Here is a 118678-nt window from a genome sequence, read left to right on the forward strand (position 1 = left end):
TGCGCGAACCCCTCGCCCTCTTCCCCTCTCTCCCTCTCCTGTCCTTTCTTCCTGTTATTGTGCCTCTGGCCTGTAGCCTACTAAAAACCCCAACCCTGTCGCCTCTCCCTCTTTCCATACACCAGGGTGTCTTCTCAGTGCAGTGGTCCCCAGCCCTGCTCCTGGAGATCCATTGTCCTGTAGATCTTCACTCCAACCCTAACAAAGCACTACTCATTCAACAGCTAGAGCAGGGCTGCCCAACCCTGTCCCTGGAGATCCACTGTCCTGTAGGTCTTTACTCTAACCCTAACAAAGCACGATTTGTTCAACAGCTAGAAAAGGGCTGCCTAACCCTGTTCCTAGAGATCCACCGTCCTGTAGGTCTTCACTCCAACCCTAACAAGGCCAGGTGTCCCAAATTAGGGTTGAAATGAAAACCTGCAGGATAGTAGATCTCCTGGAACAGGGTTAGTTTCCAGTGTCCATATACTGTCACCGTGTGTATGAATCTTCCCACCCGTCTACCCTCCTGTGAATATCTCAGCAGCTCCATCGCTTCTCTCTCCCTTAATGTACAGCGCAGTGTCCACTTAGCACTGTGTATATATTGCATCCATTAGCGGGCTCACCAGCCCCTGCTAACATCCTGCCGGGTTCATTTACAATGCGCGTCCTGTCCGCGCGTTTCCCTCGACGCGCGGCTCAGTTAATGTACCCTGTGATCTGTACGCAGTCTGCGTTCCGTACGCGTTAGCCCGCTCATCCCAGTCGGAGCACGAAGCGTCTACATACGTGCGGTGCGTTAGCAACCCCGCCTCCCAGCGTTAACGCTGAGTTAGCTTCAGGTTCTGTTGCTACGGTGCAGAGAGAGAGAGAGAGAGAACCTCACTGACTGAATGTTTTCTCATATCATCGTTGATTGTTTCAAATGATTCGCTAGTATCAGCTGTTTTCCACAACAGCACAATCAGTTTGTAGCTGCTGTTGTGTTTGTCTGTCTGTCTGTCTGTCTGTCCGTATGTTTTCCTTGTGCAAACAAATAAAACAACAAAAGAAACGCCGACGGCCTCGTGTCGAGCAGCGAGCCTGCGCCGCGGCTAACCGTTCCTCGTCTCAGGTTGGTGTGCGGCGGTTCCCCCCCCCCCGCACTCCTCCTCCCGCGGTCAGTATCCTACCCGTGCACTCCCAGGGCCCCGCCCTGACCCCGTCTCCAAACCGGCCCTGTCTCAGCCTCGGCGAGGAATGCGCGCTGATAAAGGGGAGGCTTCGCCCAAGATGGAGGAGGACAGGTAGCAGGCTAAAATATGTACAAATCGCAGACAAATAAAACAAACTGCAGAGCGAAAAGGGTTCGCCTTCCGTCTAAATGACTTGTGGGAGCGCTAAATTCCCTTGTGGGGACGTCTGGACGAGGTGTGTGCGATTAAACATCTTCCCCCTGTGCATCGTGTTCTGTGGCGCACTTGGGGTGTTTCCGCCAACGTTCTGTTGCCCTTCAGATTTGTGTCAAAGGGAGGATGTTTTCCATTCGATGCCCAAACCCCCACCACCCCTAGTGCACATAACTCCTCTCGTATCAACACAAGTCTTATCGTTATTCCTGTTCCTGAGATTTGCGTCGATCAACTAGGAAGCGTCCTCGAATGAACTGTGGGGAGCCAGAGGCGGGTGGGGCTTAGCATCCTCCTTGAATGCCATTGGCAGGACGATCTGTACACACCACGCTTCCATCCTACCCGCTGGTGAAGTTTAAGACTGAGTCAAGAGTTTCCGTCAGGAATTCCCGGATGTGTGAAAACAGAAGTTTACCCAGCACGCAAAAGTTATGACAAAAGCAAGACTTTATCAATTCAAACAAAAATTCTACTGCAGTCTCAAGTATTATCCCTTGCATTACATACAATGGAATGTGTGATCTTATAATCCAAAAACTACACCACAAACACACACCACTCCTCTGCTTATACAGTATTCCAGTGTAGTGACATTCCCATTTAAACTGTATTGCACGCTCCGTAGATCCACGCGTTCTCACGTCATACGGATCGACCGAGGATGGACACAAATGGCCATACACACACATCCATCCACATGCCATGCAGATCTGTGGACCTACAGCAGCCTGTCTCAAGCATAACCAGCAGAACTCATGTGTGACTCTACTGTCAAACCCTGTTGAAGAGGAAGTAGACCTCCAAGCCACTGGTTTCCGCACTTTTATTGCCCACAAGTGAGAAAACAAAACTTTTAAAAAAAGTCAATATTTATTAAAATAATTTTGAAAAACATGACCAGCTCTGTAATTAATACATTTTAAAGCTATGGCAACACAACTGCATGTACAACGTAGTGTATGACGGGCAGTACATGTATCATGCTTGACTGGGTGAATGTCATAGGAAAGGGTATTATATATAGGCCTAGTACGTTATTTTTGTCACTGGTACCACGCGACCCACCAGTCAACCCCACCCCCTAGTTTGAGTACCACTGCCCTAAGCTATAACAGTTGCCCCTAGCATGCTATGGCACGTAGAGGAATGCAGAGATGGCCAATGAGCTAGAGGAGGGAGGCAGAATATTTACATTTACTGCATCTGTATCCCGAACCTTAAGTCTTTCATGGTTCTGCACTACTGACACACAATCCAGTTTGAACGAGGATGACCTTTTTAGAAGCTGATTTATTTAGACTTCACTGCATCCGATCTGGACCAGCAGCCTACACGAAACACGGTTGGATTCATTTTAGCAAGGGTCATACAACACGTAGCCTAAATAATTTCTTTTTTTTACTGCAGTTTCTTTATTATAATAAACATAATTGACAGAATCTAACTGACAAATAGCCCAAAATCTATTATAATTACCGATTGTTTTCTGGTGAATACAGGTAGTCAGGATAAACAACAGATAACTGAGTGAAAAGGTGCAGAGAGCTGACCTGTTAAATTGGTGACTTTGCTAATAAGAGGAATGTAGGTCCAGAGCCGTTTTGAGTTTAAAGGTGAGTTCTGCATAGACTATCTGTGGCAGTGATGGGAGGGTAAAGCTCCATGAACCACAAGCCGAGTGGAACCATCAGATTTTTAATGAGTGAGGTGATGAACCAGTCAGCAATTTGCTTCGGAGAGGAAAGTCTTTTCATCGGAACTGACAGCACGTGGCAGTTCCACCAATTACATTGCTCATCCTCCCATAGCAAATTTACAGCCTACTGGCCACCACTCTTGGAACTAATGAGTTTCTGGCCTTCCTGCCAACAGAGGTCTTTACAGCTAAATTGATTTGACCGACTGGACTAGAACTCAGTTGACTGGTTGTTCCAGGTGTCAATCAGCAGCTGGCTAAAAGGAAGCTGGAAAGCGCTCAGGACTGTGGATCTCATTGATCAGGAGCGTACACCACTGAAATATACCTAAACCTTAAGGAGTTAAATCACATGCACATCCTGCCCCGCCACACCCTACCCCACCCAGTCTCCCCCACAAAAATTCCCATTTGAAACAAAACAGGCCCGCAACAGGTAAAAACAACATTCAACATGATTCATGTGTTGAGTTCAACAATTAAACCAGACACATTCACAGTATTGCACCTTAATCAGTCTTACAGCGCGAGTATTTGTCAGTGTGTATTAGTCAGGGTCACAATGTCCAACACCCTGCTGAAACCAGGGTATCTGAGAGGGGAAAGAGACCTCAGTGTTCCCCCAGGAGCACTCTGGGTCAGAATTTCAGTCCTTTCTTCTGAAGGTCGAGATTGGCCTCCTGGATCTGAGCCTGTAGCTCCTTGGCTGCCTCTCTGCAGTCATTGAAGGTGGCCACTCTGTACCCGACGGTGGCCAGGGAGTAGCACCCGAACACCACCAGGAGATACACGGGCATGGGCCAGGCCACCTCCCTGTACGCCCGGGGCAACCTCAGGTTCATCAAGTCAAGGACCACAAGCCCCCAGGCAACCCCAAACACAGAGGCGCCCAACAGCCACTGGAGAAGCTTAGTCATGACGATGGATTTGAACACGGAGGCAGTGGAAAGCTACAGAACTGTGCTTTGACGTACCTGCCGATTTGGAATGAAAGTAATGAGAATACAGAAAGAATAATTTACTGTAGTTACCCTAATTCAACTGAGATGGAGAAGTACAGAAAATCGTAAAACAAATACTGTGTTCTAAGTAGTTAACGTCAGCTAACAACTCTTTGCAGGCGATCTGATTCAAAAATAATTCTCATAGTAATTCAGATCACACAAATGATGACGGAAACTATTTATAAACCAGAAGCTGCTATCAATGTCTCAACACTAGAGATTTGCTAACGTACCCAGTGTAAACCGTGAATTATCTATCGACCTCGGTGTGTAGGCTGGCTATTCACCTGCTGTCAAACGAGTGAGTTTGAAAAGTAAATAGGCTATAGCGAGCAAGAAATGCGAAATCAAATGTACACTGCAAACGACGGAAGTTGAATTCAACAGTCTGCCATATCAGAGTCAAAAATGCATAACTTTCCAGTTACATGTCGTATTCATAAATTTAGCTGCCGTTACCTCTTAATAGCCAGCCCACCGCCTATGAAATCAAGCGCAACAATATGACGTCATGGGATTACGAAGAATTGTGGGACATGATGTATTTCCACAGGAAAACGTCGCGATGGGGAATTTGAAGAATGTTGCAATTCGGTTCGATGAAAGCAACTTCCTGAGTCGTATAAATTATTTCAAAGTCATATGCTTAATAATTTAAATCTAAATAGCTCAATATTTAGAAATAGTGTCGCAATTGTGTCATTACCTAAATGAAGGGGGAAAGAAAGTATTGATTAAACCATAAAAGAACTGGCTGATGTAGGCGTACTGTATGTTCTGATTAGGGAGTACCGCCATTAGAGGACAATGTGAAATGATAACATCCACAAGCGGTCAACCTTGAGTATTTGCCAGTGTATTAAGTGGGCCTACTTCAGCCGTGTAGCGGTAGAAAGCAGAGATATATAAACACCATTCACCCAGAAAAGTGAAGTTATTCTTAGTGCCTTACTGTTTACATTTGATGCCAAACAGAATAAACGTCTGTGGGGTGTGAGTGTCATATTCTGTAAATGCATATTATATAAATGGTGTTTGGAACAGACCATTTCTTTTTCACATCAATTGTTTATGTGTGTGTGCCTGTACGTGTGTGTGAGAGAGGGGGGTGGGGGGGTGGTTGATGGATAGACAGTTTGTGACTGTATGTACCATTTTTTGCCTGTATGTTTTTTGTTTGTACAATACCTTTATGTTTCTGTGTACTGTACAATTCTATGTGTGCACACATAGACTATTTGTGACATTTGTGAGTCATTGTGTGTGTGTGTGTGCACGTGTGTGTGCTGCTTTCTGTGTAACACCGTGTGTGGGTAAAAGCTCAGTGAGAACTGAAATCCCAGCATGCTCTCTGCCAGAGAGCGAGAGAAACCTCGCTGGAAACCTGCGCCTAGCACAGAGCAGCAGCAGACGCAGCTACATCAGGAGGAGAGGGAGAGACTGCTGGGGGGGGAGCCCTCAGACGGAGCGGGAGACAGGGAGGGAGGGGGAGGTGGAGGGGTTGGTGGGGGATGGGGGGGTGGAAACAGGGACACTGCAGGTGCGAGTTCAGCTTTTTGGATGGACTCAATCATATATCAATTCCAGATGCTAACAGAAAGAATGTGGATGTGTGCACAGGGAGAGAGAGACAGTGACAGACAGAGAGAGAGAGAGTGTGTAAAGTGGATAAATGTATGTACTTTCTAACGCTGATCCGACACAATAACAGTGCTTAGAGTGTATTAACATTCCAGTAAAAGAAAGAGAAGAGGGGGTTAAACAATGTAAACAGACTGGGGGAGATGTAGACATGGGTTCGTGCTAGAGCTGGGGAGACCTGTATGTGTGTGTGTGTGTGCACCGGGGGGTAGCTGGGGGGTAGTGTGTGTACTATCGTCACGGTAACAATAGATGTCTGATCATAAACAGGATCCCTCTGTTTCCTGAGTCAGAAGCCTTGGTCTTAACACACTGCGTACACACACACACACACACACTACTACTACTACTACTACTGCTGCTTCTCTTACAGAGTTCATATTTGTGCATACCCAAACACATTTAACACTGACTCTACACCCCCACACACACATGCACTATTAATACTACACACACAAACATAGCTACTAATAGCAAACAGTACTAGTTCCACTCCTATCAAGGAAGGGCAATGTGTGCAGTGTGATACAGTGGGGCTGTGTGCCGTGTGTGTACTGCAGGGTTGGCAGCTCTCACGATTTTGGTGCGAGACACACGCTTCCAAGCCCTGTCTGACGCTCTCACGCTACCCAATCACATCTCACGGAAAGTAAAAAGAACGCAGCTACAAACAAAGCCGCTCCCTGATTCCTGATAAAAACTATTTATCTATCGGCTCGCAGGACAAAGCCAATTGTTCCAATGTTGCGAACTGAGATTTGTTGATTTGTGCGTGCGTGTGTGTGCACGCGCATGTGGAGTCTGTGGAGTATAGTGCTGAGAGCAGGGTGTGTGTGTATGTGGTGTACAATGCTGAGAGTGGTGTGTATATGTGCGTGTATGTGAGTGTGTGTGTGTGTGTGAGAATGTATAGTGCTGAGAGCAATGTGTGTGTATGTGTGTGTGTGCGTATTTGTGTGTGTGTGAGCGTGTGTGTGAGTGTATAGTGCTGAGAGCGGTGTGTAAGTGTGTGTGAGTGTGTGTTTCTGTGTGTGTGTGTGTGTGTGTGTGTGTGTGCATGTGAGTATAGTGCTGAGAGTGGTGTGCGTGTTTGTGTGTGTGTATGTGCGTGTATAGTGCTGAGAGTGGTGTGCGTGTTTGTGTGTGTGTGTGTGTGTGTGTGTGTGTGTGAGTGTATAGTGCTGAGAGCGGTGTGTGTGTGTGTGTGAGTGAGTGTGAGAGTGTATAGTGCTGAGAGCGGTGTGTGTATGTGCCTGTGTGTGTGAGTGTATAGTGCTGAGAGCGGTGTGTGTGTGTGTGTGAGTGAGTGTGTGAGTGTGTGTGTGAGAGTATAGTGCTGAGAGAGGTGTGTGTGTGTGTGTATGTACGTGTGTGTGTGTGAGTGTATAGTGCTGAGAGCGGTGTGTGTGTGTGTGCGTGTGTGTGAGTGTGAGTGTGTATAGTGCTGAGAGCGGTGTGTGTGTGTGTGCGTGTGTGTGAGTGTGAGTGTGTATAGTGCTGAGAGCGGTGTGTGTGTGTGTGCGTGTGTGTGAGTGTGAGTGTGTATAGTGCTGAGAGCGGTGTGTGTGTGTGTGTGTGTATGTACGTGTGTGTGTGTGAGTGTATAGTGCTGAGAGCGGTGTGTGTGTGTGTGCGTGTGTGTGAGTGAGTGTGAGTGTGTATAGTGCTGAGAGCGGTGTGTGTGTGTGTGCGTGTGTGTGAGTGTGAGTGTGTATAGTGCTGAGAGTGGGGTTGTGAAACAGCTGTGGCTGCTGATTTGGGCTGCAGCCTGTGCTCTTTGCTATAAGTAAAAACACACCTGTCCCAGCTGCTGTTTGCAGGAGGGAGAGAGTGAGAGTGAGAGCGCTGAGCGAGAGGAAGAGAGAGAGAGAGGAATGTGCTTTGCTCTTCTTTCCTGACAGGTCACTCCGCCTATCTGGACATTCCTTTTTTTCCTCATCCCTCTCTTTTCTTTATAGGCTGCCTCATCCTGTATTCTGCATATAACTGCTTTCTGTTTTTGTGCTTTCTCTCTCTCTCTCTCTCTCTCTCTTTCCCCCCCTCTTTTTTCCATGAGAGAAAATGACCAGTGAATAAACCCAAGTAACAGAAATGTCCCTCTGACTGTCAATGCACAAAGCTAAATCATATGTTAATTGCTCATTACCCCTGGTCCTGATGTTTTAACTAATTGGACTCCGGTGTACTGACCCCAGGCGGTATTGAGCCGGGTCAGACCAGACGGCTTCCTCTACCCTCTCTGTTTTTGTATTTTATGCCGTGTCGTTCATTGATTTCAATGTGGTGAACTGGGCCAGCTTAATGAACTGAGCCAAACTGGGCCGCGCTTCATTGACATTGGCATCGGCGCTTTGGAACACTGACTGGGGAGCATCCCGTCGACGGAGTGGCAAATCGATGCGGCATCAAACAGGACAAGGCTGCGTCACCACCGTATAAATAGCCCGCTCTTTGTAGTTGGCGGGGCTGCGGCTCCTTCGGATCCAGCTGCCCCTCACCTCGGAGATATCTGACCCGCGGAACTCCCGACTCCCTCCGGCACCTGCCGACCTCTGACCCTTGACCCGAGGGAGAGTGAGGGGTCAAGTGTTGACTCAGTTACGCGCGGGATTAAAGGTCACGGACTATAGATGGTCAGCCGGGTGTTTTCTCTTTTTGTAGTCCAACTGTTTTGATCCTCTCCCCTCCCCCTATTCCCTCCCTCTCTGTCACTCTTTCCACTTCTCTCGACCATTTATCAGTCCTGTTTTTGTACACCTCATGCTGATACCTGATCTTGCCTGAACTCCGAGATCCAGGCCTCGCCGCGTTTAAAACTCTGTCGTCCGCTTCAACAAGCTCAACAGGACAAAGGCTGCGTTAGGAAATATGAACAGCCTTCTCGATTTATTGCTGGAAAGAAATCACCCGATGACATATTTTCATATTACACGGCATGCACATCATCTCCATGACAATTGCTAGCATATACTTTGCTAGCGTACATGAAACATGCACTGCCCACAATACCGTAGCCCTTAAATCACGCGGTGCTGTGGAAACAAACCGAACCTGCCCGTTTTTGACTTATTGCCAAAAGTACTGGGTTACGTATTGAATTGCACAAGTACTTTGGCTGCACCGTAAAGAATCAGGCAGAATTCGCCGGTTCTGCCACTTAAGCGCGAGGCGTTTTAACACCTGCAACAACTGCGTTTGGAAAGATGAGCACGAGGCGTAAAGACGTGCGGCCAAAGTGCAGCCGCAGTGCAGGGAAGAAAAGGCGCCACCATGTGGCCATTTTATGAAATGAAGCTTATGAACTGAAGCGGAAGGCATACTATGCAGGATTTTTACCTTGAAAATATTATAAAGTAACCTATTATAAAAGAAGTCTATGATTCACTGGCAATCTCTGCCTTTATGCACTTTGACCGAATTAGTGCATCTTTACCTGTATTTGTTATTCTAAAATGGGTTTGGGACGTTTATTGGTGTGGCCCCTTTTTTATGTTGGACCTGCAATAAGAACTTTCACAAGGGTCTAAAACCACCATTACATTGAACGTAAGGGAATTAATTAAGCTATAATCAAACCTGTCTTCTTACTGTCACTCATGGTTTCTCAATTCATGGTACTAATGATACTCTAGCTGTCCAGCTAGCCCCATTAGGCGGGGCACTCAAGGTGAGTGGGCAGGGTTGAAGACAGAGGAGGAGGAGACTTCTTTGATTGTAAACACAGGACCACAGCCAGACTAAAAAATCCTGCATAGTATGCCTTTAACAGAAGAGAGAGCTAGAGCAAGTGATCGAGTGACACAGATGGTAACATTGTCCCCTGCTGCCAGAAAAAAAGAGCACAACAATTTATCTCGACAGTCAGAGAAGAACACTGTGGACCTCCTGCATCTCCCCCCCCCCCCCCCCCCCCCCTCTCACCTTTTCTTTTCCCTTCAGTCCTGTTTTTCTCCTTCCACACACGACCAGAATTGAAAACCGATCAATCCTCTCTTGCACAATTATTAGGCCAACCAAATGACATTAATGGAATCAAAGGACACCTTTTTTGATGGTATCTGTACATCCTTCTTTGAAAAAGAAGGTAGGTAACAGATACTTAAAAGCACACTTGTCTGTTGTGTGGAAAATGACCACTTGCTGTGTTTCCTTAGTACAAAGTATGCAAATTTTATCATTCATTGAACACATCTGGACTGTTCTTGAATAAACCCTGTGTGTGATTAAATCTCTGAAACACACTTGTCTCCGCAAACTGTCGATGAGCTTTTTGACTAGTAAAGAAGGCATTCACTGACAGTGAGGCTGCAACAAAATCCAGCGGTGGAATATGTTGCAATCTGCTGCATAACCACATCTAAAAAAGTATCACGATTTCTGAAAATTCCATTAAGCTACATTAAACTGATAATTTTTTAGGACAATTGCCATTTCAGTTGCAGTTTAGGCAACTGCAGACAGTGGCCAAAGCCTATCCTACCAGTGGATATTTCATTGCAGGCTGCGGTCAATGCATGTAATGCTGCCACCTGCTGGTGATACAGAGGCATTGTTGAAATGAGCAGAGAAGGCCTTCTAGAACCTTGCATCGTGGCTGGATGCCTACACTGCACAGCGTGTTGGACTAGTGTGTAAAAGCAAGTCTCTGTCCTTTGCTGTAAAAACCGTGCACAGAATTTGTTTTAACGAGAAAGGCAAAAAATCAGCCTACAGTGCTTCTTCTACAGTGAGGTAGTAATGAATCAAGTCTAGTGTTTTGATGCCACAGAAGGTCCCAGTGTCATAGTCATTAGAAACACAGAGGTATGCTCTCGAGATGTGACGTGTACCAAACAGACAAATTGCACCAGTGTGTGCTGCGTGCAGTTCCTAGCTGCAGAGACCAACCCTGCGGGGACAGGTTAGGGAGTTCACATATTTGGACTTTATTTTTTCCTTTCATTTTAGGTTTTACAGAGTCTAAATAAATTGCAACAAAAAGATAGTCATTCCCGTGTAGCACTGCAGGTTTATATAATAAAACCAATTCCATTCCTTAAAACATTCCTTATTATTATTATATTATTATTAGTATTATTGTTAGTAGTAGCAGTAGTAGTAATAGTAGTAGTAACAACAACAATAATAATAGTAGTAATAATAATAATAATAATAATAATAATAATAATAATAATAATAATAATAATAAACTTAGTTGCAAAGAATAAAACTGTCTGGGGCATTCAGGTTTTAAGTTCCACACACACACACACACACACACACATGCACACACACCTGAAACGCTGTAATCTCTAGTGTTTATGTAGATATGCACTGTACCAAGCTCAAGCTGAGTACAGTTCCTGACTATTGACTGAATAAAGCTGACTTATGCGTTTTTTGCTCTATGCAGTTATATAATTGAAACATTGGCTCTATTTTAATTGTGCCACTTGCTTTCTCCCACTGATTTTCTTACATATGAACATACACACACACACCCAGACATAGACAGACAGACAGACACACACACACACACAGGCAAACGCAAAAACACATGCACACACACACTGTTCACTACAGTAAAAGGTGAATCTTTCCTGACAGTTGTACAGGTTCATTGGCAACCTATTAAAATAACACTACTAAAGTAATATTGTTCTCTCTTCCCATGCCTCGAATAATAATAATAATAATAATAATAATAATAATAATAATAATAATAATAATAATAATAATAATAATAAAATTAGACATGAACACAGTTCCAATAAGAGTTCTCATAAGTTTTTCCATTTGCATATGATTTGTAAAGGCTGTATATCCCTGTATTATAGTCAACAGTCAGAATACTTGAGTGAACATAATAAACTATCAGTCTTTGACAAAATACACATGAAAGATGCAGACCTCGTCCTTCTTGTGTAAAACACAAATGAGGCGAGCGGATTGGTTTAAGAACGAGCCATCATCTGTCTTCCTTCACGAGCAGCTGAGTACAAAATGGCTCTACTGTAGAGGCACAGGCCTAAGTAACACAATAAAATCATTCAGAAATGTGAATTTCCTTGGTTATGCAGTCTTGCACTTATACAGATAAACTCCATACTTAGCCAGAATATACGTATTAAGTTATACTGAGTCATTCACAGTTTAAATATATTCGCATAAACGTGACTGGCAACTGCCAACCAAAGCTATAGGCTTAGTGTAAATGGAAAATATGAACAACAATATTACAAAATAAATTTCAATTTTCTAATTTGATTATATAAAAAGCAAACTATTTCTTCTTGACAAAGTAAAAAAAAAAACTTGTGATTCATATTTACGTGTTGTTCGGCTAATGAAAATAGCTTAATGCACGTTTAATTCAGTTATGCAGACAACTTTTGTCAGTTGCTCCCACACGATTGGATGGTGACCCTTCTGGCCTGGGGAAGCTCCGCATTCCGATTGGCCACCAGCTCCTGCAGCTGGAGCACCCCTCCGCCAATGAAACAGAACGCCGGGCAAACGGGGGCGGAGCAATCCACGGGCCCCTCCCACAGGGGCCGGAGGGAGTGGGCGTCGTAGAAGGTGACGCGACCCTTCTCGACGTCCAGGCAGAGCCCGAGCCGGGGGGGCAGGGGGACGGTGAGGCCCAGGGGCGAGGGGGCGCCGCTGTTGAGGTTGGCGGAGGGGTCACGCAGGCTGGCGGGGTCGCCGGGGCAACAGTGGTTGGAGTTCACCATCTGCGGCAGGTAGATCTTGCCCATGCCCACGGTCAGGAACACGAAGGGGGGCGGAGACTCCAGCATCTCCTCGGCAACGCTGTCGTGGCCGCTGTCGGGGTCGTAGCTGGGAGGACAGGGAGCGGAGAAGGAGGGAGGAACGTGGGATGAGAAGGAAGGGAGGAGAGGAATGGAGAAGGAGGGAGGAACGTGGGATGAGAAGGAAGGGAGGAGAGGAGGAAACGGAAAAGAAGAGAGGAATATCACACAGGGGTTCAGTAGCACTCTTTCTCTGACTTTCAGTCCCACCACGTTCCCCCCATTTCCCCTCTTTTATTCCTCTCTCACTTTCTCTCCTTTCTTTTCCCTGCTTCCTTTTGCCTTCCACCCTCCTCTGCCACAGTTCTCCCACAGCTCTCTTCCATTTTCCCCTTTTCTTCTCTCCCTTGTTCTCCTCTCATAGCTCCCCCGCATTCATCTTTCCCTCCCTTTCCTCCCTCCTTTTCTACTCATCTTTCCTCCCTCCCTTTCTTTTCATCTATTACCCACTCCCTCACTCGTCCTTCTATTTCCAGTTGCCCCTCTTTACCCCCCCACCACACATCTCACTGATCCCCACCCTTCATCTCCACCCCTCTCTTTCTCTCTCTCTCTCTCTCACCGGGGGCTGGGCATGTCCTGAGGCAGATGAAACCACTCCTGCAGCCGAGCTTCCAGACCCACCCCCACCTGCAGAGAGAGAGAGAGAAACAGAGATTGAGAGAGGCAGAGAGAGAGAGAAACAGAGAGAGACATAGAGAAAGAGAAAGAGAGACAGAATAGAGAAAGGGAGAGAGATGGGGAGAGAAAGAGAGAGAGAGAGAGACATAGAGAAACAGAAAGACAGAGGTGCTTTACGGAGACTAAAACTCCAATAGATATTTACCATTATAAAGCCCACATTTTACAATACAGTATGCTGCAGTGCATTCTGTTCCATTTAGGCCCTGTAAACACCCCCCCCCCCAACGTGTGCAAACTCGCCTTGACCAGGTAGGACCCGGGCTCCACTGAGCATGCCCAGTAGTGTCGCCCCTGGGTGACGGCCGTGTCGCCCACCAGCAGGTCGGCGGTCAGGTGGCAGGAGGTGAGGGCGCGGTCGGCCGCCTGCAGGAGGGAGAGGCCGGGCACGCTGCGGGCGCAGCGCTGCTCCTTACTGAGCACCAAACGCTCAGCGTGCGGGCCCCAACGCGGGTCCAGAGAGAAGCTCAGCACTGAGAGGAGGGAGAGGAGGGGACAGTGGGGGAGAGAGGGGGAGAGAGAGGGGGGGAGGAAGGAGAAAGAGAGGAGGGAGAGGGGAGGGAGAGAGAGAAGGGGGAGGTGTATGAAAAGGGGGGAAAGGATGACAGGGAGAGGTGGATGCATGTGAGGGTGTAGGCGGGGGGAGAGGGGGAATGAGAGGGTGATGAGGGGAAGAAGAGAGCCAGGGGCGGGGTAAAGGGTGGGGTTAGAGACAGAGGCGGGGTTAAGGGTGGGGTGAGAGACAGGGGTGGGGTTAAGTGTGGGGTGAGAGACAGGGGTGGGGTTAAGGGGCAGGGTTAAGGGTGGGTGAGAGACAGGGGTGGGGATATGGGTGGGGTGAGAGACAGGGGTGGGGTTAAGTGTGGGGTGAGAGACAGGGGTGGGGTTAAGGGTGGGGGGAGAGACAGGGGTGGGGTTAAGGGCCAGGGTTAAGGGTGGGTGAGAGACAGGGGTGGGGATATGGGTGGGGTGAGAGACAGGGGTGGGGTTAAGTGTGGGGTGAGAGACAGGGGTGGGGTTAAGGGTGGGGGGAGAGACAGGGGTGGGGTTAAGGGCCAGGGTTAAGGGTGGGTGAGAGACAGGGGTGGGGATATGGGTGGGGTGAGAGACAGGGGTGGGGTTAAGGGGCAGGGTTAAGTGTGGGGTGAGAGACAGGGGTGGGGTTAAGGGACAGAGTTAAGGGTGGGGTGAGAGACAGGGGTGGGGTTAAGGGACAGAGTTAAGGGTGGGGTGAGAGACAGGGGTGGGGTTAAGGGCCAGGGTTAAGGGTGGGGGTATGGACAGGGATAAGTGTCAGGGCCGAGGGTTACAGAGGAGGAACAAACGGATGAAATGAGGAGGAAAGGACGACAGGGAGAGGCGGATGGGTGGGCGGGGGGAGATGGACAGGGACAGCAGGAGAGATGTTGAGGCGATGAGGAAGGAAACAGAATAGGTGCAAGGTGGCAAGAAAGGAGGGAGCAGGAGGGAAGGAAAGGTAGAGCAACAGAAAGGAAAATTAGGATCCCAGGGGTAAAAATACACGGAAAGGAGGGAGGAGGGCAGAACGAGAGAGGAAGAGGAAGAAAGCAAGAACATTCTGGGCAAACACCAGCTGCAATCGGGGAAGGAGGGAAGGTTCCACGGCTCTGACAGGAGGGCAGTATATCTTAGCGACGGAGACGGGAGGACAGATTTAAAAAGAGGAAAGGAGAAAAACAGACGAGGGGGACCGCGCAAAGGGCAGGGAGTCTCAGAGGAATTCGGGTCTGGATCATCAGTCTTCCCCCGGGGTCAGGGGGACCAACCGCTGAACCCATTTGTTAAGTTCCAGTCTTAACAAACGCACAGAGCCGTCATCAACACGTTGCACTTCAAGGTTTGAGGTCACGAATACGCGATTAGAATGTTCTTAGCTGAGCATTCTAATGCTGATGTCACAATCACTGCTGGTAACTGAAAGGAGTTCAAAATGGAGTTCTATAACACTGATGTAGAATTTTGAAAGAAAAAAGAAAACATTCCAAAAGACCTACTCTTCAAAGTGTTAATGGAGCGAGCACATGTCTTCAGCAGAAGACGAGCAGGCTGAGAGTGAGAGACGGACAGATGGACAGACGGACAGGTGGAGGGAGGGAGTGCGGGGCTTACAGAGTCCCTGTGAGATAAGGCGAATGGTGAGGATGGAAGAACTGAAAAGAAGGAGAAGAAAAAGGCATATGGAGAAGAAGGGGTGAGGTGAAGGACGGGTGAGCTGGGTTGCATTGAGGGAAAAGACTAGAATGGGTAAATGGGAAAATAAAGAGACAAAAGGAGGGATGGGCAGAGAAAGAAAAATATGAGTTAATATACTGGAGCTCACGGACACATGAAACAAGTTTATGGACCAAAACGTACAATCACCAAATAGATTTTGATCTATTTTAAAACTGTTAACAATCTCTTGATATTTTACTGCCGGCAAAAGGGTAAAGTATTTTCAAATAATTATTTGACTTGTCTGCCATTGAGACAAATTAATTCTGCCGCTTTACAGTTCCTACTGACAATACAATTCAATTCAAGTAAATTTTTTTATTTCTATAGAGCTTTGTGACAGTTCACTTTTTACAGAGAACTGTCACAAAGACGCTTTACAGAGTAGCAAGGCAAGAGACGAAGCAAAAAGAGCAAACAGAGCGAACACCAGGCCTGAACTCCAAAATAGCAGGTACAAGAGGCAGAAAAAAAACTCCCAGTGAGGAGAAAACCCTCAAACGGAGAAAAAAACTCCCCAATGGGCAGAAATCTCGAGAGGAACCCGGCTATAGAGGGGGAGCCCATCCTCCGCTGGCCGGCCTGGTGTAAAGTAAAATGTGGCATAACTGCTACGAGGAAGCCATCACAGCAAATAGAACAGGTTAAGCAGGAAACAAAAAAAAAAAAAAAGCGTGTGCGGTTCTGGGTGTGGGCTCTTACCTGGGGCGGGAGGGGTGTGGAGGTACACCTCCTCGCTGTACTCCCCGAAACCGGCCTTGTTGCAGCCCCTCACCCGGAGGACGTACACGCTGTTCATCTCCAGCCTGTCGATCACCGCGCTGGTCCCGCCCACCTCCTCCAGCCGGTGCCACCCCCCGCGGCCCCCTCCGGCGCCGGCCCGGCCCCTGACCCCGCCCCCGACCCCGCTCCCGCCCCGGAGCCCCGCCCCGCGCCGGCGGAACTCCACGGAGAAGTGCCAGGCGGGGGCGGAGTCCTGCGGCAGCCGCCAGCACAGGAAGAGCTGGTCGTAGGCCAGGGTGCGCTGGGTGTCAATCACAGGGGCCAATGGCGCTGGTGGGCAAAGGCAAAAAGCAGTTAAGAAAACTTTATGTGTGTTTATTATGCGTTTTCAGGGGCCTGTGTCACGAAGCAGGATCACTGGGTCAGCTGGATAACTGCGCTCAGTAAAACCCGGAACCCTCCCAAATCTGGAACATGGACTGAAGTAGAAAGAGCTGTTCCGGGTTTTACTCAGCGCAGTTACCCAGATAACTCAGTAATCCTGCTTTGAAATCCAAATTTCAAAGTGACACAATAAAACATAATAACACTACGCACATTAACCTCCATCAACATTTAGAAAAAAATGTTCTATACTGCTGTACTTTTTTATTAGTAGCATACTTTACTGAAAAATTTCATGGAGTTTTTTCAATCTTTTTTTACCAGCAATCGAAAGATTTAAAAATATTTCAAGTAAGTATTTGACCGAGGTCTGGGTTCCTTTTGGAAGTTTTCATAATTGCTCGACTTTTTCCACCCACTTCATTTTCTATCTGCAAAAACCCACAGAATTTCTGTTCTGGGAACCTTCTGATCCATTCTGCTCTACTGAGAAGGGTGCCTCAAGCTAAACAACTGACTGTTTGATCGCAATGAAGCCGAACGCAGAAAGAACGCAGCTCCACCCCCCCCTGCCTCACACCACTCTCCTCAATGCCTGGCCCCGCCCCTTAACGCGTGGCCCCGCCCCCTCCCTCCCTCCCTGCCTCTCTCTCACCGCGGATGAAGTCCATGTTGCCGAGCAGCTTCAGCTCCCTGGAGACGTCCAGCTGGAAGTGTCGGAAGGAGGGGTCGGCGGCGAGGGAGAAGCACTGGAGCGACTCGACGGCCCTCATCAGCCTGGGCGAGGGCGGAGACAACAGGAAGACTCCGTTAGCGCGCGAAACGAGCGAACGCGCGAAACGAGCCGTCCGGTTGCAAACCGCGCGGCGCCTCCCCGCCGCCTTCGTTTTCCCCGTCGCTGATTGGCTAGAGCGACTCCCCGCGCAGCTGCCTTTGCCTCGTTCTATAGACCCAGGCGACGCCCCAAAGAAACACTGACGCGGGAAGACAGGCGGACAGAGATAATGGAGGAGATGTGGGGGGGGGGGGGGGGGGGAACCGCATGCAGAGGAGAGGTAGGGGGGAAGAGGGTTAGACTGCAGCAGAGAAAAAAGAGCGGAAGAGCAAAGAGAAGGAAAAGGGGGAGGAGGGAGGGCTGTAAATGTGCACGCAATTGGGTGTGTGTGGGTAGGCAGGTGAGTAGCTGTGTGTGCAGGTAAGTAGATGCATGGGCAGATGAGTAGGTGGGTAAGCAGGTAAGTAGATCTGTGGGCAGGTGAATAGGTGTGTGTGCAGGTAAGTACATGTGTGGGCAGGTAAGTAGGTGGGTAAGCAGGTAAGTAGGTACGTGGGCAGGTGAGTACATGAGTATGCAGGTAAGTAGATGTGTGGGCAGGTGAGTAGGTGAGTGTGAAGGTAAGTAGATGTGTGGGCAGGTGGGTAAGCAGGTAAGTAGATGTGTGGGCAGACAAGTAGGTGTGTGTGCAGGTAAGTAGATGTATGGACAGGCGAGTAAGAAAGTAGATGAATGGGCAGGTGAGAAGGTGGGTAAGTAAGTAAGTAGATGTATGGGCAGGCGAGTTGGTAATTAGATGTATGGGCAGGTGAGTAGGTGAGTAAGCAGGTAAGTAAATATATGGGCAAGTCAGTAAATAAGTCGATGTATGGGCAGGCGAGTAGGTAAGTAGGTGCGTGGGCAGGTGAGTAGGTGAGAAGGCACAGACCTGCTGTGTGTGAGGCGTGCGGCCTGGACGAAGCAGGGCGGGTCGGTCTCCTTGAGCAGCTCCTGGGAGAAGGCCAGCAGGCCGGCGTGCTCCAGCAGGCTCCGCCTCTCCGTCACCTGGGCTGCCAGCGCCTCCACCCGCCGCAGCCGCGCCCCCTCCACCGCCTGGCCCAGCGCCCCCTGCCGCTCGTCCAGCGCCGCGCCCAGCTCCCGCACGCACCGGGCCAGCTGGTCCCGCGCCGAGCCGCTGTTCACCTGGACCGGGAGCCAGGCCTCAGACCCTCAGACTCACCCAGCGCTAAGACCCAACAGCTCACAGACAGCTACACAGCAACTGCATAGCAACTGCATAGCAACTACATAGCAACTACACAACAACTGCACAGCAACTACACAGAAACTACACAGCAACTGCATAACAACAACACAGCAACTGCACAGCAACTGCACAGCAACTACACAGAAACTACACAGCAACTACACAGCAACTATATAGCAACTGCACAGCAACTGCATAGCAACTACACAGCAACTACACAGAAACTACACAGCAACTACACAGCAACTATATAGCAACTGCACAGCAACTGCATAGCAACTACACAGCAACTGCATAGCAACTACACAGCAACTACACAGCAACTGCATAGCAACTACACAGCAACTGTATAGCAACTGCACAGCAACTACACAGCAACTACACAGCAACTGCACAGCAACTACTCAGCAACTGCACAGCAACTACACAGCAACTGCATAGCAACTGCATAGCAACTACACAGCAACTACACAGCAACTGCATAGCAACTACACAGTAACTGCATAGCAACTGCACAGCAACTACACAGCAACTGCATAGCAATTGCATAGCAACTGCATAGCAACTACACAGCAACTGCACAGCAACTACAAAGCAACTGCATAGCAATTGCATAGCAACTGCATAGCAACTACACAGCAGGCCATCTCACAACACCAGCTTTAATGGGGCAGCAGTGTAGTGTAATGGGTAATGAGCTGGGCTTGTAACCTACAGTTAGTGTTCGGTTAGTGCTAGATTACCTCCGTTTGTGTGATGGCATTTTCTAGCTGAGTCATCTGGGCCTGGACAGTGTCCTGATTGGCCAGGATGTAGTTCATCGCCTTGGTGATCTTGTCCTAGGGTACACGACAGCGATTATCCACAAGTGACACACTCCCACACACACACACACTCTCGTACACACAGTCAAGCATGCACACATACACATACACAGACACACCACACACACACACACACTCTCACACACACGCCATACACATTCACACATGACCACACATGAGCACACACAATACACATTCACACACGCACTCACATGAACACACACCATGCACATACACACACACACACTCACACACACGCACTCACACACACACACACACACACCTCCCCCCACATGTACACACACAAGCACACCCCCCCCCACACACACACACACCCCTCCCCCCCCACACACACACACGCACAGACACACCCCCCTCCCCCTCCCCCCCCCCCCCCCCCCCACACACACACACACACACCCCTCCCCCCCCCCCACACACACACACACACACACACACACACACGCCCCACCTTGAGCGTCTGGTAGGCGTGGGCGACGGGCGTGACCCTGTGCCCGGCGTGGGCTCTGCGCAGTTTGCACAGGGAGCACAGCAGCCGCTGGCAGGACTTGCAGTAGAACTGCAGGCGCTCCTGCTCGTGCTCCGGGCAGCTCAGCACCTGGGGAGAGCCGCGGGGGGAGGCGGGGCGTGGGACAGGGGCTCCCCAATTCCTCCTCACTCATTTACACGACCCCCTACACCCCGCCCACACACACATATCTGGTCTGCCTCTCGCCTAACAGCACCCTGTAGCCATGACGATAATGCCGATATACCACTTACTGCTTTATTACAGTTGGGCTGTTGGGATGTTCAACATGCAGTAACCTATATTTACATATTTTTAAAAGACAAAGTATAGACTTCTTTTTTCAAAGTGTTAAACAACTTCACGGGGTACCCTCGATGAAGGGAGACCAAGGGGGAGACCCAGAGTAAAGGTAGGGAAAGATGGAAAAACCAAAAAAGTCCATCTTAACAATGACTTTAGATTTAGAATTAAAATCTCTGTTCAAGATTTGCAAATGCGGTAAGACAATTTCAATTAACAACAAGAAGTAACATAAAACAAGTGAACATTTTTTAGAATATAAGATTTTAGCTCTCATTACAAGACTGAAATGTTTGTTAAGCAGACTTTTTTTACAGTGACGTAGGGTGAAAACAGTTGCAAGTGGATAGTGGATATGAAAAGAGAAAGTAATAGGGCAAGACAGCTAGTACTGGTGCAGACACAATGACAGTGACACACACACACACACACACACACACACACACTTGCATACACATCTGCAGTCAAGCCTAGCCGGCCCTCAAAGCCAACAGCCGCCTTGGCTCCGGTACATTCCGCGACGCCCAGACCCAGCCCAAACGGGTGCCCCCCCCCCCCCCCCCCCCCCGCGCCTCACCTTGGGTCTGAAGTTGAGGGTGGGCAGGACGTGCTCGTGCTGGGCGCGGGGCGTCCCCCACGGGTGGTACAGCTTGAAGCACTCGTTGCAGAAGCTGGACCTGCAGTCGGCGCAGCCTTTGGTGGCCTCCAGGGCCTGGGGCGGCTTGCAGAACTGACACATGACCGCCACGGAGCCCAGGCTCACCGTGTGCCGGTACCTGCAGGGCGGACGACCCACCATTAACATTAGACTGTTGTGTATTTTGTCATGCGCTGCTTGCCGTAGTTGGGGCGCGGGGTGTTGTGGGAAATGGAGTATGTAAGAAATGAATGGAATGTAACACACCATTAAAAAGCACAAAATAATACATAGCTGCCCCCCCCCCCCCCAAGTGATATAGTGTTATTAAACGAGTGACACCTTGGAACATAACACAGCTAACATGACTCTGATGATGATGCAGCAGCCAACGAAGCGAGTCTGGTTTATTTTGCACCATTAAGGGGCTTATTTTGCATCTGCGTGCTCCAGACCTTTTGCAATCTTATACATTTATCTAACATCTGATTGGCCTTTTAACTGGCCAATGAGCAATGACCCCCATTTTTAAATCATTAATGAACTAATGTTAGCAGAACAGCCAGTGGATATTTCTAATTCAATACTGCATGAACATAAATTATAAATTGTATATTATTCGTTTTTTAAAATCCTTTTCTTTTCCTTGTTTTGTGATGGCATATATAAATATGTTGGATAAAGAAATGCATGTTTGTCATGTCAATGAAGCGAAGTTTAAACTGAATACTGAGCGGGGAGAAAGAGAATGAAAGAGAGAGAGAGAAAGCATTCATGCAGAAATTAACAGAGGATGAGAGAAAGAAAAAGATACAGAGGTAAGGAAAGAGAGTCAGAAAAAAGACTGAGGGAAAGAAAGAGTAAGGGGGACAGGAGAATGACAGATAGAGATTCATGCTGTTATTGTTGTTGCTGCTTGTTAATTATATATTCTTAGTGTGGTTGATTATTGTTATCACTACGCTGTGGCAATATGTATTTTTAAATATGTCATGTCAATAAAGCATTTGAATTTGAATTTGAGAGGGGGAGAGGGAGAGAGAGAGAGAGAGAATGAGAGAGAGAGAGTAGGATGAATCAGAACTGAAGAGGACAGCACTTAGAGCTCATCTGAAAGCTCCAATGCTCCCCAAACTGAAAATATATTCAAAATTGTGTACTAATCCAAATCAAAGTCACCTGTGGCCCCATTTGGCTGGGCCCAGCAGATGGTATGATATGGTAACAGATGAAGTCACTGCATATATTACACCACCTTAATTTAGTGTGCAATTGCATCCAAAGGTGACCTAAAATGTAAAAGACCAAAGATAATGATGATAACTTTATTTATACAGTGCTTTTCATAAAGCGCACTCATGAATACTACTACTACTACTACTACTAATAATAATAATAATAATAATAATAATAATAATAATAATAATAATTCACATGAATAACAAGAGCCAGTGTGATGTAGATCTGTACTCAGGGAAACAGAGCAGGTGATCAGCACCTCAAACTAGAGTAAAAGAGGATGAAGAGTAAAAGAGGAGGAGAAAGGGGATGTGGATAAAGAGTAAAAGAGGATGAGGAGTAAAAGAGGAGGAGAAAGGGGATGTGGATGAAAAGTAAAAGAGGATGAGGAGTAAAAGAGGAGGAGAATAGTGGATAAGGGTGAGAGTAAAAGAGGAGGAGGAGTAAAGGAGGAGGAGAATGGTGGATGAGGGTGAGAGTAAAAGAGGAGGAGGAGTAAAAGGGGGTGAGGATGAAGAGTAAAAGAGGAGGAGGAGTAACAGATGAAGAGGAGTAGAGGGGTACCTCTCCACTATGCGCTCCAGGGTGAGGTTCCGGAGGCAGTCGGCCAGCCCCCTCTCCCCCAGCTCCACCTCCCTCTGGCAGGGCGGGCAGGGGAACAGCACAACGGGGGGAGGGCCCTCCTTGCGCCTCCTCCCTGGGTACGTCCCAAATCCTGAAGGGGGGGCGGGGGGGTGGCGGAATCCAGTGGAGGGTCATAGCAAAACATGGAGGGTGCCATGAGCAGTCTGCAAATTCAGAGTTGCCTAAGGTCTGAAAATGGCGATGGGCCTCATAATGGGAGGGGCTACCAAGATCTGTCAATCACTGACTATTTTAAACCAATCAGAAGGCTTTACTCCCCACAGCAAGCCAGTGCTATTTGTACAAATAAATGCTTTTAGCTGCTTTCAGTAGCTCCAACCATTTTTGGATTCCAGGAATTAGGTTCATCTCAGTTCAACAGATCTTCACTGTTCCAAAGTCAGGGTACTACTGCTGCCGCTGTGCCAGATGCTGACGGGGTTTGCAACAATGTGCAATGGTGTGCAGAACTGGACCATTGCAACATAAGGCTTCCACCATTATGCAACTGAACAGGCCATTCACTTAAATAGTTTGCATCCATGAGTGACTATTTCCAGAGATTATACCAATGTTGCTTTCTGCACAGTAAAATGTTCACTGTTAAATTGACTCTTACGAAGTAGCATACGGTCCCAATTGGACTCATATGTACTGTTAGAGTTGCATTAACTGACACTGGACGTTTTACTGTGCGTGACATTGCTGATAACCGCGCTAATTACATACATCCTCGTCTTTCAATTGGTTGCTCTGGGGCCATACGCAGCCAATCACAAACAAACTCTTGACCTGTGAAGAATTTCCCTGCCCAAGGCGGAAACTAGCCAACTAACAGAGCAGAGCGTCCAACGTGCAGTGTGTGAGATCACAAATACGAGATCGGAACATTCTTAACTGAACATTCTATTGCTGATGTAACATGCTAATACTGATGTCACAATCGTTGCTGGTAACTGAAAGCAGTGGAGTTCTAGAACACTGACTTAGAATTTTGAGAAAAAAAAAACATTCTGAAGAACCCTACTCTTCAATGGGTTAAACTAAGTCATATGCACTGCGCTACTTCTTCAGTGTTCCAGCCTGTTAATTGGCTAGCTTCAGCCTCCAGAGGCGTGGCCAGGGTAAAGAAATCCTTTACTGCTCATGGTTCTGCCTCTTTCCTGGACCTTTTGCCCTCCTTTTTCTGGGTAGAGGGGGCTGATGAGTGTTGGCTTCCCCTCTGACTTACTCTTGACCCTCTCATTTAGAATAATGTAAAAAAAAAAGCATCGTTATTTGTGTCCATGCCAGTGTTCTTCCCACGAGAGAGCAAAATAAGAAACAGCTTTTCATTAATTGAGATTAAGAGGGAACCTTCTCGGTTTATGCACTTAGGCAATGCATCTTTTTCGACAGCCTAACACTAATGGTATGCAGAAGGTGTTTGCCCTCATGCATCACTTGAGAAAAAGAAGAAAAAAAAAGCCAAAGGAGAAAGAACTCTGCTGTGAACATCAGCGACGGCCTGAAAGGATTCGCGGGGGGGTCCTGTCGGACAAAGGCCGTTTCCGTTAGGCAGCCTGTGCGTTAACGCAACAGCAGCCTTTCAAAGCAGCCCACACGCGCGCGATGGACGTCCCGTAGCGCTGACGCTAATAAGCTAATGCTAACGCTAACGCTAATTCACCCCCCTGGCTCCGCCCTTACGGTGGCGGGTCCGCCGCGAGATTTGACCAACGGACCCCCCCTCCCCCCCCCCCCCGTCCACTCCACACGGGCGAGCACGGAATGTGACATCACCCCCGAGACAGCCAATGAGAGTGCCGTCGGTCTCCTGGGCCGGGCCAATCGCATCTCTCCGCGGCGGGCGTCCCCGCGGCGACGGGCACACTCACCGGCGCGGAGCACGCGGTCGACGCGGTCGGCCTTGGGCGCGGGCCGGCGGGCCTGGCGGGGCGAGCGGGTGTTGGGGGTGGAGGCGGGCGAGTTGGGCTCGGGCGGGAGGTCCGGGGCCGGGTAGCCGTTCTGGACCAGGACCCCGGAGGCACACAGGAGGCACACGCTGTGCTGGCAGGGCAGGACGATGGGCTGCTTCACCATCTCCGTACACACCGGGCACCGCAGCTCCCTCTCCATGCTCTTCATATTGGACTGAACACACACACAACAGACGCCAGTTAAAACGCACCGCAAAAAAAAGTCTCATCAAGGGTCTTCTAATCGCCTTGGTGATCTTGTCCTGGGGCACACGACAGCGATTATCCACAAGAGACACACTCACACACACAGACTCACATGCACTCACATGAACACACACCATACACATACACACACGCACACACACACACACACACACACATGCACACCTCCCCCCACACAGGGTCTTAAGTCATCTACAGAGATTTTAAGTCTTATTTTTTTCTCTCAAGTAGAAAGTATTCGCTTGTTGTAAGTTACTTTTTGCTGAAGAAGTGTCACAGTCCCACCTCTTTGGCAAACTTCCAAATGAGTCAAAGGGTCGCACCTCATTGGCAATATTTTTGTCTTATGTGGCAAAAAAAGTGATAGAAATAAGATCTTGTGTCAAAATATAAGACTAAAATACTCGTAAAGATTGACTTATTTTAACAGGTTTTGCAGTGAGGTGGGGAACGCATGCACATTCAACTACACTGCAAAAAAAGACTGTCTTAACAAGTGTTTTAGCCTTCTAATGAGACTTAAAATTTTATTGTCTTCCCCCTCAACTTGAAAATATGAGCTTGTCTTGAGTTGCTGTTTGCTTGACAAGTGAAATTTTCTTACCTCATTGACAAATCATGAAATGACTGTCTTACCTCACTGTCAGTATTTTTGTCTACATTTGACTCATAGCCTAAAGTAATAGAAATAAGATAACAATTTAAGTCTGAATATAAAACGGAACTACTTGTTGGGTTAGCCCTTTTTTTGTTTTTGCAAAATGGTTGCCAATGGCTGAAAACCAATTCCAACTTTTAATCTGTTCGACTCGAATGATCGCTAGCGCCAGCTAACAGTCTGAAAAGGAAATGCAGACAGAACAAAATGGCTCCCGAAGAACAAACTGCCACAAGAGTAACACTTACAAAGGTTACCAACGGTTACCTTACATAGCCTCTAACAGTGCTTTCCAAAATGAGGCTGGGGGGAGTCCATTAGAAACCAAAAAGAAAATGGCGTCCAAGTGGAAACACAGTTGTTTGGGGGAGGGGGGGAGTTGTGCCTAAAAATGGGGACCCGACTGAAAAAAAAGGTAAGCACTGGCCTATAATCTCATAAAGTTCACAAAATAGCTAGCTTGTTGAACACAAGCTGAAGAAACTAAGACTGACCCTAATTGGGTGGGTGAGGAAGTGCGTTGCCACAAGGTATGGACAATTATACACTAAAATACTGTAAATCGTGTTACAAAATGCCCCCAAATTAAACGAATGAATATTAATGTTTACAATCATATCAATGGACGTGTAGGGTGCTCTGTAGGCAGTGCAGAAGTATAAACCGCACAAAAAAGAACCACATTACATATGAAACACTCGCATGCTTTTGCGTATTTCCACTATATGTATTTGTGTAACTGCCCATCTACAGAAAGAGAGACCAGAGGAGAGAGAGAGAGAAAGAGGGAGAGACATATGCAAAAAAAAAGAGAGGGGGAGAGACAGGGTTAAAACAAAAGACTTGGGAAAAGGGTGAGAAGGAAAAAGAGAAAGAAAGACTGAACTGGTGTGAGGAAGAAGGTCAGGGGAAGGAAAAGGAAACAGAGAAGAGAGAAGAGAAAAGGAGAAAAAAGAGAAAAAGAGGAATACCTCTGTCCAGGGACAAAAACAAATATCTGGATAGAGAGAGGGGAAAGGGAGGAAGGAGGAGAATTATTAGCAGCCAGGGCGAGCAAGAAAAAATGAATCTTTATATAAATAGCTCCTGTTGATAGATTGTCGGGGCTAGACTAATGAAATATGTATATCAACCAGAACTTAATTATTTAATCCAAGCCTCTGTCAAGTCTGTCTTACCGAGGGACGTCACACGGACTCCACCCACGCATGGACCTGTCTACAACCGGCATATACAGTACATGCCGCGTTCGTTTTAATTAACAATTATTTTGAAGTTTGAAAAAAAAGAAAAAAGTATGTGCTGTGCACTGGATGCACAACTTGACCATATCTTACTTTATCGCCATAATGTGTGTCCAACAAATAGCACCCCGATCACTCTCATACAATGAATATGCATTAACTAATCGGATGAACTATCATCAATGATTCATTTATGATTGCTGCCAATCACTAACCAGCTCAACTGAAAATGGTTTGGTTAAAAATAAGGTCAAGTGACCCCTCACTGCTGTGCTCCCGCGAAGCTCTAAATACGCTCCTAGTCCATATAGCCCATGTAGGTGGGAACGCACGTGCCACGGTGCCAGTGCTCACGAAACGCAAAGGACACCTGTACGCGCAATGCAAATACGCCAGCGAAAAAGACGCAAAAAACTGCAGTACATTAGCTGATTTCAGACTGTATCCCGTAAGGCACGAGGTTAATGCATTTCTATGAACAATCGCTACATTTAATTAAACGGATTACAGGGAAAGCCAGTCGGGCAGATAACTCCTATCGATCGCAAAGGCGGACAACGGGGGTGGGGAGGACATTTTGTTTCTCCCAAATACATCGCTAATTTGTAAATTGTTATAGATTTTACTGTCGTATTATTAAACCTGAATACGTAAATCAGCCTCATATTCTTGTTGCTGAAAACAGTGATAGCTTACGGTATCTATGTTAAGCATAAACATTCGCATTGTACAACAATAAACCGAGGCTACAGTATGAAAAAGGAAAATGACCGGAAAAGTCTTCAAGGACTAACCGGTGGCAAAGGTGACAATCAAAACTGCCCATCCTACCCTCTGTATATCTCTTGTCATTCACCAATGTCAGCACGGGCCGAATCTATACACGTCCGCCCTTTTCCAAGAAGACAGGGCAAAAATGCAGCTCATTCCGCAAAATTCCTTCGCAAATCCGAGCGAATGTGCTCATCGAACGCTAAATTCTGCATTTTTTGTTTTATTTTTTTATTAGGGCAGCGTTGCTGTCACAGAACAGTACCCGAGAGCCAGACACGCGATCTTACCTTCACCTGGTATCTGGGCGCCATGATAGGAATGTCCCCCCACCCACCCGCCTCAGTCGGGCCGGCATCCCCCCGGGAGGGAGGGGGGTTACAGGGAAAGATAATTTTTATTCCTATCGAGGGAAGGAAGAAAATATGTACAGCCTTCGCAACGAACGCTAAGGTGAGAGATAGCCCACGTTGGTTCTAAACGTTGGTTGATTATAATGTTACGAATTTATTATTTATTCCTTAAACTAGCCCAGCTGTGTCTTGTGTGTATGTATGTGCCAAATACCGAATATCCCCTTCGACATCCCCTCTTTCTGCATCTACCACACGTTCTTTATTTGTCCCACGCCCTCATTAGTTAATGTAATGTAGGTTACTCTTGCCGCTTGCAAGCTTGTCCGTCTCTCTGCGCATGCAGGTTAACCTCCGTACGCCAGCATCCCGTTTCCATAGCAACAAACATCCCCCCCCAGTAATAGGCTGCGAGTTGCCTGAATTTAGACTGTTTGGAGTAGCCTACTTGTCTGTCGATGCGTAGCTTATCTTAGTCTCGACTGAATGAGGGAACGAAAATATAATTTTTCAACAATCTCTGAAAACAAAGAATAGGCTACATGTTTTTTTTAAAGTCGGACAGGTTGAATAAAAAATGCGCTACCCTTTCTCGACACCAAGACAAAAGCATTAGCCTATTATTTCAAAATTTTAACAATAATCAGCAGACTCTGTCTAATATCGCCGCAGTCAAACGTAGCTAAAAAGATCTGTAGCTGTTTCTATTAAAATACATGAAGGCCCAAACCCCCAAATTGAGAATTACAGACAGAAACAGCGAAGTGGAACACATATGAGAAAATACATCTGAAAAAAACACCACAGATGATAAAACTAAAATTAAGACTTAATGATTGAAACTGAAAACGCAATATCGACGTGCAGACAAACATTAAAATTATTCGAAGCGGTAGTCCACATTTGACTCAGCCCACAGCTCCAAATGCTAGCCTGTGGCGTCCTATTCAGCTCGTTTTAGTAGGCTAGACATGGAATCCCTGTTGTTTATGAAAGCCATCGATAGTGCTTACAGCAAAACAATACTCACAGCACTTATACAATAATGATAATACTCACACTTATGCGAACCAATGCATCCATTATAGAAGCAAACGCTTTGAACTCCCCTTCTTCCATTCCTTAGTGCACGCGCTGTTATTGTTACCGTGACATCAGTGCGGTATAAAACAGACGCACGAAGGCGCAGGGTGGCTGCCACATTCATGTAAAACACGGAAGAAGAAACTATGATACATGAATAAACACGTGGGTTAGAAAAAACGCACGGCTAGATTCGTCCTGTGTGCAATTCATTTTTCAGTAATTACCAATGGTTAGGCTACTTGCCTACACATGGACAGTACCAGGAATATGTGACTAAATGGACAGAAATAAAAATGTATTATTAGGGTAGGCTACTGCAAACGAAATCCGGTGGGAAACGTTCGGTCTTCTGTCTGCCTTAGTATTTAATGCTCTTTGGAATTACCTAAGCTCCTCTATCCACAGTTGAATTGCTATAATAATAATAATAACTGGTTCAGACGTTTTCGTTACAGTCTCGGATAATAAACAGCACTAAAGGTGTTTGGATGGGGGAACGGTTGGTGGCGCGCGTGCGCAATAATATATCCCTTGAAGGTTTGCATTTTTGTATCAGCATATTACGTCCGTTTTCTTCATGTATTATTTTTCACGAATTATAAAGTTTATTATTTTTTTAGTCCGAGATAAAACTTTCCATCTTTTTCACATCAGCGTCTTCGTGAGCATGGACAACCATCAACCAAGAAGCTCATAAACGTCCAATAAATAAATAAATAAATAAATAAATAAATAAATAAATAAATAAATAAATAAATAAAGCGGGTCATCGGTCTCCTATACAGCAGGCTGCACGCGGAGGCAGATCGAGCTCTGCTGCAACTGCCTGATATTATTAAATCATTTTACTAATGAATCCCATTTTGTAAATCAGACCCAACAGCACGCGACAGACACAACAGAGCAGAACAGAGTAGAGGGAAGAAAGAAAAGCATTAATTTAATAAACATCATTAAACCGAGCATTCAATGCACTACAAACTATTAGAGCACGAATGAGATCTACATTTATGAAGAAAATATTTTTTTGCCTAGTCATTTTAGAATTTTAGACCTATGTAAGGTCTGCAAGAATATATTGAAGAGAACCAGAATCTGACTATAATTTCTTGACAGCATCCTTTAACTGCTTGTGGGTTACATGAATACAGGATGGTATTGTTATATTGTTGAATACATGATGGTGCCTGCATGGTATTTATGTAATCCCCAATGTTATTAGTAACAGTAAAAGATCCGCACTTAATACTTGCCTGTTTAATTATGGGATACATTTTTTTTTTTAAATGTATGCACATTTTGGCTTTTTGGGCCCTTATATACAATTGCTGAAAAGCTACAGACTTAACCCAGTCAGTCTGTAAAATTTCTGCAATAGTTACGCCTTGAATTAGAGAGGCAGACAGACAGTGTCATTTAGGTGTTTAGTATTTAGTACTTAAGTATTTTGATTGGTCTGCTCAGACCAATCACATTCTCTTCCCAAAAAGGTTCATTTACCAAAGCACACTGACAGGGGCTTTACTGGAGGTCCGATTTTGGCCTTGAGCTTACCACTACTGAGCACACATTATTTTTTTATGTACTTCAGTGCACCACGGACATAGGACATGCTGGCACTCTGTGAGCATTTCAGTAAGAAATATGTGGGGGGTTATTTTTTTTAATTTATTTATTTAGTTTGACTACGTTTGACATTGTATTTCAGAGTTTACACTTCGATGTACCATTACAGATATAGGGTTTGTGACCCTTAGTCAGTCCAATGGGTAACGCGAAGTTTATGTTTCCTATTTTACCTAAATGCAGTTCACGGTTTTTGCCAGGAGGTGGCAGAAAAGTATCTGTAACACAAGTCGGTCGATTTCCACTCTTTCAGTGCAAGACGCTCAAGGTATTTAAGCTTGTGCTCCGAAAGGCTTGGTCATTCCGGCTATGTCATGTCGGAAAGTTATGTTATGCTTACCTGTACCTTTCAACATGAATTAGCCTACAGTTTGAGACGGGTGCAGTTACAATCACATGCGTCACCTTCAAGGAGCATGCTTCTACACCTAGGCTATTAGTTAGTTTTTTTATAAATAGAAACGTTGAGCTGAATAGAATCATGAAGGTGCAATTTGAAACAACGCATTTTGAGACGTTTGCGGAAGGCTGCCGGCGAACCTGTCTTCCTGGGTGGGGAGGGTCATTCCAGCATCAACGGTCGAGGGCGGAGAAGAGCCGGGACTTTTCTTTCTTTTTTTCTGGATGTCTTTTTGGACAGTGTTATGGGTATAGCTGTGCAAAATAGATTATATGTCTAGTCGTACATTGTTTTGTTACATTGAAAATAGCTGTTTGTTAGGTTAACTTTACACTTCTGGCCGAGAAATGGGCCTCTGTGTCTTCTTGTTGATACTGCATTTTTTTTGTATTCCTGAGAACAACACTGTTTTGCACTACTATATGACTGCCTGGACAACAGCGTCTGCCAAATGATTGCAGTTTAATGAAATGATTGCTACACGTTTACGAGTTGCCCAGCTCCTCAGTTTTCCTGTCAGTCCACATCTGGAATGCGGTGCCTTGTGTGTTCATAAAGTCAAAAAACCACATCCTAAGTTTTTTTTCCCCCAAACATTCGCCCCCAGAAAAGACTATCAGGACCACTGTGGGAAGGCAGTGACAGTGAAACCGTGCTCCGCTGATTATTCGTAATGAGCACTGGGTGTTTCGGGAGTTCTGAAAGAAGAACAATGCTGCCCCACGGAACCCCCCCCCCCCCCCCCCCCCCCAGCCCAGAACTGCCAATGACGTGATTCTGACTCCATAGCAAAGCGTGGGGCGTTTCAGACGTCTTCTAAATTAACTTTAATCGCTTATTTGGCTTAATTGTAAATGAAAGAAGCAATCACATGTGCCACCACCCCTCAAAGTATACGACACTGGAGATCTCATATTATAGACCTACCTTTAGCAATAGGAGAGGTCAGGACGGCTAACGCACCTTGTTTATGTGCACTGCCCCCCCCCCCCCCCCCCCCCCCCAAACCCCCATCGCCAAGAAAAAAAGAAAAAACTAAAGAGTGGGTGTGATTGCAGTGCATTATGTGGTATGTGCCCCCCCCACCCCCACACCCTATACCCTGGCCAGTAGACGGCTTTTCACTATTGCAGTTAATAAACTTTTTATTGTGAATTAAGGTGTATAAACTACACAGACCATGACACCGCTCTTTACACTTGGATGAACAATGACAAAAAATAATAACTGCACCGGAAAGGGATTTTAAACAGTAAAATGTTTATTGGGAAACAACATTGGTTTGTGTTTCAGCCAGATTTATAATGCAGGTTTGAGTTCAGGCACCTCTGTTGCAACAGCGTCAGCGCTGTAAATTGGCAGCCAATCAGAGATAAGCTTTGTTTTACAGGCTATTTGCCTCCTAAGGATTCCAGCAACATGCAGTGGGACATCGTGCAAAGCACGGATACTAGTTGCATGAACTCCTGGAAGTCAATGGTATCGCCGGCAATCTTGTGGATTTCTTTTTTGAGCTTTGACGAACATTCATCCTGCAAAAGGAAGAATAAAGCGTTTATGTAGGCAGGCAGAGGAGGAGATTTTATTAGGCTACGTTAACGTAATTTAAAAAAATCCCTATTCAGGCAGTCACACAGGCTGATGTTGAGAAGCAAGGCAATAATTACAGGAATTAAGTTGGGGAACTGCTCCTTGACGAGTTTATCGAACTCTGCTTTGCTAAGTGTCTTTGAATCCCCGTCTCCTGAAGCGTACTGGTGGAATATGCCAACGATTGCTCCCAAGGCTATCTCACCGGGTTTAAGGTCACACGCCATCCTGAAAGAGACTGGGAGACTTGACGAGAACACAGACACCGAGCGCAGAAACGTTAGTTGCTGACGCAAGAACACGCATTTCCGGAACTCACGGGGAGTAGACCTGTTAATCGCTCACCGAGAGTAAATTTGTCAGTCACACACATGGGACATACGACAATCGCTCGCAGAGAGCAGGTGCATCAATCGTACACAGAGAACAATGCAATCCGATCACTCACAGAATGCAGTTATCACTCGAGGGCAGACATCACATATGTCACTCACAGACAGCACACAGTACTTTGCAGAAGACATAAATATTTCTTTACTCACAGATAAGGTATGCATACATCACTCACAGAGTACAGACACTTATATCACTGACCGCAAACAGCTAGATATCATAAAGACCCTTGTTTTCATTCACCAAGAGCAAGCAGTTCAGTCTCTCACAGAGAACAAATATCACAGCGCTTCATTCGAATCAGCTGCTTTTGTACATGAATGTCAGTCGTAATTAAAATTGCAAAGTACATTGTAAAAGTTTTTTGTACCATATTTTAAACATATAAAGCATTTCATGGAAATGGTCCTGTAGTCTCAGAATAGTGAACTCTCTTAACACACAATGGCAGCTGGTCAAGCGAATACACACGTGTCAATAGGACACACGAAAGAATGAATATGCTGCAAATGATCTCCTGTCCTCTCCTTCTACGATGCCGCAGGGATTGGTGCTGCTGGTCTTTGCTTTCCTACCTGTTTGGAGGAGAGTGTTCCTTAGGTGGGTCTGTGGGGTATGGAGGGGAAAGAGAGGCAGGGATTATATACAGGAGTTCAGCCTGACACTCCCTGCAAGTCGTACCTCCCCATATCCTCCTACTTTTCCATCCACACATTCATTTCTTCTGTGTATTTCAATTCTGTAGTTGATGGTCTATGTTCTGTAAGTTTCCACTGAGTTATAGAAATCTGTGATTTCGTTTTTTACCCAGAAAGTAAATTAAATAATTAAATGTCAAAAATATTGAATATTTCATCATAGCTTTTTCTTGATATTACTTACCATATATCAAATGCAGTTCTTAATTAAATTAGTAAAAAGTTATATATATACAGTATATATATACACATATTCTTTTACCTTCACAGAAAGAATAGAAGTCACCATTTATAATTTTCACTTCAACAGAAAGCAATAGAAGGAAATACGGGATTAAAATGCAGTGAAAACGAGTGCAGCACACGAGAGAGAGGTGGAGGTAGAGCTGCAGTGCTGATTCAGTTTGGATGGCTCCTTCCTCTGACTGCCGTGCGGTGCTTAATAGCGTTCCAAAGTTTTAGCGTCGCCGAATCTCGAGGCTAACGAATGCACCGGACAGGCGTTTTAAATACAGGCACAGTGGTGACAGCAATATACAACGAAACTGGATTTGTGCATTAAAGCCTCTACTTTTTACCGTCTAACATTACAAGGAAGGACTCAGGAGCCTTAATCGATTCAGTCTCAGCTCAAGTTTTTAAGTTTTAAGTTTTTTAAAATTCATTAACCCTTTAAAGAATAGGTTTTCTGGAATGTTTTTTTTTTTTTTTTTTGTATGTATCTTATGTTCAAACCAGCAAGTAGAATCTATAGTCAGTAACATGATATACATGTACTTCAGGTACTGAAGGCAAAATAATAGCAAAATTAATAACCTGTCAGCGCAGTTGTAAAAACATGACAGATCAGCAATAAATATTTATGAGATGAGCTTAATTGCCTGTTGAAAATGAGCACTTCATGTTCTAGTTTCTTTAATGTGTACAATCAAAAATATGCAATTGGAATGTTCCTAGCTGAACATTATCATGCTAATGTAACAATCACTACTGGCAATTTAAAGCATTGGAGTTCTAGAACACTGACTTAAAAGTTTGAGAAAGTGTTTGAAAAATCTCTCTTCAACAAGTTCATTTCAGTTTATTTGCCCATGCTCTCAGTGTGGTTGCTTGCTTCAGCCAAGATTGTAGCGAAGGGTGGAGTCCTTCTTCTATTCAGTGCACCGTGATCAGGCTTCAACCGAACGTCAACCGGTATTTCAGGTTTGTCAGTGTGTCTCCTCCCTGTGTCTCCTCCCCCTGCCCAGAATGCCTTGGCTGCCACACACATTCCCTGAGCTTACAGCAAATAACTCATCTCATCTGCCCAGAGGCACAGCTGCAAAAACACACCTGTAAACTAAAGTACATTCAGACTCTGGAAAATATTAAGACACCACCCCACATGTTTTTGAAGGAGAAAGAGTTACACCACCACCAAATATTGATTGTGGAACCCTTCCAAAGGGGAGACATTCTTATTTTTTATTATTTATTTACACCTATAAGCTTGTTTAGCTTGCATTATTCTATGTATAATAGCGCTGTGTATTTTCTTTTTTTTTTGCATTTTGACCTTTTGTCGCGTTCTACCAAATAAATGTTCTGAATGACAATATATTTGTTTGGATTTAAAGTCAGATGTGGTCAGTAGTTCACAAAATAATATCAAAAGTTAGCTTTTACACACACAGATATCCCTAAACTGTGAGACTGAAAATTTGCTCACCACATCAGTAATAAAGTTTCTCAAGTAAAAAAAAAAAAATAATTACAGCATGCACAATTCTTGTGTGTTTATGGTAATGGGGAAAACTGTGTGGGAATCAGATGTGAAGAGAAGTCTGCCTCACTGTAAAAGCCGGCGTAAAGCACGTCCCCATCTTGGTAGAGAAGACGCCAAGCCTGAGAGTAGGAGCAAGAATGAGAGGAGGAGCAGGAGAGGGAGCAAGAGGAGGACTGTAACCCACAGGACCGAGTGCCCCTACTGCAAGAAAATGGAGGCCACATCGTTCCAGAAGATATTTCCCCTGCAGGGAAAAAACAATGTGTGATGCAGAAGAGAATAAGTGGCCTAACCAAGAGCAGAGCCAGAATATTTATGTTTCATTGTTTTACCATTCCATTTTGTTTACTCCCAGTACAGTAGATTTGTCTTTTTCTTCATTTTCTCATCTTTCTTTTATTTTACATTTCATGCTCCATGCATTACTGTACTTTGGGGTTACTCTGTACATCTCAATGCCATCTTCATTTGTGTTGGCCAGTAAACTCAAACAACAGGATACTGAGTGTACGTTGACGGTACAACACTGTCAACACAAAAGCATACTCATGCCAAAAGCAATTTACAGTTGTGTCACGCCAGTGTTTGATTTATATTCATGAGGTCTATTCAATTATTGAATCCTGTTTATCATTTGGAGGCACAATTTCATTTTGGGAGGAGCGTAAATGCTTTTGAGCACAGCATTTCATTTTGACAATTTTTTACGGTCTCTGCACGTAACCATTACATTACATTACATTACAGGCATTTAGCAGACGCTCTTATCCAGAGCGACTTACACAACTTTTTACATAGCATTTTACATTGTATCCATTTATACAGCTGGATATATACTGAAGCAATTTAGGTTAAGTACCTTGCTCAAGGGTACAACGGCAGTGTCCTTACCCGGGAATCGAACCGGTGACCTTTCGGTTACAAGCCCAGTTCCTTACCCACTGTGCCACACTCCGTCCTACCAGTGATATAGTCCCACCTGATGACTTGTCCTTTAATACAACTCCGAGGGCATAGTGGTTGAATTATTAAAAACCCGAGCAGGGTGTATAATGGGAAAAGTGGCGTAACACAACCATGACATTCACTACCATCATACATCATAGCAGTTGTATGTCATTCAAAATTGCAGATGTCTTGCATTTTGCTGGAATCAGATCATCTACGTAGGTCCAATAAATCACTCGGATCTAGCAGGGCATGTCGGGGAGCTTTGCATAGCCTCAGATCAAGAATCTCCTGCCTTGCAGCTGTGAACAGGTCTTGGGCATACATCCTACATGCTACTTCACGTTCAGCCACATTGGTCTGGTTGAAGATTGTGTGACTGAACTGTAACAAAGCCTGGGCTCCTGATTTTTACATTAGATTACATTACATTACAGGCATTTAGCAGACGCTCTTCTCCAGAGCAACTTACACAACTCCAGAGCAACTTACACAGGATACTTAGGATATATTGTATACTGAAGCAATGCAGGTTAAGTACCTTGCTCAAGGGTACAACAGCAGTGTCCTACCTGTAACTTTTAGGTTACAAGGCTAGCTCCTTACGCATTATACTACACTCCCGTCTACTTTGATGATTTGACTTTGACTTTGACTTTGACTTTGATACCGGGGCGACATAGCTCAGGAGGTAAGACCGATTGGCTGGCAGTCGGAGGGTTGCCGGTTCAAACCCCGCCCTGGGTGTGTCGAAGTGTCCTTGAGCAAGACACCTAACCCCTAACTGCTCTGGCGAATGAGAGGCATCAATTGTAAAGCGCTTTGGATAAAAGCGCTATATAAATGCAGTCCATTTACCATGATGTTATCAACAGCACCACTGAAGTGTTGGAAGCCAGTGGCAATTTGGTTAGTTAGCCATGCAGAGCATTGGTGACTGTTTGGTGATTTGGTATGTGTTTTCAAGTGAGTTCACCAGCACCGAATAGGCCAGTCACATCAGCAAACAGGTCCCATATTGTCCGTGTTTGTGTTTGTGTTTGTGTTTGGACAGCTAGCCTGCCCTTGTAATCTGCAATTAAACCATCAATTCATGATTGTAACCAGGTGAATGTTGCTTGTTGCAGTGCGTGGTGTGTGCCGAGAGAATGTTTGAGATTTTGTATAATACATCTGCCATTATTAGGTTAACATCATGTAATAGTCTTGTTAATATTTCCCTTCCTTGATGAGACCCCCTTTAGGAGTGGGGTGTGCTGCTGGGCACTGTGTTGGCTAGTGATGCCTACATGTGGTTAGATTAACACAATCCGTTGTCGTCCATGAACAATTTTTCAGACTGGTCCAAGCTGTTGGACTGGTAGCACACAAACCAACACCGTACATGCCCTCCTTTCTTTTGGCCCAGACAAAAAGTCTGGGCTTGCATTCGGCTGTAGGAGAGGAGTAAAAATTGAAGAGCACCGATGTACAGTCAATACGTGTGATAACGTGTGGCCCCGTATGTGTGCGTCTGTACAGCTCTGGGGCCCAGATCTTTCGTGTTGCAACACTTTTCTGGATCTAGGCCATTGCTGGGGTGTGAATAGGGTGTGTCGAGTGTTACTGTAATCCTGTCTATCTTATGGCGATTAAGTTTGAATAGGGAAGTGGGCGGAACCTGATCTACAACGTATTTGTGGTTTTAGCACAGCTTCTGCTGTGGCTTTGTACCTCCAGATGTGATCATCACAGAGACTTGAAAAATGGTATAAATGAAGCGGGACATTTGTACCATTTACAGTAGATTAGCATGCGTTCATAATTTTGGAAGAAATAAAGTGACACAACTGCAGTTGTTTAGACAAGAAGTCAACAATGAATCTGCTCTTTTTTAGTTTGCAATGAAATACTGAGAGATCCCATATGTAAAACAGGTTAAACTACACATGCCCTGGATCAAAAACTCCCTGACTACAAGTGCTTAAAAGGGTGGACATGCAGAACTACCAAAGATCTATGAAGCAAAAAGTAAGCAGTGTACCCAGTATTTCCAAATCTATCCAAAATGTCTAAATTATGCATTGCTGTAAATCACAACGTATTTCACTACAAATCAAGTGTTTTGACTCAAGAAACTTACTTTTGCATTTTCAAGTTGGAATTACAAGCTTGCCGTCAGTGCAGTGGTCTAAAATATCTAGGGGTCCAGAAACGTAAATTAATTGTCAATCAAGCCAGGCTGTACTAAAAAGGGCGAAAACACCGTAAGCAACGTGTGGCATTACACACAGCTATTTTGGAAGGTACCCAGACATCACAAATGAACATATATTTCACAAACGGATTGTTGAAGACCACTGAACCTTGAAAGTGATATCTTTATGTGTTAAACCAAAGGTAAGATTTTATATTTATTCCATATTTAGTCACAGATGCTGATTGTAGAATGCCATATTATATTATTCTACTATGATTTCTATTGTTTAATTCAGTATTCAGTGAGCAGCGTTTTTCGCAGCTGTACTGGCATACCTTTGGCTATTGTTGGCTTAATCTTGTTGCTACGACGGAGTACACATTTTTAGTGGTGGACGTTTTTATCTATGCCCAGATAAACACTATTGTCCAGTGTGTCATGTGCGGGGGGTGTAGTCGCAGATGAGACTGCAGGGAGGGGGTGCTGGGTAAATGCACGACCAGCGCGACAATGGTGGCACTGCGAAACTCCGTATTTGGCATTGTTGTCCTGAATCGTCTACTAATAAAGCTAGAACACCGAGTTGATGTTTTCATCTCATAATTTGGTTGCAGAAGCACAGAATGTCTGAGGTGAGCAATCTTAGCATGCTGGTGTCATGGCTTCTAGGTGAATGCACCAACAAGTTAAAGTATTTCCACACCCGTCTTCCACATGAGAAGTTGTGCATTAAATTCACTCGCTGTCCTGATTCAATGCATGTTGGCCCTGACACTTTTCTGATGTCAGGGGTCCAGGGAATGGCAGTGGTCAGCCAGTAACACGAACATCGAAAGCACTATGCATTGTGGGATTTACACTGTGCCATATGCTGCCACTTCAGCTTCCGTGCCATTTTCACAGCCAAACAACGAGTGCGCGCTGCTTTCACCTCATACGGACCGTGCCAGTGTGGGGGTGAACGCGTTCTGTCTCACAAACGCCTTGACCGTGACTACGTCTTTCTCCGTGAACGTAGCGTCAGTCGATGGATTATGGGGAGCTTGGTTTTCCTTATCTGACTGTTGCTGCTTCAGACCCACGCGTACATTGATTTGCTCCTGAGGCTGGGTCAGAACTGTTCGCTGCGTTGCAAGTATGACCAGCCCCAGGTCAGCTGGTGTGACCTCTGGGACAACGGGGGGGGCTTCATGACCCTCCCTGTCATGAACTCATAAGGGCCGATGCCTGCGGCTTTGGAGGGAGTGGCTCGCAGCACAGTCAGCATAGTAGGAAGATCGTCGGTCCTTTGGTTTTTGTGCAGTGCTACCTGTGTATCTAAGTGCTCTTTAATGGTACGGGTGCCACGCCTGACCATTCCTGAGCTTCGTGCTCTGTAGGGTGCATGCGGCCTCCGGGCTTTAACATTTTGCACGTTTTTCACTATCCGTGAAGCGAGTCCGCCTGATCAGACTCGATCTCATGCGGCGCACCCCCGGAGCGGAATGACCTGATTTGCCAAAGTTAGAGCGACGGTATGTGCAGTGTGGTTACGAGTGGGAACTGCCTCCATCCATGTAGAGAACTTGTCAGTTATTTCAAGACAGGACCTGTAACCCCCCCTGTGGCACTTGGCAGGGGGCCAATGAAGTGCAACTGCAGTGATTCCCAGGGGACTTTTGGGGCCTCTGCTTTGCGCGAACTTCGTGCACCCTGATTTGATTTGCCCCGAGTAACCGCTGCACACACCAAACATGCCTTGCATGCGTAGATGTCGGCAGCCATGTTTGGCCACCATTAATAGCGTTCGATAAGCTCTCTCTGTTTTGTCTGTGGATACATGGGCATATTCATGATACTGCTTTATGATGGGCTTTTGAAAGGCACCTGGAACAACATATTTCCCTTCTCTGAATACCAGTCCCTCTGTGCCCGTTACAAGGGGCACACACAGGTCTTGTTTTAGATACGTGACTAACACACCATCTAACACACCGCAAGTCTTTCTGATGCTGTGGGAGGTGAATGGGAGTGGCCTGGATTGCACTGACAGACTGTCTTTCTGCCAGGGTTCGCCCTGCAAGCAGATCTGCAGTTATTGTTTATTTCATGCTTGCCTGGGGTTTTGGCATTGTGCGCCCATGCTTTCAGCATGGAAAGGGGATTAACGCGGCATTGGACCTGTTCCCATATTAATGCGATTACGTTGTGATGCTTAATTGGTTTGCCTGCAGTAGTGAGAAACTTGCGAAGTTACCCCTGGGCTATACAGTCATTTACCGCACCGAACACACAGTGGCTGCCAGTATACATGCATAACACTTCAGGGTTAGCTTTAATAGCCTCTAGCAGTGAGAAGAAGAAGAAGATATACTTTATTGAACCCCATGGGGTAATTTGTCCTCTGCATTTGACCCTTCCTTAGTTACCTAGGAGCAGTGGGCAGCTGCCTCTCTTGTGCTGCCCCCGGGGACCAACTCCAGTTCTGAGGCCCTTGTTCAAGGGCACCTGCAGGAGCGCACCTAACATGCATGTCTTTGAGTGTGGGAGGAAACCGGAGTACCCGGAGTAAACCCACGCGAACACAGGGAGAACATGCAAACTCCGCACAGAGAGGCCCCAAGCCGAGATTCGAACCCACAATCTTCTTGCTGTGAGGCGACGGTGCTGACCACCATGCCACCGTGTCCGCCCCTAGTGCAACAAGGTCGGCTTCTCGAGCGGATGCGGTGAAGGTTTGAGTAGCAGCTGCTTGGCGGCATCTGTATTGCACCGGGGACCAAACGGCACAGCCAGGCCGCCATCTCAGAAGCGCGAACCATCGATGTGCCCTCGGGTTTGCCCTGTGAGCTCTCTGTGACACTGAGCTGGATACCTCTGGCTGTGGCTCACAAGTGTGCGCCTGTCCCTTGTCATTTCCAAGCAGGCGTGGCAGGATTCTGCTATTGATAGTCGTTCTGTTCTATTGCTTGGATGGCTGTCAGCCATCTGGCAAGACTTTGACGACACACCTCTGATCTTATCCTGCAGAAGCATCCGTGCTGGCAGGGTGCATTGTGTGCACAACAACTGGTTTAAACCCCACAATGGGTTTCGTTGTTGTTGTTAACATCCAGTGTACCGCTCGTAGGTGCTGAGCACAGTGGACTCATGGCCTTGCGCAACTGGTGGTTTCCTGTGCCTGTGCTATGCTGTGGGCCGCACTTTGCCCTGCGCCGGTGCACCGCTAAGTGTGCGTTCGTGCGCGTTAACCTGGACGTGGAAAGGCTCCGTTTGATTGGGCAGACTTAGAGCGGGCTCGGTGTACGGCCGTTCATCGCCGTCATCCCATTCGACGGCTGTTGGCTCGCCTTCGCCTGTAAGCAGCGCGTGAAGCGGTGCCGTAGCGCTAGCGCAGTCCGGTATTACATTACATTACATTACAGGCATTTGGCAGACGCTCTTATCCAGAGCGACGTACAACAAAGTGTATAACCATAACCAGGAACAAGTATGACGAAACCCCTAGAGAGAAGTACCGGTCCAAGTACAGGGAACAACCGCATAGTTCAACCTGGACCCTGGTGGTTAAACTGATTAACACTAACAACGAGAACGGCAACAACGCAATCTATGGAAAAATAAAAATAAATAAAAATACAAGTAGTCGTTAAGACTGGCGCATCAACTAAGTCACCTATTAAACAGCTGCCTAGTTACAACCCTAAGTTTAGTCATTTACAGGGGGGGAAGGGATGGGGAGAGGTGCAGCCTGAAGAGGTGGGTCTTCAGTCGTCGTTTGAAATGGGTCACAGTCTCAGCTGTTCTGACCTCCACAGGGAGGTCATTCCACCATCGTGGGGCCAGAACAGAGAGGAGACGTGTTCTGGAAGTGCAGGTGCGAAGAGGGGGAGGTGCTAGGCGTCCTGAGGTAGCAGAACGGAGGGATCTGGCTGGCATGTAGGGTTTGAATATCTTTTGAAGGTATGCTGGGGCTGATCCCTTGACTGCCTGGTATGCTAGAACCAATGTTTTGAATTTGATGCGAGCTATAACAGGCAGCCAGTGGAGGGTAGTGAGCAGGGGGTATGAAATCGCGCGGGTAATTAGCCACGCCTAGCACCTTCTGCTGTGCGTTACGTGTGTGCGGACACAGCAGTGCAGCTACACGCTTGCGCCCTGTCCTGTGTCAGAGCCTAGTGAGCCTATAGCCCAGGTACTGCACCTCGAGGCATGTAACGTACGCTTGGGTCTTATTCATCTTGAAGCCTGCATTATAAAGCGCCTGTAGAACTGTATCTACTAGCTGCAGGTGCTCTTCTTGAGAGCGACCAGTCACTATTAGGATGTCATCCACGTACTGAAGCACTTTGCCTGTGCCTGTTAGTGGTTTCATTACAGCGACGGCACAGCGAAAGATTCATGTGCTGTTTTGCAGGCCTTGGGCCGTTCTCTCCCACGTATACTGCATCCGGTTCACTGTAAAGGCAAGTTTCCACTGGTCTTTCCATCCGACAGACAGAGACCAGAAACCACTGACTATGTCTAGAACAGTAAACCAGCTAGCATCGGTTGTTAGCTCCCTCAGCAATGTGGATGGATTAGGATCATGATTGGGGTGGCTTTGGGAAACAGGCGATTCAGTTTTTGGTAATCGATTGTGAGTCGCCATGTGTCGTCGCTAAGGAGGTCAAACCTCTTGTGATGATCTTTTAGAAAACGTAGTTTAACAGTTTATTTTTGCATGCATAATGTCATAAATGCTACTGTTTTAATACTGTCACTGGAGTGAAATGCATCATCGCCTGTATGACTTTTAAGGTGTGGTTATCTTGTTTTCTTCAACAGCAACAGCATGAACCAGTGGTATGCATACATCCATCCATCCATTATCTGTACCCGCTTATGCAGGGTCGCAGGGGGTGCTGGAGCCTATCCCAGTGTGCATTGGGTGAGAGGCAGGAATACGCCCTGGACAGGCCGCCAATCTAACACAGGGCACACACCATTCACACACACTCATAACTATGGGAAATTTGGCGTCTCCAATCAGCCTAACCTGCATGTCTTTGGGCTGAGGGAGGAAACCGGAGTACCCAGAGGAAACCCACATGGACACGGAGAGAACATGCAAACTCCAAACAAAAAGGCCCCAAGCCAGGATTCAAACCCACAACCTTCTTGTTGTTAGGTGACAAATATGTACTCTCAAAATGCTACACGTGCCAAAACGTCTGAGTTTCAAACCTAGCGGCCCTGTGAAGGAGTGGCCCTTCACTAGTTAATTGTTTAATTGATTGCTTTTAATTGATCGTATTTAATTGTTTAATTCATTTAATTTGTTCATTTGATGGTGATTGTAACCCGGGTGCATTTGATTGGCTCAACCTATTTAAGTGTGTCAGTAGGGACAGAGAAGGTGATCATTTGTACTGCTGGTGTTTTTAAAATAAATTATTCTTTTTAAGTCTTGTTTTACTCAGTTGTTTTTAAGCCTTTTTACATTTGTTGTCAGAAGTGGGATTCAGCCCCTATCCATGTGGGGTGACCCAATTTTAAAAGGCTTTTAGGTGCATTTGATTGGCTCAACCTATTTAAGTGTGTCAGTAGGGACAGAGAAGGAGAGAGAAGGTGATCATTTGTACTGCTGGTGTTTTTAAAATAAATTATTCATCTTTTTAAGTCTTGTTTTACTCAGTTGTTTTTAAGCCTTTTTACAGGCCCCGTGGCTTTCCAAATTCCATTGCAGTTGGGGACTCGAATGGACCAGGCTCACGTCCCCTTTTTCACTGTAATAAAAAAAAAACACCCATTCATTAAACTAAAATACTTTATACCACAATGCAGACAGGATCATGGCAAAGAAATTCATGTAAACATCTTATTGTTCAAACTAGTTTTCCGAGTGACTGAGCCACCAGAAATCATGTACACTGGCAGCAGGTTAGCTGGCTGTGACATAATAATCCAGAAGGTGGCGCATATCTTCTTTTCACCGTAGTTACAAAAAACCACCTGTTTCTAAAACTCAGATGATTTATAACACACTGTAGACAAGATCTTGGTGAGGAAATACATGTAAACATATCGTTATTCAATCTATGTTTAGCTGTCCAGACATGTCAGAAAACATTTTATAGGCCCTCTTTCCTGACATGACTTGGACGAATTGGAATTGAACAATCAGGATGATGTCAAGACAGGGATTGGCTACAATTTGAATAACATTTCATTTCTACCAATACAAAATCCCCTCTGGGGTTATTTTGAATAAAATAGGGAGTGGTGGTTTTCTTTTGGTGCCCTTGCGCTTCTGAAAAGGCTGTAAAATTATAAGTCCCTCAGGACGATGGCAGCTGTAACGTTTTTACATTTAAATAGGAACATTTGTAACCCTAACCCTAACCCTAACCTGAACCCTAACCCTAACCAATTAACATTAAGTTCACGGTGAGTTTTTCCTGTGATAAAATGTGTAATAATGTCTTCAATGTGGATAGATTTTTTTATAATGATGCCACAGTCATGCATTCTGACAACGGCACAAACTTTGTCTGAACCGAAAGAGAACTAGGTGAAGGAATCAAGAACCTGAACCAGGCTGAAATACAAGATACTGTGACGCAAATTTTCAGCCCACCTGCTGCTTCTCACCATGGTGGTGCATGGGAAAGGCAGATCTGCACCGTAGTTCAGTGCTCAAGCAACAAATCTTGGACGATGAAGGCCTACAGCCTGTCATGTGTGAAGCTGAAGTCATCATCAACAACCAACGCATGACCATGACATCAGATGACCCCCAAGAACTTGAGGCAGCATTGCATAACATTCCACCCAATGTTTTTACGAAAAACTGACAGTATGCGCACCAACGTTGGAAACAAGTCCAGTATATCGCCAGTCTGTTCTAGACCAGGGGGACTCGAGAATACTTACTATCATTGCAAGAATGCCAGAAATTGGAAAGACTCAAAAAAAACGTCATATCTGGAGATGCCGCACTGAAAGTGGATGACTCCGCCCCTTGCAATTGCCTGGCGCCAGTACTGTGTGAAGTGTTAGTGTGAAAACCAGATCTACCACATTGGAGAGACCTATAACTAAACTCTGTCTGCTAAAGAAGCAGTGTGAGAGTTCATAATGGGGACATCAATAAAAAGGCTTTATTTTTACTTTAGGGAAAATTGTATGGCTCTATGTTCAAGTCCTTTAAGTAATTGGTTTAGCCAATTAGGGGACGAAATGTAAGTAAGTGACGAAAAGGCATTTTTCTATGCAAGATGTGCAACTTATGTGGGAGGATGTGTCCCTCTGGGTGTCCAGTGCTTCATCAGCCCTCCCACTCGCAGGGTCAAGGGCCAGGACCAATTCCTGTGAGGGTTGGAATCGACCCCACAACCTTTGGAGAGGCTGCCGTTTTCTGCACTTGCACCCTACTGTCACCCAACTGTCTGTCCCTGCCTGCTCTGGAGTTTCCCCCTTCCCAGCTGAGTAGCAGTTCCTCATGCTAATGCACCTTGTTGATGTGCATACCCTCCCCCCCACACCAAAAAAACAAAGGAGTGAGTGCGAGTGCATTGTGAGGTATGTGTCCCCCATGGGTACCCTGGCCAGTAGATTGCATTTCACTATTGCAGTTCTGTACATTTGTCTTGTGAATTAAGAAGGTGTATAAACTATATGGACCAGGACGCTGCTCTTACACTTGGATGAAATAATAACTGCACAGGACAGGGATTTTAAACAGTAAAATGTTTAATAGGAAACAACATTGGTTTGTGTTTCAGCCAAATTTATAATGGACGTTACAATGCAGACACCTCTATCCTAACACCATCAATGCTCTGCAGCCAATTAGAGATAAGCTTTATTTTATCTGCCATCGATGTACAAAGCTTGTTAGGCTGTGGTACTGTGAGCTGGATGGGGCTCATTTTTTGGGTTCCAGGTCACACATCATCTTGTAGGATTTCCCAACAAGGTCCGATATCATGTGCATAAACTCATTGATGTCGATTAAATTGTCCTTGTTTTTGTCCAACCTTTTCATAATATCAGCTGCATCTTTTCCCTGCAAAGGGAGAAATTCAAAAGAGGATATGAGTTGGCACTATGCAACTGATATGATATGGCAGAGGAGGAGATACTCAATGAACACACTCATGTTAAAGGTGAGCAGGGGTTATACAATTCCTTAGTGAAGTGGTCGCCGACACCAAAAACCCACAAATCGGTAGAGCTTACCGTGTGCTTTAACCAGTCTGATCCCCTTGCAAAACACTACGATTGGTCCAATCCAATGAGTGACTTCAACTACATGCTAGCTCCACCCACTGGGCTTTATGAAGCCTCCCTCTCCAATCGATGCAGTACACTTATTCAGGACCGAAATTAACGTTTTCCAGATGATTTTTCACCACAATAACTTTGACTAACGATATTTTGACAAAAAAATGAATAAATCCCAATTGGGGCAGTGACACATTGATGTTGAGAAGTAAGGCAACAATTACCTGAAAAATGAGCGGGAACTCTTCTTTGACAAGTTTCCCGAACTCATCTTTGCTGAGAGTTTTCTTATCACTGTCTCCTGAAGCATACTGGTTGAAAACACCAACGAGTAATATTAAGCTGGTCTCAGTGGCTGTGAGCTGTGGAGGTTCCATACTGAAAGATACTGGGCAGTCTGGAAAGAGAGCACTGGCACAGAGAACGATAAATGTCTGTTACTGACCGAGAACAAGCATGACCATCACTCACCAGGGGTAGACCTGTTAATCGCTCACAGAGAGTAAACTCAGATAGGAAATACCCCAATCACTCACAGAGAGCAGGTGCACTCATCATACATGGAGAACAAAACAATCTGATCACTCACAGACTGCAGTTATCACTCACAGGCAGAAATCCATCATGTCACTCACAGACTGCACGCAGATCAAGTGCTTGCAGAAGGCATATTTCCTTACTCACAGATAAAGCATGCATACATCACTCACAGAGTACAGACACTTATATCGCTGACCGCAAACAGCTAGATATCATAAAGACCCTCGTTTTCATTCACCAAGAGCAAGCAGTTCAGTCTCTCACAGAGAACAAATATCACAGCGCTTCATTCAAATCAACTGCTTTTGTACATTGAAAAATTTATTTCAGTCATCATTAAAATTGCAAAGTGCATTGCAAAAGTTTTTTGTACCATATTTTAAACATATAAAGCATTTCATGGAAATGGTCCTGTAGTCCCAGAACAGTGAACTCTCTTAACACACAACGGCAGTTGATCAAGTGAATACACGTGTCAATAGGACACACAAAAGAATGAATATGCTGCAAATGATCTCCTGTCCTCTCCTTCTACGATGCCGTAGGGATTGGTGCTGCTGGTCTTTGCTTTCCTACCTGTTTGGAGGAGAATGTTTCTTAGGTGAGTCTGTGGGGTAAGGAGGAGAAGGAGAAGCTGAGATTATATACAGTTCAGCCTGACACTCCCTGCAAGTCGTACCTCCCCATATCCTCCTACTTTTCCACTCACACATTTATACCTGTGAATTTCAATCCTGTGGTTGATACTCTGTAATTTTCCACTGAGCTTTGGAATTCTTTGATTTGTTTTTGTTTTTTTTACCTGGAAAGTTGTAGTTCGCTGTCTTGCCTCCTGGTTTGACTTAACATTAGCCAATGCTTACTGTGTGAACTGCACTTAATGTCTACATGGCTATGAAAAGCTATTACATAATAAGTATTGTACCTTATCGGACCTGTGTTTTGTAGTTGTACCAATGACCTAATTATATGTAATTATAGCCTTCATTTAGATGTTATTTTTCATAGATCAAATGCAGTCCTTAATGAAATTTGTTAAACACATGTAAAAATATGTACCAAAAAAAAAAAACAATAAATTCAATACAATACAATGCAATACAATAAGCTCTTATATAGCACTCTTCATGCATACATCCCAGGGCGCTTTACAATAAAAATAGAAATAAATAAATAAATAAATAACCTAACAAGTCAAAACTAAGAGGAATAGGCACATGAGAACAAGTAAGTTTTAAGATACGATTTAAAAGAACCAATTGTAGCTGCACCTCTGACATGGCTTGGGATTGAATTCCAGAGGCACAGTGCAGCGCAGCTAAAAGCTCTTCCCCCAACTGTTTTTAATCGGCAACGAGGAACCACTAAAAGTTCAGCAGTAGCTGAACGCAGGGTGCGACAGGGAACATAAGGTTCAATCAAATCCTTCAAATATGAAGGTCCAAAGCCAGGCAATGCTTTGTAAGTAGTTAGCAACACAGAAAATTTTGAGGAAAAACACTGTCCAACACACTAAAGGAAAAAAATGGAGGAAGCAAAAGCTATGTAATTGACGGCACCAATAAATACGAAGAAAAACCAAGTAATGCTACCTGAAGAAATCAGTGAACAGAGGGAGTATATTAGTGTCACAGAATCCAGAGAATGATGGAAGCACTGTACAGGTATTTAAAATACAGGAACAATAGTGACAATAGTACAATGGAACTGCAATGTGCATTAAAGCCTCTATGTTGTATCTTCTGACATTACAAGGAAGGACTCAGGGGCCTTAGACTATCGAGTCTCAGCACAAGGAGACTAAGGGGGATTCCATTTAAGTTTTTTAAATTCATTAACCCTTTGATTTTTTTTAGAATGTTTTTTTTTCTTCAAAATTCTAAGTCAGGGTTCTAGAACGCATGGTAACATTGCTTTCAGTTACCAGTAGTGATTGTTTCATCAGCATAGAACGTTCAGTTAAGAAAATTCGAATTACATATCTATGATCTTACACCTTAAACGGTTAAAAGAGTTAACAAAATGAACCACCATTTTTTTAATGTTGAGATCTGTCAGTATAAGAAGGGGATATAAGTAGAAATGTATTCAAACTAAGATGTGTACTGATATCAGCATTTTTATTTCATTCATTATACATCAATGTCAATGCATGTAATACATTTGCAGGTAATGTAGTAGAGGCAGAGGATTTTGGAGTGTTCAAATCATGGCATTGTCAAATGTTAATTAAATTCTAGATTAGTAAAAAAGTTATATAGTTAGGCACAATCCCTTCAGAGGAAACATATGTGTCTTATGTTCAAACTAGAAAGTCAAATCTGTGGTCAGTAACAGGATATACTTCAGTGACTACAGGCGTGGTTGAATAAAAATGATACAATTGTCGTAAAATAAATATCCTGCTGGCAAAAAATAAATATGAAAGCAATGGAGTTCTAGAACACTGACTTTGAATTTTGAACAAAAAAACTACTCTTCAAAGGGTTCATTTCAATCTATTTCCCCATGATCTCAGTTGAGTTGTTTATTTCAGAAGAGAATTTAGAAAAGGGTGTTCTCATATCAAACATAATCCGCCTTGAACCAAATCTCACCCAGTATTTCGGGTTTGTCAGTGCTTCTCCTCCCTATGTCACCTCACTCTGCCCAGAATTCCTCAACTGCCAAAAACATTCCCTACAGCTAATTATCCATCTCAACAGTCCATTTGCACGAAGGTTCGGCTGCAAAAACACACCTGTAAACTGAAGTAAATTCAGATTCGGGAAAAACTAACAGACCCTGAAGAATCAGGGTTATACCACCAACTATTGATTGTTGAACCCTTCCTGAAGGAAGAATTAATTTTTATAGACTTTTATTTTTATTAAATTATTTATGCCCATAAGCTTGTTTAGTTTTCATTATTCGATGTGTAACAACGCCTTTTTTTTTCCTTTTTTAGTATTTTGACAAGTTGTGATTTTCTGCAAATAAATGTTCTGGAATGATAATATTTGTTTGTTTGAATTAAAGGCAAATATGGCCAGTAGTTCACGAAATAATGTCAAAAGTTAGCTTTTACACAGACATATTCCTAAACTGTGAAACTGAAAATTTGATGTGGATTCTCTATTTGTTCCCAGAGCTGTAATCCATAGGTTATGGGGGTATACTAATACTTTTGCCCATAGCACAGCTGAATACAGACTGCTACAGGTGGAGCATTTCTGTGTGGGAGCTCACCATATAATTATTAAAATTAATAATTACAGCATACACAATCCTTCTGGTTTCATTCTGTATGAATTTATGTAGTGGCAAATTAGATGCAACCATAAAGGTGCAGCTTATTATAATGTGCTTTTCAATGGTAAAAGTATCAGTGTTAACGCCTTAGGTTTGGCAAATATGTTAGGTGTGTTAAGTGTTGAATGAATTTAACGTATACTTATTCATTATTGAATCAAATGAGGGACACTAAGTATATTGACAGTAGGTGCTTCCTCAGTTAATTAAGCAAATTCAGCTAATGAAATCCCAGCAGGTAAAGGCTGTGTATAGGCATACTGGGCAAAGGCCCAGCAACTCATTATTTTTCCCACCACAGAAGAAGAGATCTCAGTAACTTTGAAAGAGGGGGGAGCTGAGGCATGTCCAGATGGAGATTCAGTGATGAAGACAGCCATACTTGCTGATGTTGCACAAGAAACCGCAGCTCAGTCGACGGTGGCATGGAGGTCTGAGGGGAAGAAGTCATCGACTTGGTTGAACCTGCGGTTGAAGGCACACACTCCCCAAACGTGACGCCCATGCATCGGGTTTGGGGAAAAACGGGCGAGTTCACCCCAGGTCTGATGACTGCAAATATCTAGGGCCTGAGCTTAAGTGAGATTAAATCTACTTATAAAGCTGCACTTCAGGAAACAGCTTCTGAGTCATGCCTGTGCAGTGGCGGTTTAAAAATATGTGGTGTGTGCTGGCAACATCACATGCCTTGGAGGAGTGTTCAGGTTTGTCTGCTCTTTCCCGCAATCACCACAATATGATGCCAAATCTGGCCAATCCGTGCCCATTCAGGTTGTACTCTATTTAAAGCTTTATAACTCTAGATGTGAACACCACAGAGATTTGAAAAATGGCTTAAATGAAGCAGGACATTTGTACCATTTACAATACTAGCTTAGATTACTTTATTTCTTCCAAAATTATGAATATAAAGTGCCACAAATGCAATTGTTTAGGCAAAAATCTAAAATGAATTTGCTATTTTTTAGTTCGCAGTGAAATACTGAGAGATTGCATATACACAGCAGGTTAAAGTATACATGTCCTGGATCAAAAACTTCTTGACCACAAGTTCATAAAATCTAAGGGTGGATATGCAGAACTACTAAAGATCTATGAAGCAAAAACTCAGCAGTGTACCCAGCGTCTCCAAATCTACCCAAAATGTCTAAATTACACATTGCTGTAAATCACAACAGAAGAATATATGATGTACCTCCTGTCAAAATGATTGATTGATGCCCTGTCCCCTTGACCTTTTGACCTCTGATATGGTCCGTTTTTTATGGTGCCCATATTGTCAAGATTTGATTGATCAGTTTGAACTTTCGACTTCTGATATGGTTTGGTTGGTGAGGGATAAGGGGATGAGGAAAGGGGGGTTGTGGTTGCCAAATGGTGAGGATAAAAAATAGAAAAAAATAAAAAATAAATAAAATAATTAAAAATAAAATTAAAAATAATTTTAATGTTCAGAATGCTTGGTGTAACTACACTCCTTGTGGGGCAAAGTGCTGGTGCAACTTGAACTTTTTAAAATTCTGTACCAGTAAAACAGGCAATATGTGAGAATATGTAAGTAACTAAGTTTTAAACCAGTGCTTTGGACGTTACACTGTTATCAAGGACTGATGTAGGACCTCATGAGAAGGCAAAGCTGTACACGGCTGATTTACAAAGATTCATAGCTCTTGTCAAGCAAGGTGAAAAAGAAACAAATCAATTAAAACTATCATTCCCCACTGCTGGGGATTCAGAATCAGAGGCCAAAGATGCTGAAGCGCCCTCTAGCGGTGTGACCGATACTGAAGATGCCCAACTGGTTCAAGATATTATATGAAGTGTTCCATCTAGAAGCAAAAAAAATGCCACCTACTTCTTAGACAAAATGTCTAAATCCGGAAATGTTGCAACATGGAACGACAAAGGAGAGTTTGTTTTCAAGGGTAAAGCTGTAACCGGCTCGCATATGTTGGATCTAATAAAGAACATTACAGCGCCTCACAAGGTTGCTGATGATAGACGACCCCTGGGGTGGAAAACATTTATTGAAGCCATAGCCACGATTAATATGCCTCTTTCTGTCATACCTAATCACGGTGTACGTCGCACGATAAGCGCGCACAAAGAAACTACCAATAGCAATCCGGACACCGTTGAAAACTCGAGAAGACTATGAAATCCCAGAGCCTGCTTTTTCAACTCCAGTTTTAGACCGTTCAACATGGTTAGATTTTTAACATGTCTAGTATAAATGATACGCTGACAAAAATGTAATTTTGGTTTAATGTTTTAATAAAATTACATTAAAATTACATTTTACTTTCGAACTTGTGTCTCTTTACTTACAAGCATGACATTTTTAAAGGTTTTAAAAGAGTTAACAGTCTGTATACATGATAGCATATTTTTCACACATTTATCCAGGTATATTTTATCAACATATTTTGAAACCATTGCATCATTCATTTTTAAATTATCGTGATATAATTCGGCTAAAAGGGGTTCCCTTTGGCCCGGTGATGTAAATAAAAGACGCAATGTTGTCCACACGTAGCGCTGAGTGTGTCTTGCACTTGCACCGTGTTGTAAACAATCCGATCGCAGTTCTTTTACAGAAATTTACTGATACTGTCTGGGAAATAATCATAGTCTGGAGGGTTTCCGTAGGAGTCAAAGAATTCACCCGTTTTATCCGCACACATATACAGAGCTAGCCAGTGTTCTCCAGGTTTATTTCGGGGGTGCGTATTCACAATGTACAAAGCGGGGAAATTATGCAGGTTATTATCCGGTAGCTCGTCGCAGGCCAACACCCCTTTAAAGTATTTTCCTGTATGTGGGTTGTTACTCAAAACGGCTGCTAATTCTCTGGTGTTCATGATTAATAATAGTCATACAGCACGTTCCTCCTCTGGTTCACTTCAATGATATTGTCAAAACACGCGTAAACAACCAAATTTACAGTTCTGGGTAGCGCGTTTCTGAATCTCATCTCCAGTCGCATGTTCCCCGTCTTGATCAGGGATAGATGCTGACTGCAGCCTTCTTCATCGGGGGTCAGATTGAAAGCATAAAGCGTGTATTAACAAGGGCTGGTCCTTCAAATGTCTACCGGTAGCGAGGATCAGGCTATAAAACTCTCGAATAGCGCAACTGTTACGATAATGAGGTTGAAACGGCTTGGCCGGAAACTGCTGACCACCGACATACATTGCCACAAACTCTGCATTATAGTGTTGGAAATTAAACGGGTTCTTGCGGTAATCCCCTGTAAAGGCATCGTTATCAACCAATCCTATAATGGCCGTTTTTGGTAGCTGCCCCCAAAACATATTCTCCTGATTACAAACTCGACTACCTGCGGCTAATGAGAAAGTCTTCATGCTGACCCGATCGATAGGACATTTCATATTAGTGGACAATAGCGCCTGCGCATATCCGAGCTTCACAGCGGGTGAGACGCTGACCTTTTTTTTTTTTTACAAATAGTGATGCCGCCACCATTTTAAGCTTGTAGACCTATTGATTGGCGTCAGCGGTCATTATACAGAACTCGTCCTTACCACGAACCATTTTAATTTTCATATCGATACCATTTATCAGCAACTTCTCCTGTAAAAACATGTCCGCGTGTATGTGTCCGAGCATTTAAAAAGTTTTGCTCTCAGCTGTATATAGGGCTCTGTTTTTCAGACCCTCGTTCTCCCCGGTGGGGTCGGGTCGGTTTCGTACATATGTCCGCCGGTATCTTTATAAGAGTCCGGCTGTGAACTGGTTAGACAGTGTCTCATGTCCATAATTCATTAGACATTCTATAACAGCCCGGTAGGGGTAAGTACTGCTAGACTGACTCACCACAGGTACGTAGTGTGGCTTCTCATACGAGATTGTGACGATGTCGTTGTTTGCCCCAGATATATGTACATCTCATAGCAGGGGTACAAAGCTGTCACCTACACATTGGTAGTCGATAACGTCCGTGTAGACGTACATTGTGTAGAAGCCGGCTCTGATATCGGCAGGGTGTGGCGCCACCGGTTTCACAGTTGTCAAGTCGACTCCTGGTTCAAGACTGAGCATCCTAGCCAGTTTTCCTACAGACACTATTATGATGTGTGGTTCGCATACGATGTAAATTTTGTTTTTTATATGACTGTAACTTCAAGTCCTTCCAGCATGGGTTCAGCATTGTGGTTAATTTCATCCAGTAGACTAGATACAGTCTTGTAATACCCGGTATTAATCGTATGAACGCTTCTGATTTTTAAAATATTGTTGTATGTATAAAAAGTACAGTCATCACGTGTTATTGAACTCCAAGTGTGCGGGTACTGGATTTCGGCTAAGCCAACCTCCCACTCCCTACGCAGTTCAATCGGTCTGGCAAACTTGGTTGTATAGCTTGAAATTTTGTTATCGGGGTAAATGTTCATAGATACATTACTCGGGAGAGTAACTGTATCCTCCATGGTTACCTAATGCGCTTGTAGTGCCATGTAAGCTTCTCGACTCATTTATGGACTAGATATCAGCCACATGGCTTGCCGGTATCCAACTGTTGAACTTTTCAGGCCAGCCGACCCATTTGACTAAAACCAGCTTTTTACCCTTCTGCTTCTTCTCCGCTACTATCTTTTCAACCTTAAACATTTTGTCTTTTCCCCACAATAACCTTCTGTAATTCCTCCTCATAAAATGTGCCTTCGATGTTTTCGCCGTCATAATCCTTCAACCTATATACTGGCGGGGTTCTGTGGACCCTTTCAGCAGCTGTGAAATATTCATCTGTATATGTCTGTTCATAGCCTTTCGCAAACTTTCCACGCACTTTGGAAACTCTGACAGAGTCACCCTCCTCAAACTTAAACTTTAGCTTTTTAGGTCTTTTTAGAAACAGACTGTACATATTTTTGAACACTTTAAAATTATTAGTTTCATTTACGTCAACAGGCTTCATTTTAATTGTACTGTGGTTGCTGTTATTGTATGACCAGACCAAATCTTTTACAGTGTCTATGTACCGTCTAGTGTTGTGCGCTGTGAAGTAACGCCACATTCTCGTTTTCAAGGTTCTATTAAACCTTTCCACCACAGAAGCTTTCACATCATTACCTGTGGCAAAATGTGTTATGTTGTATTCCTTCATCAGCTTTTGGAACCCCTTGTTGAAAAATTATTTACCCTTGTCAGTTTGTAGTTTTTTAGGTACATGTCCTTGTGAGAGAATGTCTTCAAAGGCCCGAGCCACTTTCGCACCACTCTTGTTCTCAAGAGGACAAACCCAAGCAAATATTGAAAAGATATCTATACATGTCAACATAAATTTCATATCATTGTTATGTCCAGATAAACTAGACATGTCTACTAAATCAGCTTGACACGTCCCACCCGGTTCCTATGCCAATGGCTGGAATCGACCCCACAACCTCTGGAGAGGCCGCTTTTTCTGCACTTGCACCCTACTGTCACCCAACTGTCTGTCTCTGCCTGCTCTGGAGTTTCCCCCTTCCCAGCTGAGTAGCAGTTCCTCATGCTAATGCACCTTGTTGATGTGCATACCCTCCCCCCCACACCAAAAAAACCAAGGAGTGAGTGTGAGTGCATTGTGAGGTATGTGTGTCCCCCATGGGTACCCTGGCTAGTAGGCTGCATTTCACTATTGCAGTTCTGTACATTTTTCTTGTGAATTAAGAAGGTGTATAAACTATATGGACCAGGACGCTGCTCTTACACTTGGATGAAATAACTGCACAGGACAGGGATTTTAAACAGTAAAATGTTTAATAGGAAACAACATTGGTTTGTGTTTCAGCCAAATTTATAATGGACGTTACAATGCAGACACCTCTATCCTAACACCATCAATGCTCTGAATTGGCAGCCAGTTAGAGATAAGCCTTATTTTATCTGCCATCGATGTACAAAGCTTGTTAGGCTGTGGTACTGTGAGCTGGATGGGGCTCATTTTTTGGGTTCCATGTCACACATCATCTTGTAGGATTTCCCAACAAGGTCCGATATCATGTGCATAAACTCATTGATGTCGATTAAATTGTCCTTGTTTTTGTCCAACTTTTTCATAATATCAGCTGCATCTTTTGCCTGTAAAGGGAGAAATTCAAAAGAGGATATGAGGCACTATGCAACTGATATGATATGGCAGAGGAGGAGATACTCAATGAACACACTCATGTTAAAGGTGAGCAGGGGTTATACAATTCCTTGGTGAAGTGGTCGCCGACACCAAAAACCCACAAATTGGTAGAGCTTACCGTGTGCTTTAACCAGTCTGAGCCCCTTGCAAAACACTACGATTGGTCCAATCCAATGAGTGACTTCAACTACATGCTAGCTCCACCCACTGGGCTTTACGAAGCCTCCCTCTCCAATCGATGCAGTACACTTATTCAGGTCGGAAATTAACGTTTTCCAGATGATTTTTCACCGCAATAACTTTGACTAACGATATTTTGACAAAAAAATGAATAAATCCCAATTGGGGCAGTGACACATTGATGTTGAGAAGTAAGGCAACAATTACCTGAAAAATGAGCGGGAACTCTTCCTTGACAAGTTTCCCGAACTCATCTTTGCTGAGAGTTTTCTTATCACTGTCTCCTGAAGCATACTGGTTGAAAACACCAACGAGTAATATTAAGCTGGTCTCAGTGGCTGTGAGCTCTGGAGCTTCCATACTGAAAGATGCTGGGCAGTCTGGAAAGAAAGCACCAGCACAGAGAGCAGAAATGTCTGTTACTGACCGAGAACAAGCATGACCATCACTCACCAGGGGTAGACCTGTTAATCGCTCACAGAGAGTAAACTCAGATAGGAAATACCCCAATCACTCACAGAGAGCAGGTGCACTCATCATACATGGAGAACAAAACAATCTGATCACTCACAGACTGCAGTTATCACTCACAGGCAGAAATCCATCATGTCACTCACAGACTGCACGCAGAGCAAGTGCTTGCAGAAGGCATATTTCCTTACTCACAGATAAAGCATGCATACATCACTCACAGAGTACAGACACTTATATCGCTGACCGCAAACAGCTAGATATCATAAAGACCCTCGTTTTCATTCACCAAGAGCAAGCAGTTCAGTCTCTCACAGAGAACAAATATCACAGCGCTTCATTCAAATCAACTGCTTTTGTACATTGAAAAATTTATTTCAGTCATCATTAAAATTGCAAAGTCCATTGTAAAAGTTTTTTGTACCATATTTTAAACATATAAAGCATTTCATGGAAATGGTCCTGTAGTCCCAGAACAGTGAACTCTCTTAACACACAACGGCAGTTGATCAAGTGAATACACGTGTCAATAGGACACACAAAAGAATGAATATGCTGCAAATGATCTCCTGTCCTCTCCCTCTACGATGCCGTAGGGATTGGTGCTGCTGGTCTTTGCTTTCCTACCTGTTTGGAGGAGAATGTTCCTTAGGTGAGTCTGTGGGGTAAGGAGGAGAATGAGAAGCTGAGATTATATACAGTTCAGCCTGACACTCCCTGCAAGTCGTACCTCCCCATATCCTCCTACTCTGTAATTTTCCACTGAGCTTTGGAAATCTTTGATTTGTTTTTGTTTTTTTTACCTGGAAAGTTGTAGGTCGCTGTCTTGCCTCCTGGTTTGACTTAACATTAGCCAATGCTTACTGTGTGAACTGCACTTAATGTCTACATGGCTATGAAAAGCTATTACATAATAAGTATTGTACCTTATCGGACCTGTGTTTTGTAGTTGTACCAATGACCTAATTATATGTAATTATAGCCTTCATTTAGATATTATTTTTCATAGATCAAATGCAGTCCTTAATGAAATTTGTTAAACACATGTAAAAATATGTAATCGGCAATGAGGAACCACTAAAAGTTCAGCAGTAGCTGAACGCAGGGTACGACAGGGAACATAAGGTTCAATCAAATCCTTCAAATATGAACGTCCAAAGCCATGCAATGCTTTGTAAGTAGTTAGCAACACAGGAAAATTTTGAGGAAAAACACTGTCCAACACACTAAAGGAAAAGAATGGAGGAAGCAAAAGCTATGTAATTGACGGCACCAATAAATACGAAGAAAAACCAAGTAATGCTACCTGAAGAAATCAGTGAACAGAGGGAGTATATTAGTGTCACAGAATCCAGAGAATGATGGAAGCACTGTACAGGTATTTAAAATACAGGAACAATAGTGACAATAGTACAATGGAACTGCAATGTGGATTAAAGCCTCTATGTTGTATCTTCTGACATTACAAGGAAGGACTCAGGGGCCTTAGACTATCGAGTCTCAGCACAAGGAGACTAAGGGGGATTCCAAAGTTTTTTAAATTCATCAACCCTTTGAAGAGTAGGTTTTTTAGAATGTTTTTTTTTTCTTCAAATTTCTAAGTCAGGGTTCTAGAACGCATGGTAACATTGCTTTCAGTTACCAGTAGTGATTGTTTCATCAGCATAGAACGTTCAGTTAAGAAAATTTGAATTACATATCTATGATCTTACACCTTAAACGGTTAAAAGAGTTAACAAAATGAACCACCATTTTTTTATGTTGAGATCTGTCAGTATAAGAAGGGGATATAGGTAGAAATGTATTCAAACTAAGATGTGCACTGATATCAGCATTTTTATTTCATTCATTATACATCAATGTCAATGCATGTAATACATTTGCAGGTAATGTAGTAGAGGCAGAGGATTTTGGAGTGTTCAAATCATGGCATTGTCAAATGTTAATTAAACTCTAGATTAGTAAAAAAGTTATATAGTTAGGCACAATCCCTTCAGAGGAAACATATGTGTCTTATGTTCAAACTAGAAAGTCAAATCTGTGGTCAGTAACAGGATATACTTCAGTGACTACAGGCGTGGTTGAATAAAAATGCTACAATTGTCGTAAAATAAATATCCTGCTGGCAAAAAATAAATATGAAAGCAATGGAGTTCTAGAACACTGACTTTGAATTTTGAACAAAAAAACTACTCTTCAAAGGGTTCATTTCAATCTATTTCCCCATGATCTCAGTTGAGTTGTTTCTTCCAGAAGAGAGTGTAGAAAAGGGTGTTCTCATATCGAACATAATCGGCCTTGAACCAAATCTCACCCAGTATTTCGGGTTTGTCAGTGCTTCTCCTCCCTATGTCACCTCACTCTGCCCAGAATTCCTCAACTGCCAAAAACATTCCCTACAGCTAATTATTCATCTCATCGGCCAGTTTGCACGAAGGTTCGGCTGCAAAAACACACCTGTAAACTGAAGTAAATTCAGATTCGGGAAAAACTAACAGACCCTGAAGAATCAGGGTTACACCACCAACTATTGATCGTTGAACCCTTCCTGAAGGAAGAATTCATTTTTATAGACTTTTATTTTTTATTAAATTATTTATGCCCATAAGCTTGTTTAGTTAGTTAGTTTAGTTTCTGCAAATAAATGTTCTGGAATGATAATATTTGTTTGTTTGAATTAAAGGCAAATATGGCCAGTAGTTCATGAAATAATGTCAAAAGTTAGCTTTTACACAGACATATTCCTAAACTGTGAAACTGAAAATTTGATGTGGATTCTCTATTTGTTCCCAGAGCTGTAATCCATAGGTTATGGGGGTATACTAATACTTTTGCCCATAGCACAGCTGAATACAGACTGCTACAGGTGGAGCATTTCTGTGTGGGAGCTCACCATATAATTATTCAAATGAATAATTACAGCATACACAATCCTTCTGGTTTCATTCTGTATGAATTTATGTAGTGACAAATTAGATGCAACCATAAAGGTGCAGCTTATTATAATGTGCTTTTCAATGGTAAAACTATCAGTGCTAACGCCTTAGGTTTGGCAAATATGTTAGGTGTGTTAAGTGTTGAATGAATTTAACATATACTTATTCATTATTGAATCAAATGAGGGACACTAAGTATATTGACAGTAGGAGCTTCCTCAGTTAATTAAGCAAATTCAGCTAATGAAATCCCAGCAGGTAAAGGCTGTGTATAGGCATACTGGGCAAAGGCCCAGCAACTCATTATTTTTCCCACCACAGAAGAAGAGATCTCAGTAACTTTGAAAGAGGGGGGAGCTGAGGCATGTCCAGATGGAGATTCAGTGATGAAGACAGCCATACTTGCTGATGTTGCACAAGAAACCGCAGCTCAGTCGATGGTGGCATTCACCCCAGGTCTGATGACTGCAAATATCTAGGACCTGAGCTTAAGTGAGATTAAATCCATTTATAAAGCTGCACTTCAGATAACAGCTTCTGAGTCATGCCTGTGCAATGGCGGTTTAAAAATATGTGGTGTGTGCTGGCAACATCACATGCCTTGGTGGAGTATTCAGGTTTGTCTGCTCTTTCCCACAATCACTGCAATACCTTTATAAGAAATAGGCCACCTTGTCCTGAATGTGATCTGTGTGTACTCACCATTTGTTTTTATATTTTTTTGTTTGTTTGTATTAGCATAACAGAACTTGTACTCATGTGGGTATATTTACTGTATGTTCTCTTGCATTGTTAAGATGCAAGAACCTCCGCTAATGTAGTATAAAGTAAGCCGTGTGTTTGCTTTACTCTCAATTAATTTTAGTTTAAAATTGCTTAATTACAGTGTGGCAAGGTGAGTGCCACCGCTCGGATATAAAGAGAGAGACGAGTTCGTATGGTGCACATCTTTTTATTTTTAGCCGAACACCCAGCTTTTCCGACAACAAGGATTTTTCCTTATGCAGCACTTCCTCCGTGCAGCACGTCCTCTGTCACCAGACCCCATCTGTCTCCGAGAACGCCTTTCAAGCACCCAGGCTCACTGTCAAGGTAACCAGCACATTGTTAAACAAATAAACATTTAAAGAGCGGTGCTGATTAGCAATCCCTAACAGCTATGGCGTAGAGTCCGAGAGCCGCCCCGCCCACTCTCTCTCTGCAGCCAACGCACAAACCACGCCCCCCTTACCACATACAGCAAATGATTAAAAAAATATATAAAACAGTCAAAGGCTGGGGAAGAGAAGAAAAGCTTTCCACCATTAATATTCTTGCCACCTCACTTTTGTTCTTTTTTCTGTATGAAACAGCAATTGCAACATTTAATGGTTGCCTGTTTACTTTATTTATTTAGGACAGGGGATTGTAGTTTTAGTGCGGATGTTTTGCACCAAACATTTGCAGAAAATGCTGGGACTTCAGCTAGACCCTGCCTCTGTCGTGCTTCCTTCAGAGTAGTGTTCCTTCACACACAGCGAGAAGATGCTGCGCGCTTCAGCACACGTACTGTGACTCTGTCCAAGTGGACCAGAGGGCTCAGCGGTGCTTTGACTTCAAATTGATTCCATTGGATACTGGGTGGGCTGTGGCAGTTTTATCTTTGAGTGCTGTGCCTATTACCTGACTAACATGCAAATAAACCAAACCATTTAACACGTGTGCAATCAGAAGTTACTATACTGTTGCCAAAAATCAATACAAATAAAATGCATTGTGCCCTCCATAATTTATTTTATTTTAGTTTTTTTTTTTTTTTTTGGCTCTTCATTCTGTATTAGATTTGTAATGAAACAATTCACATGTGGTTAAAGTGTCATGGTTTTGTGTTCCTGTCTGTGTTTCCCTTGTTGGGCCGCCAGATGGCGGCACTTCTGTTTTGTGTCCTGCTCCCCCCTGTTTAATTGTATGATTGTTTTCAATTGTCTAATCATTGTTTTCTGGCTGTCTCGTTTCCCCTTCCCTTCCGTGGCCTGATTGTTCATGGTGCCCTCCTGTGTCTCGTCAGTGTCTGTCTATTTAAGTTCCCGTCTCCTGGACTCAGGTGCTGGATCCTTGTTGGTTGAGTTTTTGCGTGTGTTTCCCCGTGCCTGTTTTTGTTCACCTGCTTCTGCCCTGCCCGTTTAGCTTCTCTCTTTGGATTTTCTGTTTTCTGTTTTTTTTAAAGTTTTTGTCATTAAAGCCTGTATTCCCCTTTTGGAGTTCATGAGTTTTTTTTAACTCTGCATTTGGGTCAATTCCCTCGACAATCCGTGACATAAAGTGCAAAAAGCAGAAAAAAAGTGCAGAAGCTGGTAGCGTCTTCCTGCATCTGCGTTGTGGTAATGTCAATTATCTATTCTTTGTACATGTAAGCAAGCCATGTGTGTACTCAGTTGCACGCCACACTGGGTGGTTATTATGGAGAGATATTATTGCCCCTTTTGACAACAAACCCTCTTCCGTGAATTACAATTCGGCAATGCATTGATATTGATTGGCTTGCTATCTCTCTGCCCAGTGTGACATTGACAACTAGCTAGCTAACAGTCAGTCAGTGGGTTTACATGATGTTTGAGAAAGTTGATTTATTGTTTTAGTCCAGCTAAAACTGGACCTTTAAAAATCATGTAAACATCGTAGTCCGACTGAAATCGTACCAATATGAATTTTCAGACTAACATACCTAGATAACGCGGTTCGGGGTCGATTTACTACGGCATGTATACGCTTCAATCGGACTACAGTTGGCCTAGGCGTTCTGCGCATGTTCCGTAATTTACATAGCAACTTCACACTCACGGTGGCCAAGCGGAATCGATAACGTTTCAGAAAATATGTAACGTTAAAAGATTTAATTCAATCTTCTACTGGGACTTTTGCCATTTATTGAGGGTGTGACTTAAATTCCAGTGCCGCTGACTATAATCAAATGTTTTTCACATTTACTGTTCGATTGAGCAAGTAGCCTGCCATTAAAAGTACATTTTTATGGGTTAGTGCTGTCCAATTGTAGCCTACTTCACATTAACCTTGTACAGCGATCAATAAAGGCTATCAGCACAGTACCACTTAATTATTGTCACTTCTATCGCCACTGTAATGACCTAAAGAAAGGCGACAAACAACCTTTTTTGTGAGAAATGCATTGACGTGATTAGAAATCCCTAGCAAGCTGTGGGGCATTTCATACATTCAAACCCAGTATTTCAAGTAGAGAGCCCTGCCAACCTTAAAATTGCAACCATTTCCCAAACATATTTTCTAAATGAATTTAAGTGCTTTTTTGGCTTAAATGTAAATGAAAGAAGTAATCACATGTGCCTCCACCCCTCAAGATACATGATGCTGTAGATCTCATATTATAGACCTACCTTTAGCAATGGGAGGGGTCAGGACGGCTAACGCACCTTGTTTATGTGCACTACCCCCCCAAACCCCCCATCCCCAAGAAAAAAAAAAACTAAAGAGTGAGTGTGAATGCAGTGCATTATGTGGTATGTGTTTCCCCCCCATATACCCTGGCCAGTAGACTGCATTTCACTATTGCAGTTAATAAACTTTTTATTGCAAATTAAGGAGGTGTAGGCTATAAACTACACAGACCATGACACCACTCTTTACACTTGGATGAACAATGACAAAAAATAATAACTGCACCGGAAAGGGATTTTAAACAGTAAAATGTTTATTGGGAAACAACATTGATTTGTGTTTCAGTCAGATTTATAATCAGGTTTGAGTTCAGGCACCCCTGTTGGAACAGCATCAGTCCTTTAAATTGGCAGCCAATCAGAGAGAAGCTTTATTTTCCAGCCTTTTTCCCTGCTACGGATTTCAGCAACGTGGCGTGGGACATTGAGCTAAGCACGGACATTAGATTCATGAACTCGTCGAAGTCAATGGTATCGCCGGCAATCTTGTGCACTGCTTCTTTCAGTTGGGCCGCATATTTATCCTGCAAAAGGGAGAATAAAGCGTTTACGTGGGCAGGCAATGGAGGAGTCCTGAAAGCCACACAATAGGTGGAGCTGATCGTGTGCTTTAACCAATCAGAAACTTTTATCAAAACATTACAGTCGGTCCAAGCCAGTGAGTGACTTGAACTACATGCTAGCTCCACCCACTGGGCTTTACGAAGCCTCCATCTTCAATCAGTGCATTACACTTAATCAGTTTGCCAGACAATCTTTTACAACAATAACGTTAACGTAATAAAAAAAAATTTTAAATCCCAATTCAGGCAGTCACACAGGCTGATGTTGAGAAGCAAGGCAATAATTACAGGAATTAAGTTGGGGAACTGCTCCTTGACGAGTTTATCGAACTCTGATTTGCTGAGCGTTTGTGCATCCCCGTCTCCTGAAGCGTACTTGTGGAATATGCTCACGATTGATCCCAAGGCCATCTCACCGGGTTTAAGGTCACTTGCCATACTGAAAGAGACTGGGACACCTGGCAAGAGAGCACAGACACCGAGTGCAGAAACGTTAGTTGCTGACTCAAGAACACGCATTTCCGGAACTCACGGGGAGTAGACCTGTTAATCGCTCACCGAGAGTAAATTTGTCAGTCACGCAGATGGGACATACGGCAATCACTCGCAGAGAGCAGGTGCATCAATCGCACATAGAGAACAATGCAATCCGATCACTCACAGAATGCAGTTATCACTCGAGGGCAGACATCACATATGTCACTCACAGACGGCACACAGTACTTTGCAGAAGACATAAATATTTCTTTACTCACAGATAAGGTATGCATACATCACTCACAGAGTACAGACACTTATATCACTGACCGCAAACAGCTAAATATCATAAAGACCCTTGTTTTCATTCACCAAGAGCAAGCAGTTCAGTCTCTCACAGAGAACAAATATCACAGCGCTTCATTCGAATCAACTGCTTTTGTACATTGAAAAATTAATTTCGGTCATAATTAAAATTGCAAAGTGCATTGTAAAAGTTTTTTATACCACATTTTAAACATATAATGCATTTAATGAACATGGTCCTGTAGTCCCAGAACAGTGAACTCTCTTAACACACAACGGCAGTTGATCAAGTGAATACACGTGTCAATAGGACACACAGTAGAATGAATATGCTGCAAATTCTCCCCTGTCCTCTCCCTCTACGATGCCGTAGGGATTGGTGCTGCTGGTCTTTGCTTTCCTACCTGTTTGGAGAAGAGTGTTCCTTAGGTGAGTCTGTGGGGTAAGCATGGAAAGGTGAAGCTGAGATTATATACAGTTCAGCCTGACACTCCCTGCAAGTCATACCTCCCCATATCCTCCTACTTTTCCACTCACACATTCATACCTGTGAATTTCAATCCTGTGGTTGATACTCTGTAATTTTCCACTGAATTTTGGAAATCTTTGATTTGTTTTTATTTGTTTTACCTGGAAAGTTGTAGCTCGCTGTCTTGCCTCCTAGTTTGATTTAACACTAGCTTATGCTTATTGTGTGAACTGCACTTAATGCCTACATGGCTATGAAAAGCTATTACATAATAAGTATTGTACCTTATCGGACCTGTGTTTTGTAGTTGTACCAATGACCTAATTATATGTAATTATAGCCTTCATTTAGATATTATTTTTCATAGATCAAATGCAGTCCTTAATTAAATTTGTTAAACACAGGTAAAAATATGTAACAAAAAAAATAAAAATTAAATAAATTCAAGGAAAAACACTGTTCAACACACTAAAGGAAAAGAATGGAGAAAGCAAAAGCTATGTAATTGATGGCACCAATAAATACAAAGAAAAACCAAGTAATGCTATCTGTAGAAAGCAGTGAACTGAGGGAGTATATTATTGTCACAGAATCCAGAGGCTGATGGAAGAAAAACATATGTAAAAAACATAACTTGCTGAGTGATCATCAGTATGGCTTTAGAGCTATAGGTCCACCTTAATGGCAGTGATGGAACTGGTAGAAGAATTATCTATGGCAATTGATAATAAGGAATATACAGTAGGAGAGATTTTTAAAAAACATTTGATACTATTGATCATAGATTGGTAAGGAAGAAGCTTGGAAGATATGGGATTAGAGGGGTAGCATACTCATGGCTGAGCAGCGATCTTGAAAATAAGCATCAATATGTGCAAATAAATAATGAAAAATCAGAGTGGCTGAAGGTTACTTGTGGGGTTCCACAAGGTTCAGTGCTGGGCCCGAAACTGTTTTTTACTGTATGTAAAATAGGGTTAGAATTCGAAGGACCCTGTAAATGTATTAAATTTAGGTGCTAGTTTCTGACCGGTATTAAGCTCCACAGGATACAAGATATCAATCGTTCAGGAGATTTATTGAAGTCCTTTACACCCAAGTCACCACTCAATAATTTCTTGGTTGCTGTCTTCTATAGCCATGTTACTGTGCCTGTAAGCGTACATTCAGTTCCTGTCTGTTCTATAATAAATAATAAACAAATAAATAAATAATAGACTAACATTTGCTTTTATGGGGTCCTGACAACTACTAAGCCCCTTCCTGCCTAACTAAATGTTCATTAGGGGCACTATAACTAAATGCAGGTGAGTAAGCTGGCCTTTTGTACAGCCGCCCCCAAATCTGGACCACAGGTTTGCTCTCGATAGGCCAGTTAAGTATCAGCGTCTTCTTTAGGGAGCGCTGGGAGGCGGATGAGGCAGGCAACTGGCCTGAGATAGGTGCGGTCCTTGACGAGAACTTCGGCAGTCCTTACTCTCCCATCTGCTCCAGGGTGGACAGCTTTCACAGTTCCGACAAGCCAGAGAGCCCTTGGCGCCTGCTAGTCCACCATCATCACCACTGTTTCGACAGCCAAGTCCTCCTTGTCCCCGAGCCATTTCTGTCGGGTTTGGTGTGCAGGTAAGTAATGGAGAGTGAATTTGTTCCAAAACTGATCTGCCAAAATCTGGCTGTGTCTCCATCTCTTCCCACTGATGAGCTCAGACTACGGGTATATCACCTGGGGAAGTGAAGAGTCTGGCTGCCCCATCAGGAGAGAATTTGGCGTGATCGGATCGGGGTCCACAATGTCAGAAGACACATACCCTAGTGGTTTAGAGTTCAGTATCCCCTCGATCTCTGTGAGAACAGTTCTCAAGACCTCTTCAGAGACCGTCCGTGAGCCAAGAGTGGTATACAGGGTGGCATTTATCGACCTTATCTCCCTCTCCCAGGAGCCACCGAAGTGGGGGGCGCTAGGGGGATTGTACCAGAACTCGATCTGCTGAGCTGCTAGCTGGTCTCTCAGGGATGGTTCAAGGTTATGAACGGCTTCTTGCAGTTCAGTGTTGCCGCCCTTGAAGTTCGTTCCATTGTCGGACAGCACCTCGCAAGGCTTCCCTTGGCGAGCAATGAACCGACGAAGAGACATCAGGTATGAGTCTGTGTCGATACTTGACAGTAGGTCAATGTAAACTGCTCAGGTATGAGTCTGTGTCGATACTTGACAGTAGGTCAATGTAAACTGCTCAGGTATGAGTCTGTGTCGATACTTGCCAGTAGGTCGATGTAAACTGCTCAGGTATGAGTCTGTGTCGATACTTGCCAGTAGGTCGATGTAAACTGCCCTGGTCGTAAGACACTTGTAGAGGATGCCCCAGCGTTTCTCATTCCGCCTTCCTATCTTTATGAGGAAGGGACTGAAACAATCCACGCCGGTGGAATAAAAAGCTGGGCGGAAAAGTCTCAGGCTTGAAGGGGGCAAGTCGGCCATCATCGGGTTGTCAGGTTTGGCACGCCATTTACGACACTCTGCACAGCTGTGCTGGGACTTGCGTACAGCCTCTCTGCCTCTCAGGATCCATTAGCGTCGTCCGATCAGGGCCAGGATGACAGAGCTGGTTGTCAAAATGTTGGATCAGCATTTTGGCAATCTGATGTGCAGGGTCTAGGACGACTGGATGACGAACATCAGAGCTCAGTTCAGTGCATCTGCGAAGACAGCCTCCTACCCAAATGAGCTTAGTGTGTAAGTCGAACTCTGGCGCCAGTGTAGCGAGGCAACTGTTTGACGAGACTTGATTTCCTGCTTGCAACTGAATGTAGTCCTCTGGAAAACTATCCAGTTGGGCCTGTCTGAGAACTTCTGGCTCAGCTTGTGCGAAGTCATCAGCTGAGGGGTTGTCCGTACCTTTTACCGCCCCGTGAACCAAGTGTGCTGTGGGTTCTACCAGCTTCTGAAATGTGTCATGCCGATCCATATCAAGATTCAATGGTTGAACGTTTGCCATAGTGGCACCGCAGAAGGTTGACTTCTGCAGCTCCTCTGTGACGTCAGGCGGTGTTTCTACGGGACTATTCAGCCAGGCTGATTCTGGTTGCCACAGGAAGGTTGGCCCTTGGCTCCAGTGATTGAGTTCACTGATCCGGGATAGTGTCAGGCCGCTTGTAATGTCGTCAGCAGGATTACTTTGGGAATCTACATACCGCCACGGGTGGGGATCTGTAAGTTCTTGCATCTCGGCAATCCTGGTGCCCACGAACACTTTAAACCTACAGGATTCAGATGTAAGCCAGGTCAGTACCGTTGTCGAATCTGTCCAGTAGGTGGTGTTGTGGAACTCCAGGGTGAGTTCCTTTTTCAGAGTAACGGCTAGCTGAGCTCCAGTGAGTGCACCGCAGAGTTCTAGACGGGGGCATTGAAAGTTGACGTTTGGGAGCCACTCTAGATCTAGCTGCCAGAAACACAACCTGAATCTATCCACTGCTGTCCTCTGTGCGGATGTAAGCCACAGAGCCGTAAGCTCTCTCAGAAGCATCTGTGAAGATGTGTAGACTTCGGCTGCTCATGGTAGGGTCCAGAGCACTGCTGGCATAGCATCTCGGCAATGTGACCTCAAACAGATGAAGAAGCTCCTTGTAGGTTGGGATCGTCCCACTCCCCCTTTTTATCCCACAGCATCTGGACAAGGATTTTGGCTCTTGTCGTATATGGCACGATGAAGCCTAGTGGGTCGTACTGCTGGGCAAGGATCTGATAAATGTAGCACATAGTGGGTTGGACTTTCTTCATCTGACCGTGTTTGTAGCCCAGGATATCGGACTGACACTGCCAACGTAATCCAAGGGTGCGTTCCTCAGGGTTTGCACTCTCCTGGCTGAACCAGAGCGCACTGCTCTGCGGCCTGGATTCTTGAGGCAGATGACTGATGATCTCAGGACGGTTGCTAGCCCACTGACGTATATCGAATCCACCATCGGCAAGGAGATGACACAGCCTGTCCCGTAGCTTCTTGGCCTCCTCAGTGGAGTAGAAACTTTGCGACCAGTTATCCACGTAGAAGCATCGTTCAACAGATCTCTGCACGTCTTCCTCAGGGTCACTGTGGTCAAACACGTGTCGCTGAAGGGCGAAAGTGGCACAGTAGGGCCTTGAGGTAGTTCCGAAGGGAAGGACCTGCCATTGGTAGACATCAGGAGGGTCAGTTCTTCTTAGGTCTCACCACAAGAACTCACCACAAGAACCGTTGTAGGAAATACAACATGTATGCAATAAACATCTAGCTGAGAGAGTTAGGATAGCTAAACATGTAAATAGCTTAAGGTTGCCATGCAACATGAGCTAAGTAAGGCTGTACATGAACCAAAAGGTACTTAACAATATTAAGTAATAGCACTTAGCAACATATCAGCATACACAGATTAAAGGTATCAATTAGATATTACACAGTGCTAACTAAACAGTAATTTCCATGTTAGAATGCTAATCGCGATGCTAACAGTATGCATTACAATAGAATCAAATAAAGATAGTGTTAAGTTATACCAAATATATTGTACATCAAGCAATATTTAAAGAAATGTAGAATGACTTACATTTTACTGTATGCACAACTTAACACTGACGACCAAATGCACAACAGAAAAGGCGCAGCAGGGGTGACGTCTTCACATTCCTCACATTATGGAGGTTAACATGTGCTTTCTTGGGGTCCTAACAACTACTAAGCCCCTATCTGGAAATGGCCAAATATGTGCCTGACTAAATGTCCATTAGGGGCACTATAACTAAATACAGGTGAGTAAGCTGGCCTTTTGTACACTGTACATAAATTATATCTGCAAGTTATCTAAAGTCTTAAAGTCTGTTTTATTTGCTGACGACACAAGTTTATTTTGTTCCAGAAAAAATTTGGAACAGCTTCTGGATATAGTGGAAAGGGAATTAATAACCCTTAAAAATGGTTTGATACTAACAAACTATCATTTAACATAAGTAAAACTAAATTGATCATTTTTGGTAATCGGAAAATTAGTAATCAAGTACAAATTGTGATAAATGATGTTGAGATAGAAAGAGTGTATGAAAATTAATTTTTGGGTGTGGTAATGGATCAAAAACTGTTTGAAACCACACATAAAACAATATTGCACAAAGCCAAAGATATTCTGAATCAAAATTCACTATGTATTGTACTGTTCTCTTGTACTTCCATACATTACCTACTGTGTGGAGGTATGGGGAAACACAAAACCAACACAAATCCAGTTTTCATGATACTGAAGAGAGCTATAAGAATTGTAAACAGATCTGCCTATCAGGAACCAACCAATACATTATTTATAAATAAACATGCTTTAAAATTTTATGATTTGGTAGACTTTAAAACTGCATAAATAATATATAAAGCAAAAAATTGAATGCTTCCTGATTGTATCCAGAGGTTGTTTGAAATTAGAGAGAGGTGGTATGAATTGAGGGGGGGTTGGGATGTTTAAAAAAACTAGAGCTGGGACAAATATAAAGAACAGATGTACAGTACTGTGCAAAAGTCTTAGGCACCTGTAAAAAAAATGCTGTACAGCTAAGATACTTTCAAAAATAATGAAATGAAAGGTTATGAATATCGAAAAAATAATATAAAGAGCAGTAAATAGTTAAAAACTAAATAAAAACAAAGATTGGTGTGACCACCCTTCACCTTTAAAACTACACCAATTATCTTAGGTACACTGTCGGTCATTTTAATATTTTTTCTTTTTTTTAAACACCTATTGGAAAAATTACTTATTATTTACTGCTATCTATGTACACTCATCTTTGTAAATAAAATGTTAATGACTGAAATAAACTATCTATCTATCTATCTAAACACTGTACAGGTATTTAAAATACAGGGACAATAGTACAATGGAACTGCAATGTGCATTAAAGCCTCTATGTTGTATCTTCTGACATTACAAGGAAGGACTCAGGGGCCTTAGTCTATCCAGTCTCAGCACAAGGAGACTAAGGGGGATTCCATTTAAGTTTTTTAATTTCATTAACCCTTTGAAGAGTCGGTTTTTTGGAATGTTTTTTTTTTTTTTTAATTCTAAGTCAGAGTTCTAGAACTCATGGTAACATTGCTTTCAGTTACCAGTAGTGATTGTTTCATTAGCATGTTCAGTTAAGAAAATTCTAATTACATAACTGTGATCTTACACCTTAAACGGTTAAAAGAGTTAACAAAATGAACCACCATTTTTTATGTTGAGATCTGTCAGTATAAGAAGGGGATATAGGTAGAAATGTATTCAAACTAAGATGTGCACTGATATCAGCATTTTTATTTCATTCATTATACATCAATGTCAATGCATGTAATACATTTGCAGGTAATGTAGTAGAGGCAGAGGATTTTGGAGTGTTCAAATCATGGCATTGTCAAATGTCAATTACACTCTAGATTAGTAAAACAGTTATATAGTTAGGCACAATCCCTTCAGAGGAAACATATGTGTCTTATGTTCAAACTAGAAAGTCAAATCTGTGGTCAGTAACAGGATATACTTCAGTGACTACAGGCGTGGTTGAATAAAAATGCTACAATTGTCGTAAAATAAATATCTGTTGGCCAAAAATAAATATGAAATGGAGTTCTAGAACACTGACTTTGAATTTTGAACAAACAAAAAAACTACTCTTCAAAGGGTTCATTTATATCTATTGTCCCATGATCTCATTTTAGTTGTTTCTTCCAGAAGAGAGTGTAGAAAAGGGTGTTCTCTTATCGACCATGATCGGCCTTGAACCAAATCTCACCCGGTATTTCGGGTTCGTCAGTGCCTCTCCTCCCTATGTCACCTCACTCTGCCCAGAATCCCTCAACTGCCACAAACATTCCCTGAGTTTACAGCTAATTATCCATCTCAACCGTCCATTTGCACGAAGGTTCGGCTGCAAAAACACACCTGTAAATTAAAGTAAATTAAAGTAAATTCAGATTCGGGAAAAACTAACAGACCCTGAAGAATCAAGGTTACACCCACTATGTAACCTTGATTGCTTGAACCCTTCCAAAAAGAAGACTTAATTTTTATAGACTTTTATTTTTATTAAATTGTTTATGCCCATAAGCTTGTTTAGTTTTCATTATTCGATGTGTAACAACACTGTTTTTTTGTTTTTTTTTTAGCATTTTGAAAAGTTGTCATTTTCTGCAAATAAATGTTCTGGAATGATAATATTTTTTGTTTGAATTAAAGGCAAATATGGCCAGTAGTTCATGGAATAATGTCAAAAGTTAGCTTTTACACAGACGTAAGTCTACGTGAGATTAAATCTACTTATAAAGCTGCTCTTCAGGAACAGCTTCTGAGTCATGCCTGTGCAATGGCGGTTTTTAAAGGTTATGGTGCTGGCAACATCACATGCCTTGGAGGAGTGTTCAGATTTGTCTGCTCTTTCCCACAATCACCGCAATACCTTTATAAGAAATAGGCCATCTTTTCATGAATGTAATCTGTGTGTACTCACCATTTGTTTTTATATATTTTGTTTGTTTGTATTAGCATAACAGAACTTGTACTCATACTTACTGTATGTTCTCTTGCATTGTTAAGATGCAAGAACCTCCACTAATGTAGTATAAAGTAAGCCGTGTGTTTGCTATACTCTCAATTAATTTTAGTTTAAAATTACTTAATTACAGCAAATGATAGTTTTTATTTTTATTTTTATAAAACAGTCAAAGGCTGGGGAAGAAAAGAAAAGCTTTCCACCATTAATATTCTTGCCACTCACTTTTGTTCTTTTTTCTGTATGAAACAGCAATTGCAACATTTAATGGTTGCCTGTTTAATTTATTTATTTACATTACATTACAGGCATTTAGCAGACGCTCTTATCCAGAGCGACTTACACAACTTTTTACATAGCATTTTACATTGTATCCATTTATACAGCTGGATATATACTGAAGCAATTTCGGTTAAGTACCTTGCTCAAGGGTACAACGGCAGTGCCCTACCCGGGAATCGAACCTGCGACCTTTCGGTTACAAGCCCAGTTCCTTACCCACTGTGCTACACTCCGTCTTTTTTTAGGACAGGTCTTTTTAGTGCTGATGTTTTGCACCAAACATTTGCAGAAAATGCTGAGACTTCAGCTAGACCCTGCCTCTGTTGTGCACATTTCACACGTGTGTAATCAGAAGTTACTATACTGTTGCCAAAAATTAATACAAATAAAATGCATTGTGCCCTGCATAATTTTTTTTTTTGGCTCTTCACTCTATATTAGATTTGTAATGAAACAATTCACGTGTGGTTAAAGTGCAGATTCTCAGCTTTTATTAAAGGGTATTTTTATGCGTTTTAGTTTTACCATGTACAATTTACAGAATTTCTTTTTTCAGCAGGGTGTGGTAGCTTGAATATGCATTGTTTTGTTTTGTTATAACAGCCTCACCCACTGGAACTAGTGGTTGAACCCGTTTTAAAAATAAAACACAACTTTTTAAATTTTGCAGTCAATGTAACCCTCACATTCCTTTTGGTTTCCACAACTTCTACAATATTATGTGTTGTTATTGTACCTCCTGGTTTTGTTTTGACTTATAAGAGGCCCTGCTTTTTGTAGTTTAATTCAGTAATGTATTTTGATAAGGCCAGGTTATGAATGGTTTACCCCCTGATGAAGCCTTGTATCTGTTGTGGTTGCTTTATTCGACTTTGTTGTGTTTGCTTTATTTGACTTTATTTGACAGTGTATGTTTAGGTTGTGACTGTTAACATGATGCGAATGATGTGGGCATTGTATTAATGTGTTTTGTGAGATAGTAGCGCGACAAGGGTGACGTGTACCTGATGTAGGCCATGGCGTGAGGTCTGGACTGGAAGGAAGGTCCTGGCATTGTCCATGGGGTGAGTGCCATTGGTCGCCAGCAGACCAGGTAATTTTTGGTGTAGGGAACTAAGTCCCGGGGTACGGCCAGTTCCACCGAGGAAGAAAGGCAGTCCTCCTCAGGTGCAGTTAGGCGGTCCACCATCACCCATGGAAGTCTGTCGCCATGGAAACCGCCCTTAAGGGAGTCCATGGAAGCTCTCACACAGGCCATCAGCCTGCCGGCGGTATTGTGTGGTGGAGTAAGCCCAAAAGTGGGTCCAGAAGCTCAGAAGTGAACTGTGGCCCACGATCGGAGGAGAGGTTTGCGGGAACACCATACCGGACGACCCAGGCACTGGTGACTGCGCAGGGCATGGCGCATGGCGCAGGGCATGATGAATCAGCTGTGGTTGTCGGCGACAGTGGAATGGCCTCCGGCAGTGTTTCCCGCAGGTTGAGAGTTTATTTTTGGCGGTCGACTCCGTGTACGTGTTTGGGGGGGATTGTTTGTACCGGTTTTTTTTTTTTTAATTGTAATGTTCACATTTTGTGTTTGGGCAATTTTATTTATTTATTTATTTATTTTTACTTTTGGCGTGTCTCCTGATGCAAATGAAATCTGTATGGCACTATTCGCATCAAGTTGTACCAGGGAAAGAGAATGGACAGAATGCAAAAGTTAACCCAAACTAAAACAATTTCTCTCAGCTGCAGGCAAAACTTTGTTATGCGAATGATATTGGAGGATAATATAATCACATACACATTCTAAACATAAGTTAAGGGTTTTAAAGTCATTGGGGCCTGATATCCAAAATGCCCTCATTTCTAACCACAATGATTTGCATCAACCAGTCTGTGGTGCAGCCTATCTGTGATGCAGTTTCTCCCTCCTCCACTAGCCCCCTTTCTTTAAAGAAGAATTTTTCTGTACTAATCGCCATCAAAACGTGAGAATTTAATGCTTTCATTAGCTATCTGAGCTAACTTTAGCTGGGTGAATGCTGATTCTTGCAAAATGCTAGCTAGCATTAATCCTAACAATGTTGATAACTTTGTTGTCTTGGTTAGGGCAGTGGACTTGTTCTTTTTGAAGAAACAATTCATAACAATGGATAAATTTTACAGATTTTGAAAAAACTTGAAATATTTATTTACCTGGTACTGATACAGTTGCACAGCCGTCCTTCTAAATATTTTTGCGTTCAGGCTCTGCCCTCACTGCTCTTCTCTACATATGTTGGGGGGGGTGGGGGGGGCAGCTCACGCAGCGAAACGAGACGGCTGTCACTTCGACATTTAAAAATAACAAATACAAAAGCATAGTGTGTTGCTTATAGAAATAAGCAACTAAATACCAAAAATAATATTTTTGTGTGTTGGGGGGGGGGGGGGGGGGGGGGGAATCTATTTGGGTGAGCCGAACTGCTGCCACGTAATCATAAATAGAGAGCGAGAAATTCGCGGTCAAACGTTCTTCTCACTTGGATGAAGCTGCCGTCTGAAAAAGGTGAGCCGTTGCCAAACGCCGCTCACCAGTTGTTCGAGGGCGGCGCCGACGGCGTAGTCTAAGGAATCTGTTGTCAAGGCAGCGGGAGCCTCAGGCAACGGGTGTGCCAGCACGGTTGCTTCCACGGGCACCTCTTTAATATCCAGGAATGTCCACAGGCCAGGAAATGGTGCTGTACGTCCGTGGGGCTTGCCCTTAAGAGCTTCATAAAGGGGCCACTCATGGTGGACGGCCTCGGGGAACCAAACGGTGATAAAAATGGACCATTCTCAGGAACTCTTGTAGGGCTTTGACAGTGAGGGGGTGTGGGGAAATCGATGACCGGCAGCCCGAGCTGTGCCGCCTCAGGTGGCCGAACAGAAGGCGGAAGTGTCACAGGTGTTCTGCCTTGGAAGAGCTGGCGACCAGGACATCCTCCAGGTAGACAAAGACAAACAACAGGTCGCGCAGCACCTGCGTCCTTAGGCCGCTGATAAGTTTGGGCGGCGTTCTTGAGGCCAAATGGCATACAGAGAAATTCAAAAACAGCTGAATGGCCTGATAACCACCATTTTGGGCTCTGAGGCTGAAGGTACCTGGTGGTAGCCTTGGACCAGGTCCACTTTGGGGAAAAAATAGACTTGCTGGCCAGGCAGGTTGCAAAATCTTGGATGTGTGGAATTGGGTCCTGGTCAGGTGTAGTGATGTTGCTGAGGCATCGGTAGTCGCCGCACAGGCGAAGCCGCCATTAGGCTTGGGTACGTGGTGGAGGGGTGAAGCCAGGGGCTCTTTGACTGACGCATAATGCTAAGGCATTCCATGGAGTCAAATTCAGCCTTTTGCAGTGGTGAGTCTGTGGGGCTTGAGATGGCGAGTTTGAGCATGCACAGGTGGGCCAGTGGAGGAAATGTAATGGTCCATACCATGCTTGGTGGTACTGGAAGCGAATGTAGGTGCTGTCAGGTCTGAGAACTCTTAACAGGAGGTGGGAGCAATTGTCATTGGGCGCAAGGATGATGGACAGCTTCCTGGCTGCGTCGCTGTGCTCACACTCACTAGGGAGGAAAAGAATCCAGTGGCATCAACACTAGACCACAAAGATTGGGAAAAGGCAGATGCACATCCTTTTAGACCAGCAGATCATTCCTGCCATTTCACTGTAGTCAGGGAAACTACTTTCTCTCTTGTTGCATTGAACCGAGCAGTTCACACTCAACAACCTACCAATTTGTCTGAATTACTGCAGTTCTGCAAAGAAGAGTGAGCTAAAATTCCTCTACAGCAATGTGAAAGACATATCAAATAATAGGAAGCGTTTGCTTGCAGTTATTTCTGCTGAAAGTTGTGCAACCAGTTAAGTTTAAGGGGGCAATTACTTTTTCACATGGGTGATATGGGGGGTTTTATAAGATTTTTCATTAAATAAATGAAATAATTTTTAAATTGTGTTTTGTGTTTACTCAGGTTCCCTTTGTATAACATTGCATTTTGTCTAAATATCTGAAACGACAGTTTGACAAATATGCAATAACAGAGGAAATCAGGAAATACCTTTTCATGGCACTGTATGGATTGGTATGGGTATAATGGGATCCCAGGCAAATAAAGACTGTGATGCTAGCAGTGTGGACTGTAAAATTGGATCTGTGCTTTCTTCTCTTTGTGCAAGAAGACAAGCAGCATTAAGGGTAAGTTCAGGTAACTGCAGCATAGCAGTGCAACCACATTTTTGCCGTGGTGTAGCCTGACAGAAACGTGCGACCCGTACAATGTGTTGTAAGGCAAATGCAACAAGCATGAGGCAGATTTAATAAGAAGCTGGTATTTCAGGTTTGTCGTAGGCGCCACAAACATACCGCCACCGTCTTCTAGGAGTGTCTCAGCTGCCACAAAAGTGGGTGCGAGCTTATTCTGTGCGCTAAGACACATGGAGCACATCCTCCCACTCATGTCTGTGCCAGCTTTTTCCTGTGCGCTGGCATGTGCCTGTTCACAATCTCCCACTCAGCCTACATCAGCCTATATTAGAAACAGAAATATGTATATATATATACAAATACAAGAAACAGGCTACCTTTTCAATGGGTTCTATGTGTCAACAATTCTGGTTTTTGATTTACTCATCCATCCAACCATTTTCTAGCCTGCTTATTCCTGAGCAGGGTCGCAGGAGTGCTGGAGCCTATCCCAGCAGGCACTGGGTGAGGAGGAGGAATACGTCCAGGACAGATCACCAATCCGTCACAGGGCACGCACACCATTCACTCACACACTTATTACCTATGGGCAATTTAGAGACCCCAGTTAGCCTACCTGCATGTCTTTGGACTGTGGGAGGAAACCGGAGTACCCGAAGGAAACCCACGCGGACACGGGCAGAACATGTTTGCATTCCACAAAGAATGGTCCTGGGTAGAATTCGAACCCAGGGTCTTCTTGCTGTGAGGCAACAGTGCTATCCACTGCAACAGCAATTGCACTATGCAATGGTTGCCAGTGTTAAATATTAATTTTTTGTGCTTTGTATCGGGGCACACACAGAGCTTTTTCAAAACGTTTTGGGAGCATTCTAGAATGTTTTTTGTAGTCTGTGCGTAAACACGCCAGTAGGAACCGTTCGCTATCTACACAATAGCCTACCCACGAGTGTCTAAACGATTGACCCCGATCATGGTTTTCAACTCAAGAGGCGTTGTACGCGACCTCCTGAATGTGTTCTGTAAACGCTTTGAGGCGTAGCCTACACATGCATAATTAAATTCCGTTGTAGCACAATCGTTGTGTAGAACTCATTGTACAGCGGATTTGAAAGCTCTGTGTGTACGGGGTTCGAGAAGAAGAGGTGACAATACAGGTTTTAGGGCGAGGCAGCGTGTTTGAGGTTTTAGCCTAGGCAACACATAAATACTGCACTGGTGCGCTGGCTTGCAGCCACTCTAAACTCATCTCTTTTTGTTGCTGTATTGCCACAGGCATGCTTGATGACACTTTACTTCCAGTTGGCTCAGACTCTGGTTGGCTCAGACTCACATACTTATATATATATATACCAGAGCTGAAATTTAATGTTCACAGTTCACACGTTAGGTTTTCCTTTGTATGTGACTGAATGCCTCTCCCATTTTGAAAAGCGTTGATAGCTTAACAACTACTCTTTATGAAAACTGAACGGGTGAGCAATAAGTCGTGGGTCATATAAATAATCTCTGCATACCCGTGCAAAGGGTATTTCTGACGCCATATTTTAAAATCTTGTTGCAGCAGTTAAACTATAATTATCCAGGGTGTGAACCCTACAACCAAGACAATAGCGCTCCAAGCCAAAACACTTCAAAGTTGATTTTTTTTTTCACATGCCACACCAACACAATAATTTTAATTAACCTATTCATGCATGCATAATTACAAAACAGAGCAATTTTTCACAGTTTTTTTTACTTCTAAGAACATGTGAAAGGATGTTGAAATTTTGTATAAAGAAATAGGATGTTGAAAGAAATAGAAGGTTTTCACAGCTGCACCCAAGGTACTTGGTGGCAGTGTAGTATAATGGATAGGGAATCTAATGCCAACTGCACACTTTTTTCTTTGCTGCCATATATTAATGTCAGAAGATACCATTTGCATGCTGTTGATATTTAATAATTTGTCAAGTGGGTGGTAGTGTAGTATAGTGAGTAAGGAACTGGTCTGGTAACCTGAAGGTCACAGGTTCAATTCCTGGGTAGGACACTGCCGTTGTACCCTTGAGCAAGGTTCTTAACCTGCATTGCTTAAGTATATATCCAGCTGTATAAATTGATGTAATGTAAAAGTTATGTAAGTTTCTCTAGATAAGAGCATCAGCTAAATGCTTGTAATGTACTTTGGATGTTTCCACCTCCACCCACCATTTTGACCTTCAATTTATCAAAACTAGTAAAGCCAATCAAATGTAACAATATGGAGAATATCACAATTTAGGCACAGGTCCAAGTAATCTGCCATTAAGTAGTTTGGAGATCAGAAAAGTTTTTGACTAGTTAAAAATATACTTTACTGTATTGTAGTGGACACTATGCATGAAAGGGTTAAGGTCACAAAGAGTGCCTTAGCTCTTTGCCTGTACTTAAGCCTGTAAAATACCACTCCTAACATGCACTTTTCAAAATGGATTCTTTCACTAATGCACCCATTCTGCTTTCCAGGCATGTCTTTCGACATTGTTCGCCTTTATGAATATTGCTTTATCGTCTGAATGATCAAAGGGCCAAAGGCACGGAATGTATTTGGCAGATTTGATTTGGTCCCTTGGCCACCAGTTGAATAGCCCTGCTTCTGTCATGTTTTAGTTGTTTCGGATCTGACCACAGAGGCCGGTATTAGCTTACATTGGCCCTTAGGTATTTTGTATATTGTGCTTGTGTCAGTTAAGCTCAGCCAGCTTTTGTTGCAACTACAGGTAAGGTTTAATTAATAAACCATTATATTCTACTATGCGTGAGCCCACACTACAAGGGACATTCATAAAATTTAAAGAAATGTTTTTTTATTTTTATTTTAATATTTTCACTGCAACGTCATCCCATATATATAAAATGAAATGTCCGTTGTTAATTCATATCTAACAGTACATATGAGTCCAAAAGAGGGAGGGGGGAGGGGCATGGCAACGGACTACTATTTCGCCGACTATTATGAACACAAAACGTTCCATTTTTCCCTTCGTCAGGTTAAGTACCTTGCTGTGGTTTTCTTCAAATTATACTGCACTGCCCACTTTGTCTGTATGATCTTCACTTTCCAGGTCTGTGCACCACCGTGTGGACTTATTACCGTAGTACAGTCACCATAAAATAAAACTGTGTACCCATTTTTTTTTTTTTTTTTTTCATTTTAATTTACGTATTTATACCCTGGGGAAAGAAAGACACTGCCGCTACCGTCTGACTGGAATGAATACGGAAAAGGCGGTGAAAATCGTATGTGAAGAAATCTGCATAAATCAGTTTAAATCATTGCGAAGACTCAAGGGCAAACCAAATCAATATTCTGTACCTAAGGCTGTGTTCATGATTTTTAACTTTGCCAAAAAGTTATTTGCAGCCTTTATTGTTGATAGTAGCCTAATGTAATGCTATAATTACTGTTTATTGCCTTGTAGTTTCATTTCTGATGTATGTCCATATTTTCAGGTGTAGCCTAGCCAATATTTTTAATCATTACAAGATATTTTTTAATACATCTCAATACATTTTCATTGCTGAAAGCACAAAACGTTTTCTCTCATTTAGCGACCAGAGGTTGCACAGGCACAACGTATGTCCCTTTAACTGTATGACAACGTATATGCGATAATCTTTTTTATATTATTCATACCAGCTGTTATTAATTCCACCAGCATTTAACAGTGTAGTTGCTCTAAAGAATTTTAAAAAATAAAAACATAGGCAGAATCCAGGGCTGACCCCAACGGAGACCATGATTAGTCACTAGAGGGCAGTATAGGCTTCTATCTCAGCCACAAGGATTCCAGCTGTGTCTGACGAGTTTCAGTGACAATGCTATGATGGTGTAAGATGTACCTTCTAGTTTGACCTTTAAACAGGGATCGCAATGGCATTCTTTAAATCACATATTTTGACAAATTAGACACAAGCTGTCCTAGGCGTATGTTTCATTTAATCTATGGGAGAGGCGCACTGCTGGACAATCTAGTTTCGCGTAGTCCAACGTCAAGTCTCACAATCTTAGCCTACTAGCTATAGTTGAGGCCAAAAGTTTACATACACCTAGGCTAAAGATATTCAAACTCAGTTTTTCACAACTCCGCACATTTCCTATTACCATACATTTCTTCTGGCAAGACAATTAGGGCATTTACTTTGTTCACATCAGAGGTTAAAACAATCGATTAGAGACAGATTTCTTTTAGCTTTAATTCACTATATCAGAACTCCAGTGGGTCAAAAGTTTACATATACCAAGTTGACTGTCTCTAAACAATCTGGAAGATTCCAGAAATCGATGTAGTGATTTTTTTGAAGCTTTTGATTGGCCAATTGTCGTAATTAGGAGTCAACTGGGCATTAATTGGCACCTGTGGCTGTATTTAAGGGCCTACCTTTAGAGCCACTGCCTTTTTGCCCTTGATACCATGGGAAAATCCAAGCAACTCAGTCAAGGCCTCAGAAAAATAAATTGTGGACCTCCACAAGCCCGGTTCCTCCTTAGGAGCAATTTCCAAACAACTGAAGGTACCACGAGCATCTGTTCAAACAATTGAATGCAAATATAAAAATCTTGGGACCATACAGACACTGCATCGTTCAGGAAGGAGGCACAAATTAACAACCAGGGCTGAACGAAAGGTTCAGTTGAACCCCAAGACAACAACAAAGGAACTGGTGAAAGATTTGGAGGCATCAGGTACCAAAGTATCAACATCCACTATTAAGAGAATACTATATCGCCATGGCCTGAAAGGCTGTCGCGCAAGGAAGAAGCCCCTCCTCCAAGACCAGCATAAAAAAGCCAGAATGAAGTTTGCAGGTGATCACCAGGACGAAGACCTAGCCTTTTGGAGGAGTGTTCTCTGGTCAGATGAAACACGAGCTGAACTGTTTGGCCATAATAATCAGCGTATGTATGGAGGGAAAAGGGAAAGGCTTTTAATCCGAAGAACACCATCCCAACTGTGAGGCATGGGGGTGGCAGCATCATATTGTGGGGGTGTTTTGCTGGAAAAGGGAGTAGTGCACTTCAGAAAATACATGGCATCATGAGGCAGGAGGATTATCTAGAAAGACTGAAGCAACACCTCAAGACATCAGCTAGAAAGTTAAAACTTGGATGCCACTGCATGGGTCTTTCAGTTGCAATGAAAAAGCGTGTCCGAGCAAGGAGGCCCACAAACCTGACTGAGTTAGGCTACGTCAGTTATGTCTGGAGGAATAGGCAAAAATTCCCAGCAAAGTATTGTGAGAAGCTTGTGGAAGGCTACCCCAAGCATTTGATTCAAGTTAAGCAATTAAAAGGCAATGCTACCAAATGCTAACAAAGTGTATGTAAACTTTTGACCCACGGAAAATATTATATAGTAAATGAAAGCTGAAATAAATCTGAAATAAATGGAAATAAAGTAGATACCCTATTATTGACTTAACACAGGAAATGTATAGTAACATGAAACATGTGGAGTATGTAAACATGGGGTCAACTGTAGTATAGGGACTAATTCATGTGAAAGCATTAGGTATGTCACCAGTTGTTCACCCAAACATGTCACCCCCCCCCCCCCTCCCCAAAAAAAATGAATGCCTGTTGTGAATTGCAGTGGGCATGGATCACCCAGGTAAGTGTTACGGGTAAGGTAGCAAGTGGCAAGAACTGGAAAGTCTTGGAAAACAAAAAAAAATATGACTTGAAAATGTGGTATGGGAATTTGGAATCAGAACTTCCCCTAATTTTTATAATAATTATGCCCACTATTACTGTAATTTTTGATGATGATGATAATAATAATAATAATAATAATAGCACTGGTTACAGTTGCTGCTGTCGTGGAAATACTTCATTTATACCCTTCTATATTTGCTCTAAATTGTTCCCCTCATGCGTTAATTTCCTCCGGTCCGGTACATGATTGAGTGTATGATCCATGCAGCGGAATAATGTTGGTACAATGATCTTAGTGCATAGTTTAGCAAACTGCCACTGGGTTGTGTAGATCCTAATTATACAGTGCATCCATTCATGTGTTAAATGGCCACACGCAATCTTACTAAGATAGCACGCGCAAACACGCGCTGTCTCGAACATAACCCCCCCCCCCCACACACACACACACACACACACACACGCAGGGCGGCGCCTGTCTATAAAATGCTGGACGGAACATTTCTCAAACTCTGCCTGTAACTTCTCCTTCAAACCGCTAACACCATTCGTCTGCTCGGTAAGAAACCATTAATACTTCCCGTAGGCTCCGCACAGCAGGTGACGGCTTGCAAGTCTCTGTCTGCGCAGTAGGATACTTCTCTTAATCCCAAATTGTGCTCCTGTAGGGTTAGATCAGTAATTTCGGAACCTTAAATGTGTCTTGCATTCGCTATTTTCCTCCTTCTGATTAATTCTGTTGTTCCAAAAATGTTTGGATGTCCATGCCTGCCACGCGGAGGGGGAACGTCTTACCAACCTAGGACTGCTGCCACTATTTGAATTTCTGAACTTAATTGGTATATTTTTTAGATTTCACAAACTAGTGAGAATTGTTCTGTTCGTCAAAACGCTGTTTAATGGTAGTCTACATAAATGAAAATGACTTTTAAAATTCAGTATATATACTTTCTCACTTCAACATTTTCTGAAATAAAGCTTTAACTGCAAATTGAACAAAACTTAAAACTTGGCGAATCACTGTCGTGCTTTCTCGATCAGTATCAATTTTTCATTTATAAAAACTTATAATTGAGAATTAACTGTGTGCATCCTTTTGTTTCCCACTTCTCCCGTTATTTTACCTTATTCTAACCTCGCGTTGCCTTGCTTTGGCTTTTCTCTCGCCCGTTTTAATTCGTCTGTCACCGCCCTGACTCGCCCTTCCGTTCTCTCAGGCAATCACTATTTACCACTTCTCCTTTAAAACTTAATGTCGACCCAGTAAAATGTTAAGCGTTATTAAAATCCGAGAATTAATATTCGATTCCAATTGCATTACACGCTCTCCGTCAAAATTAAATGTGTTCTATTACCGATTTATCGGTGAATATTCCCCTGCGTAAATTCAGTCTGTTGAGTGTTCAATATGTTCCTGTCCACTACCCCGTTCGGATGGCTGTTCAAATGGATTGCAAGTATACAGTAGGTTGCACGTGCATACAGAATGTGTCCAGAGTTCTCAGTAGTGCTTGAAATGCGATGTTGCGAGAAGAGGGATGTGTGAAAATGGAAAGATTCTCTTGTGCTAACGCACACACTCACACACTCTCTCTCTCTCTCGATATGCCGTTCCTGTGCATCTTTTCTCCACTTTCAGACAGTTCTTACCCCACCCCAAAAACACTCGCACAGTCAGCCGCTTGAGACTCACGCCCTCCCTTGTGAGGCACTAAAAACTATCTTGTAATTTACGGTGGCACGTGACCACGCCAAACTATTTCTCTTTATCCCCCCGCTTCATTAGTGCCTATTTGTGTCTTAGTATGATGGGAAATCACGTTCACAGAAAGTATATCGATTTGGCATATTTACGCTAACACTGTTTAAATAGTAATGTGGTACGTTTGTAAGAAAAGTCTTTTTCATATAGCTACACCATGACTCATGGTTGACTCATTCCGCAGACCAGCAGAGCTGTGGTCCAAATGCTAAAACTTTCCAACCCTGCCCCCCTTTCCTCTTTCAACTTTAAAACACTTTGGTGCCATGGCTCATATTTCTGCCAGCATTCCCTGGTATTACAAAACAGACTAGTTTCGGTTATTGCATGAACATTATGTATTGCTGGAAATGCACTTAGCAAATAGCATTAATTAATAGCATAATAAGTAATAAGACAATCACCATAATGGACTGGTGCACACGCTCAGCGTTAAACGTTAAAAACAGATAGTGTCCTTGCTGTTAGCTTTTTGTATTTCCAGTAAATATTTTTTCACACAACGTGCGTACGTGTGTGTGTCTGTTCATTGTCTTCACATGCTACAGCACACCAATGTGCAATACTTCTTTTAATACTATTGTAAGTATGCAGCTGCACTACTAATTAGTATGAAGGTGTTGCATGCAGGGTTTGTCTCACACTCCAAAAGGGTGCGCTAATATGTTGATATCCAGCACACTTTCTCTGTTACTAAAAAGTGTTAGTAAAGTAAAAAGTAAACTATTTCTAACACCTTTTGTGTCAATGTTGCTACTTCTGTGTTATTGGGATGGCAGGTATGCCATTCCGCCAAGTTACGCCTTGGCGAGGGCATAAAGTTATAAGTTACCAGGGGAGAATTTTAAACGCCGACTGTGTTTAAAGTAACACAAAATGTGTTCCCCTTAACTAGACACAAAGGTGTGTTAAAATGACACGTTGTGTATTGTTTTCAGCACATCTGTGTTAGACTTATTATACTGTAAATGAACCCTTAGCCTGTCTCAACCAGTGTAGTGGTTCCTGTCCCTCTTTTTCTCATACTGTGCGGGCTAGAATCTGTCATCTCTTAGTGTAGTAGTTCCTTTCCTCTCTCCATTCTCTTTCATGGTGTAGTAACATTTTCCCCCTCTGGAAATATATATTTAGCATCATTTAATTCTGTTTTTGGCATTTCCCTTGCCGACAAAATAACAAAAAACAAATTGCATGACTAACTTAATTCATTTGCATATCTTTGTTTAATTGCACATATCAAACAGAAGTAGCAAGGGTAATACCATGGTGCAAGAGTACAGCAAGTAATTCACAGTGCTGAGAAGCAACCATTATGTTCTCGATGTACATCACATGTACATGTTATGGAGACAATTGCTTTGCCAATGTGTGACCATGCCAATAAAGCACATTTGAATGGGAATATACCTTCTCCAAGTGTAAGGAGCACTGCATAAGGATTATACTTGGGCTGAAAGTGCAGGTTACCCCCTGACCCATTTGCACTGAGTGTGCTTTTGGGATTTTGCTCTGGATGAACAATAACACACTATCTCTCTCTTGCTGTCTCTATCTCTCTCTCTCTGTCTCTCTCTCTCTCTCTCTCGTTCTCTCTGTCTGTCTGTCTGTCTGTCTCTCTCTCTCTCTCTCTCTCTCCCTCTCTCTCGTGCTCTCAAATTCAAATTCAAAGTGCTTCATTGGCATGACAAAATTAGCATTTGTATTGCCAAAGCATGGCAAGGAACATGTGAACATGTGAAACAAAGAATTATCGTTCTCTCTCTGTCTGTCTGTCTCTCTCTCTCTCTAGTGTAGTCCTTCTGTTCTGTAACCATGCCTTCGGAGTTGGAGAGCTGTATGGAGTCCCTCATCAAGGTCTTCCACCGCTACGCCTCCAAGGAAGGCAACAGCAACTCTCTTAGCCGCCGGGAGCTCAAGGAGCTGATGGAGAACGAGCTGAACACGTTCCTCAAGGTAGAGCCTTCCGTTCTGCACCTCCTCTCTCTCTCCCTCCCCCCCCCCCCCCCCCTCTCCTCCACCTCTACCTGTACCTCCTATGATAAAACAGACATATATTGCTCAGTTAGACATTACATTTAGCAGATGCACATATTCAGGGCAACTTTCAACGATCACTTTCTTTTTTTTCTGTCCTTTTTTTTTTTTTTCAAGCAATTCAATTCTACGGGTGGATATTCTACTGAAGCAATTCAGTTGCAATGTGCCAGCTAGGAATCAAACCTGCTGACTTTGAGTTACAAGTCCAGTTCCCTATCCTCTGTGCTACACTATTACAGTCAACCTTAAGGCGTTGCAGTAGAATTGAGGAAGGAGATCCATATCTCCTCCTTGGCTTCATGCAGGCTTTTGCTCTTAATTATTTAACCAGCCCCAGTCGCTGGATTGACCTGACACTAGCTGCTAGTTCTCAATGAGCTTGTGGATGTTAGCAGAACACTGTTCTTTTGTCCCTGCGCAAGAGGTTCTCTTGTGATCTAATCTATGAGTCAGCCGCCTCTGGCATGTAGACCTACTTAGCGAACTGGACCAGGGCAGATGGCGGAGAGGAAAGCTTTCCACACACGAATTCCGCCATCCCTGCTTTACAGTTCAGTTACACGGGTGGAAATGAACCTTACCAGCTGAGTCTCGACTACAGGTTGAGTTAATCATCAGTTGGTTTATGGAGGACACTGGGGGGAAGCACAAGGTCTGGCTTCTTCAGGGTTTAGGTTCACGGGTTGGTGCATGAGTACTGATGGTTGTCCAACGGCAGAATCCGCCAAGCGTCGCGATCAGCCGTAGTGGGACGATTGCATAGCGGAGAGCGGGTGGTCGGCGGGGTGGGAGAAACGGCCGCCCTCGACCACAATGGAGCCGGACTGTTTTTACACCGCGGCGCAGGCTACATGCATTACATTACATTACAGGCATTTAGCAGACGCTCTTATCCAGAGCGACTTACACAACTTTTTACATAGCACTTTACATTGTATCCATTTATACAGCTGGATATATACTGAAGCAATGCAGGTTAAGTACCTTGCTCAAGGGTACAACGGCAGTGTCCTTACCCGGGAATCGAACCTGCGACCTTTCGGTTACAAGCGCAGTGCCTTACCCACTGTGCCACACTCCGTCCACATGCAAAGCGGACATTTCACAGCCTTCGGAACAGAGAGCAAAAGTTTTTGTCCTCGCTTCGATCTTTTGTCTGCAGCTTTGATTTTTAAAATAAATGCAAATGCTCCTCGAAAAGCCCGCGCTTGCGTGGTCGTTCTCTCCCTCAGCGGCTATTCTTGAAGCTCTGTTCATTTAAAGTCACTTCATTGCCTCTGCAAGCATGCGTTTATGTTAGCAGTTAAATTTTTTGAAGTTTTTAATGTTTACTAAGTGAAACGATTCATCTGTGCGGTAGTTTGGTTCCACTCATTGGCCAAGGACACATTTTTGCATTTTTTAAAAAAAAGATCCCAGGTCAGGATGCATTTGTTTCCTATTTCCTTAAGCGTATACCGGGTTTTTGCCTAAGCCGAGTTCTCGAGTGACCCGTCGGCGTGTTTCTGTGCTCAATTTGCAGCTTGATTTGCAAATGCAACAGCCGTGACCGAGCGTCCCTCCTGCCTCTCTGCGATTAGGGCAGCGGCTGCAGGTCCTTTTTAAAAATGTCGGTTTAAATGAGCGTTCGGTGCTATCAATCAGTCAATCAATCAATCAAACTTTATTTGTATAGCACATTTCATACAGCAAGTGTGCCCTTCACAGAAAATAATTGCAAAGAATAATGAAAAAAATTTAAAAGAATTATTTTAATTGTAATTGATAATTATGATTAGCGGCCGGCTCGTTCGGTTAAGGCGCCGCACCGCGGTGCGCGGACGAGCCCCTCGGTCTCGGATCGAATCTGGGTCGTGCCGGTGCCGGCCGTGACCGGAAGCTTCGCGGGGCGGTGTGTGCGGTTGCCGACCGCGCCGCCCAGGGTACGGGGGGGGTTCAGTCACTTGGGGGTTCCGCGTTTCGTCGCTAACCGACCCCCCGCTTGTTGATCCGGAACGCGCGGACTGCGCGCTGAAGCTGCATTGCGAAAGGTCTTCCTCCGACTCTGTTCTGTGTGAGCTTGGCCGTAGTCTGCGATGCAGAAAAAAAAAAAGCAGTCTGCTTGTTTCAGAGGAGAACCCGCATACGTCTGCACTCTCTTAAATCGGCTGGGGGTTTGCACACAAACGTGGCTGCGGTTGTAGATCGTTGGACATTCCAAATGAGTATATTGCAGGAACTGGATATGTACAACCCTGCACTGGGTGCCATATTATAAATAATTTTTTTAAAAATGAAATAAAAAACAGGCACCAGGGAGAAAGGCAGCTCCTAACAGTGCCGTTGCAGTACCGGGACTGGCCCGGTTTGACTGCCACCTCTTCATTTTACCGCTACGGGTCAGCCTCTGTTGGGCGGCCGCTGGTTCAGAGGACGGCACACCCCGGGCTGCTGGTGCAGCCAGGCCGCAAGGTGCCCGGCTGGCCAGAGGAGGCGCTGTCGAGCCACGAGGCGGAGGGCCAGCGGTCGATTGAGGACACTGAGGCAGATTAAGCGTTGGTCTCGGGTCAGAACTGAATTGGCTCAGACCGGATTCAGGTCCGGCCCAAACGGCTCATCACTGGTGCTCTTGATGGGTGTGTCACATGAGAGGCTCCCCGTGTTCTTTTTTTTTGGAGGTGGGGGGGGGGTGGTTCAGCCTTTTCTGCTCAAATGTCATCTATCCCTGCCCTGGATGCCAAGCTGCATTTCTGGGACTTTTTTTTTGCAGCAACTTTAATAAATTGAACCCCAGGAAGTGGCTTTTCTTATGTAAGCCCAATTTAGCTTCACAGAGTAGCTACAATGACTCATAGCAACAACTATGAGGGAAATACACTTTACCAAAGCACTCTTTCACTTTCTTCTGTCTCATTTCTCTCTCCACTTTCTCGCTTTCTCACCTCTCTGTCTCTTTCTAATCTTTCTTTCTCTCTCTCTCATCTCTTTAAATGATCTCTCCTCTCATTTCTTTAATCTCTTTCTTTCTCTATCTCTCTCGGCCCTCTTCCCCTCTGCTCCACCCCCCTTCTTCTCTTATCATTTTAATCTCTCTCTCTTTCTCATTCCTCCTCTCTCTCAGAGTCAGAAGGACCCTGCTGCGGTGGACAGCATCATGAAGAACCTGGACACCAACGGAGACGGGGAGGTGAACTTTGAGGAGTTTGTCTCCCTGGTGGTGGGGCTCTCCATTGCCTGCGAGCAGTGTTACCAGTTGCACATGAAGAAACAGCAGGCCATGAAGTGAGGGAGGGACAGAGGAGGAGAGGAGGAGAGCTGGAGAAGAGATAACTAACTTTTGTAACGAGTGCACTTTCATTAAACACTCCCGAACCCCTGAAGGCCTTCTTTTGTGCTCTATCTTCGACTGACTGGGTGTGTGTGTGTGTGTGTGTGTGTGCATGTGTGGGTGTGTGTGGGGGGGGTTTATGTGTGTGTGTGTGTGTGGGTGTGTATGCGCATGGATATGTGTGTGTGTGTATGCATGTGGATATGTATGTGTGAGTGGGTGGGTGTGTGTGTGCATGTGTGTGTGCGTATACACGTGGATGTGTGTGTGTGTGTGTGTGCGTATACACGTGGATGTTTGTGTGTGTGTGTGTGTGTGTGTGTTCATGTGGATGTGTGTGTGTGTGCGTGTGTATGCACGTGGATGTGTGTGTGTTTGTATATGCACATGGATGTGTGTGGGTGTCTTAGTTTTTTTAATGCATTCATTTCATACACATACAAATTTCTTGACTCCGATGGACCACTATTCAACATATTTAGATACATATTTAATATGTTTCATACATATATATTTCTATATATTTATACTGTCAATGTGACAGCAGGACTAATGGCAGAAAAATAGGTGCTGTGCATCTTCAGTACTTAACTAACGCTATGGCCTAATTCAGAATACAATAAAAACCAGAAACAGGAATATAAAGAAGTGTCATGCTCTTTAAAATGGCAAACTAAGGTTCCATGGACATTTCCATGTGCCTTTCATTAAACAAAGCTCTACGATATTATTCCACGGACAAGAATGAATTGACAATATGGAATTGCACTCATAAAATGGTGAACAGCTTTTGGTTAATTTACATCCTTGCAACATTCAACATTTTTTGGAGAACAGGCCCATGTCATTAGTGTTGTGCAAAACGCATCATTTGTAATTCTCAGGAACAACACAATAGTGTCATTTTTCCATTTAACAAAACAGCATTAGTTCAGTCACATGTCGCAGTTACAAAATATTGGCAGCACATAAAAGGGATCATTGTATGTTGCAAAAGAAAATATGGTACTAAAAAAAAGACCTTTTATCATGATACAGTACTGTCCAAAAGTCAGACCACCCTTTTTAAATTTAATTTCCAGTCAAATCAGCCATTCATATATTTACTATACATGCTATATATTTTTTTCAGTGTCAGACAATAATGTAGTACATACAGTGGGGTCCAAAAGTCTGAGACCACTAGTCAAGATATTTCTATTTTGCATTTGTTTTGAATGTAATACTAATTCTTTCACTACAAATGATAATATCAGCTTAACAATTTGAGTGAAAAGTTGAATTTTTGAAAAATGTACATGAACTTCAGAATATCTTCGTATTTGGTATGTCCCCCTTTTGCTTTAATGACAGCATGCACTCGAGCTGGCATGGACTCCACACGTTTGTGCATAACCTGATGACCCATGTTATCCCAGCATGATTTGACAATGTTCCAAAGAGCTTCTTGTGATGTCAGAGAATGCGTGGCTTTCTCTGTCTTCAAGTGCCCCCATAAATGTTCAATGGGGTTGAGGTCAGGTGTCTGTGGAGGAAAGTCCATGACAGTCAGGACTCCTTGGACTTCTTTGGTCTTCAAGTAGTTCTTGCAAAGCTTTGAGGTGTGTTTGGGGTCATTATCCTGCTGCAGTATGAATCCTTCTCCACAAAGATGCAAACCAGAGGGTATAGCATGTCTCTGAAGAATGGAGTGGTACTTCTCCTTGGTCAGGGTGTAGTCAATTCGGTGCAGGTGTCCAACTCCAGAGTAGGCAAAACACCCCCAGACTTGAATATTCCCACCACCATGTTTCACTGTGAGTTTGATACACTGCGGTATCATTCTCTCTCCTGTTCGTCTCCTTACATACACCCTTCTGTTACTGCCATAAATCTGAAACTTGGATTCATCAGTAAATACTTTTTTCCAGTCATCCACTGTGAAATGCTGGTATTTATTAGCCCACCCCAAGCATTTGGCACTGTTTCCCCTCCTGAGAAGTGGTTTAGAAACTGCTACTCGTCCTCTGAGACCACTACAAGACAGCCTTCTTTTGACAGTACTTTTGCTGATTGGAGTCTAGCGTTCTTTATTTAGCAAATTTTGTATCTGTGATGAAGTTGCTTTTCTATCTCTCAGGGAACTAAGCTTGATGTATTGATCTTCTGATGGTGTGGTCATTTTTGGTCTTGCTGATCGTTTTTTGGATACAACTGATCCAGTTTCTGCAAAGCGTTTTAGAGTTCCATGCACTGCCCTCTTAGACACCTTTAGTCTAGCCATGATTTGACACTGAGAAAGCCCCTCTTTGCTTAGAATAACAATTTGACTTCTGACACTTTCATGTTTCCCACTATCACAATGCTACTTAGTAAGCAATGATTTGCTGCAAACTTGAGGCACAGCCATATTTATAACAGGTGAACACTGGCTGCAAGTTGAGTTACTTGAATGAGCCTCTGATGAGTAGATCAAATCCGTCTGTCATCTGAACGCATGCTTCAATGGAAGGGATACAACTCAAGGAAATCTGACCTTTTGTACAAAGTATTTGTATAAATAGTAGTATAATAGTATAAGTATAAATTTGCTTAAATTTGATTGCTGACCTAGAAATAGTGCATAATCTTAAATATTTCTTCTTCATTTTACATGTAATAACTTCTTGTGTTTTTAAATGTTTCTGAATCCTCAAACTTTCTGATTATTTCCAGGTTTACGTGAAAATATTATAGATTCTCAATGTGGTCTCAGACTTTTGGACCCCACTGTATATATTTAATAAACTACAGAAAAGCCTCCACCAGATCTCCCAAAACGAAATAGAAGTAATAAAGGTGAAAGGTGGACACACAAAATACAGGAAGGTTTAATATTGCACGTAGTTGTGGAGGTTTTTGTGTAATTTTGCTTTGAATATGCATTTGCCGCACTGTTTTCTGACACTGAAAAATAAATAAATTGCACTTAATGGCTGCTTTCACCAGAAAGCACATAAAATAAACAGAATTGTCTGACTTCTGAACAGTATCCCTACAAAAAATACACCTGTGAAAACAAGGATTTGATGCCTGGCTTTTTATACACCACGCTGTTTATTTTGAAACGCATTAAAATATATTCCTTACATTTTGCACCTTATATTTTTCAACGAGAGTATGAATTTGAAATCAACTCTGATAAGATTTGGCCTGCATTTATTCTGCACTGGGCTCATATAAACTCTATTGGAGTTGAATTGACTCTGCGCACCAGCACACATTGTTGGATATTAAAAGCCTGATTGAAGCATGCCGAGTCAAGCTACACTCATGACCTCACCGTCACATATCCTACCGCTCACTCACTTCCTTTTACTCAGATGTTTTCATCAGGTTTGTGAAGCCCGGTCTTGTCCTGAAAAAGCTTTAAATTCCACCTGATAGAGTGGAGCTCAGTTGTGGAGTGGGGGGGGGGGGCGTGGTCTGTGCTCAGATGCCGATAGGACAGCCACAGAACAGCCCTGCCCTCAGTGCTAACCCCCATGGTGACACACATTAGCACTGTTTCTGTGAGCTGCTAACACACCCTGAGCACAGAGAGAAAAATTAATTTAAACATTTTAGTATATAAGTTTAAATATAAGTCATATGTTGTCAGTACAATTCTTTTGTCACCTTATTCCTTCCTTATTGTACAATGGTGCTCAAATACTATTATTTTTTGAACCATCATTGTGATGCAAGGCTACTGTTTTAAAAGTACATTCAAGCATGCCACAGGAACGATTACAACAAGAACAGCTGGGAGTAAAAGCACACACACGCACACTCACACACACAAACGCACATATACAGACATCTACACAGACACACACATACATAGACTGCATCCCTGTACACACACGCATAGACACAAGCCTGCACACACCCTCTCTTTCACACACACACACATACCTCAATGTATATATCCAGAATTTCTTACGGCTTCATTTCGAATTAATGTCATGATCCAGTACATTTATAGTTACTGCAGGTTACGCAGCTCTCAAAATGGAAAAATTGTCACAGTCAAATAGTTATTTTTCCTCCCATTCCCACAAGGGTTCGGGTTGCAGTCATTTTGTGGCCTACTACTGTTGTTGGTTTCCAGGCAAACAGGAGGGTTGCTAGGCTACAGCGGGGCGGGTTTGGGCGGAGGGAGACTTTGTGTAAACAATCTCTGAACGTGTGTGACACACCCATATATAAAAAAAAGAAAAACTTTGAATTTTTGAATTTCCAACAGTGATCGCTCTTTGACTTAATTCTTGCTTAACCCTTTGTCTCGAGTTAAGTAAATCATTGTTGGGTGACTAAGTACTAGGAAAAGCAGAACTGGGAGTCTAGTCAGAGTCAAGCCACTATCTGGTTTTGATTAGTTCCCCAAAGGAAATAAGTATAGCCACCTTATGGGATTTTGAATGTTGCACAGAACTCAGTAAAATATTTTGTGTTGTATTTGAACTCTAATAGAGTTTATGAGCCAAAGAGGGATCAAATACACTCTGTGATTTAACACTGAACATTCTATTGCGTTCTATGACGTAGAGAAGCTGAAACAGGGACAGAATTCACCTTAATAAATGATTTAGTTAGGTAATGAATGAATTTATTCGTGGTTAAGTCAAAGATAAATTGCTGCAAAAACAGGTGTTCCTCGTTGAAATTTTTCGTATTGGTCATGAAATAAAGAAACGATCTCTGCCTGTTCTGTGCCTAGCTCGCCTGCGGGCATTGTTCGGCGATGACAGGCCTGCTGAGTCAGAGGCGTTGAGGAAGCAGGTTTCCTAGCACCGCAAGCCCCGCTGTTTCCTGTTCAAAGCCTCGAGCGGCGAATCTCAGCTCACCGACGTTGCCATTTAACTGGGCTGAACTCCACCTCCCTGAACGCGTTTTACGATCGGGCTGCTTGTGAAAAAGGAACGCGAGTCAGGCTTCGTGAATCCCCACGAAAGAGCGTATTTTTAAAGAGTTAGGTGGTGTGAAACTCCACTGTTCTGGTCAAATTCTCAGAGACAGCTGGCTCTCCATATCCAACCACCCATCTGGTGTCCCAACCGGTCTTCTGGTTGGCTTTACCTTCCATTCCCCGCTCACTATGTTTCCCCCAATCATCACTGCAAATGACAACTGCGCAAAAACAAAAAAAAAGAAACCATAAAAGAAGATGTCATGAACAGAACTACTGCACTGCAGGATGCAAACCGCTGGTTAGCCAAAAAAAAAACAGGATAGCCAGGTTACAGTTTGCAAAGAAGTATCTGAAAAAGACTGAAGAGTTCTGGCTGAAGGTCTTGTGGACAGACGAGACCCAGATTCACTTGTGTCAGAGTGATGGCAAGAGAAAAATTGGGGAGGCCAAAAGGAACTTCTCAAGATCCAAAGCTCTCCCCCTCATCTGTGAAATATGGTTGTGGGGGTGTTATGGTTTGGGCATGAATGGCTTCCACAGATACTGGCTCACTTGTCTTCACTGATGGTGTGAGTTCTGATTACATTACTTCACAGGCATTTAGCAGACTCTCTTATCCAGAGTGATTTACACAACTTTTAGCATTTTTGATAGCAGCAGTTTGATAGCAGCACCAGAATTAATTCTGAAGTGTACAGAAGCATCTTATCTGCTCAAGTTCATTGGACCCTTCCTACCACAGCAAAACAATGATCCCAAACATACTGCTAAAGCAACAAAGGAGTTTTTCAAAGCCAAAAACTGTACAATTTGTGACAGGTTAAATCAATCACCTAATCCAACTGAACATGCATTTCATATGCTGAAGGAGAAACTTAAGGCAACAAGCCCTGAAACAAGCAGAAGCTGAAGATGGCTGCAGCACAGGCCAGGCAGAGCTTCACTAGAAAAGATTTTCAGCACTTGGTGATGTCTGTAGGTCACAGACTTCAAGCAGTCATTGCCTGCGACAAAGTACTAAACATGACTACTTTCATTTACACAACATTAATATGTCCCAAACATTATTGTGTTCTGAAATAGGAGGCCTCAGTATTTAAAACTAATTCTGTAATTTCTACACGGTGAATCTAATGCGTATAAAAATAGCCTTAAATCAAAGGTGAGAATGTGCACTTATGAACTCTTTCATTCCAAATCACCAAATTGTGGAGAGCAGAGCCTAATCAAGAAAATATATATATATATGTCTTTGTCCCACACATTATGGAGCTCACATATACATATACACTGTAGTGAGCATCACAACACTGACCAAACACAAGATGCAGGGGCACACTGAACTCTTAGATGTTTTTTTTTTTCAACACAAAAAAAAAAAATGCACATCAGAAGATCCCACTCGCACATTTGTTTTTTTAAGAATTTGCCGATCCAGGGTAGATACCTTGACTGTTTTTGACTGACTCCCGTTCACACCTGGGGCAGTGTTTGCATGTGTTTTTTTGCTTTTTTTTGTTTTTTTTTTTAAATCAGGGAGTGCCTGATTTAAATTAATCAAAGTCTCCCCTCTGTGGCCAGCAACGTGTTTTTGTTTTAAGCAAAGAAGCCCTTGATCAACTTTAGTGGTGTAACCTTTCATCGAGTTCCTGAGGGTTTGCTTTCCCAATGATTTCACACAACTGAGATATTACAAATTCCTCTGTACAATTATTACATTATTTTTTGAAGTATTCATGGAAATGTTTGTGGCAACCTGAAAAGCGTGTATGTAAAATAGTGCCCAGATTAATATTGCAACCAGGGCTGTACATAGATCTTTTGATAGGCAGGTGCTCAAAGTGAGAAATGGTACACCAACCTAGAAAAACAGTTTTACGACACCCAGTTAATGTACAGAATTTACTTATTTATTTTTTTAACAAAATGAATGCATGCAATTTTAATCAAACCAAAGGGTTACATCAGGTAAAAGGTCACCTGGAGCACCATCACCCCCCTCCCCCCCCACCCCCCCCATCCACCCCATCCACTGCACACAAATTGCAGCAAGCGTGCTCCACCTGGTGTACAAATAGAATGCGCTCATTATACACTGCTGTCTTTAACCAGGTCCAAATATGATGATTTGAAGGCGACTGTATTGCTGCCGTTAGCCCTTATATCAATGATGGACCAGTACTGTGCAATAACATGACCAGAGGGACGCTTGTGTCGAACTCATTTGTGATTTCATTAAACTTTTTAACAATATTATGATTCCCGTATGTCCACTGAAGAAATAAAATTACACCTCCAGCTTCTGCCACTAGAGGTCAGGAGAGTAACATCATGGTCAATCTCCCTCATGCGATCAAACACTGCCTGGCGCTGACTGTTGTGGCCTCAAAACTCAAATAAACGTCATCTACAGGAGTGAAACTGAATTTGACAAAGTGCAATTTGGGGCTCACGGATGCCACATGTAATCTCTGTCTCTCAGTGTATTGATGCAGTCGGTAGTTTAAAATAAATGATCTATATCATAATCATAAAGTGCTCAGTGTTAAATGAACTCTAACATAGTATACATTTTTTTTTAATCTGAAGGAGTGTGTAGATATATACCTAAAAGTACTGAGTATAAATCTAAAATATGCTTATCTTAAAAAATACATTTGTTAGACCACACTTGGAGCATTGTGTGCAGTTCTGGGGACCATACTACAAGAAAGATATGGAGGCTCTGGAGAAGGTTCGAAGAAGGGTGATCAAATTGATCTCTGGTATGAAAGATACAGATTATGAGGGAAGACTTCCTTAATTTCTTCAAGCTTAGCGAAAGGAGATTTAGGGGTGATTTGATTGAGGCTTTATATTCATAAAGAGGATTAACAAAATAAACTACAAGAGATTCTTCAGGTTGGGTTTTGTTAGTAGAACAGGTGGACTCATAAATTGATTCAAAAATACATTAGGAAGCATTTTTTCATGCAGAGACTAGCCACTGTGTGGAATAGCTTGCCAGGTCATGTAGTAGAGGTTTTCCAGATCGGTCAAGATCAGGCATGATGCAGTGTTAGATACTAACTAGTCTGTAGGTAATCAGAGCACCAGGTACAATTTAGTGAGGAAAATGGCAAGCATTGCTGGGCTGAATGGCATGTTCTTGGCATTGTGTTTTGTTATGTTATGTTATCTTATGTTATGATTAACAAGCATCAATTAAGCTCAAAGCACAAATGGGTCATGGTGAACATTTCCGTAGGTTTATTAACCCTACCTGAGCTTAATCCAAAACTCCATTTGTTCATTTTCTTCTTAATCGTTAAATAGTTAAATGATAATATGCTCTGGATGACGGGCGGCAGAAGGTGCGCCACGATCGCTGCGGAGCGAAGCTGCAGAAATGGGGAGCGGGTTTGGGATTCTCCTGGCTGTGCGCACACGCTCGGGAGACGCGCGCGCACAATGCTACAGTGGTGGGCGTGGACCTACTACAAAGAAGTAAAAAGGTTTAAGTTTTCAAAAAAACGTAATACCGCCGGAGCTATGTGCTTGTGCTGGATATGATTCCAGATTTTAACAGTCTAACAATTTAACCTTCTAATTATCCTACGGTTCAGCTAAATTGGCGCAATCCGTGTACCATTGCAGACTGGGGTTTGGAATAAAGGACGACCTGTAACATCGAAGTTCCTCCGAGTTGCAAGAGCATTCCCCCGTACATTATGCTATAGTGCAATCGATTATGAACTTTATGTCTACACTGAACAAAAATATAAAAGCAACACTTTAATTTTTGCAGCCATTTTTAATGAGTTTAAATAACATCTCAAAGATTTGTTTATATCACTGTTAGCTAGCATTTCTCCTTTGTCAAGATAATCCATCTCCTGCACAAGTGTGGCATATCAAGATGCTGATTAAAAGCCGTGATCACTACACGGGTGTTCCTTATGATGGGGTCAATAAAAGGCCACCCTAAAATGAGTTTTTTGTTGTTCAACACCATGTCACAGATGCATCAAGTTAGGAGATCGAGTTAGGAGATCATGCAATTGGCATGCTGACTGCAGGAATGTCCTGTAGAGCTGTTGCCAGAGTAATGTGTGCTCATTTCTCCACCATAAGCCACCTCCAGCATCATTTCAGAGATCTTGGAAGTTCATCCAACAGGCCTCACAACCGCAGACCACGTGTAACCACGCCAGCCCAGGACCGCCACATCCGACTTCTTCACCTGCGGGATCGTCTGAGGCCAGCCACACGGACGGCTGATGAAACAGTTGGTTTACACAACCGTAGAATTTCTGCACAAACTGTCAGAAATCGCCTCCGGGAAGCTCATCTGCGTGCTCGACATCCTCTCCGGGGTCTTGATTTGTCTGCAGTTCGGCATCACAATCAACGTGAGTGGGCAAGAGCTCACCTTCGATGGCCACTTCCATGTTCTCCCAGTTCTTCCATGGCCTGCATACTCACCAGACATGTCACCCATTGAGCATGTTTGGGATGCTCTGGACCGGCGCATACGACAGCGTGTTCCAGTTCCCACCAATATCCAATAACTTCATACAGCTATTGAAGAGGAGTGGGACAATATTCCACAGGCTACAATCAACAATTTGATCAATTCAATGCAAAGGAGATGTGTTGCGTTGCATGAGGCAAATGGTGGTCACAAGATACTGATGGGTATTCTGTTCATTTCATGGTGTCTTCTTTTATGGGGAATCTGTGACTAACAATTGCATATCTGTATCCCCAATCACATGAAATTAATAGATAAGTTCTTAATGAATCTATTTCAGTAGACTGATTTACGTTTATTACCTCAATATTCTCAATAAAATCTTCAAAATTGATTAGTGTTGCATTTGTTTTTCTTCAGTATAGTTCCGAGGAAGTGTCTCTGTCTCTCATTAGCTGAGAGCAGCTCCTCAGAGAAAGAGCAGTACCTTTGTTTTACCACTAGAGGCACTGATGAGAAGACGACTTGCGGTCCTTGAGGGGGATTCCTTCATGTTTGACTGTCTCGCACTCCTTGATCTTATGATTATAACATTGTGGAATCTTTTCCGAATGCGTAATGGCACTAACACGTAGTTTTAATGCGAACAATATGCAGTCTTACAGCTCGATCTCCTTTCCCTGCTGAAACACGGTCCTGCTGCAATAACGGAACACCAGCCTTCACCTGTCTTTATCATCCATTTTATTGCTGTTTTCAGGGCAAAATGAAAACGAAAAGGGCAGTTTTAGTATAATTTTAAAGCATAAAATAGCGGATAAGATGATAAGAAAATAGTGTGGACAGGACAAGTGACAAATAAAAAAGTAATAATATATTTGCATGTAAATATAAAACTGTATTTGGACCAAAACAAAAAAAAGAAACATGGAGTGTGTGGTTTCCATGGTGACACAAACAATCTCTGGCTTTTCCCCAGGTGTTCATTGCATTCACTAAACAATGCCGTTGCCAGACGTGAGTCATTTGACTGGGCAGAGTTAGTCAGTCAGTGCTTCCTTCCCTCTTTCTGTATCAGGCAGCTCTTCTATAATGCTCCTTTCGCTCTCTCGTTCTCTTGCTCTCTGTCACTCACTCTCTCCATCCCCCCCTCTCTCTTTCTTTCTCTGTATATCTCTGTCCCTTTGTCTCTTCATCTTTTGCTCTCTCTTCCATTTCCAGAGGGAAACGTATGCCCCAGACATTCCAGGCTGACACCTGTAACAATGATGGCAGGTATTGCAATGTGGGTCCCTTACAGATTCACCTGAAGAAGTCAGTGAAAGCTGAGTGTGCTGTTCCCTCTCCCTGGGGAGGGGAGCGGTAGAGAGGAAGAGGGATGGATCGCATGGTGACGGGGTTAAATAAAGCACAGCACGACTGCCTATGATGACCCGCAATACTCCTCAGTACCAACGTGTGGCACCAGTGAGCGCGAAGCGGTTTGTGGTGGTAACAGGGTATGAGGTATGGAAGGGTGCATTCACATATTTGGAAAGAAAGATTAATACAAGAAGCCTAGAGACCTAAAGGAGGGAAAGAAGGTTAGGGCCATGCAGGCAGAGATACAGTGAGAGAGAGGGATGAAGAGAAGGGATAAGGGAGAAAGAGAGGGAGATGGAGAGAGAGAGAGAGAGAGACAGATCGAGGGGAAAGTCCCTCGAGGGAAACAGAATGATCCTGTTTTTTTTTCCACTGTTAGAAAGAAGATACAAACAGAGTCTCCACTGGCAGACGTACACACACACACGCACACACACACACACACACACAATGATGACTCAACACACAAATGATTTCCCTGACCGCAGGGAATCCAGCGTGCAAACAGCGCGGAGTGGAAACACAGGCAATAACACACATGCGGCACTCGCAGATTCTCCGGGTGCGTTTTCCACACATAATGTCTGTGAGGCTTAATAAACGAACGTCCAAACGGGTGCCTAAAAGTCAATTTGATTAGTCCTGTTGATGAATCCCATTGCCAAATTTCCTATGCAATTTACCTCTGTGGAATTGTGCTTTAAAACTCAAGGTGCCATGGTGCATGTTGTGAGACTGTGCTCTAAGGTCTGGATTGAAGTAAAGGTAACTGTTTTTCATACCGTCATCTAATTGGCTCACATCGAAATGAACAGAATCAAGGCGAATATGTACATATATACTCAAATACGGCTTGTGCAGTAGCATTGTTTTTCCCAAGCGATCAGCTAGTTGATGAGACGCGTTCTCTCCAGGCACAAAACGCAACAAATGGTAAAAACAACTTGTGGAAAGAGATTTGTGGCTATTTATGGAAGTACACGCAATGTACCTGCAGGTCTTTTGCCGACGGCAGCATTTTGTTAAAACTCGGGGGGGGGGGGGGGATGTCTGCCCCAGATCAAACTACAGTGCTGTAAGTTTGTACAGCAGGTCATGTGACACAAAAGAGCTAAAAAAGAGTGCATGTTACAGAACTGAGTCATGCTGACATAACAGACAATGGAAGCGGTTCGCTTTTCCATGTGACCTGGTGTGCCCACTCTGAAATTCCAGTGAGTGCCCATGTCCCTGACTGCTGCTTTTGCAGATTGGGAAACAGGCACTGGAACAATAATATCAACAAAACAATTAACACCCTCTGAACAATTCAAACGTTTTTTCAAAAAATAAAGCATTTAAAACCTGAATTGTGCGGTCCATCCGCGGTCGTGGCCCCAAATGATGGCATGGACTGTTTATACCAGTAGCACGCCGTGTGTACACACCCTACACATACTCGGCTCATTCTGCTGTGATGGACATGGCTTCATTGCACTTCATCTGGTCTGGCAAATTATTAAATATCAACAGCGTACAAATGGTATCTTCTAACATCAATTCATGGTCAAAGAAAATAGGTGCAGCCAGTATTAGATTTCATGTCATTTGTCAGGTTGGCACAGAGCTAAAACCAAGCAAAAAGGTGAGCAAAAAGTATTACATGTGAAATGCATATATTCCAACATGTATAAAATTCATATATTCCAACATGTATGAAATACATATATTCCAACATGTATGAAATGCCTGTATTCCTACATTTAAGAAATACATATATTCCAACATGTATAAAAAATATATGTATTCCAACATGTATGAAATGTCTACTCTCCATCATGTATGAAATTCATATATTCCAGCATGTAGGAAATGCATATATTCCAACATGTATAAAAATATATTCCAGCACATATGAAATTCATATATTCCAACAAGTATGAAATAAATATATTACAACACACATGAACTATGTATATTCCAACACATTTAAATTCCATATATTCTAACATATATTCCAATGCCTGTATATGGGCAGAATAGAAGGGTCAGGCTTGTGGGAGGTTAATTATGTGTCTGAAGAAGAGGCTAAATATCATGCCATGAGTGAGCAGGAAGTGGCCACACAGGAAGTGAACTGGGGCGTTTAATAGAGCGCATCCAAACACGCGGCGCGGGGGCCCAAACTTAGCCATGACTCACACGCGTCACGACACAGGAGCAGAGGGCGGAAACCCTCATCGCCAGAATTTTGGCAGTCCAAAACAGAACGGTTTCTGCGCTATTTAATCAAATGTAAGACACTGTGTCCTCCAGATCACCACTAAATGTAAAATGGTTCTTAAATGTAAAATAAAGTGCTGATAAACAGGCATTTTTTAAAAAAAATGTAAAGTATTTTTTCATAAGATACGTTGCCAAAAATGTTGAAGCCCACTTTAGGGTTAATGAACAGTATATATAAGTCTTTTTAACAGTAATTTAAAAACATTTATATCGTACTCGTTTAACATTTACCTGCAGTTGTGCAAATACCAACCTTGGAGACATTTAACCACAATTTTACATTTACTGCCTGTAGAAGGGCGGAATCTTACCCTGAGCTGCTGTTTTATCTTGTTGGATTTCAGGAAACAATCAATGTCAACACTAATGCTCAAATTATGCATTTTTCATTAACTGGTTCGCTGGGCTTACTAATTAAATGGTAGTAGCTGCAATAGTGACGGAGGCACATTGTCTTTCTGTACTGGTCTCTGTCTTCCTTCTGTTGTGTGAAAGTTTCATCATTTTTGTGTCAAAGAACCACATACAGATTTGATGTATTGCCTTTCATGAGGGTGACTGTTCCCAACATGGTTTCAGTAATTATGAATGATATGCATACGCCTCGAAAGGAATGAATTGTGCAAGGACAGTTTCTTCTCTTCTAGACTGTGTTGATTCAGAAGTATTTCAGTTTTTTTTTTTTTTTTTAAAGAATTAAAAAACAGAGATTCCATTCTGTATGAAAATCACAAGATGATGTTTGTCTGGTCAGTGGGACCATTGTACACAGAGAGTATAAGATCCTGTGTGTGTGTGTGTGTGTGTGTGTGTGTGTGTACACAATGGTGCATGCGCCGAAAAATGTCCAGTGTTTATTCAACTCTAACAGATTACATACTGTATGAATCCAAATGTTGTAAAAGTTTACTTAACGTTGAACATTGAACTGCAAGTGCCTAAATAAAAAAGACCAAAAAAGCTATGTAAACATTTAAAAAAATAGGTATATAGGCTTTTTGACAGATGGTAAAGCTCTTCCCAGAAATGTATCTCTTAATCTAGCCTGTGACTTAACACTGACTGAAGAAACCGGACATTCTCTAGTCTGTTTTTCAGAAGAAATGTGGTAATGGATTAAGTAATTACACATGACTTGGAAGGCTGGGGAAACACATGAAGGTCTCAGCTGCTCCTGGTGAAATTTATCTGTTGCCTTAGTAACACATTTAGTAAATTTGGGATTTTGTAATGCATTTTTTTGTCAATTACTGGATTTGGAAAAAAAAACATGTGGGAGGAGTCAAAACAACTAAATACAAATCCCATAATCATGGCTAGCCAATAAGAGCAGTTTATTTATACAACCATGCCAATTTTGATTATTCATACTACTAGCATAAAGATTATAATAAATATTGCATGTGGTTCGTAGGTAAGCATGTGTACAAACAGAAATGAATTAAAACCAGTCCTTTGAAAGCAGAACCAAATACAACTGCTTGAACTTCTAGCATAAGTGCTGATTACAAAATACTGTGTTAAATTGAAACCAATTTGATTTCTGTAATATATGTACATATATTATATATCCACAATTTATATTTTTTAGTTTAATATAACCAAGCTGGGACATACTACAGGAAATTATGCATACACATACATTGAATTCTGATATTGCCCACCAGGCTATTTCAAAACTGAAAGAATATATGATCTGGATATGGTCCAGATATGATCTATAAGCTAGTAGAGAAGGGTGGTTTCAGTAGCATCCTCCTCAGGGAGAGAAAAGAGAGAGAGAGGGATGGAGAGGAAAGGAAGAGGGAGGGAGGGATCGAGGGAGTGGTGACAGCAATATAAAACACATGTCCAACTCTTTACTCCTTCACTCTCCTACTTTTTCACTCTCGTTCATCCTCTGCAACTCTTTCCACATCCGGGTAAGTAAAAATACTTACATCTCAAAATTATTCCGTGGATCACGTCCGTACTTCTGATTACTTGCCTTTTTCTCACAGTCTAAGTTGTCTGATAGCTGTGACTGGCAGGTTCTTCTCATCATTATTTCCTTCTCACTTGGACTTCATAACGTTATTATTATTCTCTTACTAATAAGTGCCTTAATTTTATGACTGCTGCTTTGTGCAAACTGTTTTTGTTGATTTTAGTTATGTTGCATAAAGTTGTCAGAACTGTGATATTGAGCTGTGTCCCTGAGGTGTGCATTGTGGCTTGTGCGTTAGCGAACCCGAGGTCATGTATCGTGCATTATGCTGTACGTTCCTGCTGCGATCTCCCGCTCGCCTCCGCTCTCATTTCCCCCCCAAAGTTCTCAGTCTTCGCTGAAACAGCGGGCTGGTGCCATGGATGCAACTGTATCCATGTGTGAGCCGCACCCCACGGACATACAGGCATACTGAGCCAAACAGAGAGAGAGAGAGAGAGAGAGAGAGAGAGAGGGGGAAGGAAGGAGGGAGGGAGGGAGAGAGAGTGAGAGAGATGGAGAGAGTGAGAGAGAGGGAGGGAAGGAGGAGAGAGGGAGGGAGGGAGGGAGGGAGGGAGAGAGCCAAATGCACAGAGAGAGAGAGAGAGAGAGAGATTGGGGAGAGATTCAGGAGAAGCAGGGTGGTCACTGTGACAACAGGTAACTATGGGATAGTGTAGATAGATAACAGAGAGAGAGGGAAAGACAGAAAGGGGGAGTAAAAAAAAAGCCAGTATACAGCCCAGTCAAATAAATCAAGTTTGAAAAGATTGTTTAGTGAATGTGATGAATATTGAAAAAAGTACCAGTAAGTGTGTATCCCCAGGGAGACTATGAAAAAGACAGAGAGATTTTAAATATTAAAATTCAGCACATTACAGCACAACAAAAAAAGCAACAAGAAAACAATCCGAGCACACTCCAGGTCCTATGTGTAACGGAGGGGACAAGATAAAGAGTGAAAGTAGAATGTGAAAAAAGAGGAGAGGTTGGAAATGAGAGAGAGGCAGAAAGTGATGTGGGCGTGGCCCACCCACTCTTTGTGTTTGGCTGTTTGCAGTGGTTGTTTGTCCACAGAGAGAACCGTGCTTTGCCACAGTGCCACTTGAGCCTTTTAACCCCGCCCCTCTCTCGTTCTTTCTCTCTACTCCCTCCCCTCATCCACTTCCCTTCTCCCTCAATTCATCTCAATGTCTATTTTTTTTTTTTTTTGCTTAACCCCTTCTTCCCCAGCATTTAAAATGGCAGTTTTTATTAGAGTGTACTACTCTTAACTAAAGTCTTACAACTTTGAGGCAACGCACAGCAGAGAGTTTATGACATTATTTGAAGGGCGCATGTGTACCATCAAGACTATGTATCAAATGCGCACATTAGAGCAATCGAGAAAGAAGGCGCTCTCTTCAAATCTGCCCATTAACTGCTACCTGGATTAGCAATCTCCGGTCTGAGCAGATGACAAAGGTCTCATTAGCAACACCTAGTGGAGTGCCCTGGTAGGTGCAGCTGACAAGCTCATAATTACGTCCTTTCTTTTGTTTTGCAGTCACCATGTCTGACATCCAGCAAGCCATGGTGATGCTCATCACAGCCTTCCACAAGTACTCTGGGAAGGAGGGGGACCCGCTGACCCTCACCAAGAACGAGCTGAAGAACCTGCTCCAGGCCGAGCTGGGAGAAATTTTGGGGGTGAGAGGCCTTGCAGTCTCATTAGTGCCAAAATACTGCTCCTGACTACTATACTGATACCAGTACTGACATGCATTACAATAACAATACCAATGCTGACATTGATTTCACTTCTAGCACTGAATGATTTCAATGCAGATACCTATACTGACCCACACTATAATGTAGACACCAATTCTTACACTGATTACAATGCAATGATTATAACTATCCTGGTATTTTTTGGCCAGTTCAGCATTTTTTAATATTACTGTGCATATGGAGGTGTATGAGACCTATGAGGTCATACTGGGAGGTGCATATTAAGAGTTACAGCCAATCACATGTAGGGGAGGATCATGTAGCCATTAAAATAACAGAATCTAAAAGCCTTTTCACAGTAATGATAAATTTCCTTTGTCTCCAACTCTTCATCGTCTTCTGTGTCTGTCTCCCCTTCTCATAACCTAAGCAGACAGCCAAAGACCAGTCAGCTGTGGACAAGATTTTCAAAGAGCTGGACAGAGACGGAGACAACACTGTCGACTTCAAGGAGTACATCCATTTGGTGTGTTCTCTCACTATGCTCTGCAACGAGTTCTTCATCAAGAAGAAGTGAAGCATCCTCTTGTGACTGTCCCCAGTCCTGTCCCCGTATTTGTACACACTTTCACATAGTTTCACTGAGATTCATCAATACAAATAAATAGATGTACTGAAGACAAGCTCATCCTTGATAATGCATGTATAAATAAATGCGATGATTTGTTATGATGAAAATAAAGAGATACGATAAACCATTTGTTGTATTTTAACAATGTTTATGTCTACACGCCATGTTTGACCATCTGATCGTGTGTTGCAGTGCACATTTTTGAGTCAGTACAGGAAAGAAAGTGCATTTACGTGTCTCTTGTTCATCTGCTCCTGTGTGAGATGGCTGTTTCCTTCTAAGTGTATCTACAGCCTCCCTGCTAGTCCATGCCCCTGCCCCCTCTTATTTGGTTTACCAGATAAATTATGTCAGCCAGGGGAGCATTAATTGAAAAATGTTTAATTTTCCGAACCCAGCAGTTTTAACTGTAGACACCCTCGTTTGACGTCAGGCACTCTGAATAACGAACACAAGTGCATCAACCGTTAAACCACCTCACTTACCCAACATGTAAAATATATTCATTTGATTTAATTTGGTCATTATTATCAAAGGTATGCATTATCAATCAAATCTCCAAATTCATTGATAGGCAGAGAAAACTGTTTGGATCAACCTTTATCAAAATGTACAATTCATAAACAGATGAAAATTAAGAAATGTATTAAGTTACAACGAGTATTCACATCTAATCTGAAGGTGAGGTTCAACTACCTTAAAATGATTAACACAGGTTACAGACATATACAGTCACACAAGAAATGGATGAGAGAAAATGACCAACTTTTTGTCCCAAGGAAATAAAAAATGCAGAAACCAAAAAACAGCAGAATATTCAGAAAGAACCAGAGATGAAATTTAGACCTGATGCAGGATGCCCAATTCCAACTGTTACAGAACTACTTCCTTCCAAAGTTGCCCAAACTTTACTAACTTAACTCAAAGAACACCGCATATTTTAAACAGTGAAAAAGAGGAGGGGGCAGGGGCATGGACACCCTCTCTGACACATACACACACACACACACACACACACAAACACACTCACACGCACACACACACACACACACACACGCAGATACACAGATTCACACCTCAGATGTAACCCCCCAGTTCCTGCCCTGTCCTATCTCCAGGCTATGTTGGCCGAGCACTTTAAAGCTTCCTATGGCTGAAAACGGGCAAATGGTGAATTACATGTCTGACAACATATACCTGTACACGGCCATACAACGAATACTGACTTCTACAACGCCGTTGAGATGTAAAATATAGTCATTCGTCCCAATTCTGAAATACGAGGCCCGTGTTTTTTTCCCCAGGGCACGAACGCACACACTCATTTCAACATGCCAGAGTTCTAGCTCCATTACACTTTCCTCCCTCGAGCGTTTTCCTCCAAAATTCCTGAAAGGGAAGTCGGCAGTTGCGTTCTGTGACCCCGCCCTTCACTTGACCGTGAAGCGGTATGGCTGTAACGACGAGCACCGCCTCGTTATCCCGCCATGACTGTCCTTCATGTTGTGTGGAGCCACTGCGAAGTCCGGTGGTCAGTGTCTAGGGTGAAGTCCTTGGCCATCAGGTAATACCGCAAGGAGTCAAGCGCCCATGTTATAGCCAGGCACTCCTTCTTCACTGTGGAGCACTGGATTTCACATGGAGACTGCTTCCTACTGAGGTAAACCACTGGCCTCTGATCACCAGGCTCACCTTGAAGCAACACTGCCCCAAGCCCTACCCCAGAGGCATCGGTCTGAACCGCAGAAGGTAGACTGAAGTCAGGATCTCGTAGGATGGGTTGCTGGCGCAAACAGCCCTTCAGATCCTGGAAGGTACTACCACAGAGATTAGTCCATTGCACCCTGCTGGGGCTAGATTTCCGTGTGAGGTCAGTGAGGGCTGCGGCTCGATATATGGGGAATAAACCGTCTATACCAGCCAACCAGACCCAGGAACGAGCGAACCTGGCGATTAGTTTGCGGTACCGGAGTGTCCTTGATTGCTGCTATTTGTCCCACCTGTGACTTGACAACACCACGCCCAATAACATAGCCAAGACACTGCACCTCTGACTGTGCAATGGCACATGTTTTAGGGTTTCTTGTTAGCCCTGCTTCTTTTATTCCAGCATGTTCTCATTGTCGTTCACATGTGCCAAGAGTTCCTCCCAAGTGTCACTGGATACTACCACATCATCAGTGCCGAAGGCATTCTCAACCAGCGCCCAGAAGGACACCATCCATCAGGCATTGGAAGGTCACTGGTGCCCCCTGCAGACCAAACGGCATTACAGCGCACTGGAAAAACCAGGACGGTGTGCGGAAAGTCATTTGATGCCTCTGACAGTGGAACTTTCCAGTACCCTTTGCATAAATGCAGAGTGGGGAGGAATCTGGCCGTCCCCAGCCGCTCAATGAGCTCATCCTCTCGAGGCTTTGGATACGGGACACCTCTTCAAGACACAGTTTGGATTGCTGTATTCCCTTTACATTTCATGTAGTTCACCTGGCAACCCAATGGTGAAGTTCCTTTTTGCCTTCATTGTAAGGAACTACCTCGGCAAACACCCCCCTCACCATGGACTCCGCTGCATGCCAGCGCAAAAGTGGAGAGACCAGGGCAGTCCCCTTTCCTCCCCGTGGTGTTCTGGCATGGAAATACAAGTGCAGCCGTTTTACCAGGACATCATCGACGCTATGGTGGAGGCCAGTGAACCATCCAAAAGGGAGGTTCCCCTCGATGTGCATCCTCCGGGGGACAACACCCAGCCAGAAGAAACCTGCAAGACCCAGGAGGCAGAATCAACCCCCGCCACTCACACCACCCACACCTCAGACACTGCCCCACTGTCCTTTGCTTGCCTTGTTGAACCTGGGCAATCTTTCATAGCCATGCAGGCAGCACGGGACAGCTATGTGGGCTTGATTACAAAGTTACATAAAGAGAGCATGCCAAATCCCCCTCGCAATGGCTCGAAGGACACAGGTGGAGAGGGATTTATTGGCATCCACGCCCCTCTGCGCAGTGACCGGTGGAGTGAAGAGAGAGCTCTTGAGGAAATCAACCCCTGGCCGACGCCAAGGGCCTTCGCTCCCCCAGCCAGTGTCTCACCTTGCCCTCCAAAGCAAGATAAACAGAGCGTACATGTTGAAGCTCCAGCCACGGCTATACTTTTCAGATTCTCTGCCCTTTTATGTGACATTGGGTCAGAAATGCTGCATGGCCCCTGAGGAGGTAATAAACCTCAGTCCTCAAGGGAGTGATCCGGTGATAACCACACAGAGACAAAGTTACAGCGGTGTGGTAAGCTGTGAAAAGGCCCGGGCATGTACACTGTTAACGGCAGGGTCGGGGGGGGGTGGGGGGACTCTCTGGGTAGATGAACTTACTGCTCAATGCTAGGTAGTAGCGGTAGTGTCCATTACCGATATTGAACCAAGATATATCAACGCGTTTGTAGTCTTACCACAACTCCCCACATCAGACCACAGCCAAACAATCTTGTATTTAAATGAGTCAGTGACACACACTGAGAAACGTACCCAACCCAACCTTTTCCCGCTCCCGAAAACATACAAATGGACAGAACGGAGTATTAATGATAATAACACAGCATTATGCTGTGGAGAAATTCAATACAAGAGCACACAGTATGAACTTAAAAGAAAGAGCATACAAAGGGCTATCAAATTCCAGGCTCATTTGGCACTAAGTGTTCCCGAATCCTACCAACACAGAGCATTCACGAGGAACCCCCTCTGCCCAGAGACAGACCCCCTAAATCATTTCAAATATACAACCCATCTTCAAAACAACGACTTCTACACTCTTTCAAAAAAACGTAAATAAAAATAATAGACAACAAAAGCAAAAATAAATGCATTGTAAACTGGCCGAAGGAACTGAACTACATTGCCAGATTAGAAGGTTATCGATCGTTGAGCAGAGAATACTCTTCAGCACAGTACATTTAAAAAAAAACAACCCAGCCCAACAGAGATGCACCTCAACAATGTACGGACTCAGTGGTCATAATCTGGAAATTTAAAAAAAGGATGGCATAAGAAAGAGTGGAAAGGAGAGTTTATGTTGTCGACCAGTTCACAGAGGTCTCTTATCAGACCCTCAAAGTAAAACAGACTGTTTATTGTGCTGACAGGGGGCCAGCAATTGTAATGAAGAGACAGTGCGCAGTTGCAAAATATCATATTGGATCAGCATTATGTGAACTTCAGGTTCTCCATACAATTAAATTATGTTTTGTATTGTTGGAAAACTTTTTCATGGGGAACAAGTTGGTGTCTTTGATGGTGGAGTACTGACCAAAGATCTTGATACCTATGGGTCAGCACCCAGCCAAACACAAAGGTTAACCCGGTGTGATATGCCTTTGGAGGTAGTGCAAGCAGGATCATTCATCTACGCTGTTTTGCCATGACTGTGTCCTTATTTGATGGCTTGGTCTTGCTCTGATCGTTTTGCATATAAGCGGAAATTTGCAGTGGTTCGGGGAGATTCGTCGACACAGTCTCCTGCGCGTGTAAGCCATTTACGCGTATAGCCATTTCACCACACGCATTTTGCACCATCGTATATTGTCATTATTATGAGACACGCTGAACAATAAACTGTATTCATTTTAACCTGGCATTCCTCTTTGACTCTTACCACTGCACACCTAGTAATTTTAAGATCCTAGCATACACATAGAACATAGGATATCTGCACCTCGTAGTCATTCGCCTATACACTAATGTCATTGCAGGATACACAGTCGTATTTATGCAGGCTACACAAGCCAAAGATATGTAGGGGGTTCCGCGGTGTCCTGGCCAAATCCCAGATCTGGCACTCGCAAACTTGCCACTAAAAATCATCCCCAGATTTAATTGGCTAAATAAATGTTCTCTCCCTCTTCACCTTCGCTAATGTGTGGTGAGCGTTCTGGCGCAAAATGGCTGCCGTGCATCACCCAGGTGGGTGCTACACATTGGTGGTGGGTGAGGTGAGTTCCCCTTCACTGTAAAGCACTTTGAGCATTTGGAAAAGTGCTATATAAATGTAATTAATAATAATAATAATAATGTCTGAATCTACCAAGCTAGATAGTGATTCGTATAAAGCCACATGACTGGCGGACAGCAGTCTCCTCCATCTCTACATAACTGTTAGCACAGAGGAAAGGTTAAAACATAACATTTGGAGTCAGATAACTGAGATAACATTAAATGAATCCCGTTCCTGTAGCACCGGGTAAGACTACACGTGTTCCTTCGCCAGTCAGATACTTTTTCTGTTTGATTTGATTTGAGAGATTTCTTGCACTTGGTGACCCCGACACGATAGGTTTTGGTTTCTTCCTGCTGGTGACCTTGACGCACTGTTCGGTGAATCTGAAGGGGTTCTTACGACAATGTGAACAATGTGAATCAGGAGAAATGGAAACTGAGTTCCACTTTCTCCTCTCCTGTCCTACGTATGTTCATTTAAGACAAACTTTTTTTAATGTAAAGTCAAAACCAGAATTGCATCATATGACAGCAAAACAGTATGTGACTGCTTGCTATGATCTAAAAGGGGGGGGTGTTAAAAGGTGGAAAGAGAGGGAATGACACATTGTATGTCGTCCAGTCAAATAATTCACGTTTGAAAACATTGTCTAGTGAATGTGATGAATATCAAGGGAACAGCCAATGGGTGCTTATCGCCAGGGAGACTATGCAAAAGAGAGAGAGATTTTTGTTCAGCACATTGCAGCAAAACGGAAAAAGCAGCAAGAAAGCAATCCGAGCACACTCCAGGTCCAATGTGTAAAGGAAGGGGCAAGATAAAGAGTGAAAATAGGATGTGAAAAAAAGAAGAGGTTGGAAATGAGAGAGAGAGAGAGAGAGATGCATGTGTGGCCCACCCACTCTTTGTGTTTGGCTGTTTGCAGTGGTTGTTTGTCCACAGAGAGAACCGTGCTTTGCCACAGTGCCACTTGAGCCTCTTAATCCCACCTCTCTCTCTCTTTTTCTCTCTACTCCCTCCCCTCATCCACTTCCCTTCTCCCTCCATTCATCTCAATGTCTATTTTTTCTTCTTAAATTACTGTGCAGTAAATATCCTTCCTTGTCCAAGTCTGTTCCAACCTTTATATTCAGTCTTGCCTTATACTCAACATTTTTGTGAATTTTCCGATTGATGTACCACACAGTTATATCTTTTATTTTTTAATTACTACTTCTTTAATTTTTCAATATTTTGTTTTAAACACGCAACATGATGATTACCCCACTTTTACATTTTCTCCTGCTCTCTATTATGCAGTGTCTGTAATTAAAGTATATCCTGGTATGTAAAATGTCTATATAATTATCCACAGTTAAATTACAGCTTCAGTTAGAAATCTGTGCTTGTGTTTGACTTTTACTGAGGGCCAGTTGGTGCATTTCTTCAGAATCTGTCACCCAAAACAAAGGGTTCTCTAAAGCACAGAGACCAGAGAAAATAAGAAAACAGGCACTCCCTTCAAAAGGTTTCTGTTACATGCTACCTCAGGGGTAACCAACCCTGTCCCTGGAGATCTACCACCCTATAGGTTTTCCCTCCAAACCTAATGAAGCACACCTCCTTCAACAGCTAAAGATCTGCACTGAGCTGAACATTAGTAGTCAGGTGTGTCAAATTAGGGCTGAAATGAAAATCTAAATAATGGTATATCTCCAGGAACTGAACTGTTTACCACGGTGCTGCCTGGAGCAGACCAGCTCTCTGGTTTGAGCAGCAGAGCTACAAAAGTCTCAGTAGCAACATCTAGTGGACTGTCTTGGTTGGTGCAGCTGACTAGCTTACAGTATGTGTCTCTCTTCCTGTTTCTGGAACGTCTGAAATGCAGCAAGGTGTGGTGATGCTCATTAAAGTCTTCCACAGCTACTCTGGGAAGGAGGAGGACCCGCTGACCCTCACCTACAATGAGCTGAAGAACATGCTCTACACCAATCTTTGGGACATTTTGGGGATGAGAGGTCTTGCACATGTACTACAGCCCCATTAGTGCTGGAATACTGATACTGATACTGACTACAATACTGATACCAGTACTGACATGCATTACAATAACAATATCAATGCTGACATTGATTTCACTTCTAACACTGAATGATTTCAATGCAGATACCTATACTGACCCACATTATAATGTAGACACCAATCCTTACACTGATTACAATGCTGCTATAACTATCCTGGTATTTTTGGCCAGTTCAGCATTTTCAATATTACTGTCCACGTGGAGGTGTATGAGAGCAATGAGGTCATAGTGGGAGGTGCGTATTAGAGTTAAAGTCAATCAAATGTAGGGGAGGATTAGGCAGGCATTAAAATAACAGAATCGAAATGCCCTTTTTCACAGTAATGATAAATGCCTTTGTCTCCAACTCTTCATCCTTTTCTGTGTTTGTCTCCCCTTCTCACAACCTGAACAAAACCAGTCAGCTGTGGACAAGATATTCACAGAGCTGGACAGGGACAGAAACAACCCTGTTGACTTCAAGGAGTACATCCATTTGGTGTGTCAGGTCATGGTGATCGCCAATGAGTTCTTCCTGTGAACATAAAGTGAAACGCTCTCTTGTGACTGTCCCCTAATGCTGTACCTCCCCATAGTTGAACACACTTTGTCATAGATTCACTCAGGTTCGTCAGTAAAAATAGATAGACGTACTTAGCTCAAAACAAGCTCATTCTTGATAATGAAACAATAGATAAATAAAAGCAACATTCTTGTTATGATAAAAAAATAAATGGATGAGATAAAACTATTTCTTATATTTTAATCACATTTATGCCCATATGTCCGGTTTGACCATCTGATTGTGTAGTAGTACACAGTTATGAGTCAATACTTTCAATGATAGAAAGTGCATTTGTGTGTCTCTTGTTTGTCAGCTCAAGAATTCAGTTACCTTTTCCTGGAGAACAGAACAGCCACAATAGATCTGAGGAGGTGGAACAAGTCTCCAAGATTTTCAAAGAAAAGAATGCTAGCGGAGTATTTCCCAGAATGAACTCTGCCTACAGGGGCCTGTCAGAGTGTTAGAAGCAATGAGATGTGATCAATGTGATAAAACTACACTTGTCTGCATGATATTGTGCATACAATTTACTGAGGGGTAACACACACTCAGTTTCTCTCTCTCTCTCTCACACACACACACACTACACATAAGAGCTCATGTGAAGATTACAAACTTAAAACTTACCAATAAAACATTTTATGCTGTGGCACTCAGGTAATACCATCTGTATTACCTGTAAATCATCCAATAAATAATAAATGTATCTGCGATCAATGGTCAGTATTCATACTTATTTGCCGATCGTATCAAATAACCAATGTAGATCTTCTATGCTAGCTAATTCAAAGCCATTTTGATACAATGCTGCCATCATTTGGTCACTTTTTGTAATTGCATGTAGATATATGGAAACAAAGTCACTTGGAAATTGTTGTTGCTTTGAATAAGCTGTTATCTAGCTTTTGACTGTACTTACTTTGTGTTTCTGCTTTTGTATTGCTCTTTTATTCCTCTATCATGCTCTTTCACACATTTTGCTTTGGATATATGTTTTATGTTTATGGTCTTATATTGTCTGTAACTTTTTGTGCTGCTGCCTTCTTGGCCAGGTCTCCCTTGAAAAACAGATTTTTGAATCTCAACGGGACTAATCTGGTTAAATAATGGTTTATTATTATTATTATTATTATTATTATTACTATTATTACTATTATTATTATTATTATTTATAATAATAATAATAATAATAATAATAATAAAAGATGGCTTGGAAACTAACCATTTTATTGACAACCTAAATATTTTGCCCTGGTTTAAAATATTTATTGTGCTATCAACCTATTTTATATTTAGCAAATATTTTTTTGATAGTCAATTGCATGAATAAATGTAATTATTTAAACATATTTTTAATTTCTCCTATTTTTCCATTAAACAATAACTACAACAGTGCATAAGATTAGTTGCAGATCATCTGTGCCTGAGGTGAACTAAAGGTATTTAAACTGCAGATTGACCTGGGTAGACAGGACATTGCCCAACTCCAAATATGAAAATCACAGATCATTGCATCCCCAGGATATGCATCATCATTATCTTCATGTTAGTAAATAAATAGACCAGTACCTCCCTTGCTACGCAGTGCCTTCGGAAAGTACACAGACCCCTTCACTTCTTCCACATTTTGTTACGTTACAGCCTCATTAAAAAATGGATTCAATTCATTTTTATTCTCATCACTCTACATAAACCCCATAATGACAAAGCAAAAACAGGTTTAGAATTTTTTTCAAATTTATGAAAAATAATAAGACTGTAATGTAACAAAATGTGAAAAATGTGAAGGGGTCTGAGAATCAGCCCAATTCACCAATTTATTTGCCTGACCTCAGCAAAACAGGAACAACGAAAAAAAAAATCCTCTCTCAGTACAAAAAAAAAAAAAAACATGTTGTTGTTTCAAATCTGCCAAACCGCATCCTACAAATGTAGGAAGTCCTGATGGCTACTTTTACCATGAACTAAAGCCAGTCTGTGCAGCAGACTGACCCCACAGCACGTAGACATGCTTACATTCCTTACCAGAAATGTGTTGGTATCAAGTTAGGTAATTGCATAGAGGCATGTTCATTATTCATAGTACATTACATTACAGGCATATAGCAGATTGCATACATTTACACAGTTGGATATATACGCTGAAGTAATGCAGGTTAAGTACCTTGCTCTAGGGTACTACAACAGTGTCTTACCGGGGGAATCGAACTTGTGACCTTATGGTTGCAAGACTGATCTTTTGTTGGGGGTTTCATGGCACTTTGTTCTATTTTACATCATTACTTACCTTTTGTGTTCGCTGCACATCAAGAGGCCTACATTGCAAATTGGGGAGCTTGCTACACTTTTGTTAAATGAATAGCCTATCGCTTCCACTGCAGAATACAATTTATACTATTGAATAGATCGATGTGTCCTTTTTATTATAAGACCACGTTAGTGGCTAAGTGTTGAAAGAAAGACAAAAAAAAAACAAGTGTATCATTTGTTTATTACAAAGTTAAGCATTAATAAGAATCATTAATAAGCAATATCTTTTGTCATCAGTATTCCCTCCTCTCCTGTACAGATTTCTCAGTCCATGAATCCATGTTTGAAAAATTTTGTTTATTGCCGTTATGGCCTTAATACACAATGCAAATCCTGTTTTATTGATTGTTTTAAGAGCATGTCTTAATAAAACCTCTCTGATATACAGTATACAACTCATTAATTGGTAGGCCCTGTTTTGAGTCATTCTTTTTATAGGCCAAATAGTAGATTTTAAGCTTATCAGTTAATCATTATAAATTGATAAATCGGAGCCGACGATTGATTAAAAGAATTGCACGAAATTTGCATCCCAAAATAGAAAGCTTACTACTTATTTATGACATGATATTAGTGTATGCAATACATATAATGTCTAAAATATAAGTATAGTTTATTTATAAGTAGTTAAGATTTATATTTATTAACTGTTTTGTCGCTGGTTGCACACACAGCTGAAATGCCCATTTGAAGACCAATTTGTTCCATCAGTACAGTATGCAACTGAAATCCATTTCAACTAGTCACACTCCAAGTACTTTGCAGCACACAATTGAATATGACAGACAGAAGTTGCATTGGTTATGTTTGAACAACCAATTAAACCACAGGGTCACATCCAGTGCATAAGGGTCATCCGTCAATGGTCGTTAATGTTTTCTCAGTACTGTACTGAATGTACTGAGAAACTGGAAAGAATAAAAATGAACATGTCGAGGGAGCGTAATGTGTTGCCAGTTGATTAACATTTCCTTTTTA

At 43.1% G+C, this 118678-nt stretch overlaps 5 protein-coding genes and 1 long non-coding RNA gene across 17 annotated transcripts; 2 read left to right on the forward strand and 4 right to left on the reverse strand.

The window, feature by feature from the left end:
- Positions 1-2768: 2768 nt before the first annotated feature.
- Positions 2769-4584, reverse strand: LOC118233728 (dolichol-phosphate mannosyltransferase subunit 3-like). 2 transcript variants are annotated; one of them, XM_035429609.1, is made up of 2 exons: positions 4536-4584; positions 2769-4046 (listed from the first exon to the last, which is right to left on the reverse strand). In XM_035429609.1, the coding sequence occupies exon 2, from the start codon at positions 3987-3989 to the stop codon at positions 3711-3713; it is 279 nt and encodes a 92-aa protein (XP_035285500.1). In that variant the 5' UTR covers positions 3990-4046; positions 4536-4584; the 3' UTR covers positions 2769-3710. The 2 variants fall into 2 exon arrangements, with proteins under 2 accessions (XP_035285500.1, XP_035285501.1); XM_035429610.1 differs by lacking the exon at positions 4536-4584 and adding an exon at positions 4310-4522.
- Positions 4585-10618: 6034 nt separating this feature from the next.
- Positions 10619-29501, reverse strand: LOC118233695 (tripartite motif-containing protein 46-like). Of its 4 annotated transcripts, XM_035429560.1 has the most exons (13): positions 29389-29485; positions 28977-29111; positions 24586-24841; positions 22649-22799; positions 20786-20984; positions 19849-19995; positions 19296-19391; positions 18235-18488; positions 17187-17308; positions 16127-16477; positions 13433-13662; positions 13071-13138; positions 10619-12536 (listed from the first exon to the last, which is right to left on the reverse strand). In XM_035429560.1, the coding sequence occupies exons 2-13, from the start codon at positions 29034-29036 to the stop codon at positions 12092-12094; spliced, it is 2379 nt and encodes a 792-aa protein (XP_035285451.1). In that variant the 5' UTR covers positions 29037-29111; positions 29389-29485; the 3' UTR covers positions 10619-12091. The 4 variants fall into 4 exon arrangements, with proteins under 4 accessions (XP_035285451.1, XP_035285450.1, XP_035285453.1 ...); XM_035429559.1 differs by having other exon boundaries at positions 28977-29501; XM_035429562.1 differs by lacking the exons at positions 28977-29111; positions 29389-29485 and adding an exon at positions 27855-28930.
- Positions 29502-32268: 2767 nt separating this feature from the next.
- On the reverse strand, positions 32269-33682 carry LOC118233731. The gene is made up of 3 exons (XR_004766557.1): positions 33588-33682; positions 32697-32865; positions 32269-32561 (listed from the first exon to the last, which is right to left on the reverse strand). It is a non-coding gene; the product is annotated as an uncharacterized LOC118233731 (long non-coding RNA).
- A 12615-nt stretch (positions 33683-46297) lies between these two features.
- LOC118233722 (protein S100-G-like) lies at positions 46298-65691 on the reverse strand. Of its 7 annotated transcripts, none has more exons than XR_004766553.1 (3): positions 58095-58154; positions 47074-47246; positions 46298-46631 (listed from the first exon to the last, which is right to left on the reverse strand). XR_004766553.1 is itself a non-coding variant. In XM_035429602.1 (3 exons), exons 1-3 carry the CDS (start codon positions 65649-65651, stop codon positions 56624-56626), a joined length of 360 nt encoding a protein of 119 aa, XP_035285493.1. In that variant the 5' UTR covers positions 65652-65666; the 3' UTR covers positions 56425-56623. The 7 variants fall into 7 exon arrangements, 2 of the variants coding, with proteins under 2 accessions (XP_035285493.1, XP_035285492.1); XR_004766552.1 differs by having other exon boundaries at positions 47074-47260; positions 58095-58146; XR_004766554.1 differs by lacking the exon at positions 58095-58154 and adding an exon at positions 47966-48017 and having other exon boundaries at positions 47074-47260.
- An 18150-nt stretch (positions 65692-83841) lies between these two features.
- LOC118233725 (protein S100-A1-like) lies at positions 83842-90545 on the forward strand. The gene is made up of 3 exons (XM_035429606.1): positions 83842-83946; positions 86939-87102; positions 90287-90545. Exons 2-3 carry the CDS (start codon positions 86962-86964, stop codon positions 90449-90451), a joined length of 306 nt encoding a protein of 101 aa, XP_035285497.1. The 5' UTR covers positions 83842-83946; positions 86939-86961; the 3' UTR covers positions 90452-90545.
- A 14734-nt stretch (positions 90546-105279) lies between these two features.
- On the forward strand, positions 105280-107921 carry LOC118233726 (ictacalcin-like). Of its 2 annotated transcripts, none has more exons than XM_035429607.1 (3): positions 105280-105407; positions 106998-107140; positions 107592-107921. In XM_035429607.1, the coding sequence occupies exons 2-3, from the start codon at positions 107003-107005 to the stop codon at positions 107736-107738; spliced, it is 285 nt and encodes a 94-aa protein (XP_035285498.1). In that variant the 5' UTR covers positions 105280-105407; positions 106998-107002; the 3' UTR covers positions 107739-107921. The 2 variants fall into 2 exon arrangements, with proteins under 2 accessions (XP_035285498.1, XP_035285499.1); XM_035429608.1 differs by having other exon boundaries at positions 107595-107921.
- Positions 107922-118678: the final 10757 nt, after the last annotated feature.

Source organism: Anguilla anguilla, chromosome 8, assembly GCF_013347855.1.
Source record: "Anguilla anguilla isolate fAngAng1 chromosome 8, fAngAng1.pri, whole genome shotgun sequence".
NCBI classification, from domain to species: domain Eukaryota; kingdom Metazoa; phylum Chordata; class Actinopteri; order Anguilliformes; family Anguillidae; genus Anguilla; species Anguilla anguilla.

Bases quoted from the DNA above. Each gene is read 5' to 3' on its own strand.
- LOC118233728 (XM_035429609.1), bottom strand. From the start codon at position 3,989: ATGACTAAGCTTCTCCAGTGGCTGTTGGGCGCCTCTGTGTTTGGGGTT.
- LOC118233722 (XM_035429601.1), bottom strand. From the start codon at position 65,651: ATGCTTACCCCACAGACTCACCTAAGGAACACTCTTCTCCAAACAG. The intron at 64,877-65,605 runs GTAGGAAAGCAA...CTCTCTTGCCAG, and splicing joins GAACACTCTTCTCCAAACAG to GTGTCCCAGTCTCTTTCAGT. The intron at 64,380-64,706 runs GTAATTATTGCC...TCCCTTTTGCAG, and splicing joins AGTTCCCCAACTTAATTCCT to GATAAATATGCGGCCCAACT.
- LOC118233725 (XM_035429606.1), top strand. From the start codon at position 86,962: ATGCCTTCGGAGTTGGAGAGCTGTATGGAGTCCCTCATCAAGGTCTTC. The intron at 87,103-90,286 runs GTAGAGCCTTCC...CCTCTCTCTCAG, and splicing joins AGCTGAACACGTTCCTCAAG to AGTCAGAAGGACCCTGCTGC.
- LOC118233695 (XM_035429559.1), bottom strand. From the start codon at position 29,036: ATGGAAGAAGGGGAGTTCAAAGCGTTTGCTTCTATAATGGATGCATTG. The intron at 13,139-13,432 runs GCGAGTTTGCAC...CTCTCTCTGCAG, and splicing joins CCGGGTCCTACCTGGTCAAG to GTGGGGGTGGGTCTGGAAGC. The intron at 12,537-13,070 runs GTGAGAGAGAGA...CTGTCCTCCCAG, and splicing joins CAGGACATGCCCAGCCCCCG to CTACGACCCCGACAGCGGCC.
- LOC118233726 (XM_035429607.1), top strand. From the start codon at position 107,003: ATGTCTGACATCCAGCAAGCCATGGTGATGCTCATCACAGCCTTCCAC. The intron at 107,141-107,591 runs GTGAGAGGCCTT...TCATAACCTAAG, and splicing joins AGCTGGGAGAAATTTTGGGG to CAGACAGCCAAAGACCAGTC.